Source organism: Pagrus pagrus (assembly GCF_965226575.1).
Source record: "Pagrus pagrus genome assembly, chromosome: 17".
In the NCBI taxonomy this organism is placed as follows: domain Eukaryota; kingdom Metazoa; phylum Chordata; class Actinopteri; order Spariformes; family Sparidae; genus Pagrus; species Pagrus pagrus.
Window position 1 is genome coordinate 26,289,056 of NC_140201.1, and position 121,896 is coordinate 26,410,951.

General features: G+C 40.0%; 2 protein-coding genes and 1 long non-coding RNA gene across 3 annotated transcripts; 1 reads left to right on the forward strand and 2 right to left on the reverse strand.

Annotated features, from left to right (window-relative positions):
* Positions 1 to 44,726: 44,726 nt before the first annotated feature.
* On the reverse strand, positions 44,727 to 59,562 carry sdhaf3 (succinate dehydrogenase complex assembly factor 3). Its single transcript, XM_084379633.1, has 2 exons — positions 59,213 to 59,562; positions 44,727 to 45,085 (listed from the first exon to the last, which is right to left on the reverse strand). Exons 1-2 carry the CDS (start codon positions 59,387 to 59,389, stop codon positions 44,891 to 44,893), a joined length of 372 nt encoding a protein of 123 aa, XP_084235759.1. The 5' UTR covers positions 59,390 to 59,562; the 3' UTR covers positions 44,727 to 44,890.
* Positions 59,563 to 62,283: 2,721 nt separating this feature from the next.
* Positions 62,284 to 62,966, forward strand: LOC311272892. Its single transcript, XR_014624611.1, has 3 exons — positions 62,284 to 62,538; positions 62,614 to 62,678; positions 62,805 to 62,966. It is a non-coding gene; the product is annotated as an uncharacterized lncRNA (long non-coding RNA).
* A 3,830-nt stretch (positions 62,967 to 66,796) lies between these two features.
* On the reverse strand, positions 66,797 to 113,962 carry col28a1a (collagen, type XXVIII, alpha 1a). Its single transcript, XM_084378901.1, has 35 exons — positions 113,875 to 113,962; positions 112,315 to 112,461; positions 109,937 to 110,502; positions 109,550 to 109,570; positions 109,290 to 109,349; positions 107,306 to 107,359; positions 107,164 to 107,208; positions 105,039 to 105,065; positions 104,759 to 104,803; positions 104,607 to 104,651; positions 98,226 to 98,279; positions 98,053 to 98,121; positions 97,884 to 97,952; positions 96,517 to 96,585; positions 95,847 to 95,915; positions 95,686 to 95,754; positions 95,523 to 95,591; positions 93,906 to 93,974; positions 93,749 to 93,820; positions 93,205 to 93,273; positions 90,611 to 90,682; positions 88,012 to 88,080; positions 87,289 to 87,357; positions 85,882 to 85,950; positions 85,712 to 85,780; positions 85,346 to 85,414; positions 85,154 to 85,222; positions 83,538 to 83,606; positions 83,357 to 83,437; positions 81,962 to 81,997; positions 81,830 to 81,866; positions 80,955 to 81,509; positions 72,822 to 72,964; positions 70,698 to 70,959; positions 66,797 to 69,809 (listed from the first exon to the last, which is right to left on the reverse strand). Exons 2-35 carry the CDS (start codon positions 112,439 to 112,441, stop codon positions 69,637 to 69,639), a joined length of 3,510 nt encoding a protein of 1,169 aa, XP_084235027.1. The 5' UTR covers positions 112,442 to 112,461; positions 113,875 to 113,962; the 3' UTR covers positions 66,797 to 69,636.
* Between the last annotated feature and the right edge of the window lie 7,934 nt (positions 113,963 to 121,896).

The window sequence follows — 121,896 nt, forward strand, 5'->3', positions numbered from 1 at the left end:
GATTTATGGATAACAGAGAAATGTACCTACCTGCATCAGGAATTCTGTCACATGCTGTCAGGCATAAATCCGGACTGGCCTCTATCAGTTCAGAAAAGATGTCTTCCTCAACTACTGTGTTGGCTTCATCAAAAGCATCATGTTCAGTAGCATCAGGAAACCCAAACTTGTATTTGACCGGAGGAAAATAACAGATTAAAAAATACATGATGCTGACCTTAAGGTGCAGTAAGTGATTTGCAAGTGTTGAATAGCTCTACTTTCCGACAGCCGTCAGTGCTTTAGGGTGTTTGTCAGTAACATGGATCTTCCAGTCTCTCTGCTCTGCAGTAAACAGAAAATAAGTTCCTACTAGTTCTCTCCGGATTGGCTGGAAAGAGGGTGTAGGATACCAGAAAATGTCTTTTCTGTTTGCTGCAGAGTGGAGGACCCATGTTTCTGACAAAACACTCTGAGCTAGTGATGGCTGTCACAATGTAGACCACAATGCTAACACTTTTTAGGGGGATAAATGCAATTACTTACACCACCTTTAAACTGCACTTTAAGGATGACTGATCAAACTTTTCTCTTTAACATCTCTGAAACTACATAATGCTTTCACTTGTGCAGTAACCGCAGCGTCAGAATGTGGCATTTTGGTCATTACCAACACCAGTGTGTACAATGCAAAAAGCTTTTTTTTTTTGCAAATTGATACCCAAATTGAAAACCAAAAGTGCAATCCTAAGTACATAAATCTTTGTGTTTATTTGGTTGTGAGGGCAACTATGAGATGGCTACTCACCTTGAGCGATGAAATCCAAAAAGGTGACAGTAATTGAATGTACTTCTTGGTATTCTGGTACTTCACCTTAAGCAACACATTGCCACATCTTTAGACTGCACCTTGTAGAATAAGTGGAGAAATGTGGCTGTTAAACTTCATCAGGTGTAAGGAATTAATTTTTGAGACTAAGATGTGACAATGTGGTCCCTGTAGGAAAGTGATGCAACGAACAGCACTCAAGCAGAAAAAAGTCTCTTTTATGAATTGTAATGTATTTTAACGTCCAGAAGGGAGCAGGCGGCAAGATGTCCGCTGCATAATTTCTGCATCCTGCTAGTGATGTTACTTTCACTTATGATCCGATTCTTTTGAACAGCTCTTTGGTATGAATGAGGGGAACCAATTTATTTGAGAGCCGTTCATTTAACCTCTTATCTTGAATAGCCCCTTGAATAGCCATTCATGACTATTCATCATCTTTGCATTGACTATGTAAAAAATAAATAAATTAAAGGGCTCTTGGAAAGGAACGGAGCCATAAGATCCGACTCCCTTCAAAGAGCCGTAAATCCCATCACTTCTGCCTGTTGCATGCGCCTTGCCTTGCCTGGTTCAAACAGTATATTTTCAGTGAGTGTGAACACCTATATCATGGACAATGTGTAGTTGTGCGTTTGTGTGAATAAGTATAAACGGGTGATGTCCGTGCCTGATTAAACGGAAATTGTCTGAAAGTACGGTGGCCCTGAAGTGCAAATCACAACGGCAAATCAGAAAACACAACGGCAAATCAGAAAGCACAACGGCAAATCAGAAAACACAACAACAAAACAGAAAACACAACGGCAAATCAGAAAACACAACAAAACAGAAAACACAACAACAAATCAGAAAACACAACGGCAAATCAGAAAACACAACAACAAAACAGAAAACACAATGGCAAATCAGAAAACACAACAACAAAACAGAAAACACAACAACAAATCAGAAAACACAACAGCAAATCAGAAAACACAACAACAAATCAGAAAACACAACAACAAATCAGAAAACACAACAACAAATCAGAAAACACAACAACAAAACAGAAAACACAACAACAAATCAGAAATCACAACGGCAAATCAGAAAACACAACAACAAAACAGAAAACACAACAACAAAACAGAAATCACAACGGCAAATCAGAAAACACAACAACAAAACAGAAAACACAACAACAAATCAGAAAACACAACAACAAATCAGAAAACACAACAACAAAACAGAAAACACAACAACAAATCAGAAAACACAACAACAAATCAGAAAACACAACAACAAAACAGAAAGCACAACAGCAAATCAGAAAACACAACAAAACAGAAAGCACAACAACAAAACAGAAAACACAACAACAAATCAGAAAACACAACAGCAAATCAGAAAACACAACAACAAATCAGAAAACACAACAACAAAACAGAAAACACAACAACAAATCAGAAAACACAACAACAAATCAAAAAACACAACAACAAAACAGAAAACACAACGACATTAACCAAACCGGAAAAGGTAGGTACCCTCGGGCGTCATGAATCGTCGCTGATTGGTCCGTCCTTTGAACCTGAAGGACAGGGTTTACATGTTTTCAAAACAAGAGCGCTGCCAGTGACGACATACACGCTGCTATTAAAGAATATTTTGATGCAGGACATGTATATGGGTCCGTGTATCATCTGATCATGCAATTATATTTAATGTGGCAAACGAAAAACGAAAATACGAGTCAATAGCCTATTCCGTTTTTCTGTGTTTCTGTATGCACCAAACATTGAAAACTGGTGTTTGTTTTCCTATTTTCAGCCCAAAATGGAAAATATAATCAACAAGGAAACCAAAACGAAATAATAAATCTAATTTACATTTTCCGTTATTGTTATACCATTTCCCACGGTACATTTCTGCTGTGTGGCCACGCTTTGCACATGCGCAATGTGTAGGGACTCGCTCGGTATCCATGGTGAGCAACAACACACCGGTCTGAGCGTCCCATGGTCCAGTCCATTGACTGTGTACAGTCTATGGTCCAGTCCCAGTAGACCACTGGAGTCCCACGTTCTAATGGCCTCACTCGAGACATACATGTCTCTAATTAATGACATGTTTATGAATGGAGTGACATATCATGAGATCTTAGCCGTTGGTTGCTCACACAGAACCAAGCAGCTCCGGCGTAAAAGACGAACCAGAGTATAGGCTAATTCACACAGAAAGCCGGCGCTGCGGCTCTAAAGGAGGCGTGACGTACACGTCATGATGATGACGTATGTGTTTTTTTCAAGGTGTTTCCCGGTGTCCTCCTGTTAATCTGAACATGTACCCGCTGACTGTTTATAACCATATGGATGCCGTTATAATGTGTTGTGATTGAGATCCCGACCCACCAAACATCCTGGAAAGTGACAAAGTTACGTTTTTCAGTCTAAATTACATATTACATAATCAGCATCAGTCAACAGGACGCTGTCTGACTATTTCACTTGCGGGGAGAGAGGCTGCTTTCTGGGGGGAAAGTTCACTGAGTCTCGGCCAGGAGGGCTGACCGTTGCGGTGATTTGGTCTCGTCATCAAAGTATTCATTAATAGCAGCGTGTATGTCGTCACTGGCAGTGCTCTTGTTTTGAAAACATGTAAACCCTGTCCTTCCGGTTCAAAGGACGGACCAATCAGCGACGATTCATGTCGCACGAGGGTACCTACCTTTTCCGGTTTGGTTAATGTCGTTGTGTTTTCTGTTTTGTTGTTGAGATTTCTGATTTGTTGTTGTGTTTTTTGATTTGTTGTTGTGTTTTCTGATTTGTTGTGTTTTCTGATTTGCTGTTGTGTTTTCTGATTTGCTGTTGTGTTTTCTGATTTGCTGTTGTGTTTTCTGATTTGTTGTTGTGTTTTCTGTTTTGTTGTTGTGTTTTCTGATTTGTTGTTGTGTTTTCTGATTTGCCGTTGTGTTTTCTGATTTGCCGTTGTGATTTGCACTTCAGGGCCACCGTAGAAAAGGGCTACAATTTCACTATGACAACGACGCCACCACCCCTCCCCCACATTGTTGCACAGTTTTAAATTTGACAAAACACTCACCATCATTTGACTAAAAAAACGTTAATTAATCCACCACTGGTCACCTTAGTACATTTAAACACATTTATTTTAGCTTAACACTTGATATTTGGCTGGATAAATAAGTTGCCACTCAATAACTTTGTTTTAAGCAACCACTTGTTGCCAGCAAACGTGAACGTAATTAACAGCTTGTCTCAACCAGCGTCAATGACAATTCAGTCGCTTCACACTCCATGATATGTTAACACGACTTCATACAGTGATTACCATCCCGTAGAAGTAAATATATTTGATTCTTACCTCATTTAAGCCGTATAATCCACACAGGTTCCTTGCCGTCTTCTCCTATTACCAACCGACGCGAGTGAAAAAGGCATGCACGTCCAAACTGGATGTTGTGATCAACTCTGCCAGGAGTGAATGTAACTCAGTCACAGGTGTTAACATTTAACTCACTTGATTGACAACGCTCACAGAGCTATTTGATCACTACAAGTGTTGAAACAACACCAAAATCAACACCCACCAACTCAAAATTATTTACACTGAAAAAACAACACTACAGATTTTGCTGTGTATGACAGCTTAGATTTAAATAGACCGCCTTATTCGAAAGAATGTTAAAACAGTTAGGCTTGGCGCTGAAGGCTCCGCTCCAAAAGCTCCCTGCATTTGACGAGCAGCATGCAAAGTCACTCCAGGGAGCGCAATGAATGCCCCTCAAAGAACAATGGAGCTCAGCACTAGCCTAGATGAGCCCATGCAAGCATCAGCCAATATGAGGAGAACCATGTGTAGCGACAGCTTGCTGCGGACCTCGAGTTGTTGTTTTAATCGGGCGCATCATGCATCCCAAGGAGGTCATACTACCTTAGTGTGCCTAACTATGTGTTGCAGCAGCTTGCTGCAGACCTCTAAAGGTATTAACTAATCGGGCACAAGCATGCATCCCAGGGAGGTCATACTACCTTAGTGTGCCTAACTATGTGTTGCAACGCTTGCTGCAGACCTCTAAAAAGTATTAACTAAACAGGGCGCAAGCACGCATCCCAAAAGAGGCCATAATACCTTAATAAATACGATGAAACCCAGCCATCCACTTCAATGCAGCTTTTATTAACTGATTTTTTTTACATGACCATATCCTATAAGGTCTTGCTCATGGCCTTCTGAGCAGACATAATTTCCTTGAGTTTGGGAAGAACATAACGCTCGAAAGCCGATGGCAACCAGCGGCCCATTGCCTTGACTGTGGAAGCAGCAACGATGTTAGCTGCGGTGGTTGCTGCACCGATGCGGAAGGAGTGGGAAGTGTACAGGTGGGCAGGCAGTCCACAATGCTGGCAGATCAGACGGGGGCGAGTGGTGAACCAGGACCGGGACATGGGCCTTCCTTTGTCGGCTTCCTTTGTTTTTCTCTTCCATTTTTTGTGACACTTGGGAAGGCCGACCATGCTGGATCACAGTTTTTGGACAAAGACTTGCTGTGTGTGAAAAAGATCCACACACCGCACAGGAGAGGGCCTGGTGCCCTGTGAAATGTCCCTGTGAAAAAAAAGAGTCAGATCTACAACAGACCAATCTAGTCTTTGATTGAATTTTTGGATGTACAGAGCTGCTTTTGCTGAGAAGGATTTGTGATACTCATGAAACAATGTACCTCCATATGACATGGCTAGATCTGAGATGATGGCCAAATATGTGTCCAGTTCTATTCTTTGCTCTGGGTACACTTCACAGGCTATATTAAACTCTGCCATAGTTAAGTTTTTTGATAGTCTGGGGTCACTCTCTTTTAAGATCACTGAAACACCCCCACAGTCGACCAGAGATCTGCCAGAAGAATCAGCAGAACACAGTAGGATTTTAACCAGATTAACGTCATTACATGCCAGGATCTGATTCTTCAGCTGAGGAGAGACAACGGCAGCTGGTGGAATGAAAGGAACTCCGGTTGGAACTGCCGAGACTGCAGTTCCCAGGGTTCTATGTAGGCTGAATGCCGTCATCGCAGGTGAGACGTCTGACGGTCCAAGCTGAGGAGATGTGTTTTGGGGTGTGCTGGTGGACAGAATCTCCAGGCGTTGAATCCGGGTGTCCATCTCATTGAGGGAGGATTGGATGTTGGACAGTGCAGCGAGGACTGAATCTTCGTTTTGATGGTGGATGTGAACTCTTGGCTGTTTGGCAGGGATACTAATGTTAACATCGGTGATTTCGTCGAGGCTAGCATTAGCGCTGGAACAGGAACAGTTCTTCTTGGATGCACATTTTTTGGAGGGGGGGAAAGAGTGACAGGACTAACAGTGGCCGCATCAGGAACGTCGAGGTGACACAGGAAAAATTTGAAGAGCTCCTTATGGCTGGCCCCCGAGGGAGCAGGGATGTTGCGGCCATAAAGAGCTCCAGAAATTTTGGCACTGGCCAGTCTTTTATTGACGGACCTTTCTTGCTCGCCAGCCGGGAGCTACGACGTACCTGACAGCTCTCTTACACTCCTCAGACGCGTCCTCCTCATATTGGGTTTTGAGGACGTCCCTGTCCGAATCAGACAAATCGTCTGGCTCGAGATGGGACATCACGAGCAACGAGATGTTAAGTAATGAAAAAAAGGATATTCGAACAAATTGCATACCCGAGCTTTGGCAGCAGAGTTGTGGGTGCAGCAGTGTTGAAGGAGAGATCAGTGTATGACAGCTTAGATTTAAATAGACCGCCTTATTCGAAAGAATGGATATGATTGGTGAGTGACTGATGCTGATCTGATCAGCTGGCTGTCAGCTGACTACAGCTGGGGCTTATGACTTCTGTGTCCTGCATGAATTTGCGCTATGCTTCATTAAGCACAAGCATAACCCATTAACACTGGTCTTACTAAAGAGTAAATTCATTGTGGCCCACTGATCTCACTCCTTCTCTCAGGTTGTAACCCTCCAGGAGGGTGTGGACACAGGAGGAGAGCCCTGAACAGGCACCTGGCCACAGGTGCAGGTCCTGATCTTCCTCCCCCTTGTCCAGCTTATCGAGATAAACAGGGCCATGAAAGTCTCTGTCAGTGTGACTGACACGTTATTATTTCCTAACTGTACGTTCAGTGGTTGTCTGGTATTCATGGCTTGTGCTTGTGCTTCTCGAAGTTAATTAAAACAAACAAGCAGGGGTGGAGTTAATGTAGTGGATTGTGAGCCATAATTGCCCTACCGCTAGTCGGCTGTCGCAGCTGCAGTGTCTCTGGGCTCAGTTTGTAGCGCTCTACCAAACAAACCCAGAGACAATCTGATAGTGAAGATCAGTGTGTTTATCTGCAACACTACAGCTTAAAATGTGCTTAAAACAGACATGCCAGGGCTGCTGTTTGAGTTCACAGTTTGAGTCAAGCATGGAGAACACAAGCAACAATTTCAATCAATCAGAGATGGACTAGGTCAGGTCTTGGGATAACATAAGTGAGATTCATAATAATGCATACTGGGTTCATTTATGTAATTTTGACTGCTTATGTAAGATTTTTCAGACACTATACTTTCTTCAGGATCAGATACCACATGATACTATTTCTTTTTTCTGTGGCATGGGGGTGGCAGGTGCTTGTGAATGGGTTACTCCCGTGGCAATTGTCAAACTATTGAGGGATCAGAAAGCTGCCTGGTGTCTATGAGTTAATTAGTCTCCATGGGTTTCAGCAGCTGCTTAGATACCAGGGCAAGCCTTTTTGATGGGCTCAGGTCCTACTGAGACCTGACCTTTGACTCAGCTTTAGTCTACATTAGGTGGTACAATTAGTCTTCAAAGGTCTTGCATGCTATTTTATCTGTCATTGTCCACTGACAAGGGGAGGAATGGATTTTTTACTTTGAGATGCTTTACACCATTTTCATTTTATTTCCAGGTATATTAGTATCTATGAAAATCTGATGAAAAGGTCATTATACCTCATATTAGTGCTGAGGTGATGGATAATATATTGAAAATACTGATCATTTCGCCATTGCTAGAACCTCACTAACACCATTTTTACTCAAAATTAGGGTATACCGTATACGCAGTCAGCCTAACTTGACGTCAGAAAACTATTTTCTATGTAAAGATATAGTGGAGTAAAGACATCCTGAGCAGAAAGTGATATCACCCTCTCTCTCTGGGTGTTATTATCATTATTATTATTATTGAGCTTCTCTTTTTTTTCTATTGGACAGCTGGTCTGGTCACACTTGCATGTTTGGGCATGTGTGAGCCCCCTCCCTTTAACAACCACTGGACCACATTCATAATTACACACAGCGAGCAGGGTTGCGTGTGCTCTGACTTGTGCCACCTTTGGGGACAAACACCTGAGTCAAGACATTTGCGTGAAAACCTAACTACCTAACAATAAACACTTCGAAAGTAGTGCAGAATTCAGCAGAATAAAATCATGAACTCCTGCGGGAAAACTGCGGACTTCTGCGTGAAAACCGTGTACTTGGACACCAAATATTTTCATGCAAATGCAGTCTTGTCTCTGGTGTTCACTAGTGGTGCTCAGTTTGGCATTTGGGACCTTTAAATGTATGAAAACCTGAAAATGTTGGGTCCAGGTGGCGGAGCAGCGGCAGGGCAGCCCAGCCCAGCCCAGCCCAGCGGCAGCCTGCCTGGCCACTCGTGCCAACTAACTCTGAAGAGAGGCTCCAGAGGATGAGTGACCAGACAGGAGCAGCAGAAGATGGAGAGAGGCCGAAGAGATCAGTGTGTGTACCTGCAACTACAGCTTATAAGCCACCAAAAACAGACATTACCAGAGCAATCATGTGAGTTAACAGTATGAGTAAAGTATAATGAATGCAACCAACAAAGCTAACCAATCAGAGGTGGAGTAGGGCGGGTCTTGGAAGAACATGAGTGGGATCCATAATTATGCATTTGTGCTATGTGTCAGTCTACCAGAACAGGGGCTGGACTCAGCCAGGCTGCCGACAGAGGAACAGGGGCCGGACTCAGCCTACTGGCAGATGTTGGCCGGGCCGCCAACAGAGGACCACTAGCAGATGTCGGCCAGGCAGCCAACTGAGAACCACTGGCAGATGACAGCTGGGCCCTTGACTGGGAACCCAAGTCTGATGTCAGCCAGACCGCCAATTGGGAACCCAAGTCTGATGTCGGCCAGACCATCGACTGGGAACCCAAGTCTGAGGTTGGAAAATGCTGCCGACTGGGAACCAGAGTCTGATGTGGCATCGGCCGATCCAGGAAGAGGCTCAGGGGCAATAGTTGCATTGACCAACCCAGAAACAGATGAGAAGTTGGCCAACTCAGGAGTTGGAGGTACATTGATCAACCCAGGATGAGGCTCGGGGCCAACCCAGAGACAGACGAGACGTCGGCCAACCCAGAGACGGGGAGGTGTTGACCAACCTGGAGAGTGAGGTCCAATAGGAATGAGACCAGGTAGTCTGGATGTGGTTGGGGGACTCGCTTTCAGGAGAGAGCCCTCTTGTAGGCCAGGTGGGTCCCCCAGAAAGGACTCACCTAGAACTCTTGGGACCTGTCGGAGGTGTCATTGGTCCTAGTGCCAGTCAGCTCAGTCTTTGGCTGGGCGCTAGCAGGCCCTGGAGCTGACGGGAGGCTAGGAGGCTGGTAGTTAGCAGACACTGGAGCTGGAGCTGATGGGAGGCTAGCAGGCTGGTAGCTAGCTGACACTGGAGCTGAAGCTGATGGGAGGCTAGCGGGCTGGTGGCTAGCTGACATTGGAGCTGGCGCTGACGGGAGGCTAGCAGACACAGGAGCTGGCTGAAGGCTGATAAACTGAGCCTTACAGAAGGGAGCACAGGCTGGCTTGCAGCAGGTTTGGCTGGAGGCTGCGGCTTGGGCTGGAAGCTAGTAACCTGGGGCTGAGAGCTGGGTTCATGGGGCTGAGGCTTAGCAAGCTCAATGCTAAGTCCAGAATGGGAGCCAATGGAGTTAAGCATGGCCAACAAAGTCTCTCTAATAATAGCCAATCCAGATAAAAGTTCAGCTGTGCCTGGAGCTTCAAGCAACCAGGGTTTATTGTTAATTTTCATTTTAGAAAATGGCAATGGCCGTTAGCTTTTCTGAAATGTCCATAATATCATTTAAACAAAAACAGATTGTTCATATAGATGGGGGCCACATGAGTACAGCGACTTCTAGCTCTCTCGTTTGATCTGTAAGGGTGCAGTCCTTTAGATCCTTGGGAATACTCATATCCAAGGACCTTTCCTGGTTGGCCAAGACCACTGCAACGGTGAAGAAAGCACAGCAGAGACTCCGCTTCCTGAGAGTGCTCAGGAGGAACAACACAGAGAGGAAGCTGCTGGTGGCCTTCTAACGGGCAACCATTGAGAGCATACTAACATACTGCCTCTCAGCATGGTATGCAGGCTGCTCCCCTGCAGACAAAAAAGCCCTGCAGAGAGTAGATAAATCACTGGCTGCCCAGTGCCCTCCCTGGAGGAGATTGCCACCTAACGCTACCTCAGCAGCGCCAACAACATCATCAGAGACCCTGCACATCCCCGACACCACCTTTTTGAACTGTTGCCCTCTGGCAGGCGCTACAGGTCAGCCAAAACACGCACCTCAAGATTCAGAGACCGTTTCTTTCCCAAGGCCTTATCCACACTAAACACAAAATTACACTGAGACTCTTTATCTTAAACATGCTGCTATCTACTCACACTTAAACAACCTCCATAAGCAATATTGATTACTCACTTTTTATACTTAGTTTTCATATTTTCATTTTCATGTTATTTATTGTTTTTGTATTGTTTTTATTCTTTATCCTGTGATTTTGTTGTTGCACCAAAGACAGTTGCACTCTTAATTGTGTTGCATGCTTAGCTTGCAATGAGAATAAAGGCATTCTGATTCTGATTCTGATAGTACTCCTCATATCCTCCAGTTGAGCACTGGTGTCTACTAGTTCCATATTTTAAGTCAGTTTGTACTATTTGGATGCACAGAATAGGACCCAAATGCAAGACACAGGCAGACAAGCACTGAACAAAAAGCATGCTTTTAATATCAAAAGCCGAAATTAAAACCATAAAATCCAAAATCCAAAAATGCAAAAATACCTAACACAAAGACCAAACACAAAAGCTAAACAAAGTACAACCAAAAAGCAAAGTACAAACCAGGAATGATGTGAGCAAACAGGAACGAAAGCCAGGAACAAAGCCCAGAAACATACTGTGGCAGAGTGGTACAATAAGTTGCTGTGACACCACCCGGGGGAATTTCACCCCCAGGAAATTAAATTAAGATGTTACTATTTTTCTATATGGTCTTTTACTTTATATTAATAACACGCAGGACACAGGTTGGATAAAGATTCCACTGGGGCAGAAGACGTTTTTAGTGTAAAGAATGATTTATTGGATAAACAAACAAAGTTAAACCAAAGAGTAATAGCACAATAAAGGGGAAACCAAAAAGGGATGAAGACAGGACTGGGGCTTACCAAGGCAGCAGGGATCAAAGTGAGGGACGGGGGTCCGCAACTAGGGATGCTCCAATCGATTGGCCGCCGTTCGTCATCGGCCGATATGGACCATAAACAGGTTGATCGGTGGGCTCTCAAAGTGCAGATAAGAAAAGCCGATCGCATATAAATATACATATATTATTTATTTTTTTACCTGTGACTGTTTTTCCGCTCTCATGAATGAGGCTGGCACTGGCAGCATGAGTTCTCCGGTCTGGAATTTTTTCACTTACTCCGAAAAGATGTGAAACTCGCTGTTTGCAAGACATGCGATGCCGCAATTCCAAGGGGTAGTAACCAACAACGACAATTTAATACAGCTATCCTCATCCGACATTTGAGAACGCGCCACACAACAGAATACGGCGAGTATGAGAAACAAGCCCGGGCAAAACAAATCCCAAAGACACCCGTCGCTCAGCTCACTGTAAGTGAAACGTTTAGACGTCTGGAGCCTTACAGCAGGGACAGTAAAAGTTGGAGGGATATAACAACAAAGCTTATGGAATTCATTGGACTTGACGAGCAGCCTCTTTCTGTGGTGGAAGACACGGGGTTCCGATGGTTGATATCGTTCCTAGAGCCACGCTATGTCGCCCCTGGACGTAAATACCTAACGGATGTATGTCTCCCTCAACTTTACGACACCGTATACACACACATCGACAGACTTTTGAAAGACAGTGTCACATCAATCAGTTTTACAACTGATATTTGGACTTCGAGTGCATGTCCCATGTCGATGTTAAGTTTAACAGCGCATTTCATCGACCCAAACTTTCAGAGACACAACCTCGTACTGCACTGCCAAGAATTCACGGGGTCACACACAGCCGACGCTTTAGCAGGAGCCTTCGGACGTATGTTTGACTCCTTGAGCATCACAAGAGAGAAAGTCCGTGCTGTTTTAAGGGACAATGCACGGAACATGGAAAAGGCCATGAGAGACGCAGCTTTGCCCAGCTTACCGTATATGGCACATACGCTACAGCTTGTTGTCTCTGAGGGAGTACTGTCACAGCAAAGTATTTCGGATATCATCAGTTCAGGGAGACGCATCGTCGGACATTTTAAACATTCCCCGTTAGCTTACTCCCGTCTTCATGATATTCAGAAGCAACTCGGCCAGACAACCAAAAGACTTCAACAGGATGTTCCAACGAGATGGAACAGCAGTTTGTACATGCTCCAGAGTCTCTTGGAGCAGAAACTGTCTCTTTCTGCCTATGCAGCTGATTATGAATTGCCGTGTTCATTCACTAGTAACCAGTGGAAATTAATCGAGAATATGACCTCCCTCCTCGCCCCGTTTGAGGAGCTCACGCAACAGATCAGCTCATCATCTGCAACAGCTGCTGATGTTATTCCGTCCATTAAAGTCCTCACACGTCTCCTGGAAAAAACAGCTGATTCTGACCACGGAGTGAAAACTTCAAAAACAACATTGCTGGAAGCGGTCCAAAGACGATTTGCTGACATTGGATCTGAAAACCTCTATGTAGTTGCAACCATTCTGGATCCAAGGTGAGACAAACTTATTTTACTTAGCCTAAATCATCTAAATTCATTACAGTCTCACAGAGGTGTTTAGCATCTGTAAGGTTCCCAGGGGAATATGTGTGATTGATCTGAAGGTTAAAGATAAATCAATCAATGTACTGTACACTGCCACTCTTCTACATTTAGTCTGTTGTTACTTGCCATGTGGCAGTTCAGATGTGTAGTTCTAAGTGTTTAGCAATGCAGATCTGTGTAGCCTATAGAACATGCAATTAATTTCAGAATTTTTTTTCTCAATTTAAAGATATAAAGAGCGATACTTCCCTGACCATCTCAAGCCCCACCTGCGTGATGTGCTTCCGGATGTTGTGGCTGCCCTTCCAGGCCACAGCACTCAACAACCCATCAGCTTGGAGGCGTGTGGGTCTAAGTCACCACAAAAAAAGAAATCAGCTGCCAGCTCTCTACAAGCTATGTTTGCAGAGCTAGCAGATGAAAATGAGGAACTGAGAGTTGAGCAGTCTCCACTAACCTCACAGATTAACCTCTACCTCTCTGAGCCCCTGACACCACATAGTGGACAGCCACTTGTTTACTGGCAGGCTAATAAGGAGCGGTTCCCTGCACTTGCAGAAGGAGCACAAGCCTACTTGTGCACCGTGCACCAGTGTGGATAGTGAGAGACTATTCAGCACCGCACCACACGTTGTGGATGAGAAAAGGAATAGGTTAACCTCCAAAAATGCAGAGATGCTAATATTTATAAAGAAAAACTTGCCATTTATGCTTGAGAATTAATTAAGATAGGCCCACCTTAAAAAGAAAATAAGCAGTACCCTAGTGTCTGTTTTTCTCAGTTTTGGTCTTTGACTTTTGTTGGCATAACTTGGGAAGGATGTTGTTTATTTTGTTTCATCTATGGGAATACATTTTGTTTTTTGTTCCATTAAGTGGAACTTGCTTATTGCCTCATAGTTAAGGTTTGTTTGTTTGTGCTAAGGTTATTTATCCATAATCTGTGAACTACTCTCTTGTAGAGAATAATGAGAAATATTTTTTTCCCCATCAAATGGATGTAATTTGTGCTTCCTTATGGTTAAGGGCTATTAAGTGATGCAGTGGCAGTAAACCGCATGCCTCTTTTAGTTTAAAATGATTTTGAAGCCTTTTTTGCCTCACTTGGGGAGTAAGGCAAGTAAATTAAACTATTTTTTTATTTTTTATTTCATCTATTGCTCTTGACAGCGTATGTAATGTTTACACAAATAAAAAGTTGATTGTGGTACATAAAGATCTTGATTGTATTTATTATTTATTTTAGTACAAATGGTTTTACCACTTTAAGTGGTGCACAAGGCTAGATTGTAAATACAGGACATTGAGGATTATTATTATTATTATTCTCCCATGCATTCTGTGATCGGTGATCGGTATCGGTATCGGCAGATTTATGATTCCTGTGATCGGTGATCAAATCGGCCCCCAAAAATGCTGATCGGAGCATCCCTATCCACAACCAAACAAAATCACCCGTGACACCGCAAACAAATCGGGAGTGCGAAGAAACCCACCACAGAGGAGTGAACTGCTGCCTGGGGCCACAGCACCTGTCAAATAAAACAAAGAAAATTAACACAAATCTGTAAGAAAAAGAACACAATACAAGGACCTTGGCGGAGACAGTAATGAAATATAACCAACCAAATTAATATTCACAGAATAAAGTACAAAATAAACATTGTTTAAATTCCTAACACAAAGTAGAGCAAAGAATAACTAAATGACTAAGGAGCGATAATTAGAAAACAAACAAACAACCAACTCAATGCACACAAACAAGGAAGGGACCAGAGCGGCAAAGCCGCAGCAGTATAGCAGCAGCAAACAACCGCAGCGAGCAGCAGCAGTCAGCAGCAGCGCAGCCGCATCAAACCGTGGCGATCGGCGGCATCAACCAGCAGCAGCGAACAGCAGCAGTCAGCAGCTGCACAAAACAGCATCCACAACAGCAGCAGCAGCCGTATTTGGGGGGGGGGTGGCCGGTGACAGGCCAGGCACCTCTACAGCCTCTGCGGGCAACGGTACAGTCTCACTGACGATAGGAGGAAGATGAAAAGGGCAATTAAACCATCAGTCAGCTGAGAGCCGGGCGCCAGCCGATACACCGAGAGGACCGGAAAGCAACCACTCCGGTCTCCGAGCGGGACAATCCGTCCCTCCGCACCAACAGCCAGCTCTAGACGACCGTGAAGCACGTTGGCGGCCACGCTATCACGCCACAAATGAGACCGCGAGACCCTGGCACAGTGCCATACAGAGGCATGGCGAGCCACTACATCTTCCGGCCACAATACCAAGGGGAGACACAGGAACAGACACAAGGAAACTGAACAGACGAACTGACAAAGACAACAGGGAGCTCACAGACTACAGTATATACACAAGGGCTGATTAACTGATAGGATACAGGTGAGCACAGAAAATGGGTGGGAAATCACACTAAGGGAGAGAATAAAAAGCAAAACATGACATATGAGGGCAGAACTGGTTGGGTTCACTCATCCTCCAGAGCCACTCTTCACTATTAGAGTGTCTTTAGGTTCATTAGGAAGAGCAGACAGGCGGGCTGCCGCTGGGCTGCCCAGCTGCTGCTCTAAATGCAATGTACTGTTACCTTGAATAAAATCACAGATTACTCTGGGTTTCAACATTGTTTCAAACATTTTATGGTAGAAATGTTAAAAATTATATCTTTAGATAAATTGCTAATACCCCCCAAAAAATACAATGAATTTATTTGTTATTTAGTGCGCAATAAATACAAGTTGAAGACACACTGTGAAGAGTGTTTGATGATTAGGAGTATGGGGTTATCACCCCTTGAAAGTGGGATAAAGCTGCATACCTACATCACTGATGGAGTTCGGCGACACCGGTGGTAGTGCCAATATGAGGAAAATTGAGATTGTGTCTGAAGAGCTGGATAGATTTGACCTGCAGGATCCTGAAGTGCTCACCCGAGTCGACTTGCAGGTGGATTACAATCGGGGCTGATGAAAAGTCGAAGCGGGCTAAATCAGTCAAGCACAGACTGAAATCACAGCTGACAGCAACAGGGAGAGGAACAAAATCTCTTAGCTCATTAATACAGTCGGTGTTATAGTGACCCATAACAGGGATCTCCAAAGTTGGTCCACCACATGGTTTGATTTGTCCTGCAAGCAAAAAATTAAATAAAAAATGAAATAATTCAGATTGATAAAAACATATAAAACTTATGAAATCATTATTATGCATAATTTGGTAGTGAGGGTAGAATAGCGTCTAACTAGCATATTTTGGATCTGACATGGCATTGTGTGTGATTTCTAATTAGACTAAGATCTTGTAAAATGGTGTGTAATAGTGTATTAGGATCTCTGATTTGGTTTGTCATTACAGTATAATTTGGTATAATTGTGTCTAAGTATAGTAGCCTATATTTTAAGTAATAAGACTTTATATGTGGTTTCTGATTACAGCATAATTTGGGTAGGCTATACGGTGTCTAATTACAGTTGAACTTTTCTTGTTTACTGTCTAATTAAGACTACATTATTACAAGTTGTCTAATTTGATACAAAATACGGTTTGTTACGTCTTATTAGCGTATTGTTTTTTTCTAATTTGATACAAAGTACGGTTTGTTACGTCTTATTAGCGTATAGTTTTTGTCTAATTTGATACAAAGTACGGTTTGTTACGTCTTATTAGCGTATTGTTTTTGTCTAATTTGATACAAAGTATGGTTTGTTACATCTTATTAGCGTATTGTTTTTGTCTAATTTGATACAAAGTACGGTTTGTTGCGTCTTATTAATGTACTGTAAAATAAAGTGCAACCAACAGTTGACATACACACTTCTCTGTAAATCACAGCCAGACCTTTGTAGACCAGATCACAGGAGCTCACACCCAAAACACTGAGCATGCCTGGTCAGCCTAAACGTTAAGCTGTGAACATTGTTTATCTTTGGTATGTGAAGGAATACTGCAAATTATTCTTGTTCTTTTATATACCTAAGATAAATCTACTATGTGTGTGTGTATACTGTGTTGCAGTTAACTGTTGAACATTTGTCTATGGAAAATGGAGTTAGAATTATTAACGCATGCTTTGCACATGATGCCTCTGAGAATCTAAAATATGTGAGTATTGGTAAACTTCACATCTCAAATATGTTCCCTTATTCCATTATTTCTCTTCTGTTTCCCCTGTTAGAGTGGTCCATGATTTTTCTATTGAGGTGGAATCCTCGCTGTGGATTCTCAAGGACAAAGGTTGTGAATAACTCTTGTATTTCTCATCAAAAGGTTTAAATGGGAAGAAATGTGTTGCAGGGAGCCTGAATGTTTTGCTACAAGCAAATGTGACAGATGAGATGGCTTTTCTACATTTGCTTGTACAGATAAATAAGAAGTGACAGAAATAACTCTGAGCACAGAACTTTTTTCAAATTTGTACCAGCTATGTTGTGCAAGCATCAAACGAAGACAAATAACTCAAATATTTATTTTGCAGTACCATTAAAAGTAGTGACACACTGACTTGCAAGGCAGTAAAATCTGACACTGCATTGCCAAAATAAAAGAACTGCATAAAAATACATTGCTCTCGCCAAGATATATCTACTTTTTGACAAACATCAGACTGTTACAGCCTCAGGTGTATTTATATTGTATATTTTGGTGTGTGGCATAAAGCTATTTTTGTTGGAGAGAGAGAGAGAGAGAGAGATAGCTTTTTGTTGTACAGCTTTGTGTGTTTTTGACAGGTTTGGTTCCACTTATCATCCACTTCATTTCACTCTTTTTTCTAACCTGACAAAGAGGTAACCTCCAGGGCTGAAAAATTAAGCCAATTCGAAAGTACCAAAAACTGAAGTTCCTTGAATGGCCACTTGAGGCTGGCTTGAAAAGTGAGTAAATCCCCATAAGATCCCATGTTAAACAGCAGAAATCTATAAAGCAGAAATAAACATGTTTACATCCTGGTACAAAAAAACGGTTTTAGTCTATAGCTAACTTCTCTGTTCATGACAACTGTACAGGGGTCAGTTTATATAACTCACTTGAGTGACAGTGGTGTTGATGTCTTTCGGAGCATTTTTAATGCAAATATTGGACTAATAGGATTAGCTGGGGTGATGTCACGGTGGTTAATTTAAAGATGTATTCCCATACAGTTACTAATTACCTTTTAAAAAAAATAGTGCTTAATGTAATCCAAGCATCACAATATGAAAGTAATGTAACTTGGTTACTTTCCTTTACTGTTGGATTACTTCAAAGATGACTCAAGACCAGAGTGATGTTGTGTGAGACTAATTAAGTGTTTTCATGTATGCACATGTGCATGGTTACAGACTAGGATATCATTCTTTATTTCAAAATTGCAATCCTGTTACTAATCCTCTTTTTGACTGAAAGCATCTGTTATCTTACCTTGTTTTGGTATCCTGATTACATAACATTACATGTATTCCATTAATCCCTGAGTTTAGCCACCATCTGGAAAGGCAAAGCTACAGTAGAAACTGTTTGGAAAAAAGCATGTACTTTCAAAAATTGGTAGGTGATTGGATGAGCGATCTGTCTATTATTGTCTATCACAGGCTAATTTCAACCAGTCAGATCAGTAGGAGATTCCTAAGAGTGGTGGCAGTTGGTAATCCAGCTCTTAAAGAAGTCTGTTGAGAGAAGAGCAAAAACATCTGTCCCATTAAGAAAAGCCTTCATTGCCGTTCTTTGCTCTTCTTTCAATACACTTTTCCAGTTCTGATATCTGATGCTATAGCAGCATCTATGCTAACCTCTTGAGGTTCGTCATTGTTGTTTTCAAACAAACACTCACTAGTTGTCACATCCAAACCACACCTGTAGCTGCAGTCTCTAGCTGCTAGTAGTTCCTCATGTCGTACACTAGCAGGTTCAACGCCTGTGTTCTGAGAGATGGATTTGCGAGATCACATATCCAGCTGCCTCACAAGGTAGGCCATTTCCCCCAAGTTTAGCAAGAAAATCCTATACTACTCTATAAACTAATCTATACTGCATTTGAATAGAAAATTAATGAAAGCATTCCCTTACAATGAAAGATGAATTCACAGACAGTATAACGCACTTACTCAATAGATGTTGTTGTATATTTTACATTTTAAAGGTATAGTTGGTAATGTTGGAGAGCTAGCAAGATTTGAAAGTGGCACCTCGTCTAAGCTCCACCCCCTTCTCCCCCTCCCGTCAGTGCTCCGTCCAAAGCCCCGCCCCCACAAACTTGAACGTGCATCAGACAGTCCGTCAGCAGGGCAGAGGAGAGCCGTTAGCATTGGGCTAATACAAGCTACAAAAGTAGCTAAGTTGGCTACCGTTACATATTTCATGAAAATAACAAATCTACGGAGGCGCATTGCATTCACTGGATAAAAAAAAATTAGACACCTTATCTCGTAATTATGAGATCAGGATCTCATAATTATGAGAAAAGATCATGTAATTACGAGAAAAGATAGTGTTAATGTTTCACTATCTCATAATTACAAGATATTTTCTCTGCTTCTTCTTCTGTTGTTTTATGGCGGTTGGCAAACAACTGTTAGGTGTGCATTACCGCCACCTTCTGACCTGGAGTGTGTATCTCCTGCTAACTCCATATGGAGTGTGCTGAATATATCCAGCAATGGTGACACGTGATGAGTGCGCACAGGGAGGAGGGGGGGACAGAGGGGGGTGCAGGCAGGACGAGACATGAAGGCATCTGATTGGTTCTTTCCATTCGGACCGAGAGGGAGGGATTGGTCAGAGTTTTTACAGGCCTGCAGCTGCCACAGAGGTCTGATTTATTTCGTTCCTTTTTCTGAACACATTATGTATGGACTACTCTCAGGATGGGAAGACCATTTCACCCAGTATAACAAAAAGTGTTTCTGAACAGGATGACCAACTATACCTTTAAGACAGTTTGAAGATGACTTGATGACTTCATTCCTCTTCTGTACTTACTTCTACTCTTACAATATACTTTAGCTTTGCATCCATCCACATCCTTCTCAGCAAGGCAGTCCAACTCTTCTTGGGGATCCTTAGGTGCTCTCTGATCAATGAGATAAATATAATTCCTCCAGTGTGTTTTAGGTCTTCTGCCCAGAATAGCTCCTCCCTAACCAATTCAACTGGCTCTTCTCCACACGAAGGAGCAGAGGTGCCACTTCAAGTTTTTTCCGGATGCTTGAGCTCCTCACCCTTCAGGGTGGGCCCAGACAACTTGAGAGGGATTAGGACTGGGACTATGCTACCACCGTTACTCACAAAATCACAGTCAAATTAATTTCGTCATGGTAACATACTGTGAGCTTAAGGGACTGTAGGAAAGTTGGTAGGGGTTGGGAGGGGGCAGAGTTTTGTATTTTTTGTGTTGCTGAAGGGACGGTTGCCTTACAGAGCTAGAGACAGTTCAGTAACTTTTCCATTCTTTGATATTTATTATAAAAAATGTTTTAAAAGGTTATACAAATCAATCATTAATACAGTCCCTTAACCTCTATAGTGTTCATCTGATAGTCTGGCTCTTAAAATAACAGTAAATGTATCCCAAAACCACTAAATATTAAGTTGAAACAACTGAAACAAAAGCAAAAGCACATGATGCAATACTCTTTCATATACTACAGTGTCTGCTCACCGCTGCCAACTCCTCCACTATGAGGCCAAAGGACTGTCCTAAGATGTCCTTTGTCTAATGGTTGCAGTGTGACAACACGATCTCTTGAAGATCCTTCTCCTGATAATTTATTATGAAACTTTCCATACTCATTCAGTGCTCTGACCAATAGTGTGAGTGAGTAAGAGGTGTTTGATAACACAATAACAGAGCCATCATTCAAGCTGGAAGGAGTAAAAAGCCAAAGCTAACACGTTATGTCACATCAGTGAGTGGCTCCAAAGCATAAAAATGGTGTGATGTGGTTTCAGTGGGTATGTGAACGGGTATTGAATGTTTGCTGCTGGGCACTCTGCTACAGCGCATTGCTGTGGTAAGCTGGTGGAAACATGCCCAGATGAAATGTCATGCCTTTTTATGAAGGTGTCACTCAGACGACTGACTCTATTCTCTCTGCTGCCTCTTCACATTAGGCTCCTGATTACTGTTACACTGGTTGACCCTCCCTGCCCTCCCAGACTATCTCTGTGCATTCTGGAAACACAGATCAAACATCACAGCCCCTCTTTATCTCTCACTTCAGGGATAAGAGATTGTCCATAAATCTATAGCAATGAGACTCCTCATCTTAGTACAATGCAACTTTTTCTTCTCCTATCTTATAATCTGACACACAAATTGTATCACCTGATAAACGTTGTCCCTTTACAAAATATTTAACCGAGGTCCCTGGTTCGATGGCAGCACAAATGGTTGCTGACTGAGCAACCCTTTCTCACTCCCAATTTGTCAAATACAGTAACCCAGTCAGTGGCCCTACACTTCTAACTTTGACACTATGGGTATTCCTCTAGTGTCACTTTTTGAAGCGCACCTCTAGTGCAGTAATATAACTAGTAGTAGTTTTGGTTCCTAAACCAAACCAAACTGCTTTGTTTTCTTAAAATTAATAACAGTCCAAAAGTCCCTGGCCTCATATTAATTATAACATTGTACATTTATATATATTCAATTTTTTCTATATTCTATTCTATATTTTTTTGTAATTAGCTTTTTATTATAAAAAAGGAGATATTTTAGAATCTACATTTTCTTCACATCAAGCTTACATTGTATCCCTTTTCATCTTTTTTTGTGAACATACACGTGTGTGGAAACCAATAATTCCTGAGTGAAAGTTTAGAGTCCCAAAAACTCCTCCACAATCATCCTCAAGCCTTCCACTTCTGGTCCTTCCTGTATGAAATAACTTCTTTATTTCCGCATTTCCATTAGTTTTTCTCGCTGATTTTGTATGTTCTTCCCACACACACAAACACACACACACACACACACACACACACACACACACACACACACACACACACACACACACACACACACACACACACACACACACAAAACGAGAAAGAAACTGAAGACAACCAAGCTAAGTCTAACCTTTGAACTAAGGGATCTCTCCTTCTACTTTTTCTACCAAGGTACAACAAGGGATATGGAGTTTTAGAGGAGTACAAAGTCTGCCCGCATTGGTCTTATAAATTCAGTCCATTTATTCCAGATTCTATAAAATTTGTCTTTTTGGATCCTTAAACAGTACGTAATTTTTTTCCATTTTAAATATTTCTAAAATGATGCTGTGCCAATTGTCAAGTGTTGGTGGTGCTGGGTTTAACCACTTTCTGGTGATTGATTGATTTTCTACTTGCCGCTAGAAGGATCTGCAGCAGCTTTATATCCCTCCAATGCCTCAAAAACAAAACATGGCCCAGATAAAGAGATTCAAAATTCAGGGGTAGTTGGATGCTGAAAACTGCCCTCAGTGCTTTGTGGATGTCATTCCAGAATGGACTCAGTTTAGGACAGTCCCAGAATATATGAAAGTGATTTGCTTCCTCTGAGCCACACTATCTCCGACACCTTGGATTGATAAAATCAGGCTAATACACAAAATTCTTTATTAAAGTCATCAATATTTTTCTTCTTCCTGAATGTGTTTTTCAGGTGGACTCGTACTACATTGTGTCGCACTTGGCTCCAACAATGAGTGAAAGTGGTACCCTGAAGAATGCAAGAGAGGCACAGATCCTAAATAACTTCCAGGATTTCCTGCAGGAGCTCGAAGGCAAGTGTTTATACCATAAGAAGAAACTGGGAGATACATGTCTGAGATTTATACAGTCATTTGTATGAAGAATATACAGCATAAGACAGACAATTCTTAGAATTGAGGAGAGGGGTGTGAGTGTGCTTAGCAAAGCACTCTTACACTGTAATTTACTTTTTCATTGTTTTGCCACCTTCCACCTAAATGTTGTATAGCTGCACCTGGGGGTTCCCAGACCCCACCTTGGTTAAACCAGTGCTTCTCAATTTGCCTAACTACATCCAGCATAATCTTTTACAGCCACTGTGCCATTACAGTATTTGGTCTGCTGCTGCCACTCATACTACTATTATTAACCTTACTAGTACAGCATTACTGCCATTACTTTTGTCAACCACTTCAAAGTTGTTGAAGCTTCAAATGATAAAGCCAGTTAAATAAATTAATCTTTTATACTGTAGCGTGCACATAACTTACTTAATAAAACTCTTACCACCCACTGGATCTCGTACTTTTGCAGACCCAAAATAGATGCTGCAAAGTAATATCATGTCTGTCTGGTATTGTTCAATTGTATTCAGCTATTTTGACATTGTCTCATTTTGAATGTCCTCAGATGGAACTGCAGAGGATGAGGATGCACTCACTGTCCCGGACGTGATGCAGTGGTTGACAGGACAGTCACACAGACATCTACTTCTCTCAGAGAGAGAGGCTTTTACCGTCACTGTCCACTTTGAACACACGTGTGGAACGGATGCCAAACCACACAATTTGTTATCCAGTTGTTAGCGCATGCACACAGACAATCACATTTCCCACTGCACATTGTCTTGATTACTGTGATTTCAAGGCAAATATGGAAACTGCTAACTGCTTGTTCAGTGTTAAAACTGAAGAGTACGTTTACATGTTCATGTCTTTTCGATTTTAATGTGTAATGTAATGTGTTTTTCCAAACTTCTAAGATTTGTGCTTGATATATCTAGTTATTAACTTTTGCAACAACTTTGCATAGCTAAAAACTTGACGTTTAATGCAGTTTAATTTGTCATTTCAAAGGAACTTACAGTTGACACACATTTGGCATTCAGTTGTTACACTCTTCTTTTAATATGCCTTACATTGTATAAAAAGCAAAAAATAAAATCAAGATACAAAAACTACATGTTTTTGGAGTTCAACTGCAGGAACATAGTCTTTGCACAAGATCAAGTGTCTGAATATAAAGCTCCTGATGACTCAATGTTGATGTCATGGGATTTATTAATCCCTGAAGGACAGCAAGGTTCAGGTCTGACAGGGGGCAAGAGATCTTTGACACTACCACTCCATCATCTGGGTCAGCATCAACACATTGATCCCTGAAAAGATCCTCCATTGGCTGAAAGACAGTAAGGTTATAGCAAGTTAGACCAATACTGCTCAGAGAGACAACCCTAGGCCAGTAGCCCCACCTTGGGGTGTGTTTACTCTTGGGGGAGCAGACACCCATTGCTGATAGAATAATGGAAATTAAAATTTTAACCTGCTGCAACAGTCAACTTTGGCTCAAACTGAAGCCTTGGGAAATTAAAATGAGTAACTTTCATTAAGTGCTAGAAATAATTTCTTACAGGATCTTGGGAATAATATTTTAAAGACATATGGCTGCAGGCTCCAGAATCCTATTTTCCTACCTTTCCCTTTGAAATAATTCCTGCCAAATTCCTGGTGAAGATTTTAGATTAAACTTGCTTGAGACAGAACTTTAAGCACAGTGCTTTGCAAATTAATTCAAGTGTACCTCAACATCTGGCTCAGTCACAGGTGTTTGGAGCATCCCGATGTGCCAAAGCTGCTCTGAGGAGAGGTTTCCTTCTAGGGTGATTGTTCCAGCTACCCAGAAAGCACTTCGGGTCAGACTTCAGGTGTGGGAGAAACACATAATGCACACAAAAGAGGTGCATCTCATCTGACAGGTCAATCAGTTGCTCTTCTTCCATTGTATGAAGTACATCATAGTATTTGCAGGTGACCGCTGACCACACGTCACGCCACAGCCTCTCTATTCTGAGGAGAATTTAAAACATATATAATTAACACTTGCTGCACAAGCATGCCTACAACAATTCAAGGACAGTGCACATGCCGGGTTCTGCTCTGATAGTAGTGGCTTTTACCTTTGATTGTGGACACTTTTTCCAGCAATGAGGCTACCACGTCCTGTTCCTCGCACAGAGAACATGCATCGGGCAATGTCCACATTTTCCACCCCCTGGTCACCACGTACTCTAAAAGAATGTAAGCAGTCATCGTTCAACATGCTGGGGTGGGGCCCAGGGATTAGCCAATAGTGAAGCCCATTAGAGGGCCCAACCCCCACAATTTACCCCAACAACATACATCTGGAATGCAGCATCTTGCATCTTGCTCGGCGAAATGTCGCGAGAAAGCTGTGAGATTTCCCATTTTGCAACTCGGGTGGGTTGTGTCCCATACATCTGGAATGCAGCAAGAAAAGAACAATGGCTTTTTGCTTAAGAAGTTTACCAATTCAGTGAGATGATGTGGAAATAATTCATTGTCAGCCATGTTCAAATTCTCTAAAAGCTGATGAAAGGAGCTTCCTAACTTATCTCCTTTAGCAGAGAATACACTGTCCCTTCCTTACAACATCTAATTATTCTATATTATTAAACAATGTTAACCGTTCACTCCATTCTTGAATTATACATCTGCACTTTGGTTTGTCTCTGCATTTATCATCCATGTCATGTATTGTCATTTACAACTTTGACCTCATGGAGTTTTCCATCAGATCAGGGAAAAGTGATTAGGAAGGAAGATTATTTTGACTATTCGCAGCCAATGACTTCTTAGCAGTACTTTAAATTAGATGTACTTCCTAACTTGAGGGCCATCCAGGTTTCCAGACACCATCCAAGAAGAAGGAGAATGCAGTTGAGGCTTTGTTGTTGGCAGCAGCATCAAGACAGGATCTATGCAAAGAGGATTGGGGGGACAGAATTCTTTATCATAAGGTCTCATCACTGTGACATATGTTTTTAGTTTCTTTTGTCAAGACAGAACATTGACATACCCTTGTTGAGAAGCCATCAATCCCACCAAATATCACAACATTAAATATGAGAAAAAAGTACATACATTTGACATGAAAAATCAGTGGATATCAGAAAGAAAAAATCAATTGTCAGATGGATTTAATATTTTTTTACTGTGGAAAAATTACATCACATTTGGTTTTGCTGTGGGTACATGCATATGTGTGTTTAGTGAAAGCAAAAAGATTTACAGTGAGAGAGGGAGTGAGAGGGCACAAGAGAGAAAGACTCACCAAATTAATTTGTGGTTGGTGTCTATATGAACCAAAGACAGTGGTGCAGGAACACAGTAGGTTCTGCGAGCTACAAATCCAGCCTGCATCATCCTGGCCAAAATTCCAGCTCCATCCACCCGTTTCATAGTAGCCTTCACCCTATGCCACGGCACACGGTAGCCTCTGGCCAACAGCTCACCTTTCACCAGTCTATACCCAGCATGGGGCATTCTTGATTTTATGGACCTCACAGCATGATCAAGTTCATCATCAGACATTTTGGAATAGCATCCACGAACAGAAAGGCCATGTTCTTTCATCCGCCTAATAAGTGTTCTTCTTGAAACACCATACAACCTGGCTAAATGTTCTAAAGGAAGTGAAGTGGAAAGGAGACTTTTAAGATCATCTGCATGAATTTCCAGGCGTGGCCGTCCCAGCTCTCCCACAGTGGCAGTTACAATATCTGACACATTAACTGATGTTTCTGAAACAGATTAAATGGGCAAACTAAGGATGTTGATCAACTCCTGTAGACTGTGAAAGAGTTCTGGTAGGATGTTTAAGTGATCTGCTGCCATTGTTGCCAAGGAAAGCTCTTGTTGAGCAACATCCAGGAGGTACTCCATATCAAGTGTCTCATTTCTGAGGATCAAGCTGAATCTTGCTTGAATCCTCTGCAACACTTCGTTTCGTACGTGCTCTTGCAAGCACAGACATTGCCAGAAGTCAGAAGTACATAATGTCTATAGAACTGAACAAATTTCATTACATTATCCGAAAACACTACATCACAGACTGCACTATCATTGAAACGGGCCACAACCCTACATCCTATATGATTAATAATATGATGGTCCATGTATTAAGATTTAAGTAGAAAATAAAAACATCAATTGTCCCATTAACTTCATATGTTTAGAATGTTGTTGATTCAGAAGATAGCTAAAAATTAATGCTAATTACATAATACTGTGATATTTGGATCATAACATGTTGTAATAGATAGGTAGGTGATTACCTGGGACTGCATCGTAGCTCTGTTTCGGTCCTGCTCTCGTCCTACAGTGCTACATTGTTCAACAGAGAGAAGATGACAGTTCAGGTATTAACAAGGCAGCTCCACCAGTCTCCCCTGATTCACAGGGCAAATTATCATGATTTTTAACAAATGACATCATCACACTTGCGTATGTAACCATTGGCCATTTCAGCCCGTTGCTTAGATACAACAGTGTTGCCACTATATTGGACCGGGCAGACTGGCAGAGTAAAAAGTAGAGGAGCTGGTGTCTTTCTGGTTAAAAAGCACTATAACGTTTATATACAGTATCTCAACTAATGTCAATTACTCACTCTACCTTGCCGCCTTGCAGCCCTTTCCGTCAGGGAGGCTAAGTTAAATCCCTTTTTCACCAGCACCAGCTTCCCTTGACAAAAACATCGATTTTAACCTTGCAGAACACGGGCGATGCCGGACTACTGCTGCTTCAATAGGTTCGTTTGTGTGACTTCGGTAAATCCGAACTAACTCGTTCAAACACCGCAATCACAAATTACCACAATTAAACTTAGGAGTGATTTAACAAACAACTTCACAATGACGTTGACATGCGATACAGCGGTCAATGCGGCGTCTATGTATGTGTGTGTATGCTTGTAATGACAACTTAACGGGACATTGCACGTTGGCTAACCTATACGGTCTATGGTGAAAGCTAACTTAACGTTACATAGCAAAACCTTGCTTTACTTTTCTTATAACTTAACACAACAAATCAACAAAATGTTACTCACAGATAATATATGCATGTCATAACTACTTACATTTCATTAGTTTTTCTTTTTGTGGATTCTTCGTTGTCGTCGTCTTCTTTTTCTTCTCTCCGTTTTAAAGCCAGGGTCATTTAGCGCGCCAGCTACCTACACATAACTTCCGGGGCACTGAGCCTACTGAGCTGTGTCAGTCAAAAACTAATTAGCCAATGGGGACGCTCTGCTGAAAAAGCCCGCCCACCTGAGAGGTTTGTGCCAAAACTGCAAACAAAAAGTCAGGGAGCGCAAACGAGAGAGAGCTGCAGAGAGACCGCCAAAAGTCTGAGCAGAGAGAGAGAAGCAGAGGGAACCGTAAACAAAATAATGCATTATTAGAAGAGTGAAAGACCAATACTTTACACTATTTGACAAATTATTTGATTGCAAGTTATAATTTTTATTTTTGAAATTAGTTTTATGTTCTCTCAAATTCCTATTTTCGTTTGACATTTAAGAAGTTTTGTTTGTTTCTTTTGGCACAAATCTAATTCCATACTTTGCCGCCTGCCGGCACCGACAACAATCCACGGAGCACCTAATGACCTCGCTATGGCGTTTGGAATGTCGTAAGATCGGCTCGACTCTACTGATATTGTCGATCTGATGCTATGACCAATGTCCAGTAGCTCCTGGCGACTGTAGACATGGTTTCTGAGTGAAAAGACATACGAAACACGCAAAAGAAAAAGAAAAAACAAGGAGCTGCGAGCCGCTGCGTCTGTGCACGCTGCCATCTTGACATCATAACTCTAATCTTAATGTAGACTATGTGTATGAAAAAGTCACTAATTTACTGATAACATTTCTTGCATGTTCACTGGTATAATCAGAGTAAAGACAGAGAGGGAGAGAGCATCAGGATGCCAACAGGGCAGGGAGAGTAGCTGACTGAGAAGATGAGCAAATGTTGATGGTTAAAGCTATGGTCTACGATTTGAAAGATTGATCATTATTATTAACATCATTTAGATGGTGGTTATGGCCCAATAGTACGACCTACACAATGTGAAGAGTAAAAGGCACCAAATAAATCCATTCTCTCTAGCGCCTGCAAAACTGAAAAGTAATTGACCAAGCATGGCTCCTATTGGTCAATTTTCCCATCCGTTCCCCTCGCTCACTCTCCTGCTCCTGGTCATGCCTCGTCCCGACCCACTTCCACATTTGAAACTACAAGCGGACAAGAGGTTTGTTTTGCCCTGAGCAGTTCAGGTATGGAGGGAAAGCAGAGCGACAGCAAGCGGCTTCTGCTCGCCCCACCGACAAAGGCTGAAAGAAGGCGAAAGTTTGTCACTGAAAAGACACAAAGCGGAGATGTGAAACAAAGAGGGCTCAAACCGAATAAACATCGTCATCATTTGAACGGTGGCGAAAGGTCCGTGAAGATATGGACCCGGTGCTGATACAGCGGCGTTTCTGTTGAGCAGGTAACCTTCGTCTCTATTGTGGATGTTGTGACACAGATAACTTTCATGCTGATGCTGCTGATGACTGTGAAAGCTGCCGTTAGTTTGTTTCTGTGTTATTAGACGGTGTCTGTCTCTGCAGTATTGTCAACACTTGTTTACTTGTTCGACGGAGACGTTAGCCTCTATGCTAGCATTGTAAGCTAACAACAAGCTAACATTGCTATCATGTTTACACCAAATCAGCCTATTTATTTGCTCGTGGCAGCTAAATGAAGCAGCAAGTAAGATGAATGAATGAATAATTTCATTCATCCTGTCTGGATTTATTTCTCCATAACAACCTCTCGCCTGGTCACTACTCAGCTGTTTTGCTAACCCTCCTCCCGGTCTTGTCCGTTTGTTTTCAACGAAGCCTTTGTTAAATCAATATGATGGATTATCATAAACGCCTTACGATGTGTGTATTTGTGTCTCTTATCTGTCATAAACAAGAGATTACGGTTTACAGGCACGTTTGTGTCGCGGTCTTGTGTGAGTCTTGGAGCAGCTGTGTGTGTCCTAGCTGCTGTCTGGTGCTACTCAGACAGCAGCTAGGACACACACAGCTGGTCCGAGACTCATGTAGGTTTATTTTTCAGCCACAATGTGGAAGCGATCGTTGTGATGACAGCTGACGGCAGCATCTGTTAGTCTCTTGGCCCTCAATAACTTTTAGAAGTGGCTAACTTAGCTGTTGATAAATAGTAACTTATTGCCTAGCTGTAACGTAGCTGTAACATGCTAATGATGTTACGCTAGCTTGGCTGTGGAGCTTAGCTGTGGACATTGTAATGACTTACAAGATTCACGTTAGTTTCAACGTGCATTGTAATAACTTTACCTGTGAATCCGACATCGTTACTCCGCATTCAATTGAATACATTGTGATCTCGTTGATCTGCTCTGTACATGCGACATCTACTGCACGTCTGTCCGTCCTGGGAGAGGGATCCCTCCTCTGTGGCTCTTCCTGAGGTTTCTTCCGCATTTTTTCCCTGTTAAAAGGGCCTTTTTTGGGGCAAGTTTTTCCTCACTCGAATCGAGGGTCGAAGGACAGAGGGTGTCGTCTCTGTACAGATTGTAAAGCCCTCTGAGGCAAACTGATTTGTGAATTTGGGCTATACAAATAAAATTTGATTTGATTTGATTTGATTTGCTTGTTGCGGGAGGGGGTGTGTCGCGGGAGGCTCCGAGGGGAGAGCGATACGAGCTCGGAGGGGAGGGGTTAAGGAGCACAGAGGGGAGGGGTGTGTGGGGGGGATGCTTTTTTCAAATCTTTCTCAGATCGTAGACCAGAGCTTTAAGACCAAATAATGACATCACAACAGTCTTATCCTAATGTTAATTTAAAATTAGATATTACTCTAAATCTGGCTTCAAATGGCCCCATTTTTTCCGCCAGCGACAAAAGGTCCCTTCCCCCAAGTCTCACTCCAAACTCTTGGTGAAACTTGGCAGCCCTGATAAGTGCTTTGGGTCAACACCATACTAGAGTAATATCTGAAGGGTTACTCTTCCAGCCATATTAATATCCAAGAGGTAACCTTCCCTATGTACAAATTGTTAATGTTTTTGCCTCGACTCATTCATGAGATCTAGCCTGCAGTAGGCTATATAGCTATGTTATGATGATGTGCTTGTGTTTTGTATTTGTAGAGAGGGGGAAAAAAGGAGTAAAGGAATTGTTTTAAATCGTGCACCCCTTGTCCAAGTTTACAATAGAATGCTTCTTAGTGACAGTTACTGTAAAGTTGAAAACTTGCAGCCCTAAAGTCTTCATAAATGCATTACAGTGCTTAAAAAGCATCACTTCACCAAAATAAGCCATTTAATAATATTTTTTGTGAATCTTGTAAATTTGAAGCAATCACAGATGTATTAAACATTTCATGATTCATTCCAAATTTAAACAGATGAAGACGTTATGCTATATGTTAAAAGTATATGCAACAGACTGGACTGGAGGTGCAACACTGAGGCTGTATACAGGAAAGGACAGAGCAGACTTTACTTCCTGAGGAAGCTCAGATCCTTTAATGTGTGCAGCAAGATGTTGCACATCTTTTATCAGTCTGCTGTTGCCAGTACAATTTTCTCTGCAGCTATCTGTTGGGGGAGCAACATCAGGGCCAGCGACACCAAGAGACTTCACAAAGTCATTATAAGAAGGCTGGCTCTGTAATGGGGACTGCTCCGGGCCCCTAGAGATGGTCGTGGAGAGAAGGATGCAGCATAAACTGCTGCCTGATCAGCAGGTCATGGAGATGATGTGAGGTGTTGTCCATGATGGTCAGCAGAGTGCATTCAGCTCAAGGCTCCTCCAACTGCTGCGCAAAAGGGACCGCAATTCAAGTCTTTCCTCTGCACTGCCATAAAACGTTACAATTACTCTATGGGCAGGGAGAGGAGACAGCACAACCAGACCTGAATGCTTTTTTTAAAAAATTTTTTTACACATTTTAGATTTATATTCATATTTTATTTATTTATTTATATATATTTATCCTATCTGTCCCCTTTTAATCTCACAGTATGATTGGTGTATGTATGTATGTATGTATGTATATATTTGTAAATATGGTGTAATTTATGTGAATTACAACTGCGACAGTCAATTTCCCTTGTGGATTAATAAAGTAATCTAACCATCCATCCACCCATCTCTTATTTACAATATTTATCAATCTCATTTGAAATGGAAAACATGTTTTCAACTATACAATAAGGGTCACAAAGAGCATTATCAAACAGTTTGTTACGGTTAGGTAATGCTTATTCAGGACAATTATGCATTTATGAAGTGTTATGTATGGAATACGTGTGTTCAACGCTACCACAAGGGTCACAAGGAGCATTAACCATCTATATATGTCTAATTACTCAAATTTATATTTACTCAAAATGACATCATTTAGTACATTTTTCTCTTTTTCGCTCCTGCGTTCACGCGAGTCTCCCTCACAGCGTTTGCACTACGGAAGCCGCGCCAGACAAGATGAACGAGACTCACACCGGCATTTACATCCTCCTGTGAGTGTCATAGTTTCAAATCACTAGTGCAGCAGATCCCTCTTGTGTTTTTGTGTCGCTCGGTCGCTCACAGCAGGAAGTAAATACCGGTGTGTATCTATCGCGAGTCTCGTTGATCTTGTCTGGTGCGGCTTCCGTGGTGCAAACGCTGTGAGGGAGACTCGCGTGCACGTGGGAGCGTGCCTCCAGGCAAATATAGCATAGTGACTGTTTAGGCTGTAAAAATGTACTAAATGACGTCGTTTCGAGTAAACTCTGGATGTCGCCACTTCAGGACACTTGGATTGCAGCGGACGAGCAATATGGAGGAATATTACAAAGTTTTTGTGTAGTTTTATGGACCTTTTCGTCTCGGGCACATTGACGCTCGTTATATGGATTTTTGCAGCAGGACGGTACCCCCGCGGGTCTCCAGCTGCACTTTGAGGAATAAGAAACTACACCGGACTTCTCATCAGCATGAGGGTGAGTCGATAATGACTGAATTTTGTTTTAGAGTGAACTATTCCTTTAAGGGATGCTTATTCAGCACTCTTATGCATTAAAGAAGTCTTATTTAATGGATGAATGTTTTCAACTTTTCAATAAGGGCCAGAAAGAGCAGTCAATAATGTTGTTACAGTAGCTGTGGATCTGATGACGTACATATTAACCAATGTCTTTATCAACCACATACTAATGTTAGTAAGTACCTTCATTAATATGTAAACCCTTAATGAATGTTAACAAGAGACTTTTGTTTGTACAGTAAATTAATGGTAATCAATGTATTAATTAGGCATTTGTTAATGCTTATTATAGCATTAACTAATGTTAATATTATCTCAGGTTGAATATTATGTATAATAAAGGAACACCATCAATGATTAACAGACAGACATGAGAGAACTGTTATGGAACTGCTAGTTAATGCTTATTACTGCATTTACTAATGCAATTATTGAACATTATTAAGATGGACACCATTAGTAAATACTTACTTGAAATATTAGTGAACTATTAATTGACTGTTGATTGAAGTTAACAGTTGTAACTTGTTCTTTAACTCTAACAGCCTCAACTCCACCTTGGACCTTGTGTGCATCATTCCACCAGCGTCTCCTCTCACGTCACAGCTGACGTCGCGGTGAGCCCAGCCATCACGCCAGCTGACCCACAGCCTGAGCCTACATGTGTGTACATGTGTCCTCCTGTGTCCCCACTGAGCCGCTGCCGACTCCGCTGTGAGCCCTGCGACTCCCCCTGCTACCACAGCCCGAGCCAGCAACTACAACCTCTGCACTCCACTAGTTTGTTTAATAAATTCCTTTAAACCTTTCCCTAGTCTGGTTGTCCGCTTTTGGGTCCTGCTACAAACATCTGCTAATTGTCATATGGAAATTTTGACCTCCATCTGATTGAAGTGCAGGAGGAAAGGTCAGTGGTCAACAAGATCAATAGAGATAATTTTCTGGGGTCCATGGATGTCCACAACCAATTTAATGCCAGTTTGGCCTACATACTTGAGACCAAGGTTCAATATTCACCTTTATTGCACAATGCCATATCATAGTGTTGGACAGACACTGCAACTGACAGACCAAAGCAGATCCATCCACAATAAAAGAAATATTAAAACTGATGTTATGCACAAATAGGACAGCACATATTTGGGAAGGGGTAATTCAGGGACACCCTATGGATACAAGCATCACACTCTTCTTCAGAGTGGGTGTCTCTCTGGTACTTCTGCCTGGTTGTTACCTAGATATACAAAAGTGTGCTTGCAGGGACATGCAGCAGACATCAAATATGTCAAAATAATACAAATGTTAGTTTGAAAATATGCTTTTTCCCCCGCTGAACATATGCCATCTGTGATAAAAATGATCCCAGTCCCCAAGGCGTCAAATATCAAAGCTGAACTTGGAGCTTTCAGAGACCTTGGTACTTCTCCTGCCAGATGCTATCGATGGTAAACTGCCTGTTTTCCTTTAAATGAAGATTTAATGCCAAGTACAAAGTGTTTTCTATTGCAAAACAAAAAGATATTGTCTCACACAGCTTAATATATAATCTAAATGCAGTGTTGAAGGATAAAAGCACTGTATTTCAAGTGTGTCGTGTTGATTCATTGAACATTCAGAAGTTAGTGGCAACATGTAGAGATGGCAAACAAAGCATTTATATTAGATCCAGGCTGAATCATGCAGAGGTTTATATTGTTTTCCACCTGACTATCATGAGGTGCAGATACCCTGCATGATAAAATCCTAAAAATACCATCATCCACTGCGTCCTATAATAAAAACCTGCTGAGTAATTGACTTTGAATAATTGATGCTCTCCCCAGCTCCCTATTCATTTTCATGAAGGCTGAGGGGATTGTTTAGGAGGGAAGAGATTAGGAGGAGCGGACGGTTTTTATCACTCTTCAGTTTATGGAAGTAGTATGACAGTGATGATGATTTAACTGGAAATTTATAAATATTTCTCCAAGTATGGTGGCAGAGCAGCATGGATAAGGTAAAATAGAATGAACCTTAGAATTTTATTTCAAAACCATGATGACAAGGAATGTAATTGTTCTCTATACTAATGGAGAAACAATTAGAATGTTAGAGTGGACAAAATCGCTGTTCATGATTTGGTTACATCAATAGCTTGTGACCTGTGTGCAGGGCACAATGAAATGGAAAGATTACAGTCGGCAGAGTCTATTTAACGTCTTGTTCCAGACCAGGTTATGTTCAGAGTTTTGGCTTGAAATCAGTTGAAAAGCACCTTTCACTAATCAACTCCTTTGGAAATAGCGTAGTTATCAATAGTCATGAGTGATGCACATTCTCAGCTCAGGGAATACGTTATATATGCAAACATGTCAAGCAGACATGTACATTAATGCCACCAAACAAAGCTGCACAGTAGTGCTATGCATCTTGTTGAGTTTTGTTCCTGAGCTACTGATGTGTTACTGGTGTTGGTCATTTTTCCTTCTTTTTGCAGGCTGAAAGAGAAGCCTGAAATGTGGTGTAATTCCTTCAAACCGTAACGTTACCACTTTGGGTTATGTTTATAAGCTTGGTCCTGATCTGTAGTTCACTGTACTGCTGCTGTCTGAGAACTCAACTCTATTTATGTAGCACTTTACACACAACACAGCTGATTGAAAGTGGAAAACAACAGAGGAAAACAAAATCAAACAAAAAGGAGACAGACACAGGAGAGCAAAAGGAAAATTAGAGTGGTGATACAGTAATAATATTTTTTAAAATAATAACAGCAATGATAATATATTGTTACTGATCATTACAACAATGACAGATATATAATTACTCATAATATATTGCCGTAATCTTGTAACAGCACTAACAGCAGTAAAAATAATAATAGTAGTAGTAGTAGTAGTGAAGGCACAGTAACGTTTGACACAGAATTAGGCACATCTAAAGGCTAATGAGTGTGTTTTAAGATAACTCTTGAAAAGGTCAATAGGAGAGGAGAGGAGAATCAGATGGTCGAAGAGAATTCCAGAGTTTAGAGGCAGCGATAGAGAAGTCTTAGTCCAGGATCTGGGGACAGACAGCAGTCTTTGATCCGGAGATCTTAGCTATCTGGTTGTTTGATATGGTGACAGGAGTTCTTCACTGTATGAGGGGGCGAGACCATTTAACCCTTTATATGCAATCAACATGATTTTAAAATGAATCCTGTAGGTGACAGGCAGCTGGTGTCGGGATATGAGAATGGGGGTTATATTTTCCTTTTTTGTCCTTGTAAAGAGTCGGGCTGCTGCATTGTGGACAAGTAAAATGCATGAAGCTTAATTTTACTACTTGACTAATTTGTTTGTCAAATTTGAACTCAGAATCAAATATGACACCTAGATGTTTTGCTTGTGATTTAACAGTGGGGGGCAATGGGCCAAGATGAGGACAAATAATGTTGGTCAGGTGTTGAGGTCCAAATAAAATAACAGTTTTGTTTTCATTGAGCTGGAGAAAGTTTGCAGTCATCCAGGATCTGATGTTGTGAAGAGAGGGGGACTGTGACAGAGGAGGTGGAAGTTCGGAGCAGGGATGCACCTTGGTGCGCCATGCATTCTGTGTGGGGTGATGAGCCCTCAAATTCCTTGGATGTGATATGGAAGAGGAGCCAGCTGAGGTGACCGCAGGTTGAGGAGCGGGGGCAGGATGGGAGGCGGTTGCTGCAGCAGAGAAATGGCCTGGGGTGCTGCTGCAGTTGTAGACAGCGGTGGGCTGAGCGTGGAAAACGGCAGCAGCAGCAACCACCTCGGTCCAGGAGGAAGCTCGGGGATGGGTGGCTGGATCCTGCGGAACAGTGTGAGATATAGCCGAGTAGCCGAGGTGTCATTTCTGTGCAGCCTGACGTTTTGAAAAGAAGCCATACTTTTGCCTTTTTTTTTTCTCCTCCCATTGCAGAGGGCCATTTCATGCTCAGAGGCTCCTGGGTGCCCAGATTGCCCATATGGTCTACCTGAAGCCTCTATACATACACTATACATACAGCAGAAACCTCAACTTTTTTGTGGCTTATTGTCCACACTGCTCCACCTTTGTTAAAGTACAGCCCACAACAGCTTCCCTGAGTTTTTTTAATGGGAGGAATGAAGGACTGTGAGACCCAATCAGAACTAGTGGGTGACGGCTTCAAACTGAGCTCAGCATTGCATTGGGCACCTGTGGAGGTGACTAGAGGTGACAGTCAAGGTCTGTTTTTCCCCTCGAATACTGTTTCCCTCCAGTTACACTAAAAGCATTGCAGAGATGGCAGGTAAGGGTAAACTTACATCACCACATACATAATCACAGTCATTTTGTTCTCAAAGCACCTCGTAATACTTTGGCCATATTCTCATTCTTTCCCTGAAATGTTCAAACTTATTTATTTATAAAATGTCAACCTTATTTTTGAAATATTATAACATTTTTTCTCATAAAATTAAGATTTTATGTAATTCAAACTTCACAGTCCATAACTTCCACCAAATATTATTTGCACGGCTCAGATTCCTCTTGTCTTCACATAGCTGCTGTGATCCACAACCATGAGTTCAATGTGACTAACTCTCTCTCACACAAGATTTCAAATTTAGTATCTCATTGATATATTTTGCAGTATGAATCGAGGTAATTACAATTAAAATGCTATATGAGAGAGTCCGATTGGTTTGATAAAATACATTTTTAACATGTCACAATGCAATAGAGAAGAACATCGTGCAGTAACCACACCAGCGTTAAGTACAGCACTGTACTAGGTGTTACTAAGGACTGTTGGCTGACTCGTAGGGTTGTTGAGGGGGAGGGGAAATACACACACACACACACACACACACACACACACACACACACAGCACAGCTGTTGAGCGTACATCATTTTTGTTTTTATGAATAGAGAGGCTGAGTGAGTCATTGCTGACCTAACCTGGAATCTTTCAAGTCAACATGGAGTGCATCACAAATAGTACTGGTCTGTGCTACAACAAAATGGGCCAGTTACTACTGGTAATTGGAACACCAACGTTGGCTTTTCAAAGTGGTGTGAAGAGCCTCGAAAAAACCCAGGTCCCAGGGCTAGTCAGCACAACACAAAGTTCTTCAGAATTGGTACCTGTTATACCTATATTTTTTTACATTTTTTCCCCACTACCTTCACATCTTGTATCCTTGTACGTACATGTGTGTATGTTACGTACTGTACTGGTACACTGGTAGTACAAAAAATGACATTGTAAATTGGGAAGACTGTAATGGCTCCAACTAAAATATGTACATATAGTTTAGGATGTTGTGCATCCCTGGGAACAATCACTTTGGATCTTAAATAAACTGTTTGAGAAATATAGCTTTAGAAAAAAAAGTGGCTTTGTGGCACAACTTGCCCCCGGTGCGGGGTAAGTTGTGCCATTAGAGAGAATACACTGGGGTAAATTGTGCCATTGATAATTGAAGTAAAACAGATCATTTTAATCTCACAAACGATAATGCTATATAAAAGCAAGACAAATTCAATACAAAATTCCTTATTTAACGTTTATTTAAAGTTTTAACAACATCAAAGGTCACTTTTCTATAACAAGGCCGATACCATCACATGAACACCTAATTGACTCTTACTCTTCACAGATCCAGCCTACTTGGCCTACAACCTAACATCCTACTTGTCAATGCTGCAGGGAAATATGAACTTCCAAGTTTTGTGGTGTGGGTGATTTACTTAAAGATAGTTTACCCTGTCTAACCCTGTCTGTCTTCTGTTTGTATTTGAGTGGCATAATGGATTTTGGTCTAAAATGAAGAATGTCACATAATTTTAGTGATCAAATGTAAGAATACAATTTACAATAACAATGAAATACAATAATGTAATATATAGTAAATAATCATAAGTTGGGGTAAGTTGTGCCACTGGCACAACTTAACCCAGGCCCTTTGGCACAAATCACCCCAAGCCTGCCATTTTGAAAAAAATGCATCCCCCAGCTGTTGTGAACTAGCATCATGTTAACTGTATAGACTCATGGTGTAGCTTACTAAAGCACTAAAACATGTGTGAACTGTTTTCAGAGTTGTCTATAATTGTTCAAACACAGCAATCAAAAAACCTTGATCATAGAAATTTTACTTTGGAGGGCAAAAAATTGTTTTTTGAACTTAAATGTGCTTACCTCTCAAGCCATGTGTCTCGCTTCTTTGCAGGATGAGCGAAATGGATGCGTCTTCAAAAATATGTGGTCACATGACCAACTTCTTCTATGGTTTTCTAGATAACTGGGGTGGCACTACTTGCCCCATGGTACAAATTACCCCACCCTCCCCTACGCTCCACGTATGTTGCAGTTGATACAAAGCATCAATAGTTTCCAAGTGATAGGTGATGAACAAAACAACATATCCTGATACAAAACGACTGAATAGGTCAATTGCCAGCAACTCCCAAAACAACATGACTGTTGCAGCATACCAGCAACCTTTGTCGTACGCTCAGGGTTTGATTAGGTTTAGGCAAAAAACTGCTTGGTTAAGTTTGGAAAAACACTGTGGTTTAGCTTAAAATATCTGTTACTTGTGTAACTTCAGATACAAAGGACTCATCATGTTATGAACATGACGTAGTTAGTAACTCACCGGGACTTCTTTTCCACACTGGACATGAAGAGCGATCTCCTGAATCAAACTGTGTTGTTTAACCCAACCATCTGTATCTGACCTCCTCCCTATACAGACTTTTCTCTCTTAATACTTCTTCACATGACCTCCTCCTTTGAGGCCATAATAATTACTACAACCACTAGACGTCGCTAAACAGGCACTAAAGAATTGAGTACTGAATCAATATTATTCCAGAGAATAGTAGTAAGTAAATTCACAAGAATAAATTGCATACAATTACTATGCAAGAAGGGCTTCTATTCTACCTGCACATGCAGTGGACATGGATCAGCCGGCCTCTACTTAATAATACAATGTTTGATTATGAAAAAAATAGTAAATTAACTCCATTACTGACAGCAGCTCATCGCGTTGATTGCTGTAACACATAACTCAATCATTTCTCTTTGTCCTGTCTCATTATTGACTGTTCTCTGCAGTGTTTGTTCTCCAACACTCTAATTTCACACTAATAACACACAGTGTTTGCCAATAATAATTGATTCATCAGGGGCTCCCAGCAGTGGATCTGGCCCTTTTAAGATAATCCTGCCTGGATCCTGCTAGCTCCTATATCTCTTAAATAAACAGCTATATAAACTCTGTTTTAATTTCAATATATGTATGACTCATTCAATGCAGTTCAACATTCTGATATCCACTTCATCAGGGCTGAAACGCAGTCATGATTCCTTTAAAAAAAAAATTAACTAATCTACTAAAATAATCACATTAAAAAAAGAAAAAAAAGAAATTATTTTTAACCTTCATGACCCATCAGGAATTACTTCTGTTGTTTAGTTGAAAAGAAATGAACCTGAAAGTACCAGTTATTTTCACCCAGTCACCCCACAAGTGCTGAGTCATCCTACGTTTATGCTCAGTCTCTTTTTTGTATTTCTGACCCCTACCCAGGTTGTCTCCACTTCTGCCTCTCAGCATAAGACCAAGCAATAAGACCTCTGTATACTCAAATTGGTTCCAATTGATTAGCAAGTTGACACTTTGGGGATTATCCCTCTAAGTGAATGCAGCTCACATAATGCTGCAAATGAAGCTGTTGTGGAATATTGATTTTTTTCCCTCTCATGTTACACACACTTCTAGACACAGCCCTGGTTTATGGTGTAGTAATTGACCAGCAGCCAGTACAAAACCCATGTTTGTCCCTGTGGAAATACTTTTTTCTGCTTGCCTGTCAGATGGATACTTTTCCAGGTGATTACTTTAGTCTGGGTGTGTATTGACCCATTTGCGGATTGTTCAGTCCAATGAAAGAGCACTGCTTGTGTGGATGGTGTACGATTACTGACTGTGACAACTGACACCTCTTAACCATAGCTGAGACCACTAGACAGGTTGAGTATAGGTTGATGTTTAGTGACAATATGTGTAGTTCTGCTGTAACAAGTTTGATCCTTTTGTGCTGTATCGTAGTCAACTGGACTACAGAACAACAAAATAAACTGTGATTTTATTGCAGTGGGAGATCACATGTGCCTTCGCAACTGATCTGACTGACTTGCCCTTCTTTGTGGCCTCATCAGATGCCTTTTTTAAAACACTGGCAGGCACACCTCCGTCGGTCTTTCTTTTCCACTGCCTAGGCATTCTGCTAAATTATTAAAATCAATAAAATGTTTTATCATGTTATCAACTTTTTAAAGATGCGTTACAACCCACCCCGCCCCGTCAGCCATTGTTTAGCTAGTTGTATTAGCATAGTGGTTTGAAATTAGCAGGGCAAAAATGCATCACATTTTGCCTGAGAAACTCCAATTTAATCTAAGTCATATGATTTTATCTGCAATAGTGTTAAACAAAATATAGTCTTGGTCAAAAATTGTACTTTTTTAACTCAAAATCAGTTTTTCCTCTGTAGAATCTGCATGCACTTGTTTCCAGCCTTGACAACCACCATGTGGGATCAGGGAGGAAGTGGGTACACACTGAAATGATCATGTGACTCCTATCTTTTTACTGATTGGTGGAAATGGTGGTGTTACAACTCGACCATGTAACAACCATAACCAGTCTCCCCTACCCCTTGTTTTACATTAAAAGGCATTAACATGGCTTAAAGTCAGTTGCTAACAAGTGTCTAAATGAGACTACAGAGGTTGTCGGGACATAAAACATCATCAGGTCAACACAGAGACTACTCTCTTGTCAGTCTTTACAGGTGCATTTTAAAATTTATAACTTGTAGATTGATCAATTTATAGTAGTGTGTGTATAGTACAGTTTCGTAAGACTCTTAGTGGTGGTGACGTCATGACCACAATGTAGTTCATTTACAGCCTAATGTTAGCTTTTTACTTCTGGTGATTGCATTTATGCTTACAAAGACAATAAAGTGGTGTAGGCTTTCTGACGGGGGAACCAGGGCGATGCTAACTTCTTGGTTTGGTTAAAATATAGCATTCCTGCCGCACTATATAGTGCTACTTTTGTTTTGTTTGTTCAGTCCATTTCTTTTGTATGGAAGGGTGTAATGAATACAGCAACCTCTCGGGGCCTGAGACAAGGCTCTAGACTTTCAGCTGTTGGTCTTTTAACAAGTCCTTGTTAACTTTCTCCCCCGAGTAAATTCCTGCCATTAAAAAGGCCACTCCATTACTCAATTACTCTTTTATGAGATTGAGTCTTCAAGGGCCTAGGGAAAAATGTGAATAACAATGAAGAGTCAATCACGAGTTTCACTGTTGAACAAACAGAAAAGTTAACTTTAATCTGTGGATGCTAGAGGTCCACATCATACCCAGAATGCATTGCAATCTCCCCTAATTTCATAGGTAAACAATGTTTTTGTCAGAGTAATTTTAATCATTAGTTATTACTCTCATGCTGATTGCAGGTCAAGTATGTTGCTTTTTCACCCACTGCTCTCTGCAGGAACCACCAGATTCACACTGTAAGTATCCACTTGGTGACATATGGTGCTGCTTATTATCAAGTGCCAGGGGAAGTGATGGAGGTCATGTTGAACAATTACTAAAAGCACCGCCTTGCTTATTATCCTTCAATCAATTAGAGCGTGGTCCTTTCACAGCCGATATTAATCACTGATTTCATTAAGAGATTGGATTGGACGTACTCTGTGATTGTTAAAAGCGAATGTTCCCATTATACCATGACATATATCACAAATACTAATTCCATCCCTGCACTAAAGCCGGGGCCTGTCTCTTTTACCTCTTTTGCATGTTGAGTGCAATACCTTCCTCATAAAACATTCGCAAAGCTGATTTTTTTTGGATATATTTTATTTTTATATATACACTGCTCAAAAAAATGTAGGGAACATATATCACACATCAGATCTTGATGAACAAATTATTCAAGTTGAAAGTATTTACTGATGTACATTATATGATTTGTTGAGAACAAATGATGTTACCACGGTCAATGGAAACCAACATCATCAACCCATTGAGGGCTGGATTCAAAATCACACCGAAAATCGAAGTTAAAAATTTCAATCACAGTCTGATCCAACGTTCACCATTGCGTCTCCGGACCAATGGAGCTGAAAGAAACTAAAAACCTAGAGCTGTGGATAACTGCCATATCAGGTGGTAAATCTCTGAGGCCTTGCCACTAGTGACACCTTTCACATACAAGTAGTCCTGTGATCCATTATCTATGTGAAAATGTTGATTGTAATGGAGTTAATCTGTCACAAACTGTGTTTGCATGGACCCTAATATTCCACTAATAATCATAATAATAGCCCAATCAGAATAAAAATGCCTCATTTAGCCTCCACAATCAGAAAAGACTGATCCAATCCGGCGCTAATGAAATTTCAATCAGATGAAGAGGGTAAACCTTTGATAATCTGTTAAAGAGGGAAAAAAATGGTGCCAAATAACCATGTAAACGCTTAATCTGACCATTTCTCTCTGGTTGGAATAAATCTATTATTTCTGTGCATGTTTGCCTCACATGGAGGTAACATTAGGTGTTTCCAAGAGGGACAGAAGCATGGCAGTAGCAAATCAGAACTCGTCTGTGGCCGATACAACTTTCTGGTTGGAGATCTTAAGAGTTAAAGATTGTTGACTGTCTTGATCGTCAACAGGCTCAAAACAAGTTGTTTAAACAAATGTTTGAGAAGATGAATGAAGCCTGAATCCACCGAACCAGAAGAACAAATATTGGTCCCAGGACACAATGTGAGTCCATCTTGAAAACGGTATTAGCAGCCAGAGCAAATCAATACATTTCAATAAAGTTGGGGGAAAAAAATCTTACTCTTCTTCTGTTATATCTCGGTATATGGTTATACCTGTTATTGAATGTCAAAAAAACTATATTCTTTATTTAGCGTCCATGTAAGCAATTAAGTTGGAATTTCTAATCAGATGATTTAATATTGTCAATGCAACCACCTCTATTGTGTGTGTGTTTTTTTTTTTTTTTTTACTGCTGTAGCCTTGAGGTTACCTTATGGTATTCAGTTCCAACATTCCCATGTTTACGATTTCACAGAAATGTTACTAAGACCGACCAAATACAGACATGAGACCAACATATAAAACTGCCATCACATTCATGTGAGAGGTTTATTTAAGTATGTGGGGAAAATGGCTAAATGTATTAATAAACTTGTATTGATTTTGAAAAAGCCTCCAGCTCAAGAGCATTTTCCAAGACTTGGAGTTTCAAATTGAATTTGAATACTAACTCCTATGGCAATCACGCCTTATGAGGAATTGCAGACATGACGTATTGTCCTGAAATTTCAGAAAGGACAACGAAAACAAGGCGTATCAGAAGACAAACGATAAGTCAGTGGGAGGCAGGGGTTCAAAGAAGCATTATATTTGAAACAGATGCAGGACAAAGACTCTTTGTAGCTGTGCATGCCTGATTAGTCTTCATCTACGGAGAAATCACTTTGATGTCTGAACTCTGTGGGAGGCAATCGGTGCATCAACAACCATGAGTTGACTTTTATAACAGCTCTAACACCCCCGTCTCTCCTCCTCAACGCGCAGCTCATGGCCTTTTTGTGTGAGAGGATTCAATTGTTCAGATTTCCACATGGATAATGAGGGCTTCACCCCAACAATGGCAACATCACCACTGAGGCTGAAAGAGGCATTACTGATGTGAGCTCTGGGTGCATCTGCCGAGGAGACACATCTCGTTGCCTTTCCTTCACAACCATGAGCTCACAATCGGATTGATGCAAATAAAGTTGACAAAGGAAACTCATTAGTGCCACCCTAATGCACCTGTGGAGGAGTTTTGTCACAGTAAAAGAGACAAGCAGAGGAACACCAAGATATTACACAGCACTTTAATATAATCAAATATTGTTAAAAGCTTCCACTCAGGCTTTGAGTACCACTGTTCATCTGAAACATTTAATGGTAATACATTAGTTCTCTGAATACATCAGAGAACCTTGTTTGTTGTTTGTCCGAGAATATTTCTGCCGCCTGCTGCTTCATTTTCTGTCCTCCTGGATGTCAAACTGTCTGTTGGGTTTGGTGGATTCCAGCATGAGTTCATACAGTTGGCCTATCTGATCCCCCTGGAAGTCATTGAGTTTCCCATCCGACAGGTCAGTCCCGAACTTGACTGAGCTGAGTCGCTCCCCTGCTGACTCCAGTACCTGAGCCTGCAGGGTGTCCTTGTAGCTCTGCAGGGGAGAAGAGGAATAGCAGAAGTGTTTAGCACCTGGTCCTTCCTCGTCTTCACTTTCAGATTCATTAAAAACATCACAGTGTGACTTGTACAAATATGGTTCAAGCTGGATATTCAGTGAAATGTAATAACAAAAATGTAAGTGAAACTTTAGTTTTAAAAAAGTATTGTTTGTTTATTGAAGCCTGTCATATCTTCAGAAATTATTAAAAATACATGAATCCCACAAACACCATCCTGCTGCCCCAAATACTCATTAGATCAGCGTATGTGGGTTAATCCAATTCTGAAAATAGTCCACAATAAATGTACAAAATTACAGTGAATAGCTTTGTACTTTTCCCCTTTAATCACACCGAACCATTCGGCTTGCAGTTATGTCTCTGGGCTTGGGAGAGTGGACAGTCGCAGTGACTGCAGGGAGGGCTGCCTCTCCATACACACCAAGCCTATACGTCTTGGCTTTGGCAAGCCAGCGTTTGCCACCGGCTGCTCATGGAGGGGCAGCCTGCCTTTCGGATATCCAGCCTTTATCCTTTCTCTGGCCCAGAAACAGTCGGCAGTAAACAGCGGCTTCCAGGGGAGAAGTATAATCCAAGAAGTGCAACGGCCGGCAGGTCAGGTAGGACTGCAACAGCTGATGAGTGTGGTGTGTTTATTGGGCAAACTACAGGTCACAATCCCTGGTATTAGCACCGGAACTAAGCACCAGAGGAGAAGCCAGAATGTGCAATTCTACCAAGTGGACCAATCACCATCGTTGCTGTCCATGTTGCTGTGACGTGCAGTTACATCACTGGGGAGGTGCATGCCAGGCTACTGCATAGGGAATGCACCTACGCTGAGGCTACTTTGTAGATTTGACGCAGAAGCATAAATCAAGCCTTATAAGGTTGGATGTAAATCCTCTGACACAGGCTACTAGCAAAGAAGTAGCTGTGCGCCGTAAGGAAAGGGCTACGAAAGGTACGAGGAGAAACGTCTAACAGAAAATCAAGTCAGCTTTATCTTATATTATTAAAGTCTTGTTTTTCACAGTTAAAGATTTTGTTATGCCCCTTCTCATCATAGCACATCCATCTAATTAGTTAACAAGATTATGATTTGATAATGATAACATGCGCCCCACCACAACCATAAGAAGCTAGTTCAACAGCCCAGCCCTTACTGTGGCAGGATAGGGACTCCTAATATCCACCACCATCTCTGTAGAATCAAAATTATTTTAAGTAATAAAAGGAAAATGTAGTAATCCAGTAAAATAGTAAATTGTTCTGATCACCGTTCAAATTAAAATCTCTATAGCCATTTGGCAGTGTTTAGCATTGCTAACACAACAACAAAAGAATTTAGTTTCCAAAAAGTATGGCATGTCATCTGAGTATAACAAGTCAGATCTCGTTATGGTAGCCTGTTCATGTAATGAAATTTTCCACTGCACACCTCTGCCTTCATTTAAATGTTCATGGCTAACTTGAGAGACAATTAACTGGCAACTAAGCAACTAACAAGGTCTCCGCTTGGAAACTTTGGCCTTCACACATTGTTTCAAGTTAGAAATTTCAGTAACGTTATAATATCATTAGACCCAGTAGATGACCACACTGTCTTCTTTACCCACTATTGCTAGCTATCATCTGGAGATGACCAGAATGGCCAAAGGGGAAACAGGAAAGCATTATGGAGAGAAATCAGGGCCAAAGCTACACAAATAAGACTGCAATTGTTACTTAACTTCAAAGGGTTGAAGTTAACAGATGTAGCAGTGTCATGGATCCTCCCACAGCAAATGACGGCACATTTTTAGTTCTCACCTAGTCTATTACAATTAGTCCTAGAGTGGAACGAAATCAAAAGATTATTGTTTAGGTTAGGTTATATTCTTAAATTTACAGCATTGATATCAGTCAGGGCCAATCTTAACACATAAATCTCCTCTACCTTCAAAATTAACTCTCCAGTTAACCTCAGTCTATGTGTGGCGAGTCAGAGCTGTCAGTGCTGTATATGAATCATCCTGAGCAGGTCCATGGTCATCTCCAGAAGTTTGCAGAGGTGAAAGTGTAAGGAAAAGATTAATGCTTGAAACAGTAAGCAATAAAAATCCTTGGAGCACCTTGGTATTTGGATCTATCAGTTTTCACTTGACTCAGCACCCATTCTATTGGGCATTGGGATACGCGTTCCTTTTTCACGATTAAATCTCTGTATGCTTACTTTGTAGCTTTTTTCTCCTCGCACAAAACATGCTTACTAAATCAAACCGAAACCGTGATCCAAAAACGTAGGTATGTATGGAACCGTGGGCTAACTGTATTGTTGCATCCCTAAAACACAGAGAATGTCTGGGGCCAAATGTATAAATGATAAATACATATTTACTAAATTTACAACTATTTTGAAGTGTACACCGCTTTCTGTAAAATGTGCATTTGCACTTCTAAACTTAATTGTAAATTATTAACGAGTTTTGAATTTTATCATTCTTTTCTTCAAATCAAAACATACAACAAAGGTCATGTCGTTTTGAAACATTTAATAACACACAGTTTTAGTCGTGAATGTACACAGGGTTTTATGCTGTTTGCCATTCACAAAGCATCTTGCCTTTTTAGAACCCTCTCACTGTAAGCAACTAACAAGCCATTTATCTAAGAGGCTATTTTCCTGCACATAATGTAATTATGTTGAACATTTGCCAAGGGGAAATAACCTCCCTGAGGCAGTAGGGGTTACAGCTTAAAGGAATACTCCAACACTTTGGTACACTTGTGTTTGTACTTTTTACTTAATCTTTGAAGGCTTTGTTGGATAAGTCTGTGTGAGTGAATGTGTGTCGTCTCAACGTTATTGTCTCTGGAGGAATAACATTACCAGGGGTCTGCCACGTTAAGGCTTCTGGTATCATCGTCACTTTGGTTTTATCCTAAGAACATCTGATGAAGCCTAAAGGAAAAAATGCTGCCATCTTTTTCTGGGACAGTCACCTGAGTCATGCAGTAATGTCATGGTAGGACAATATCATTTTAATAGGTAGTTCTGTTTGGTTTGAACTTCCAAGTTCATTTAAATACATTTTTTTACTTTGTGTAGTCCCACACTACTGTAATTCAGTCAGAGGTAATTATGTCAAGGACTGGACTATCTATAGCTAATGGTTATACACAAAGATGTCCCAAATTGATTCATTGGATCATTATCACAACTGTTCTAGGCACATTTCAATAGACTTGTATCGGCAAAGATAAAGCATATCCAAATCCAGGACCACCTTAACCTTAATGTGTTTGGCTCTCAGCCTGCTTGGGTTACAGCTCTGCTTTCCTTAATGAAAGCTGGGTTCTGTTGTCACACTTTTCTCACTTGCAAATGTGACTGAAAATGAGTGTGTTACTGTGAAAACTGCATTGGGGTCACAGTGTGAGTGATGCCGAGATACTCTGATTGGCAAAATACAAGGATTCGCCTAACTGCAACGCTAATGAGTCAATTTTGAATGTCCTATTCATCACTCTGGATGGACATTTAGTGGCCTAACAGCAAGGTCTGACAGGATAAATGATTCTTTGATCTCGTTTATCTCATATACCCAGGATGACTTGACTAAATATAATTTTTTCCATATAGCTAATTTGTGATTTTGGGCTATAACATACAGTACATACTTCCCTGATCTTTCTCTGTTCCTTACACTTCTCTCTGTCTCTTTGGGAGAGCTTGTTTGGCCCAATGGAGCCGATTTATTAGAAGCACTGAACTCCCATGGGTGCCTCTGAAATAACTGGATTACACACCGAACACTCAGTGCTTGTAATCTCATTCTGAGTCCTGCTCCTTGTCTGTTCCCACTTCTCTGTATTTTTGTAAGGAAGGGCAGAAGCAGTGGAAATTCACCTTGTCTTGAAAGAATGGATAGAAGAAGAAGAAGATGGAGAGAAAAAGGGGACACAGGAAGCAGTCAGAAGAGAGGGTGTGTGTTGTGAAAGTTTTCATTACAAAATAGAATTTGGTGTGTGGGAATTTGATTTTTATGTTGTCTATTAATGTGGTGTGTGACTGTAGCCTACGGAGAATAACCTCTGCTTTGACAAAGCTAATGGAGATCCTAATAAAGTCCATGAAATGACAATATCTAAAATAATTAATTAAAAAAATACACACAGAAAGTGATGCAGGCAACCAAAGTTCATGCCCCCTCTGTGGTTATACATTTTGGAGTTTTGAAGCCTAAAGTTTTAGACTTAGTTTTTAGACTCTGTTTTTATACAGATTTTATTGTCATTCTGTGAGCAACAAATGAACACAGAACGAAATTTCGTTTCAGAGGCTCAGCATTAAATTCAAATGAAAGTATATCAAGTATCAAGAGTTTTACTTTCAGACTTAGTAAATCTATTTTTTTTTTTAGGTACTTAAAAGAACATTTTCATTTTTTAAGTCACGCTTTGGTTAGGTTTAGGCAAGAAACCTACTTGGTTAGGGTTAGGCAACAAACTAGCTAGCTAGGTCAGGAAAAGATAATGGTTTGGATTCCATGCCAACTCACCCAAAATCCAGAATTTTTCCCGGTTCATGTCTTGGAATTCCCCCCCAAAAAAATCATGTTGACACTTCTGTTAAATACATGCAAGCTTGCAAAATCCTATAGCTGTACTCCAAATTTACTAATAATAGTTGTGGATTTTTTAATTTTGGGCCTCTCAGCTGAATTTCAGCATGTTAATACTGCATGGCCAAAAAAGAGTCACGCACGCTAATATTTCGTTGGACCGCTTTTAGCTTTGATTACGGCACGCATTCACTGTGGCATCATTTTGATAACTTATGCAATGTCACAACATTTATTTCAGTCCAGAGTTGCATTAATTTTTCGCCAAGATCTTGTATTGATGATGGGAGAGTCAGGCCGCTGTGTAAAGTCTTCTCCAGCACATCCTAAAGATTCTCAAGGTCTGGACTCTGTGGTGGCCAATCCATGTGTGAAAACGATGTCTCATGCTCCCTGAACCACTCTTTCACAGTTTGAGCCAGATGGGTCATGGCATTGTCATCTTGGAATATGCCCGTGCAATCAGGGAAGAAAAAATCCATTGATGGAAAAACCTAGTCATTCAGTATATTCAGGTAGTCAGCTGACCTCATGTTTTTGGCACATAATGTTGCTGAACCTACACCTGATCAACTGAAGCAACCCCAGACCATAACACTGCCCCCACAGGATTGTACGGTAGGCACCAGGCATGATGGGTGCATCACTTTATGCTCCCTAGCAAATTGAAGCCTTTTCTTCCGATTAGCCTCACTGATAATTGGTTTTCTCAAGGCTACACGGCTGTTTAGTCCCAGTCCCTTAAGTTCTCTTCACATTGTGCCTGTGGAAATGCTCTTACTTTCACTATTAAACACAGCTGTGAGTTCTACTGTTGATTTTTTACCATTTGATTTCACCAAACATTTAAGTGATCTCGGATCACGATCATTCAAGATTTTTTTCCGACCACATTTCTTCCTCAAAGATGACGGTTCGCCACTGTCCTTCCAGGTTTTAACAATGCGTTGCACAGTTCTTAACCTAACTGTAGTTGTTTCAGTAATCTCCTTAGTTGTTTACTTTGCTTGATGCAGGCAAATAATTTGACCCTTCTGAAGCAGAGAAACATCTTTTCCATGACCACAGAATATGTCTTCTGACATGGTTGTTTAAGAAATCAGAAGCTCCTCACTGCATCAGTTAGATTAAATAACTTGTTGCCAGCTGAAACATATTAATCACTGCAGTTATTAACCAATGGAAGGTTCTGACCTATTTGCTTTGTTAAATCCAGTTGGTGACTTTTTTTTTGGCCAGGCAGTGTACATTGTAAAACTCACAAATCGCTTATTTTTCACTAGATTGGGCTGAAATTTGTCCTGAACATCCAAGAGACCCTAAGGTAACTTGGCAACATGTATTAATTTAAATAATTGTAGCTAAATGGTTACAGTAATCGAAATAATGGCAGAAAGTCATTTTTTACCAGAATGAAGAAACTGTCATTTTCAAAACACTTTCTCACATCACTATTTTTCACTCTTTTGCAACCAAATTTTGGTCCTGTGTAGTATAAATGTAGTTTTTTCACATCTAGAAGTTATTTGGTCCTGCATAAATAATCAATTGGCACATAACCTGCTAAATATAGCTCTGGAGCTGAAAATCTATTTTGACTGTAGAATTTACAAGAAGGATTTTTTCAATTTGCTCAAAACTTTTAGATAAAAAATGCGAAAGTGTTGATATTTATTGCATATATATAACACATTCTAACATGTTATATTACTCCATTATTAATACTTTTTTTGATATTAGCAGATTTTTTGTACATTTAAACTGTGTTGACTTCAAGGTTTTTATCTCTCCGATAAATATTGAGCCCGCTTTTCATTTGGGGCCTGGAAATTGGCAAGTTACAACTTGTAATAGTTTGTTGCGTACTAGATGATGTCATGTTCCTTATGTCAGAACATAATATTAATCTCAATTCCTTAGTCCAATACACAAAAACACTTTCACAATGTCAAACTTCTCTGATCTAATTTCTGACATAATCAACTAGCAGCATTGAAACCAATACAGCAAGTCTGGGATAGTCCCAATTTCAACAGGTTTGGGTGGATTACTGCAAAATTCATTGCAATAGAAATTTGCATTCATAAATTATTTCATTATTAAGACGTTTGATCTCATAGTGAGTTCATGGAGCCCTGCTCAATTCGAAAATCCTATAAGAAAAAGCCAACTGTCACAAAACAGCCTTTTTTTAAGTATGGCTGTGCTGTTAATGTCAGAAATGAGTTCAAAGAATTTGGAATTGTGAAATAGTATGTGTATTGGGCTAAGGAACTAAGATTTAAGATTCATATTTTGTCCAGACACACAAAACATGATGACATCATCTAGTATGCAACGTACCAAGCCACTACAAGCTGTAAATTGCACATTTTCATAACCCAATGAAAAACGGTCTCATGCAAAGACAGTAAACCTTGAAGTCAACACAGTAAAAATACCTGGTTGATGGTGATTTAAAAAAAAACGCAAGTCTAATTTTGTGCACGCGCATACCAACGCATATTCATGTGTGAAGAGTTATGTCTTCCAAGCTGCAGTTTGTAAACACAGTTGCCCGTTAGCACTTACCGAATGTAAGAAATAACATCAGTTGTATTTAAGCTGTGGCTGCAAATAAAGCACAGACACAGAAGGAATAGACTACACAGCTAGGTTAGCAAGACAGACTGATGGACTACAGCGAAGTGGACCGCAAGCTAGCACATCAATTCACTATTGCTGTTTGCATGATAACTGTTCCTACAAGTCTTTCTCATGGTGTCGTTTTCTTTTCATGGCCAGTAGGATAGTTTTTAGGGAAGATTCACCAATATGAATCGGAAATTGGTTTCTATCGATGTGTGGGCCCTGCATTGACATAAATGTACTTTGAATACATTAAATGTACGAAATAAAGTTGACCAGTACGTCATCGTACTACTGGGAGTGGCTGCACAGCCTTATAAGGAAGTACGCAAAGTCTCCCTCTTAAGCATTAGATGGCCAGCTGAGACAGTATAAAAAACGCAGCAACAGAGGAGACAATGTTCTTCCACTCTCCTACCTTGGATTATGGTGTGTATGTGAGCAGCCTATCATCGCAGAATGGACTTCAAGAGATTCGCAGTTGGATCCAAGGATAACAGAGCACAAGGAGAACTAACCATTTTCCAACCAACTGTGGATTATAATTTGGATATTGGAGTTCTTTTGTTTACTCTGCTGGCATGAAGTTTGGACTTTGAGGAAATTTGGGGACCTCGAACGGGGTCGTGAGTTATCACAAGGACTTGGACTTTCAGCAGGAAGGGATGGGCATACTGGATCCACAGCCTGACCCTCTCAATCGCTACTACATCTAAGTATTTTAACCAGCCTCAGCGCTTTTAGAGTAATCTTTATTATATACTGAATTGCTGAATTGTGATCTTTATCAATAGGTATTTTGATAATGATTGATAGTAATTGAGATCAAATTGAGCTCTTTGCTTTGCCCTTGCTAAAACTTTGTAATAAACCTTCAACTGTAGTTAAAGTAGAAGTTGTGGACACTGATTTTATGATTCTTTGATGGAAGTAAAAAGTAGGTGATAGGTGTGCATTATATCTTAAAGGTTCTTAAAGGTAACTCTGGCCTACCAAATTGAAACAGTCCCTTAGGGTTTACATAAAGCCCCTAAAATTCATCTTAGCACCATACCAAGTGCACAGATAATTTAGAGGAGAGCTGTAGTTAACGGGCGTGGCTGGTGGCTGTATCTGATTCAAGGACTATTCAAGTCAGGTGCCAAGCCAGAGGTAGGCAGGGTAGACGTTCGGACATAGGCAGTGAGAAGCTAGGCGAGTCTCCTCGCTACCAGCTTAAGCAGTCCCTATTTAAATCCATATTAAAGTAACACCTTGTTGGTTTAGGGACCTAACCCTTTACGACGGAGAGCTGGTCCAGTACCTCCTGAAGGGGGGTAAACTCGGGATCTAACAGGAGAGATGAAAGCTCCTAATAGTTCTGCATCATTTAAGTTGTAAACATTGACAACAGGGAGGAGGCGTAATTTATTAACTATTGTATGTCTGTCCGTCCTGGAAGAAGGATCCTTTCCTCTGTGGCTCTTCCTGAGGTTTTCTTCCATCTTTTTTTTCTCCCTGATAAAAGTGTTTTTTTCAATATGGCAGGTTTTTCCTCACCAGAATCGAGGGTCCAAGGACAGAGGATATCAAGCCCACTGAGGCAATGTGATTGTGATTTTGGGCTATAAAAACGTGTATAGTTTACCAATGACGTTTTTTTAATTCTTTACTTTTTGGACCTCAGTAGGCGCTACTCTAAATGCAGCTATTTAGTTAGCTCACAATCCAAATTAGAAATGGATTTTTTTTGGCCCTTAAACCAGGGTCCATTAAATATAAAGCTATTAAAGCCCTTGCAATGAAACTATATGTTGGCATTGGGCCAACAGTCCAGCTTTGGTGTTTTACGCACTTAATTAATGTGGACAGCTTTGAATTTTTGGCTAGATGATACAACAATTAGGTAAAGACTGTATTGTCATTTCTCTGTACATTTCCAAGCCAATCCAGTCATGAATGCTTCCCAGTGGTTTTAGTTTAACTAAGGTTCCCTACAAAATGTTTCCATTTGAAATATAGCCAAAGCAGTGTGTAAATATGACAAAAGCCACTCATCCCCCGATTGGGACCATTCAAATGGATCCTGGGTTTGAAAACAATGCATACTGATATACAGTAGAGAAGAATAATGAAAGTGACTGCCTTCTCTCTGGCAGCTTTACAGCAACTGCAATGACAGAGAGACCTCTCAGGATTCCAGTTGCAATCACCATTACTTCATTAGAGAAATAACCTGCAGATGGGTGATTTGCCATTCCCCAGAAGTGAGTAATTGTGCTGGAAAACATTGGCTCTCCCCCACAGCGACATAAAAAAAGACCTGGCATACTTCATGGTGAAGATTGTTTTGGGAACAAGAGGACATGTTGCAGATATACTGATCTCCCATCAGGACATGAATCCAGGTGGGTCTTCTGAGGCTGGAGTCAGGCTTGTATTAATAACTGTTTAAAATCAAACAGTCACTGTGGCCTAACTCTCCCAGGTACAACTAGCTTCAACATCAGATCCAATTAGGATACTAAAACATGATGATATATTTTGTCAAAGTGAAAAGCTGTCTTGACAGCGACAGAGTGACAGACAAGACACAAACAATATGTAAGCACTGTTAGAAAATAGTGCTGTACACCACAGCTAACACAAGCATTATGCAAAGACATATACAGAACCACCACAGCGCTCTATTAAAATCAACCGTGCCTATGATGAAAGCACTGAAAGGCCAAAGACAACGCTGACAAATACCTTTGCATCTCAACTTCCACAGTCAAGTGTTAGAGCCACGGCAATAACAAAAGACATCAGCGTTTTCATTGCAGCTGATATGAGGTCATTTTCCGTAGTGGAAAATCAGCGACTCATCCACACATTAGAACCGAAGCACACCCTCCCGTCACGCGCACATTTTACTCGTACAGTGGTCCCGAACCACTACAAAGATAGCTTTCCATCCCTGCTACCTCCATTCCAAGTGAGCGTGTCTTTTTAACTGTAGGAAACATATATTGCCTTTAAAAAGTAGTCACCCCCTTACAAAAAAAACTAATGTGAAAGTGAAAATAGATTTCTACAAATTGATGTCAATGAATCAAAAATGTATAATGTAAAATACGTGATTGCATTAGTATTCACCCCCTTTAAAGTGTGTCTCAAGTGATTGTAGTATAAAGACACCTGTGTCTGAAGGTCCAGTCACTGGTTAATCAGTACTCCTGGTTACAATTACACATGAAGACAAAAGAACACTCCAAGCAACTCTGTGAAAAGGTTATTGAAAAGTATAAGTCAGGGGATGGAAACAAAAACATTTCCAAGTCCCCCCGGAGTTCAGTTAAATACATCATTAAGAAATGGAAGGAATATGGCACATGTGTAAATCTGCCTAGAGCAGGCCGTCCTCACAAACTGAGTGACTGTGCAAGAAGGAGACTAGTGATGGAGGCCACCAAGACTACTTTGACTACTCTGAAGGAGTTAAAAGCTTCAGCAGCTGAGCTGGAAGAGACTGTATACAACAACTGCTGCCCGGGTATTTCACCAGTCAAAGCTTTATGGGAGAGTGGCAAAGAGAAAGCCACTGTTGAAGAAAGCTAATTTAATCTCTACTAGAGTTCACCCAAAGACATGTGGGAGACTCCAAAGTTAACTGGAAGAAGGTTCTTTGGTCAGCCTGACAGAGCTTGAGCAGTTTTGCCAAGAAGAATGGAGTAAAAGTGTCCAGATGTGCAAGCCTGATTGAGACCTATCCACACAGAATGTGCTGTGATTGAGGCCTGAGGCGCATCTACTAAATACTGTCTTGAAGGGGGTGAATACTTAATAATTTATTTCACATTATATATTTTTAATTTATTGACATGCTTGTCAAAAAAGCCAAATTATATTTACCATGATTCCATTTATAAAAGCAATGAAAGGGGAAAACATCCAATGGTGTGTGTACTTTTTACAGGCACTGTCTGTATGCGATTTAAGTAACAGTACCAGTTTATGTTATATCCTATATAACTTACACTCAAAGATGAGCAATTGATGTCTGTGATAAGCTGATACCTATATGCATGTCATTCGTCTTCGATATGATTAAAAAGTGATTTAGTTCTGTCTACAAAAACAAGCCGGTAGTCAGCTTAACTGCAAAATCTAAAAAATTCTTTCAGAAAGGCTTTGGGTGATGCAGTTAAATAACTGGTCTACAAGTTAAAAATGACAATGCATCATTAAATAATAAAACGCAAAATTCATGCGTGTACCTCTGTGTTTTTTTTCTCTCTCAAACAATCTGAGGACACATCAAGGTGTAAAGTCATAGAGGACTTGACACCATCTGTATCTTGCTGACCCTATATTATATTACAAAGTAATCTTAGGCTGAGGCTGTATCAATATTAGTTAATCTTTTTATTCTAAGGCTAGCTATTAATGTATGTGTTATTAAGTAATCATTACATATTATATTATTTATGAAAGAGCAGCACCTGCTGGCCAAAGATGAACATACATTGTACATCAGAATCAGCAGTACGCTCAAACCTCTGCCCATTTCAAATTTAACCTGATCAGTGAGGAGATGGATACATCAGACTGTCCTGGCATCACTCATCACTACATACCTGGAGAAAGTGATGCTGGGAAAAACGTCAGGGGCCAGGTTTATAAATGATGTGTATGTACAATACCCATGAGCACGCCTTTTCCCCCACATAACTTGCATTTATTAAAGAAGAATGTGAGGTGAGAATGTGCCTACCTCACACATACTTTACACTAGGCATGCACATGGTTTTCACAAGGTGGCTGCGGGTTAACAGATGAGGTGAACGTGAAATACAAGGTGTAACCTTACAGGGTCATTCTGTGTCAAACAGATCAAGTAAAAATAAATAAATAATGGCAAAAACCATAAACTGTAACTTTGGCTTCCCATACTTGTCATATCTCAGACTCTGATTGATGTTGATGCCAATTTTCAAGTTCTCTAACATCATCAAACGCTCAATTAATCGACTCGTTGTCTACTATTAATTACCAACTGTTTTGATGATCAATTAATTGGTCCAAGTTTTGTCATTCTCTGATTCCAGCTTCTTAAATATGAATATTTTCTGCTTTCTGTCCTCCTCTTTGACAATAAACTCAATAGCTTTGGGTTGTGGACAAAACAAGACATTTGAGGGTATTATCTTGGGCTTGAAATGCTGTGAAAATATAGCAGGGGTTGAAGCTAATTCATGGTCTGTCCACTGACCATGGTCGCTGTACTCGGACCACTGGTCACGACCGCTAGGGGCACGTTACAATATATGTTACTCTTCTGTAAATTGCTTTGGAAAAGACATATTTTTGTTCATGCCAATAAAGCGATTTGAATTGAACGGTATGAATGAATGAACTGAATGGCATTGATCTCTTTATCTACCTACACTTTGGCCTACTGTATGTGCACTCCTTGTTGTCACCATACAGTCCATCATACACCAGTGGCCACTCACATGGTCCAGACTACACAGATCACTAACTGGTCCAACAACACGATGGACTGCTAAGTAAGTGGTCCAGACCCTATACCACTTTTTCATGTTTATTAAGTTTAAATATTCACATAAATATATAGATAGATAGAAAAGGGATACATGGTGCAACAGCATTATCGATATTTTTTAAACAAGATTATGATCTGGCATCTTGATAATAATGTAGGCTATACTTAATAAAGGATTAGGATTTCTGTCTTTTTTTTTTTACAATCAGAAATGAGAGAATGAGGATTAGACCACAAAATAAGACTCCATTGACCACTCATCAACTGTTCCGGACCACTAACTTTAGCGGTCCTAGCAGTAGTGATCAGTGGTCTGTGTAAAGCAACCGGTCAGTGGACAGAACACTGAATTGGCTACAAACCCCTCTCGTTTATACATATATATGTACATACATACACACACACACACACACACACACACATACAGATATATACAATCACACACACACATACAATGTTTTTTACAGAATTTAAAATACAAAGAAAAACCTCTGACTTGACAAAAATCACAGTAAAAACATAATTTATGTCTATGGGTCAATTTTACTGATTATTTTGCAGTCTCACTATGTTCTGTAAAAGATTTAAGAGTGATGCATTTTTTCTTTTAATTTATTTTCAAGGCCATTATCCCCCTCTTTTCATTTGATCCTGAACTGTGAAGCACTTTGTAAAGTGTGTTTTGATGAGCGCTACACATGAATCACTGGTCATCCTTCTGACACAGGGTGTGAATGTTACCTTACTGTTACTGAGGCTGCTCTGCCATCATGTGGCGATGAACTGACATAACACGGGCAATACAAGAATAACATCTGTGATGACAGGTCAGATCAAGGAGAATCACAGGTAGGCCTACTTACACTGAGGTTATATTCACAGGGATTCTTCTGGGAAATCCTTAACAACTCAGGGGGATCTCACATTCTACAGTAAACCTTGCGCACATTGTATGGGCTGATTACACACTTTTTGACTCGAAATTTTGAGAATTTGACCAATTTTAGGCTTAATAAATAAAAGATTTACTATGTCTTCACCAGGACTTTCCAGAATGATTCCTAGCATCATGCAGCAGAGCTGTGACACAGCGTGTAGACCTTTACTTTGCGAAACAAAACAACAATGCTGTATTTCTGCAGTTTCGTTACTTGAGACTGTTACTTTAGTTTGACTTTATTTGAGATAAAAAGAAAAAAGATTATATGACGGATGACCATTTGGATCATAGTGAAGTCGTCAGACGTGTAAAGTGTAACGTAAACTGGGCGCCCTCTTCAATATCCAAGGAAACCTTAAATTGAGACATTTTTAAATGTGGTTTGGTTACTGCGCCGCGCGGATGTGAAAAGGTTTACCTCCCACTCTGTCATGAAGCTCTCGACCTCCTCGGGTGATGCCGTTTTATGCCTTCTGAACTCGTCTTTGACATACTGGTCACCCAGGGCTTTTAAATCTATCGGCAGGAACCGATGTAGGACCAGAATCCTCTTGTACATTGAGCGGATTCTGGAGACATGAGCTGAAGCCGCCATGACGTCGAATACTACTAATTTACAGCTTATAGTATACGTTTAAATTAAACAGCTGTCCTGTAATCCAAACAAACTGACCGAACTAACGGCGTTATGTGTTACAGACAAACGCCAATATTCACAAGGATAATTACTTAACACATGTCCTTGTTTATCCCGGATATGGACCTTCTTCTTCTGCACGGGAAACTAACGCATATAACATATAGTCATATAACCGCCACCTGGCGGACTGGAGCAGCAGCTCAACGGGGAACTTAAATCTAGGGTTGGTACATTCTTCTGGCAGCTTTTTTCATACTTGTTGAAAATCTCTTCACAACACGACAGCAATCTATAAATCACATGCTCTGTGAAATAAAAGGGGGGAAATCCATCTGTGGCTGTTGCAGGCCCTTATATTATGAAGTGGTCTGTAGCAGGCCTGCATCATGTCCCCAGCAACCTCTATAGTGTCATTGAGCCACTTGTTAGCAACAGAGCTCTTTAAGACACATAGACGCTTTTTCATTCAAATGTGGGGTATTTGCTGATATATTTTATATTTTATTTATTTAGCTCATGTTCATCACAGACCTTATTTCAGGTATTTAACCCAAAAACCCATTACAGTGTGCTAAATTATTTCAAAACATTAGTACTCCTTCCTGCGGCACTCTATAGGAGTGCAATGTTGTCTTTTACTGATCAAATTCTTGCACACTGGATATCCTGGAGGCATCACAGTGATTTCATCTGGAGCCTTTAACAGCCAGAATGCACAAATCTTGTTTTTTTTGGTCTATGTTACTTTTTACATTATGATATATTAATCTATGTATTATACATTTTAAGTGCTCTTTTAACAAAATCCAGTTAAAACAATAAAGACTATAATTATGCCTTTTATTATTATTATTATTATTATTATTATTATTACTTGCTCAACATATTTATTTAGACTGTACTAGTGTTGTCATGATAGTGGAATTTCTATCTTCAATACAACATCTTAAAAAATATTGATATTCGATTCCATTTTCAGTACCACAGCGAATAAATGACACAACATTGGGGGCATAAAATTTCAGATTTTTAATAAAAGATAAATATAACGATGCTCGTGTACTGTGTGTTAAGTTCATTTACCTCTGGAGGAATGTAGGCTCCACAGCGGTGTAGTGTCTGCTTGCTGTCAGAGAGGAGAGTAAAAAAAAAAACACAGCACATACTGGTGTATCAGTACTGCAAAAAATGAGTATTGACACCATTTCAAATATTCAGTAATGATATTTATCAATATTCCGATAACACTGTATCTAAAGGGTTAAAAAAAATGCCAATACAGGTATTAAAAACGTGGCATAAAAAATGTTTTAACAGTCATAGAGACTGCAGTTCAGTGTGTGATCATGGTACAATTCATGGTTACAATAAGATAAATATGGTTCAAAATAGACATGTGGTAAAAATACATACAATGCATGAATCTTATATATATATATACATATATAAATACATACATATATATATATATCTCAGATAGTGAATACATGCCAATTTCATTGTGCTCTACTTGTTAAGGTAGTACAGTGATGGTGCTGGGGAGGAATTTGAAAATAAATCCTGCAGTCAAGCTGAACACAAGGGAAAGTTTTCTGCCTCTTTGTTTCTACAAACAGGTGGGTTAATATTCCTCAACACTATATACTGTAGTATAAGAGATAACAGTGTTGTGAATCCTTGGTGATAAGGTGTAATGTTTAGAGTTGAGTCGTTTCTGCATTGTACCTGACAGATAAATGATGAGGTCCATTGTATTCTTCAGCACTGGGCTGATGATCTTCACTTTCTGTTGGAGTCTGACTTTTTAACAAAACAACTTCAGGGACGCGGTCAAGCAAGAAGTCATCCACGGTTCACAGCATGTGCACACAGACAGGCAGGGGTTTAATTCCTATTTGATCCATTTGTTTGGGGTTTTGCATGCTTATGGCTAATGTGCTACAAGAGGAGGTGCTGCGTATTGTGTTTTTGAAGAAAGTAATAGATCTAGGACACTGTCCATTGAACACACAACATACACAACATGTGTACATTTCGCCTCACAGGTTGACTTGTCCTAACAAAATCTGCATGTTGTGTTTAATAGGGCTTAAATGAACATACATTTTAAATGCAGACATTTCTCTTGGATAGTCTACCAATGACTCAATCTGTTACCATTTTTACCCCCAATTTCCTCATGAACACGAGGTCAACAATGAGCTGGAAGGATCTGTAATCAATGGGGAATATTTCTGTGTGTTTGCTGCTTGTCGTTATGTGCGGTTATGTTGGATGGTGCGTAATTACACATCTCAAACATTTTTGCACTTTAGGCTGTCCAATCCCAGACAGCAAACTTTACCCAAACATCTTACTTCTGATAGTAGTTAGTAGTTATAGTTATTTAGTTATAGTAGTTATTTTCCTGATATGCATTTTACCTGTGGAAGCTTCAAGGACATTACTATGGCAAGCCGCTTTAACAGTTAATAGCTGCACTGGATTGCAAATAGCTATCTATAACATTCTTTCATTCTCCTGTGTCAAAAAGATTTTTTAATTATCCACATCTTTCCATCCACATTTGTAATTTCACATCCCATGAAGTGCACCGAGCAAAGAATGTTTTTTACTCCCCCGGTCGGCCTGCATGTATACAGTTATTCATGTAGATATTTGTCAATGTTGTTATTGATTAGGCTACTCATATATTGTTGCAACATGCAAACTCTACTACCATCTCTTGTATTTCATAATTAAAACAATATAATTGAGCCCAGTAAGTGCCACTTTAACAAGGAAGGAAAAAGACAAGTACACGCTAATCCTGTTGCAAGGGCCAGTTCCCTTATATGATTGCTTTTTGATAACGTCTGCTATGATAAAATGAATCTGATGTTATATTCTGTTTACAGATGACAGTACAGAGAAGGAAGATAAAAGGAAGATAGGAGACCAAGAAGACAACAGTGAGGAAGTCCATAACACTGAGGTCAGTGATTTGGGGACCGCAGACACAGGACCAAGGGAAAGAAGGAAACAAGCAAGTCAATGGAGAGCAGCAAGTGATGGAGGGAAAGAGAGAAGAGAGAATCAGATGGAGAGTTAAAACCTACAGCATGGTGAGTTAGCCTCATCAGAAAATGGTGTGTGCCTGAAATCAGTTTGTTTATCTGTTTTTTTTTTGTTTTTTTCAGAAGATGTGTGACAGAGAGAAACATGAGTCATGGAGGGAAACAGCAGCAGTCTGGAAAAGTGAAAGGTACAGTAACACTCAATGACATTTATCTGAAAATTGTCCAAGTGAAAAAAGAAATGTTTTTAAAATATTTAATTTAATATGTTCTGTTGTCATTCAGTATACATTTCTTTGTTTTTCTGGCAGCAGATTCAAAGGATGGAAGGAATGAGCAGATGGAGGAAAAAGAGCAGCAGAGACAGAGGTGCAACACAACACAGTAGGGGTGGAAGGAAAAATAAAATACCAAAAATTAAACTGACTCGTGTAATGTGCATTTTTGGGGGGAAATATGGCTCCTGATATAGTCTGTAGGCATCATCACTCAACTTTTTCACATGGTCTGGTGTTAAAAAAAAAAAGCAAACTAAAAATCGCAAATCATGTAACCTCTAACATTTTTTAAAAATTGAGGGGGAATATGACTTGGCTTCAGTCAAAATATTTACAAAATATTTATTTTTTTGGCTTTAATTCCTGTGTTATCTATAAGTGCATTATCCTGTTTCTATCAATATAATATAATTTTATTTTGACACATTTTGAAGTACATGTTGGCAGTATTTGGCTGTAGACAAGACGCAATAAGGCTCAAGAAAGCATAGAGCTTTTTTCCCCAGGTAGGATCCCCTAGACTTCCCTATAAGGTTCTGGGCTCAGCCCCCAATGTTCTCAGTCCCAAGAAACGCCCCTGGTGGAGGGTGATGTCAACGCTACAGCACATTAAAGTAAACTTGATTTGTCATTATTGTAGTGAAAGTGAGGTCAGTTCCTGAAGAGACAAAACTTGTTGGTTTGTGTTTGTCTGGTTGGTTTGCAGCTATTAGCATTATTGTGCTCATGGGTTTGGGAGTTTGTCCTTTCTTTTACATTAGTTATCACAAATATTAAAAGACTGTTGTAAACATTTACTTTAATAGAGTGAGTTAGTTATGCTTAGCACCAATGCAGTATCAGCATTGATTCTTTTCAAACTCAACTCAAACTCAAAAGTACTTTATTATTCCGTTAGGAACTTCGTTGCGGAAGGACATCAAAAGTGCAGGAGCAGCAATACAATACAACAATCCACACATCCCTACATACCACACATAAGTACAAGTACTCACAGCAAAGGTTAAAAAAAAGACACATACAAAGATAAAAATTAGTTAAAAACAGGTTAAAAGAAAAAGACATTATGGTGGGAGTTAGGTATTTAAAAGTCGGATTGAGGTGGGAATGAAACTGGATGATGCCCTCTTTGTCCGGAGTGGGAGTGACCTGTATCTGTGTGCTGATGGTAGTAGGCTGTAGTTGCTATGTAGTGTGTGTGTTGTGTCTGTGGCAATCTGTGTGCCTTTTTTCTTGACCTGAGTATTGTAGATGTTGATGAGTGGCTCCTGTTCCTGACCTATGGTTTTATTGCTGAGTTTGACTATTTTGTTTAGACTGTTTCGGTGGGAGATGCTGAGTGCACCAAACCAGGCTGTTATGTTGAATGTGAGGATGGATTCAATGAAGCATTTGTAGAAAGCAGAGTATTGTTTGATGAAAGTTTACGGAGAAAAAAGAGGCGTTGCTGACATTTAAAAAAAAGATGTTCACTGTGTAGTTGAAATGTGAGTTTGTAGTCCATTATTGTACCAAGGTATTTGTATGATTCAACTCTTTCTATTGTTTCATTGTTAACAGAGAGTGTGGGAGTGAAGTGTCCGTGGTGGAAGTCAATGACCATTTCTTTGGTTTTAGAGGTGTTTAAGTCTAGGCGATTGTCTCTACACCACAGGGCAAAGGAGTCCAGTTCAGATTGTAACAGTCCGTCTGTGTTGGTGGTGTCCATGATAACAGTGTCATCTGAGTATTTGATGTATGTTATTCCCGGGGTTGAGCTCCTGCAGTTGTCTGTGTACAGTGTGAAGAGTAATGGAGAAATCACAGAGCCTTGAGGGGATCCAGTAGAGATTGTCCGTGGTGCACTGAGGTGGCCATTCACCCTGACCCCCTGGGGTCTACTTGTCAAAAAGGAGAGGACCCAGAGGATCAGGTGGGGATTAATGTTCATCTGGAGCAGTTTGCGTCCCATCAGGTGTAGTTGCAGGGTGTTAAATGCACTGGAAAAGTCCACGAAGACCAGCCTGACAAGGGACTTAGGTTTTTCCAGGTGGGTGATGGTCCCATGTAGCAGGGTCAGCACTGCGTCATCCACGCCCCTGTGCCGTCGATATGCAAACTGCAGTAGATCAGTGAACCCACTGACATCAGCCTGCAGCTGGGTCAGAACAAGCTTCTCAAAGCTTTTCATAGCCAGCGAAGTCAGAGCAACAGGTCGGTAGTCGTTGTTGTTTGTGGGGTTGCTCTTTTTCTCGACAGGGCAGATGATGGATGACTTCCAGACAGAGGGGATGGAGTGCTCAGCCAGGGAACGGTTGAACAGTGAGCAGAGGACCCCCACCAACTGGCCGCTGCAAGCCTTCAGCAGGAGCCCGCAGATCTGGTCAGGTCCGGGTGCCTTGTTTGGTTTTATCATTTTCAGCGTCCGTTCGACCTCCTCTGGCTGCAGCTGCAGGTAGGCAGTGGACTGAGTCGTGGTGGAGAGCTCTGCAATGAGCTCCTCCCTCTCCTCCGTATAGTCACACTGATCAAACCTGCAGAAAAAGTTGTTTTTTGAGTCATATGTCATGTTGATTTGTGCAGGGTCACTTGTGAAAACTTGACAAGTTTTTGTTTCCTCTTCTCTGCAAATGCACCAACAATAGTTCCAGACTGTCCTGTCCAGGAGAGAGGACTCTGAGGAGACACTCCATGGTGTCCTGCAGATGATCCACTTCACAGAGACCACAGGTGGGCTCATCCTTCTTGCCGATGTGGGTTTGATTCAATCATTACCATCTTAAAAGTCATCTCATGAAAATACTATTCTCACTGCTTTTTTATTGTCTGTGCCTGACAGTTGTCTGCCACAGTGACTGTTGTCCTTTCTAGAGGACCATCGCCCGTCCCCTGACTCCTTGTCTTTAAGACTGCTTGGTATGTATTGACTGAATTGACATAATGTATATTGCAAATAAGATGCGCTTTTTTAGTCATCTGTATACCAGCAAAGCATGAATGTTCTTCCAAGTAGAGACATTTATGTTTAAATATGTTTTAAGTCAAGCTGCTTTGTAATTTCAAGTTTCAGGTGGAACAGATCATGTGACTGTTGGGTGCGGGATGATCAGCCTGGAGGGTAATAATGTTTTATTTAATCACTTTCTTACATACAGGTATTTTATTTTACATTGTCCCACAAGTCAATGTAGTAGGACTCAAGGATTCAATCTACAGTTATTTAAAAAAAGAAAAAACCTGATTTGGTGTTGGAGATGGTCAGAGCAGAGTCGGCTGCTTCAGGTGCATCTGCGGCAGCCATTGTTAGCTGAGCAGCTGGACTATACCAGGGTCTGTAAGTCGAAGTTTTTCCACTCTCGGCGCCTGTCTTATTTCAACTTGACATTGTTCAAAGTTAAACGGTGGCCGGCTCCTACAATGCTGAGTGCACTCGAGACTTACTGACAGTGTGAATAACAGGAAAGTAAAGTGGCCGCTCAGGAGCTGTTCTCTGTTCACTGCCTCACTCAGTCGCCATACCAAAAGTCGAACCTGAACTCAGTCTTGCGCAGTTTGAAGCGTCAGTGTCAGGTCTGCTTTCATGTACATGTGTGGACCATAACTTTCTAACCTCTCAAGGCCTGCAGGATTCTAGAAGGCTACTAGGCCCAGCACATAAAACACATTAACACTGGAAGTTTTTTTTATACTTCAGTTTTGGTATTGGTACTAGCTGTAGCTGTATATTTACCGGACAGATATGGCAGTGGCATCAATCTACTAATCACTTTTTGGCAAGAAAGTGAACATGTATTTCCCAAAATGTCAAACTATTGCTTAAATATAGCTGCTGACTGCGGGGCATCATGGTGGAAGCAGGTGTTTTAAAACCTCATTATCCCAACATCTAGAGTTTGCTGCTTTCCTGCCTCTTTCTACTTGTACAACCCTGACACAAGTCACAAAAACAGTCACGTTTTAGAATAGCAACATGTATCAGTTGTGTATACTCAATGCCAAATGTCATATCTGTGATGCACGTTGTAGAAAGGTTATTGAAATGGGCAATCTTTAAGAAATTATATTTTATTTATTGAAAAAAGTTGTTTCACTACCATGTTCTAACTATACTATTCCTTCTGTCACTTTTACAGTGTTAAACAATTAAACAATATATTTTACAGTCAAGTGTCTCTCTCCATACAACATTTATCATAATGGAGGTTAACAGATTTTAAGATGAACTAAAACAACTACAGCTTAAGAAATGAGCTCTGGAGTAGCTACAACATAATGTGAAAATACTATAAACAGGTTAAGAATACACAGTATATTTATCAAGATGTTTTGTGGACGACTCTTACAGAAACAGCTATAAACAGAGACCCACAAAAACAATATACAACAAGACAAATACTACAATTTAATACCCTAAAATGAATCAGAATGTCTTATACACTCTTTGGTCCATAAACTACATCTGTAACAGCAGTGCATACAGTAGACTATATTCACATTGCAGGTGCTCTTCTCATATAGTTGTATTGTTGTGGCATAATTCACCGTGATATACACTAATAAGCCACCATATTAAAACCACTGACAGATGAAGTGAATAACATTCATCATCTCGTTTCAATGTAATATTCTGCTGGCAAACACTTGTCATGCACCATTAGAGACCGTGCACACCACCCTACGGCAATGGCACTCCCCGATGGCAGTGACCCTCTCCCCAGACAGACACCCCCAGATGTCCTGTGGTCATGCCTCAACAGATTGGGTCTCCATGGATCAGACATGTTCTGGCAGTTCCCACAGATGCTCAATTGGGGGAATTTGGGGGACAATTATTTAAGCTCTATGTCAAGGCCATTCATGAGCAGTATTTGTGAGGTGGGGGGACCTATACCATCGGGGAGTTTATGGGTGACGGCTGTCAAGTGGCATCCACATGAATACCAGGACCCAAGTTTCCCTTTGGACATTTGATTGTAACAGGATGATCAGAATGAAGTTATTCATTTCACCTGTCAGTAGTTTTAGGGCTGTGGCTGATGGGTGTACAGTATATCTGAACTGACAAGATTTGGCCACAAAAACAGTTAAACATTCAACCAAACAATTGGTTGCCATGTCAACAGACAGAAACATACTGTTTTCTGTCCTGCAGCAGGCTGCATGGGATAGATAGAACTGGCTGACTGTGATGCTGAATTTGAATAAACTTGCATTCATTGGACACTCCAACTGTCTGTTGAGGCTCCGGTACTCTTTAGCTGACTCTGGCCCATGTTTGCTTGCTGGTTTGTTGTAACGTGAAATTAAATCTGGCTCACACAGGGAGTGACAAACACAACACCCTGAATATGTTGCACTTTGAGAGATTAAATAGTCTCCAAATATTATGTAAATGTGTTCACAGACAATTTTTGCTGATTAGATTGAAACATTCCTCATGTCTATAGGCCTACAATAAATATGAAGTTAACTGGAGCTGCTTAGCTTATTACAAAAAATGAAAGCAGGGGGAAACAGCTAGCTTGGCTCTATCCAAAGGCAACAACAATCCACCTAGCAGCATGTCTACAGCACACTACTTAGCATGTTTTATTTTGTTTGTTTCATCTGTACACAAACTGAATTGCGGAACCAGTTGACAATCAAGCAGTAGACAATTCAGGAAGTTCTTGCAAAGATTTGCACCATGGCTACCTGTTTCCAGTTTTTATGCTAAGCTAATCTAACCTGCTGCTGTCTGTAGCACAGAAAATCTTCAGCATCCAGACATGAGATGATTTTCTCCACTAATTCTAAAAAGAAAGCAAATAAATATCTTTCAAAAACTGTCAAACTCTTCCTTGAAAGACACAATCTGCGATCTGAAATGTTAATAACTGAAGTGTGGTTTGTAGAGGGACAGCAAGTTTAACATGTGTCTGTTTTTTATGCACCAAAAATATGTTTGTTAAGTTTCATCAGCTCAGAGAGCAGTTTGAGATCTGTGTTACTTTGTAATAAAAATGTGTGTTAAAAACATGAGGGATGTTTAGGCCTTTCAGAAAAACAGATCCATTGAATCAGTAACAAAAAGGAACAAGTCCAAATATGACATAAAGCATTATACTGCTGCATGGAATGCTCAGATCATTCAATAAGAATGCAGTCACACATATCTGTGAGATTTATGCCTGTGTTTTTAAAATGGTGTCATCTGTCATGTCAGAATTAGTGAGGTAAAAAAACGCACACATCATTTTTGGCAGTGCTGTTTTTTACTGACTCCTGAGTTTCCCCATGTTTTTGTGTTCTCGTGGAGACCCATCAAAAAGAAATAACCTTGAGTCATCAACGCAATTAACTTAAGTATAAGTTCATCATGTTGCATAGAGCACAGTTCAGGGGCTTCTATCACATAGTGAGGTGAGTGGTTTGTCAGGTATCTTTGGTTTGAATTCAGGTTATCTGGTATCAAAGACCTGGCTCAGTGAAGACTCAAACAGAATAAGCTGAACTCACTTTGTGACACATGCTCTTTGGTAGAGTAAAAAGGAAGAGGCTGTGTAAATGGCAAAAACAAACAAGGAGGTGAAAATGAATTGCACTTGGGATGGCATGTTGAACCAGTCCTTTTTATACTCCTGTGAGCTTGTGTTGGTTTTAGTGTACATCACAGAGCAGATAGAAGTAGCTACTATTACATGTGCAACAGTTCAGAAGTGAGCAGGAGCACCTGCAGTGTGAACGTAGCCTGATATTAGAGACAGTGAGGAGGTCCAAGTCTTCTCCCCATCATCTCCGTCACCTGCAGCAGTGTAAAGAGTGACCACAGCCGCAGCTGCAGGCCTGAGCGCTGGTCAAACAGTAAAGCCTACGTCATCTGTCCATTTTGTTTTGTCCACACAGTCTGTTACGTGTAGACGCAGGAATTCTTGCAGTCAGCTTCAGTCTCAAAGTTGTTTGCGTTGCCCTGACAGCCTCCGTACCAGAACTGGGCACAAGCATTGGCCTCAGGGTCGTAGTACCACCTGACTACGTACTGTCGACAGGGACCAGGGTCCAGTGGCTGGCTGCACCCCTGATCTGAAAGGACAAGAAGGGTGCAGTGAGTGAATTGTTTGGCTTGGAATAGTAAATGAGTCATGTTAACTGCATACACTGTTAATCTGCTCAGAGGTAGAAGAAGTATTCAGATCCTTTACTTGATATATTGATAGTATTAAAATAAATACTGCAATTCAAAACTACTCTAGCACAAGTAAAAGTCCTGTATAAAAAAGTAAAAGCAGTTGCATGTTTATCTTCAGTAAAATACAATTAATGTGTCAAAAATTAAAAACACTTGTTTTTTGTTCCCATTTCAGATGGCTTCACAAATGTGTAAGGTTACCTGTGAGAGGGTCCAGACAGGTTGGGAGGGGAGAGTAACGAGGGAGGATTTGCTCCTTTAACTTTGGACTTTGCTTTGTAACCCCAGCTGCCCTTTGCTTTCCAAATTATTTATAAAATACTGCACAGGTCCACTTTGATTATATCTGTGTCTTATTTTATACCTACCTGGCTATGCATCAGCAAAACAAATTATTATCTCCACCAACGAGGTTATGTTTTTCAGTACCATTTATTTGTCAGCAGGATTACTTAAAAACTACCAGCCCAACCAAACCAAAAGTAATGGAGTAACAGTGATTTCATGGGAGAACCGGTAGAACTGTAACATCAGCACTATTGTAACAAAGTTTTTCTCTCAAACTAAGGTAATGTGGCTATGGAAACACATACCATGCAACTAATAACATTAATGAGGTTATTATCTACATGCAAGTTTAAATGTTCTACCTCTTAAACACAGTTCCTCATCCCAACTGTTGTGATAACAAATGAAAATGAAAATGATGAAATACAGTCTGATGTAAGTGACATGTATCAAAAAAGTGTAGTTTTGTAACAGTAGGCATTCTGCTTGTTTACCTGGCAGGGATGAGTCGGTGAGGGGTGGAGGAGGAGGGCTAACAGGAGTCTGTGTGCTCACTTCCTCATACAGCCAGTCAGTCAGAGTTTGAGGACCCACCACGGAGTTCAGCCCAGGGCCTTGCAGCCCCCTGCCCCCAGGAGAGGCAAACACGATGTCTGGCGTCACCAACAGTTTACTATCAACCAGGTTCTTGTTAGCTCGACCTGACTCCTGGGGCTGCGGAGTTGGGGCTGTTACTGTCTCCACTGGGAGTTCAAGCTGTGGAGTGTTGAAGGAGCTCAGATCAGACACACTTAAAAGTCAAGCTGATGATACATGACAGTTTTTCAATTTATCATTTTAAATTCAGTCTTATCTGTCTTCAACAGTAAATGCTGAAAATCAACTTACAGAGAGACTTAACCAGTTGATCATGGTCCCCAGAGGATGACTTGGTGACCCCCCTTTTGATGATCATGTTTTCATGTAGCAACATTTCCCCCTGACCTGATCAGTAACAAGTATCTCAGAATATAATGTCTGGATTTGAATGAAAATTGCTGTAAATATTAATGGTCCCCACAGACTGAATCCAAAGGTTTCTGGTGACACACTGACCTTTCCTGTAGCACCACCATCAAGTAAAAATTTCCTCTTGTGCAGATGAACTATCAACATAGCATATTGATGCTCCCCAGAAAATAAACCTTTAATCTTTGATTGTATTACTTTATGCTCTTGCAGTTGAAGCATACATTTGTGTTCATATTCAAGTCATCAGCACTCAGGCAAAATGTTCATCCTGTTAGCTCAGAGTTAATGTTTACTCTGTTAGCTTAATCAGCTGCCGATATTAGCTTGACAGACCCCAGATCCCAATCCAATCAGCATCCGTGGGACTGCTAGAACAAGTCCGATCCATGGAGGTCCCACCGCCAGCATACAGGACCCAAAGGATACACTACAAACGTCCCGGTGCCAGACACAACAGGACACCCCCAGAGGTCTTTTGACCATGCCTTGACAGGTCAGAGCTGTTTTGGCTGCACAGAGAAACCTGCACAATATTTAGTAGGTGGCTGATCGGTGTGTACAGTATTCTATACAATGTGTATCTGCATATCCTGGCCCAAATTTAAACTAACTGAAGGAATCCTTAATACGAATGTTTGTGTTATGTATTTTTGTACTGATTCTGTTTTATAAATCTCAACCATCGTGTATTTTCTAATTGAAAAATAACAGCTACACAGTATTGTTACTTCTTAAATATTCATAGAAACCCACTGTTTGTGGGTCAATATACCTGATGTGGGATTATCAACCCTGGTTTCATTTGCATGTGACTGGAAAGCCTCCCAGCAAGCCCGGTGTCTTCGGGACATCCCCCTGAGAGTCATGAAATGACTCTAAACACACTTCGCAATATCAGCTTTCATGAAACTGTTCACCCCGTTATTATGGTTTTGTCTGGGCAGGCAGCTGGAAATTTCCCAGGTGCACGGGTTATTGGGTATGATTTGAGCAGCAGAGGCTGTGGTCCCCATTGGTCTTCTCAGGGCTTGACCACTCCACAAGTGGTTGAATGCCTTAAATCTCGAGTCAAAACGCGACTGCAAATAGATTAGTGTACTTAACTTCATGTCAAACCATTCAGTGATTTTTGAGACAATTCACTTGAAACTAAAAATGTCTGTCTCATGGTGTGGCTAAAGGAAAAGTCAGGGAAAAACTTCATGGTAATCCATTTAACAGCTGTTGAGATATTTCAGTGTGGACCATTGTCAATAATTATTTAATTCCAAAATGTACTAATTTTAATATTTTTTATTAAACTCATAAAGCCAATTATCTCTTATGTTCACCTGTAAGTTGAGTCCATTAGCAAGCTAGTGCCAGTGCTAACTGGTCCACCTCTGGTCCTGTAAGTCTTCCCCATCATACCAGTATTACACTGGGACTCATAATCACCAAACAAATAGTCTCCATGTAGCTGAGTATTTAAAATGTGAGCTCAACTGTTTGTTCAAACTGTGGGATGGTGTTTTGTTATATTCATCATCTGTAGACTGAGGTTAACAGTATTTGTAAGCATTAAATATTTCTATCTTTCTTTCCACATGAGATAAAAGCAGCATTACTTGTATGATTTCCTCATCTGGGAACTCTTTGCTGTCCTCTGGAGCCTCTGGGAGGATTTCCGTAGGGGGAAAGACAGACTTTGGTAGAAATGCCATTGTGTCTTCCTGCTCACAAATCCGACTCAGTATTTTGCTTTCCACACCTGTAACAAAACAAAGAGGTAACATAATTAGATAAATTGGCATTACAGGTTGCACTCAACACATAAAATGATATATGGCTGAAGTAGTAACCATTTTTTGAAGTAGTGTTTGGCTTGTTTTTATAATCTGCCAATGGCACTTCTGTAACTTATTGACCCACATGCTGTCACAGTGCTCTTAGACTGCTCCTTAAAAAGCCTAATCTTGATCCAGAAGCTTTAGCCAACTATAGACCTATATCCAACCTCCCTTTCCTCTCCAAGATCCTTGAGAAAGCAGTCGCCAACCAGCTATGTGACTTTCTTCATAAAAATAGTTTATATGAGGATTTTCAATCAGGTTTTAGAGCACATCATAGCACAGAGACGGCACTGGTGAAAGTTACAAATGACCTCCTAATCGCTTCTGACAAAGGACTTGTCTCTGTCCTGGTCTTACTAGATCTTAGTGCTGCATTTGATACCATTGATCATCACATTCTACTACAGAGACTGGAACACTTAATTGGCATTAAAGGACCCGCATTAAACTGGTTTAAGTCCTATTTATCGGATCGATTTCAGTTTGTACATGTTAATGATGAGTCATCCCTGTATACCAAGGTTAGTCATGGTGTTCCTCAAGGCTCCGTGCTTGGACCCATACTATTCACCTTATATATGCTCCCTCTAGGAAATATAATTCGGAAACACTCCATAAACTTTCATTGTTATGCAGATGATACACAGTTATACCTATCAATAAAGCCAAATGAAACTAATCAGCTTACTAAACTCCATGCATGTCTCAAGGACATTAAGACCTGGATGACCTGCAATTTTCTGCTGTTAAACTCAGATAAAACCGAAGTTATAGTACTTGGTCCTAAACACCTTAGAGATGCATTATCTAATGATATAGCGAGTTTGGATGGCATTAACTTGGCCTCCAGCACCACCGTCAGGAATCTGGGAGTTATCTTTGATCAAGATATGTCCTTCAACTCCCACATAAAACAAATTTCAAGGTCTGCATTTTTTCATCTACGTAACATTGCAAAAATCAGGCCCATCCTGTCTCAAAAAGACGCAGAAAAGCTAGTCCATGCATTTGTCACTTCCAGACTGGACTATTGTAATTCTCTATTATCAGGCTGCCCTAACAAGTCTCTAAAGAGTCTCCAGCTGGTCCAGAATGCTGCAGCACGTGTACTGACAGGAACTAAGAAAAGAGATCATATTACTCCTGTACTGGCCTCTCTGCACTGGCTCCCTGTAAAATCAAGAATAGAGTTTAAAATCCTTCTCCTCACTTACAAAGCTGTTAATGGTCAGGCACCATCATATCTCCAGGAGCTCATATTACCCTATCACCCAACTAGAGCATTACGCTCCCAGAACGCAGGATTACTTGTAGTTCCTAAAGTCTCCAAAAGTAGAATGGGAGCCAGAGCCTTCAGTTATCAAGCTCCTCTTCTGTGGAACCATCTTCCTGTTTTGGTCCGGGAGGCGGACACCCTCTCTACCTTTAAGAGTAGACTTAAGACCTTCCTCTTCGATAGAGCTTATAGTTAGGGCTGGTCCAGGACAGGCCCAGGCCTGTCCTGGACCAGCTCTTAGTTATGCTGCTATAGGCCTAGTCCGGGGGACAATGACACACTGAGCTTCTCTCTCCTCCCCCTCTCCTCTCCTCTCCATCTGTATACATTATGCCTGTATACATGCCCCATCTCTGCATGTCACTGACTTACTTCTTCCCCGGAGTCCTTGTGCTTTCTAGTCCTACAGGCTCCCTTGGATCCTGGCCGCGCCCGGGTCGTGGATCATGGATGCGCCCACTGCTATGGCCCTGCCTGATCGTGGATGCGCCCACTGCTATGGCCCTGCCTGATCGTGGATGCGCCTACTGCTATGGCCCTGCCTGATCGTGGATGCACCTACTGCCATGACCCTGCCTGACACCCACCACTACTGTCGCTAATATTAGTCACATCTCTGTTACATACGTTCCACTACTATTATCGTACTGCATTGCTACATACCATCCTTGCCATTGATCACTACTACTGTTATCACTAGTAATCACATTTCCATGTGCATTTCATCATTATTGCTGTAATACATCTTTGTGTACTTTCACTCCTGTCAACCATCGCTTATAATTGAATACATTGTGATCTCGTTGATCTGCTCTGTACATGCGACATCTATTGCACGTCTGTCCGTCCTGGGAGAGGGATCCCTCCTCTGTGGCTCTCCCTGAGGTTTCTTCCGCATTTTTTTTTCCCTGTTAAAAGGGCCTTTTTTTGGGGCAAGTTTTTCCTCACTCGAATCGAGGGTCGAAGGACAGAGGGTGTCGTCTCTGTACAGATTGTAAAGCCCTCTGAGGCAAACTGTGATTTGTGAATTTGGGCTATACAAATAAAATTTGATTTGATTTGATTTGATTTGATTTGCTCACATGTCCCCCTACACTGATGTCAAACAATTGAGTCAAACCACAGTGAGAAGGTGAACTGGATGGTTTGTTTCTCTCTTTGAGGCTATCGAAGGATGTTTTTGCTGACCTGTCACGCAGGTTTTTGGAATACTATATATGATTGAGGCATAGGCGGAGTTTGACATTTGGGTAGGGGGAGGCAAACACATTAATCTGTGCATTGATACCTGGTGTCTTATCTCTGACCTCTTTACTTCCCATAGCTGGAACTGGGGAGTGATGATAATAACTTCCTTCCTACTCAGAGCTTACAGGTGGATACCGGAAGTGTGGCAGCTGGCATTCAGCAACAGAGTGAGAAAAGCACCTCTAGTTTGAGTACAATGCTATGATTAAAAAAGGTGCCTTGGATATAATGTATGTTGGAGTAAGAAGAATTTTACAACATCAGTTGAGGGGAGGGAGTATTGCTATGCGGGGTCGAGGTGAAGTCTGAACAAGTGAGTCTTGAGTCTTTTGCGAAAGATGGCGAGTGACTCTGCTGTCCTGACATTGGTCGGGAGTTCGTTCCACCACTGAGGTGCCAGAACAGAGAAGAGTCGCAACTTCGCTGGGCGGTCTTTGATTGCTCTTAGCAATGGTGGTACCAGCCGGCCAGCTGATGTAGTAGAGCAAAGTGCTCGCGCAGGGGCGTGTGGTCTGATCAGTGTTTGGAGGTAGATGGGTGCAGTTCGGTTGACGGCCTTGAAGGCCAGCACCATGGTCTTGAATCTGATGCGGGCCACAACAGGAAGCCAGTGGAGGTCACGGAGGAGGGGGGTCACATGGGAGAGTTTGGGTAGATTGAAAACGAGTCGAGCTGCAGCATTCTGGATACGTTGCAATGGTTTAGTCGCAGAAGCTGGGAGTCCAGCCAAGAGCGAGTTGCAGCAGTCGAGGCGGGAGATGACCAGCGATTGAACCAGGAGTTGCGTCGCTTCCTTTGTGAGGAAAGACCTGATCCTGCGGATGTTGATGAGGGCAAATCTGCAGGATCGGGCCACCGCGGTGATGTTGGGGGTGCAGGATAGTCTGTCGTCGAGGATTACACCCAGGTTCCTCGCAGTCGATGAAGGCGATACTGTGACATCCTCGACAGTGACTGACAGGTCCATGTGAGGGCAGTCTTTCCCCGGGATGAAGAGGAGTTTAGTTTTACTGAGGTGGAGCTTGAGATGATGGGCAGTTCTCCAAGCAGAGATGTCTGCCAGACATTTTGAGATGCGCGTGGCAACGTGGGTATTGGAGGATGGGGGAAAGGAGAGGAACAGCTTGGTGTCGTCAGCATAACAGTGGTAAGAGAATCCATGTGATGTGATTGCAGAGCCTAGTGATCTAGTGTATAGTGAAAACAGAAGCGGTCCTAGTACTGAGCCTTGAGGGACACCAGTTTCCAGGGAGCAGGGTTTGGACAAGGAGCCATTCCACATGGCCTGAAAGGTGTGTTCTGTCAGGTATGGTAATACGGTATCCCGGGTTATCTAAAAATAGCAACGGTGTCACTTCTATTAAAGTGATGAAAAAATTTGACTGTGCATTGTGTGCATCTATAATAAATGCCTAAGAGTGTCTTCAGCAGCACCACTGTCCGTATGTTTGAAGATGCTACAAAAGTGATGACAGAACCTTTTGTACATAACTTTGTAAAACTTTGTAAATAGTGTAATTTGTCAAATAAATAACCTGCCAAAAGAGACTATTTAAAAGTGTTCCTACTCATGCATCACATGACAGCCTCTCCTCAGTGGGGGGAATTTACCCAGATTCTCTGTATAGCCCAGAGGCCCAGCTTTAAGCTGAGGAGGCCGGTGTGTTTAAAAGGAAAGTACAGCTATCAATCTGCCCACCACTGCTAGCAACAGAGAAACACCAGCGCACATGTACTGTAATGCTCACTACATTGTAGGCCACTTGCATATCTTTCTATAATTGATTATCAGTTATCATCATTTTTAATATAGCATATATGTTTAAAATAGTTTTTTCTAATGTGAAACTGTTTGATCCAATGATTTGACCTATGTTTAAAGCAAAATCAGAATAGGCTACATTAGGAATTAAAAGAATAAATAATTGCCAAGTTACTTGAATGATAATCTAATCTAATCTAATCTGTCACTATTCAACAAGTGGCCCAACAAAATCCAACCTATACAGCCTGCAATTTACAGCATAAGTACAGGAGTTACAGTGTAATCTTTTGTACCTACTGTGTACTTGTACAGTATGTACCAATACATATGTCTCTACTTGGGAACAAGATATAAAAAAAAGGGGGTAACAATTCAGGATTTTACAAAGAATTTATACTGTAGTTATTTTTTAAACTACTGGGTACCTATTTGATTATTACAGGTTATTTATGTCTACTTAGCAGTAATCTGAGTTTCTGGGATTCATTTAGAATACAGGGACACTGTATTGTCATGGATACTGACATCTGACACCCAGGATGCGAATACAAATATACCACAAGACGGAACACTAGATATAAATCACAACTCTCATGTATGGTTAGCATACTCTTCTGAAAGCAAACTGTGCAGTTCATTTAGTTTGTCCTTCCATGTTTTAAGGGCAAGTAAAATCAACACAAACTGTTCTCATATTGTTCTCTGTAGTTACATTTAGTTATATGGTAACTAAAGGATATGCAGGCTGTAATCTAAAGCACTCTTAGTTCTCCCCTTGTTATGTTTAGTTGCACGGTAACTCCAGGATATGCAGGCCATAATCTTATACTCTGATACCAAAGTTATTTGAGAATGTGGTAATTTATATTATGGTCATTCTGTACCCCATGATAATAACATTGTAACTGGCGGTGACACTGAACAATAAGGTAAATACAGGTAATACAGTAGTTACTGAGTAGTCTGTCATCACTTCCTGATTAGCTACTATTAATTCAGTATTAAAGTCAGTCCCACTATTTCCTGGGACTTCACAATTACTTCTTTAATTACAAACCAGAGATATCACACCACATATAAATTAATATGCACATTCAATTCATATTCTGTATCATTATTGATGCTGACACCTTGCTTTGAACCTGCCGCCTTCTGTTTCCAGAGCAGCTGAAGGTCGGCTAGGCTCCCACCCTAGATTGGCCGGGCTGCCACTGATTTGGACCATCCGTCCACTCCTGCAACTCCTCCAGGTGTCTGTGCTTTCTACTCCCCAGCACAAAAGCTGTCCAACTTTTTTCTTTCTGTATCAAAATATAGCCTATGTATAACAAAATATGCTAATGTTATGAATAAAATATGTGCACATCAGAAGAATACTTGCCCTTACGATGGTTAAACACATGTGGGGTATTTGAAATCAGTAGTTACAGTAAAATCAAAAAGCTGCAAACTCGGACAGCCGTTTTGCAGGTGAGATGGTTTATGATGCTCTCTTTCTATTGGTTAATCTATTTTTTTTTTAAGTAATTGAATCTGTTTTAAACTTACATTCTTTAGATGTGCACGTATTTTATTTATAACAGTAGCTTATTTTCTTATAAGCAGGCTATATTTTGATCTCCAGAGAGCACAGACCCCTGGAGGAGGAGGGGGAGGAGGAGGAGGAGGAAGAGCAGGTAGACAATCCAAATCAGTGACAGCAGGACAGTCGATCCAGTGTGGAAGCAGAGCCGAACATCAGGGATGCTGGAAAAAGAAGACAGCAGGTTCAAAGCTCCGTCTATGGAAGCGGACAATTATTTTTAAGGCGTCAAAATCACTAATGCTACAGAATATGACTCAGCTGTGCATATTAAAGTTTCCAAATGCCAAATTGAGCTGCACTTGTGGTCGCAGTTCAGCACCAGCATGTTTGACCAAAACAAACCGGCCTGTCAGCCAAACCTCTATCTCCCTTTGCCGCCCATCCACCCCTCCCTCTCTTCCTCTGCCAATCTCATCAGCAGCAGGGGTTGCAAAGCACAGAGGAAGCATCCCCTCATCACAGAAGATAACGGAATGTTATCCTTACCCTTTTAGTTACCCTTTTGTGGCCCACATTGTGCCACTTTTGGGAACAGGCACCAGAGTCAAGACGGCATTTACATGAAAATAGTTAGTGGCCCAAGTCTGCAAATAAAGTCTTGACACTAGTGTTTGTCTCCAAAAGTGGGTGTAGCTCAGAACACACACAACCCTGCTTGCTGTGTCTGTTAATAAATGAGATGGTCCAACCGTTCCAATGGAAGGGGTGTCACATGCACTAACATGCACATGTGGCCAGACCGGCTATCCAAAACAAAAAAACAGAGAAGCTCAATACCAACACACAGAGAGGGAGTGTGGCGTCACTCTGCGGAGGGCATCCTTACTCCACTATATCTTTACAGAGCAAATAGTTGTTTCCTGACATCTAATGAGGCTGAATGTTGTATATTGGACTTTGTGGTGTGAATATAATTTTTTAAATATTTTCTGAAAATCTTTCTGACTGGTTTGTTATTAAAGAAGTAATTGTGAACTCCCAGGAAATACTCAGTAGCTAATCATTAAGTAATGAAATACTACTCAGTAACTACTGCACATTTTTGTCTACCTTGTTAAGTGTTACCGCCAGTTCCTATTCTATTATTGCAGTGTACAGAATGACTATAACATAAATTACCACATTCTTAAATAACTTTGGTAACATAGTTTTAGATTATGGCCCGCTTATCCTTTAGTTACCATATAACTAAATGTAACGGGGGGGCTGACTTGCTCTTACTCTGTAACTACAGAGAACAATAAGAGAACAGTTTGTGTTGATTTTACTTGCCTCAAAACATGGAAGAACAAACTAAATTAACTGCACAGTTTGCTTTTAGAAGAGTATGCTAACCATACACGAGAGTTGTGATTCATATCTAGTGTTCTGTCTTGTGTTATATTTGTATTCACGTCCTGGGATGAACAGGGGCCGTGCACAGAGCTGAAACAAGTAAGTATGCACTTTGAGGAGCTGTAAAAGTATAGTATATCGACCCATGGAAAAACTGATATTTCTTAAGGGACAAATATGAAATTGAAAAAGGACTTTAGTATAGCCAACATCTTTACTGCCTCCAAATTCATCCTGCATCTTAAACAGAAAAAAGACTGAGAATAACGTAATTAGCCAAGTAAAGTTACCTTCACCTCACCTATCTCTCTTCTGCCCTGCTCCATGTTTATGAGGGGCCCTGACAGACAGAGAGGGAGCAGCTGCTCCAGAGTAAACGACAGAAAACACTCTCAAATGGAGCTGAGATTTAACGAGTGCAAATAAACTACATAAATAACATAAATAAAATATATGTTTTCCCTTCAGGAGGATTGGGAAAATAATAAAAATGAAAAAAAATAACTACAGTATAAATTATTTTGTAAAATACAAAATTGTTACCCCCTTATTTTTACATCTTGTTCCCAGGTACCTACATATATGTTTCTGTATGTATTGTACTGGTACACTGTTAGAACAAAAGATTTGACCATAACTCTGGAGTACTTATGCTGTAAATTGCGGGCTGTAATGTAAAGTGTTACCATGTTTACTTACTGGGAAGTGCCCTGAAGTCATCTATGAGGTAGACGTGCTCTTCATCAGGATCAGAGGCAATTACATTCATCTCTGCCCGGAACGCTTCATACAGAGGGTCAGTCCTGTTCACGACTCCTATAGCAAACATCTCAATCCCTTCTTCGTGGGCCTCTGTTGCTGTTTGTTCAAACTGCATGACGTCACGTGAGTCGGCTTGTCCATCTGTTAAAACCACAGCTACCTTCCTCACACCGGGCCTGGAGGCCTGGAACAGCTGGTTGGCTCGATGGATGGCGCTGCCTGTGAAGGTGCCTTCGCCCAGGTAAGGCATCTTTCTGATGACAGCCTTGATATCATCCTGGCTTGACTGCTGCTGCAGACTGACCACAACCATGTCCACATGGCTGTAGAGGACCACGCCAATACGACTGGCTTCTCGGCTCACCGACACCCGGTCGATAAGAGCATTAACAAAGTCCTTCACCAGCTCAAAGTTTTCTGGTCCAACACTCTCAGAGCTGTCTATGACAAACACTAGCTCCAGAGGGCTCTCTCTGCACTTGAGACCACAGCCTAGGAAAGAAATGTAAATCATAACAGTAAAAAAAACTGCAGGGGTGGATACAAAAACATGAACAATTGTAAAACAAAGCCACAAGTACTAAAAATAATAAAGCGATAAAATAATAATACTACATCACTTCAAAACTTCAGTTAAGAGTACTACTAAAATTGTTTCATCTCCCCTATAAGCTCTATGGCATTTTTAGCATTTAAAGTTGAACTGCATTATTACAAGATAAATATTCTGTCAACTTAATTTACATTTCGACATTAAATAGACATTAGCTCCCATTGAACTACTGCAAAACATGATAAAAATACAAATTTACCACAGATTTCCCTTATTATCCTGATGACTTCTTCTCTCTGCAAACAGAAGAAAAGTAGAAAAAAAATTGCATCTTAAATTGTAATGTCAAGATATAAAGCTCAGTGTCATTTTTGCTAGTAACTTTACTCACCGTCAGCCCTGGCTCCCCCTTTTCTCCATCTCTCCCCTATAAAATAAAATTCAGATTGGGAAATAGTATAATAAAACAGTGTTGGGCTCATCTCCATGGGGCAAGTACATGGTGACCTTATGCAAGGGATGCTCTTGGTACTAACTGGCATCAGCAGTGTCTGCTGCTCAATATAAACTACTTAATCTATTTTCTTAAAATCTGTGAATCAGAAAAACTGGTAAGTGAATTTAGCACTGCAGTTTCTACTGAATGCCGGGGGGAAATGTTTATACTATGAGCTAGCATAGCTAATAAAGACCTGCAAGGGCTGAGTTAACCAGTGTCTCAGAAATGCTCATATAGTTAAACGCTGAAAGTTAAACTAGGACTGAAAATACTCCTACCTCAGAGTAGGACTTTTAATTTAAGTTTTAAATTCTGTTCAAATTTGGGACAATTTTAACAAGATTTCCAGAAAATTGGAAAATGCATGTTAATTCATGCTTCCATCTACAACCACGTGAATATTATAGAATTAGTTCATCGAAATAAACAGTGGTGCTAATCATACAGTCGGGTGCCTTTAAACCATAGCAGAACAAGAGGGAACAACAAGAGCCTCCTGTAAAATCTCAAACGACTGAAAAAAAAACATGACACATGAGGTTTGTGTTTGGTTTATAGATGAATTTAAATGCACAATTTGTTCTTATTTTTAGGATCCCTCTAACAGAATTGCAGAATGGTGTGTGGGGAAGGCCAACCAGCCAACACTAAAATAGGGTATAGAGCCAGACATTCTGAAAAAATAAACACCTGGAGTCACTTTGGATTCTGCTCTGATCCGGAACCGTTTACTGACATTTACTTTTTAACATTTGGGATTAAAAAGTAGATTTATCTTCAGTCCCTTTTATCAAATTGATTGTGGCAGTGATCAGCAATGGTGATCTATTGTTGGGTGTTAATGTACTGTAATGTTGAGTGCTGACTGGAGCTGGAGAGGAATTGTCCATTACTTCATGAACATAACGTAACATTACAGAGAGGAGAGGGGGAAAAGTAAAGAGTCTCTGGTGAGTGCTGAGTTGACTGATTGACTGGAGTTCAAACAAACAGACTTACACACCCTCGGTGCATGCCGCTGCTTCTGGATAAGGGCCAATGTACAGTAAAGAAATCTGGCTGTTTGGGCGAATATAAACTTGAGTGAGTTCAGACATAGTCAGCTCAGACAAGCTTGCTGTGGGTTCAGTCCAACCAGATTGTGGCTCATTTGTAAACAACCCCTCAGCCAATTAAGGACTTAATAGAAACTTTGTCCCAAAACAAATTATAGCTGAAAAACAGATCATGAAAGATGTGAAAAACCATGAAGCATTTTCAATGTTGTCAAGAGACATGCTATGTTACCATTGGTCCAGTAGATCCAGGTTCACCATAGTCTCCCTTGTCTCCTTTCCTCCCTCGGTCTCCAGGAATGCCTCTATCACCCTGTGTGTGTGAAAGCACTTTTATTACAGCACTGGTAATCAGAGGCAAAGTTTCAAATGTCAGTCAGTACCGGCTCATGAAGTTGCTTTATTGTTTGTACCTTTTCCCCTGGAAGGCCATCCCCTGGTGCCCCCCGAGGACCCATTGGCCCCTGAAACCCGGGCTCTCCCTAAGAATAAATATTGATGAATTGGTAAGCATTACAAGGGTGTCATCAACATATAGACTTATAATAAATCCTTCCCATGGAAAGGGAAGGGAATTCCCACACTATAGATTGATGATAATAATAATAATAATAATAATAATAATAATAATAAACTTTATTATACAGCACCTTTAAAAGCAGTTTACTATTTCACTTCACTAAAAGTGCTTTGACAATTAAGCAAGAGCAGGAAACTCAGGAAGACAATATTACAGAATAAACACAGACTAGTCAAACAGAAGGACATGTAGTCTAAGGTGAGTTAAAACAAGAAGGCAAAACAGAAGATGTAAGAACACAAAAAGTCAATATGATCAACTACAAGTAAAAGGAATAAAAGTGATAAAACAGGCAAAATCACAGAAATAGAAATAGAGAGGGAAACGTAAATCAAAAATAGAAAAGAACAAAATCAATAAAGAACGATAAGGGGACGACATCACAAATAAAAGCAGTAAAGGACGGTAAGAAAAAAGACTGCATTTATAAATAGACTGAGAGCAGTAAAAGGAATAAAAAGATACAAAGATGAAAATTCAGTTAAAAAAGGGTGACTTCACAAAAAGCAAGTCCATAAAAGTGGGTTTAAAGAAGTGATTTTAAAGAAGAAATTCTGCAATTATCTCCTCAGGTAAGTTGGTCCAAAGCTGAGGGACCCTGACGGCAAAGGCACGGTCACCTTTTGTTTTGAGTCTCAACTTTGGAACGACCAGAAGGGCCCCATCCAAGGATCTAAGGCTGCGAGCAGGCTCATATTTCATTTCTACTATGTAACTTGGGGCAAGACCCAGACAAGCTTTAAAAGTAATCAGCAAAATCTTGCTGGAAGTGCCATCCAGCATTTAATATCATTGAGACAGTTAAAAACAGCAGCTAGGCTTTTTGAGTCACCAGGTCTCAGTGGAAGGTATGTCTGTACACCATCATTTAAACCATAATTTGAGCTGTAGATGAGTTGTGATTACCTATGGTGACTGCATAGGATCTCTATAAAAGGTAAGAATAAAACCAACTAAGTGCAGCGCATTTGAAGCCCACCCAGGTTTTAAGACGGTTAATTAAAATGGCATGATCTACTGAATCAAAAGCAGCACCTAGATCTAAAAGAATTAAAATAGCACTCTCTCCTCTGTCAGCTGCTATAAAGAAGTCATTTGTTACCATGAGGAGGGCGGTTTCTGTGCTGTGTAATGCTCTAAAACCTGACCGGAACTTCTCAAAGATGTTATTGTGACACATAAAAGCTAAAAGCTGAATTGAAACCACTTTTACTACATAGGCTATGGGTTTCCTTAAAAAGCGGTTGGACCACAGAATGTTTAAAAATAGATGGCGAAAGACCATTTGAGATTAAGCTGTTAATAATCAATAAAATACTGTGTCAAAAATCTCTGAGAAATTTGGTGGGGATTGTGTCAAGCTAAAATAATTGAAGATGTGCCTACTGGTGTATAAAACATGGCCAGGGGTCAATTTATCAGCCTTGTCAAGTATTTTTAATTTCCTACCTTTGGTCCCTGGATGCCCTCTCCTGGAGGCCCTAGCAGGCCTGGTGGACCTGGTTGTCCTGTGGAGCCCTGGAAAGACAATAAAAATGTCAAGATAAACTGCTTGTAAATTATGATATGCAAAGCAAATGGTTTATAATAACAATAAAAAAAATATTTAACTCCCTTTGTACTGTATATTCAAACACTGACCTTTGCTCCATAAAGTCCAATTCCAGGAGGACCTGATGGCCCCGGCACCCCTGGTAAGCCTCTGTCACCCTGACACACAAAATAGACAAAACAAACTCAAACTAGAATACTTTCCACTATTTATGCATCTTATTCAGCCCACTATTTTTTATTGTTTGTTGCATTTCAACTTAGGTCCCTGAACTTCCAGTCTGTATCACAGACAGTACTGAACACAACTCAGCAGTCTCTGTTTTGCTCAGTTTACAGGGGGTCATATGATTTTTGCATATCCAGCAGTCAAAACATACACAACATCACCTGGTCACCTGTGTAAATTCATAAAGTGACACTTTATGAATTTACACAGTAACACTCGTGCCTCACCTTAGCTCCAGGTAGTCCTTTCCCTTCTGGTCCCATTTCTCCTTGCACCCCTGGTAAGCCAGGGAGCCCCTAATTATGATGAAAAAGATGTTTGTTTATGAACCTGTTTTTTTTTATCCATTAAATATGACGATAACTGTAGCCCTCAATTTTGATGACCGTATCCTCACCTGTGGTCCTGGGAATCCATCTCCCTTCTTTCCTGGTGGCCCCACAGGTCCAAGATTTCCTTTGTTACCCTGAAGTAGGAGCAGATGAACAGTCAAAATATGGAGAGGGGGACAGACAGAAATATAATGCTGTTTTATCTATATATTAGCATAAGCAAGACGAGGGGGGCATGTCCCCACTGGATTCTTTGATAAGCTGGTGAACAAGTAGTTTTTGGGTGACACCAAGGTTACGGACCCACGTAGTACTTGGTAGACACTAAAAGTTTTTCAAGGAACAAGGTTCACTTGTGTATCATTATATAACACAGGGTTGTCCAACAAAGTGCTATGTGTAGTCCTTTATGCAACACACAAAACAAAAATAATGGATAAATAAATAAGTGCAGAGTAAAGGGCGGAGGATGAATTTAGGATGACCTGAGGAAAAGCCTGAGGAAAGAAGTTGCTCTGCAGTCTGGTGATACAGCAGAGGATACTTATGTATCGCTTGTCAGATGGTAGTGCATGCTGAGGAGTCAAAAGCTGTTCTACCACCACAGACAGTACTCTAAAATGTAGGCGGGGTTGTTACCATGACTTCGGAGGAAACCCCCTTTAATTTTTCCAGCAGTTGGGAAACAACATACAAGACTTCTCTTGGTCTTGAGAAGCTGCAGCATTCATTAACTGACACACTGCAGCCAATGCTGCACATTTACCTGTGTCTGACAATTTACTGCTAACCTTTTCCTCTTCTCTGCTCACAGACAGCAGACTGTCCGACAGTAGCTGAAAGTCTGAACCAAACAGCTGATGTAAGATGTAATACAGTGTGCTGCAGGCACAGCTGCCATTGTGTGTAGGAATACGGTAGTTGTTCAGATGAATGAATGTAGTGCCAAAGGAAAGGGCAGTCTGACGGCAACTTAAGCGCCAAAAATGTTTAAAATATAGTGTACACTTAAACGGATATATATATATTTTGTGCCTTCTTTTAGGTGGCTAAAATACATCTTGCTGCTGGTACTATTTACAGCACTACAATGCTCTGCTTCCCTGTCAGTGCTACGCGCTGCTTCTCCACACAGGGAGAGCTGATGGTCAGTTACTTCAGGTGATACACTTACTAGGGATAAGTACCTCATACAACCCCACATCAAAAGACCTAACTATCCCTTTACTATCCTACACTCAGTCAGTCAGTCACTCACTCACTCACTCACTCAATTCTGTGGCTATAGTTCTAGCTCTCCACTTTGCTCCGGTACAGCCAAAAATAAACTTACAGCTGGGTACATTATCATACAGTTTGTTCAAAATCATGATTACTTTGTCTTGAGAACTGAGCACTGACAAAGATGTCAAGAAAATATGTGCGATCAGCTCACTGTTTGTAGGGGGATTAAATATATCTGTTTATGTTACCTTTGGTCCAATGATTCCTACCCCGGGTTCTCCAACAAGTCCAGTAGGTCCTACAGGGCCGGGATCTCCCTTTTAAGTGAAATACAACACTGTTATTCATATATATTATAATACTGCAATACTGTTATTTCACGAGATACTGACTGACACATGATGTAAGACGTCATTTATTTATTTATACATCCCCCACCAAATAGTGTTTTGTGTTATATGTAAGACGACTCCAAACATAGTTGTGTTAGTTAGAGTTATATGTTTTGTAGACTACAAAACTTCACCCAACTCCATTAGCATGTGGTTGAGTAGATAATGACTGAAATTCTATTTTTTGGTGAACTGTTCCTTTAATGCTTTATACTACGTTAATTCTTAACTGACACAATTTAACTAAATGGCGACATTAACTGACTCTTTAACCAGAGAAGATGCATATGCAGAGCGCTCATGTAAAGCAGTGTGCAGCAGTGGTGGAAAGTCCATTTACTCAACAACTGTACTGAAGTACAATTTTTTTAACTATATACAATCAAAGAAGAATGAGTTTTAAGCTTATTTTATTTGCGCCATCACTCGCATCTTTACTGATGACCTATTTTCTCTATTTCATTCCTGAAATTTCAAATTCATGTTTAACTATTTCTAAATAATTATTGAATGCCGGTTGTCAGTCACAGTGTCTTTGAGGATGAGTGTGTGTGTTACTGATTTATTGGGTGTCATCACCTTTTGTCCTGGTAAACCATGTCCAGCAGGTCCAGGTAGGCCCATCATTCCTAGACTGCCAGGCTCTCCCTGATCAACAGAGTCAGTAAAATGGAAGATAATAAGCTGCCAGCAAACAAATGCTTTTGTCAAGACCATGCAAGCAGAGCTAACGTTTCTCAACGTACAAGTTCCTTTGTCTCATAGGCTTCAATAAGGCTCCCACCAGTACAGATTCTGAAGCATAATATTCCATAAAAGCTGCTAATAGGTGATTCACCAGTGTTCATTACTAAAATCTGACAATTTCAATGCAAGTATTTGAAAGAAAACATGATTAAAAGGGAAGATTTCTCAGATTTTTTGTGAAGTAAACACAATTACTATTACTGGTATTGATATGCATTACCACAGATTTCCTTTTGTGAGCTGATACCAAGTAAAATCAAGGTTGGTATCACCAATACCAATCCACTACCGACACATTGTACAAAAGTTAAATAAAGTTTTGAGTAGTTTTGAAAATGCAGTTAACTCACCTTGTTGACAAACTTCGAAGTTTGTCTCGCCCTAGCAACTGTTCTCAGACTGTCCTGCGTATCTTCTTCATATTCTGTATTGTGATTATTCCTCTGATCCTTAACAAGGTTTGGGGTGTTGCCACAGTACCTTACGGTCCTCACACACACATAATATACAGCACTGTTGCTGCTCTGAGAACTCTGTGCACCGGTCAAGCTGCTGTGCCCGTGCTGTGACTTTGAATAATGGCCAGAACATTTTTTGCAGAATATTATGATGTCATTTACCCTCTGAACCCTTTTGGATATCAAATGTCATAACTTCATAGTTTCTTCCCATTAGACATTTGTATGTCAATTTTTTTTTTTGATATTATCGTAATTATTATAATCGAGTTATGACCAAAAATGTGTTTTGTGAGGTCACAGTGACCTTGACCTCTGACCTTTGGCCATTAAAATCAGTTCATCCTAGGGTGACCAGATCCCAATAAGTCAAATGTGGGACAAAGGGTATGTTTGTGTGGGACAATGTGGGACACGTCACCAATGTATGGACGTAGTCTTAAATTTTGCTACATTGTCTATCAACCTTAAAAAAATCTATCTATCTAATCTATTCTGCCTGGTAGCTCATAGCATCTATGCTTTACCTTCTGGTTGATTTACTGGCACACAATGGGACTATACAGGTTACAGGTAAGACCTTTATTTACCATGTCAAGGACTTAACAATTATTATATCTTAAGCAGCCCTGTTTATATTTTAGAAGCATCTGGAGCCACTGAAAAAAACGGCGTGTGTTTTTGTCACTTCGTGGGGGAACCATTGGTGTTTTTAATTGTCTCAAACAACTCTCCATGGAGGCAGGTGCAAGCACATCTGAACTACAGCTGCTGATTTTGTTTTCGACCACATGACACTTCTTTTGCAATCTTTGAGTCTGGGAAAATGACGGGTGCTAGCTTACAACCACAGCCTGCTGACCTGTATGAGTGGGAGTGCTGCACAGTGTGGATAATGCTGCTTATTTCAGCAGCTGTTACCTCATCTGTCTGGCAGTCATCTTTGGGTTTCAGGAGGAATGTTTTCATAGATTGGCTAATATCTTTTTGAGCCACACATTTCTTATGAGACTTGCAGGTACTGTGTCACTTCAGGTCGTATTCCCCTCTGTGTGAAATTGAGAAATAACTCTGGCAAAGTTCACAAAAGAATTAGTGAGAATTGTAAAGAGTCTCCCAGTGTCTGTTGCAGCTGCTTCGTCATTTTTTGTGGTAGTTTCCTTTATATTCTGCCAAAACCTGCATCCCTTTCACTCTCAGCTTTTGCGGGGGCAGTGACAGGTTAACTTGACTGATTGTGCAGTTTGATTGACAGCTGTTGACACAGACCGGGGATGACAGCCGTCCCTCCTATCTTCACAGCTATTGGATAAATGACACATTCTGTGGTTTGACTTTGAAAACTAGAGCCAATTAAATTGTGGGACATCATCTCAATATGTGGGACGCGGGACAAGCAATTAAAATGCTGTGCAGTTCTGCACAAAGCGGGACATCTGGTCACCCTAGTTCACCCTCAAGCCATTGTGGACATTTGTACCAAATTTGAAGAAATTCTCTCTCGTTTCTGAGATATTGCATACTCGAGAATATGATGTCATGAGGTAACAATAACCTTGACCTTTGAACTTTGGCCACCAAAACCTATTCAGTTCATCCTGGAGTCTAAGCGAACATTTGTAGCTTATTTGAGGAAATTCTCTCACGTTCACAAGAATGGGATGGACTGACGGACAACCCAAAAACTTAATGATGTACTATCTGCCCTGTCTTTCAACATGACTGTGGAAGTTACCAGCTGTCATGTGGGACTACTCCCAGTTAACAGGAGTAATTAAGGAGTCACACAGACTGCTTCAGCCAAGACCTTAAATATAGTAACCATTCAATCAATAAATATGAGCTGACCTGTGTTATTGTGAAAGCTGTCTGAACCTGACCTTAGCTAAACACCCCCCGTGCTGGATTTCCCACCTACAGCAAACAGACATGTGGACCCAACAGTACTGAGGGGAAACCTGTATTTAACATACCTTAGCTCCAGCAGGTCCAGCTGGGCCTGGAGACCCTGAAAGTCCCCTCGGGCCACGGTCACCTCTATCTCCCTGTGGAAACACACGCATGCACACACACACACACACACACACACACACACACACACACACACACACACACACACACACACACACATACACACGCACACACAGTGTCATACATCTCAGTACAATAACTGAATTAGTCAACTTTGCATGTGTATGCCAGCGAAGCCATTGTCTGTACAGGTATGTGAATATGCTGAGTTACATAATGCATAATGCTAATTTGTTTTTACAGTTTGCATGTCGAGGTAATTAACACGCAAGAGATATTAAAACAAATCAACATGTCATCAGGTTGAACAAAGAGCTGCCAGGATATCATGTAATACCTATGTCAAACTCGGGACACCATATTTTCCAGCCTGCGACATTCTGTATTCTAAACCAAGCCGGTCTCCCTATGAAAACAGAACAGTGTAACAAAATAGACACACTTCTGTGAAACGTTGCCATGGTTATCCAGAAAACTCCAGTCAAATCATCTAACTACAAGGCAAGGACTCTATGTCTCTCTGTCTGTCTCTCTGACCGTTCATCCAATCTACTTCACACTTGGCAGGTTTGTTTCTTTGGATCCAAGGCTGTGCAGTGTCCAATTTGATGCGATGTGGACACACAACACTTGGAATATTTATACATTTTTGCATAAACAGTGAACACTGACACTACCCTTTAAGAGTGGCTGCCCAATGTGAGTGGTGCATGCACAAGTACATTTGCCATTTTGGACAAATAACATACACAACTGCATTAAAAGTGGAAATTTGTTAGTTTATGATTCTGATTACATTTGCAAATTTTCTAAGATAACAATGAACAAGAAAGATTCTGAGACCTCTTAAATGCTGAGGAGAATTCTGTCTAATAGAGATAAATAAGGTATTCAGTATATTTTTATCTTTCAATCTCCCTTGTACACATTTGACATCATAGCGTATGTAGTGATTTCTTGTATTAAATGTTCTTTTTGTTAAACTTTTTGGTTCTGTTTGTTTTATGCATACACTATGTATGAGCTGTAAAAATAATAATACATTTTTATGTGATTATTGAATTAGCCTTTGTATTTAAATGAACAATTAATTTAACACTTGAAAGTTGATAAATGAAGATTAAAAAAAATGCATTGGATGGCAGTGCATTGTTGCCTATCATAGCATGGTATTTTATCAATTCAATTCATGTCATAGGGCCTTTGCTAAAGCATAAACGTATAATTTACCTTAATATTAGGGCAGTCCTCAATAACAGCAATATGAACATATAAAAATATGCAACAACAGGTAACCACACACCGCTGTCCTTCAATCATTATCAGCAAGTATAATCATAACCATAAACTATCATAACAAATGAGTGTGCTTTTATTGCAGTTCTGTTGTTTTTTCCACATCTGTAACTAACTGTCCAAGACTCCAGATGCAGTTGTGCATGCGTCACTCACATCAGGTAGCAACAAACACCGCTCTGTGCAGAGTGGGGATGTGGCTTCATAGAGAGCTGAGGCCACGCCCCTGCTGCTTTGCCCCATGGGCCCTTTTTGGGAAAAACTCTGTATGGTAGTGAATGGAGAAAAACAAACCATTTTTGACCCAGTTTGAATTGTGCTTTGAACTACATATATGATGTTTGTCATTTTTAAAAGATAATTTTGCAAGTCAAGAAAGTCACAGTTTTTCATCAAACTAATTAAATATAAGACTGTGAAAATACATAATTATAGAGGCTACAGAGCTTTACTGACATGATATTAGCCTGCTTACAAAACTGACAAACTATCCCAGATTCTACACTATTCTTCAGTGAGAACTGGAGGTGAGCTGTTCAGTTTCTGTCAACAGTAGTATGCTAGCTCACGTTAGCCTCAAGGACTACAATGTTTACTGTTGCTTGGCAGCACCATCTCTCATTGGTTGTTGTGGTCCTGCTCGGAAAGTACCAAAGTAATCTTTTTTTGAATTGTAAATATCAAACATGTTTGATACCTGATACCAGGGCGGCTTCAGGAGGCTTGGATCTGTAAACCCCTCACATTACCGCATAATCTGTGCTGAACAGCATGTTTTGAACAGGTACTGCACTAGTTTAAAAAACAGTAGTCAAGAGGAGGGCAGGTAGATGAAAATCCATACATAAGAAGTGCTTAAAAGCAGTTGTTTTCTAACAAAAAATCCCCCCCTGACTTTTTCTAGGTTTTCCCTGCCCGCACAAAAGTTTGTTAAAGAAAGAGTAGCATCAATAGAGATATGTACCTTTAGATACCGTAAATGTGTGAAGGGATTCCACAGGGGTGCTTAATTATTCAACAATTGCTGTATATTTGATAGTAGTTTTTTTTTTTGTCACAATGACACCCCAACAGAACAACTTGGTGTAACTGAGTTACTTAGTGCTACAGTTCTGGCTATGCCCCTGCAAACTCATTTTCATGTTTTATGATGGCCAGTCATTTACTGAGTTCGACACCCCTTCTCTAAGAGACTAGAAATATAATACTTGGGCGGCAGTTGCCACTGAATACGGATTACCTTTTCTCCAGGAACACCTTTCCCCAGGGCTCCCTCTAGGCCCCGCAGACCTGGCAACCCCATCTCTCCCTAGTTTAAATAGCAGATCAAATTGCGTCAAACATTTAACAGAAGAAAACATATTGTAGTGAATCACAAAACTGTGTTTGATGCTTGTGTGTGTTCTGAACATTGAAATTAACTTGAGGAAAGTAAATGATCAGATAAAGTTGTGAGCTGAGATGGTGAGGTATTTAACTATAAACTATTAACTACAGTATTTAACTAAAGAGCAGCACACTCCCACTTCTGGTGTAGATAAGAAGTTAAAAGACAAAACAAAGTAGGCGCACTTCTTTGTTTCTGAAACGTCTTAAGTCAATACAAGTCTTCCAGAAAGTGGCAGCGTTGCTGTTGTTGTGATTGTTGTTATGTCTAACATTTTTTATGACCTCCCATTTCAAATTAAAGCAAGTATAACAGTTTACTCAGTGGGTATATTCAAAATCAATCGGACCATGCAATTTTACAAAATGTGACCTTTGACCTCCAGTCACTGACTCACCTTAGACCCAACAGCTCCATCCTCACCAGGAATGCCAGGAATCCCAGGTGCACCATCAGGCCCCGGCTCCCCCTGGAAAGCCCAACATGTACTCAAAAGTTCTCGGACTGTTCATTCAATTGACCTTGCTTTGTTCAGAGGAGTTTGGTTGTCTTACCTTTGGTCCTGGCTCACCAACACCCCTCTGTCCCTGAAGTCCGGACTCTCCAGGGAAACCCTGGTCACCCTGGGAAGTAACACAAATCACCGATTAAGAGTCAGAATGCATCAGGAATCAGCAAACGCTATGTTGAGACTACAGGGAAGACTAAACAAGTACCAACTGTACCCAAACAATAGCTGACACTGAAAAGTACAAATATCCACTTTTGTGAAGAATTCAACTGACTCTGTTAGTCGAGACACAAAGGAGAATCAATTGGTCCATGATGGAGTTGCTAAACTGGTCACTGAATGCAATCGACAGAGTGTTCTCAACAAGGCGTACTGGTTCTGGTGAGCCTACATGCCCGGACGGGACCTTCATGGCCGGCTACACAATGGATGGATGGGGAAAATGGAGAGTCTTGTGCCTTGCCGTAATGGATATAGAGGACGTTGAGGACGTGTACATATTCACGTTCATGACAATCGGAATGCTCTCCCTGGGATATGGAATGTTCATGCTACTTCGGAAGCTGAGAAAGATCGCTGCCGAGCAGACCAGTGTGAGGGCTGACAACGCCAAAACTCGGAGTGCTGTGGTGGAGATGCGATCTGGCATCTCCACAATGTGCGAGTACATGGGAAAGATGCGAGCAGACGTGGCTTCTAACCAAGAGGTCTTGGTGAAGCTAAGCGCGGCGAAAGCTACAGAAGAGATGGATGAATAAAGACGGCAATACTGGCTCTCACACCATCCCAGTTAACAACCAAATAACTGAAACTAACCTATATCGATTGGATCACCTTATGACTGTGTTACACTCCAGGCAACAAGTAGAGACTGTTGTTCACTCATGATGGACCAATATAGACACTGTGCAGACACACACGTAGTCTGTTGACTGTCTAGAGCTGGACTGCAGCTCTGTTCACTGCATGCTGCTGTAACATGTACGTCAAAATACAAAAGAAATATAACTTGTGGAAATAATGTATTCTGTGGGCAACGGGGGCGGGACTAGATAAGCATCTGCTTCTCCCGCTTTCCCTTTCGGCCATGTGTACTACCTGATTTTTAACTAAGATGATGTGTGATGATGACTGTCTAATAACATGCCGAAATAAATAAATAAATAAATAAATAAATAAATAATCAGGTGTTTTTAGTACAGCCTGACCGATATGCAATTTGGGGGGGCGTTGCCGATGCCGATATTACAGTGAAAACTTGGTGACTTTACTTTAAAAAAGTCAGGAAACTGATTACCTTAGAATTACCAAGTAAAGTAAACTATTAAATCTAAGTTGTATGAGCTAAAAAGTTTTTACAACTTAAAATTCTTAACAAATTAAAAATTCTGATATCAATATATCGGCAGATATTCACACATTTTTTGCAGTGATCACTCATATGTGGTTATCAAACACTTAATAGTAATAATAACAGCCAACCGATATATCAGTCAGGCTCTGTTTTTTAGTGCTCAAACTGTATAGTGTCACATATACCTAATTTCTTAAGCATTTAAGTGTTGCAGGGAAAACACTTAAACAACACTGGAATGTTAGCTTTCCTACAGACAATTTAAAAGCCACAGGGTAAACGCTCTTCTGATACTCTGCTACTAACCTTTGGTCCAACTATACCAAGTCCAGGAGATCCTCTGGGCCCAGAAGGCCCAACAGGCCCTTGTTCACCCTGAAAAGCCAGAGAGAAACATAGTATAAAATGTAGTTACACCACTTAAGGGTAAACATTGGAAGCAAATTCCTTAAATTTTCATTAGCCTTGCCTTTTCTCCTTGAATGCCTGCCCCTGGAAACCCCACCAAACCTGGCAGCCCTGGAGCTCCTGTGTTTCCCTGGGGTCAGACAGGTCAGAGATCAGACAGGTCATAACATCACAGGTTTTCACTATACATGTGTCAGCAATCCCAACCATGTTCAACCATACCTTATCACCTTTGTACCCGACTCCTGGAGGTCCACGGCTGCCCTTGGGACCCTCGTACCCCCTGTCACCCTGTAAGAGACATGACAGGAAGGTTGACAGAACAGGAAGGCTGAGAAGAATAACACATCTCATTGACATCTTATGACTCAAATCATACAACCATAATCCAACTATGATATTTATTCTTTTTTAAATTCAATATTTACATGTCACAGGCAGGTAGAAACATTTGAATACCTTCCACATAAATTCTGATCGGGTAAATCTGGTTTCTGATTTTCTCTACATGCAATTATAAATAGAAAGGACTTTAAAATGTGTATTGTGAATGTTTTGGAGATGTCAATCCCCATACATCAGAGGGGAGAACAGCTTTGATGTAATGACATCTATGTATTGTGTTGCAAAGCATGTTTAGCATGCTAACCAGCTAGCCCCATCCTGTCCCGGTGCTTTGAGCTCCCAGTCTGGACTGCTAGCTGTATGGCTAACTGAGCTAATGGCAGTTACAGTTGGCAGCAGTTAGCTGTTACTTTAATATGCTGCCCCCTATTTGTTTTGAGTGTATCTTCAACAGGTAGACAATTCTTAAATATACTGCACCTTTAAATAAATGATATATAAAATGCTACATGCCAGTTGTAGTGAACCAACTTGTCCTGGAACTTACCTTGGGCCCTGGGAGACCCTCACCTGGAAACCCTGGAGATCCTTGCATCCCTGGTGGCCCTGCTGAACCCTTAAAAAAAAAATAGACCTTATTTACTAAATTAACAGATATTACATGACGTAAGTGATTGTATACTGTAAGTACTAAAACAATCACTCAAGGCTAGCTGTACTGTCAACAGTAACTTGTGTTTTATTCTGCGTTTGTTGTGTAATTATTAGAACAATTAACCAGCGCATCTTAACCCAAATCCGGCCATGCAGACACCTTTATTTCAAAAACCTTCAAGGATAAATTCATCCAAAAATAACAATTCAGTCATTACCTCACCCCCATGCTGATGGAAAGCCAGGTGAAGTTTCAAAGTCTAAAAAAACATTTCTGGAGCTTAAAATCATTCTGCTAAGCAACTGAAGAAGCTGGGGACTAGTTTTAAAATGAGAAGAAAGTGTAATCCAAGTTTGGAGCAGCCCCTGGCAATCCCAAAATTGAGTTGAAAAGACGTTATTTAAACCTGTAGTGGAATTTGAGCACCCACTTGACCCAGACAATATGTGCGCTTTTATCTTAGCAGCTACAGTGATTTTAGTGAACATTTCGGCTTTAATAAGGGTGTAAATAGTCCTTTCAAATCAATTTGGGACCTGAGACTTGGAATAGCTGGATGAGCTGTATGGAGCGATTTGATTTGTGTTTTTTTTGTTTGGTTTTAAACCAGCTACCTCAGTTGTTTAGGACAATGTTTTGCTATAAATAAAAAAAATGGATCGATGATTTTCCTTTAATTGAAACATTTCAGAGCTATGACTTCTACATTAAGTGTTTAGCAGTGGTAATTATTCAGCTATAGATATACAGTTTGAATCTTAAAATGACTCATTATTGCTATTTTTCTTATTAATCAAAGAAATATAGGAGTGACATGTAAGTTTTTCATTTTTAGCACTCCAGTGCACTGGATTTGAAAGGAAGCTACAGTAAGTGAGAGTAAATTGCAGAGCTGTTTAAAGCTTTGTTATTTGTCACCACAGATTACTATCCACGAGTATTTATTTAACACCTACAGACAAATGCAGACATGTAGCTGATAAAAAGGGGTGGCTAACATGTCTCTGCATGAGAATAGAAAAAAAAATCACCAATGCATACTGAAATTCACCAACAATATCTGAACTAATTGCTCTCTAGCACCGATTAACCATCACCATGGTTGATGGTAGAATATATCAGCTATAAGAGCAGTTAGTGTAACACCATAACAGTACTGTTACACATAGCTTTGGGAAGGCCTAGTTGGGAACAATTAACTTTAACATTCATTAAACTATCATTGGTAAATATATTTATAATGTGATGCGTGATCTAACCGGTGTCCCTGGTTCGCCCCTTCCCATTGGTCCAGGAGGACCTGGTCTTCCATGGTTCCCCTTGTCACCCTGAAAAAATAATTTTACAGATTAGAAACAGAAAAGTACACAGGACATGCAATCATAGATACTTGATTACTATTTTATCAAATAATAAACTTAAATTTACCTTTGGTCCAGGGAACCCAACGCCATTATCTCCTGGAGGTCCAGGTACACCCCTCAGTCCTCGGTCACCCTTTTAGGGGAATGAAAAAGAAGTTTACAAACGTGCCTCCAGCTTTAAATGCCAACATACTGATTAACTTGATGTATTTGAAACGTGATTGTCAGAATTCCTACTTTAGATCCAAATTGCCCCTCTGGACCCTGGTCTCCATGTCCTCCCCTGGCTCCCTGAGACAGGAACAGGAAAGGACAAATAAATACAGGAATCCAGGAGGAGCAGAAAGTGAGGGAACACATCAAAAATCCACAGTGCCTGGAGCACTCTGGACAACACCTGGGGGCTAGCAGTTCAAACTAAACAAAACTAAAACTGTTGTTACAAACAGAGTCACCACCTCACCATTTGTGTCGTTCCCCTTGCCTCCAAAATATTTGTGCCCATGGGTGATAGTTTGCTTACAGGTTGGCACATTCTCTCCTCCAAGTTTGTTTTTGTAGATCACAACTTTTACGTGTCGTACGACTCTTTTAGGTCCCATTTTGTGCGTACGCAATGTTTATAAATGAGAGCCCAGCTCCTCATCCTTGTCACTGCCAACTTTCTGGGAAATGTGTGTCGCGTTTTAATTATCAGTCGTTACCAGAAGGATCCCTCACTGTGCCCCACTAACAAACACAGCTGCAGGGATTGAACCCTGGTCACTCTGGGGATTTCTTCATCTGCCCCTAAAAGTTTACATGGTCATTATAAGAGGATCTATGGTTGGGGTCAGGCTAAGGCCAGTGCAAGGGCAGATATCTCACTTCACTATTTACTGAGACTGAGATTTTCTCAATAGTGATAGTGACAAAGGAGGTGCCCGCGTATGTGCCAATGTGACATGTTGGTTATTAACTGTGTCGTAGATAGAAAAGTGACACTTGTGGAGCAACTACTTGCATACTTGCCAATAGTGAGACCTCAAAAATAGGGATGATTTTGAAAATGAAAGCAGGGGTCACTCTCAACCAAAATAATGAGTTCCAGAGGCCTTGGTTCCTGCATTCTGCTGAGTTTTAAAGAATGAAAATAACAAAGTAAGTAAAATGCAACAGCATCTTATGGTTAATTAATTGTACTTTTAGTTATCAGTGTAGAATCTTTTGGCTGTCTAACATGGTTCTCTGGCATAAATGAATATTCATTCAATTCATTTTTTGCCAGTGTCCCTTTGCATGTCATCACTTGAGTCCATTTATCAGACTTGGTGTAGCTTTATACAACTTTTTCCACAGTATAGTATGGACAGTGAGCTGTGACTGGCCTCTGCTGGAATCTTCTGCTCAACATGAAAATGTAGCTGAAAATCTGACTGTTACATTTTGTGTGCTTAGGCCAGCAGAGTGCAAGTGTTAGCAACTTATCTGCATCATAACCTCTTGTCTAGAGTGGCAATCACAAAGTGACAGTAAATGATACAGTTCACAATACGCTGCCAACAATAACAATAGTATCACGTCACAGCAATAATCAATACATTGCAAGACAATCAACTAACAATTTATCATAAAATACCCCTTTAAAATGAAAATGTAGGAATTATGTATTTACTGGCTGCACTGTGGTGTCAGTTTTACAGAATTTTTACATGAACTGAAACGATGTATGAAAAAGTCTGAGCTCAGTGCCTCTTGATCACACACACTGACTGCAGGTTTTTCATGTCCATGTGTTTTCTTCTTGTTAAATCATTAATTCCCCGGCAAAATTACTTTCATGCAGTTCTGTTGAAAAACAAAAAGCTGAAGCATAATATTGATGACCTCATGATTTGGTAGCTTAATAATCATTAAATATGCTCGGTCCGTGATCATCGTTGTATTTGAAGTATTTGGTTTGAATATTTCACTGGGTGTGGGCGGTTACAAGAAGCATGAACTATTCTGCTCAGGTGTCTTGGAGTAATTTTAAACACATTTTGAACAAATGAAACAATTGTCATTGCACTAAAACATTTTTTAAAGATATTTTTATCAGAAATTCCTCACGCAGTGGCGGCTGATGGAAGAGATGCAGTCAGTTTATAATAGTGTGTTCACAAACATCCTCTGCTCATCGTGGGAGGTGAGAGAGCCCAAACAATCACCTTTACAATTACAGTGCATCTCTTTGCTTAATGGGCACTGGCCCTCCCAACAGGTCTCCCAGCCCCCACACTCATCTGGCGGCTGCAGGGCTGTTGAATCAACTACAGATTTTTATCCTGCATGTTGTCAGCGTGCAGCCACAGATGCAAAGAGCACAGACAGATCTGCAGAGGGAGAGCCACCGCACGTGCTCTCTAAACTCCAATCAAACTGTCAAAACTTGGCTGTGCTGATAAAATATAAACCAAGAATCTGTTAATACACTGCCCCTTCATCCCTAACATGTGAGGAACATTTTTAGTGTAGTGCTTAGCTAAAATAGAGAAAGCTCGTGAACCGGAAGTTCCCACCATTTTTTTATTTACTGTGAAAACGGAGGCTGAAAAACTGATGAAACTGTAAAACAAGGCAGATAAGCAAACATGAACCAGAGTCCTGTTCATTGTCTATCTGTCTCCTAAATTGTGTTCAGAAACATGATGGAGTGGCCTGTTTAGCTGTAATACCATGTTGTTTGATACCAGCTGGGGAAAAACACAGCCCCCCTTCTCTGTTTTCTCTGGTTGTGTAGAAAAAAATTCAAATATATTTGTGTCTTTCTACAGCAAGGGCCATCATAAAAGCACCACAACAGTAAAAGTAGGCCTACTCATTAAAGGTGCACTCTGTAGTTTTGGGGAAGAAACAAGAAATCAACAAACTCTCTTTATTTTCATGACTGAATAAACAAATGGTCCATTTCAGAATAATATATATTCTCAAATTATAACCGATAATGCATTAATTTGTACATAACCTTAGGGCTGCAGCAGTTAAAGGATGAACTTTTAATAACTTTATATCCTGCTGGGTGGCTTTACCTATAATAATATAACCTAGCTACAATTGATTATTGATATAAAATATAAATAAACTAAGTAAAGTGACCAGTCGGGCTAATGCTAACGATCAAGGCGGCTGTATCTGTATATGCTAACTAAAGGAAATCTGTCAAAATATAATGATTACCTGACTGAGAAGGCCTCCAGTGTTAGAAGGTGTACAGTGTGTATCTGTGAGGCCCAATCTCCAACCTCACCTCCTCTTTTTGTACTATCTTGAATCAGTACCAAAATATCCTTCTACCCCTGTACTGGCACTTTAAGAGTTGTTTTTGACAGCTAAACAAATGTAAAGTTACGGTAAACTAAGATAACACTAATTTTTGCTTTTTATTTATTTCAGAAGGGTAGGAGCTGCAGAGGGTGTATTATTTACATGTAGGTCTGCTTTATTATCTGTCCTTGTCACAATCATATCTATCAAGATCAACTCCAAAGAGCGCCTTATGTACAGTATATAACAAATGAACACAATGCAGATCCCACAAGTTACAGTGTGGTTGTGAGGCAAGGGAGGCTCTAGGAAGTAGACAGTTAGCCACAGCACTCTTCAAACTAGTATAATCCCATACTGTACTAATGAATACATAAAATAAACAAATATAAATAAAAAAGATTTGAAGTTAATGGGACAAAACATGCAGAAATGATATCATTTTATAATTTGACGTTGTTATATAAGGTTTGAATGACAGTGACATTGTTGAAGGACTGGTGGATAATACTGTGATACAACCTGTTCTCACTCCCAACTCATCAAATACAGCAGCATGGTCAGTTTCCCTATGCTTCAAGTCTGACGCTGTGTGACTTTATTAAGTTAACGTACATAAATGATGTAACTTACTTAACTTCACATAACATGACGTGAGTAACTTATGTTTAGAGACTGGACAAAGTTATTTTAGCCCAGTATGATCCTTTCATACTTTCCTGAACCTAACCAGGTTGTTTTGGTGCCTAAACTTAACCAAACCACAACTGCTTCACAACATTAATAACAAATTCAAAAGTCATAAATATGAACTGTTTGCCAGCAAAGTTTATTTGGAAAGTGTAACCGGATGTTGCATACCACATATTATTGCTAACTTGACTGCGAAGCCCCTCACATGCAAAACTGACTCTAGAGGGGTGGGTAGAGCATCATAGTTTGAAGCTAAAGGCCACTGACCAGACTGCTGTATTTGACGAGTTGGGAGTGAGAATGTGTTGGATATACTGTGATAACAGGTTTAAGAATACATTTTTGACAGTGTGTGTAGGTACATTTCATGGGAACTGGAGACAGATCAGGACGTACAACCTAATGAGACTGACGATGACTGCTGTCGTTCAACTGATGCTGAAGGGGGCAACAAGCATTTAAGGAGAAAGGGAATGGATAACATGTGCCCAAATCCTAATCCTCTGGGACAACGTCTGCTCAAAGACTACAACCAAACATTGCAAGCTTGGATTCCCCGCTTAGAAAGGCAACATTAGGAGTGGGATAAGACCTAATCCACAGCTCACATTCCACAAGTGCAGAGCAGGAGATGGACTCAGAGTGTGAGGCTTTCACCGCAGCACTGATTGTTTCAGCGCGGATGTGGTGGGACAAAGGAATCTTTCAATTTGACCACACACCCATTCAAGGGTATAAAGAGCCCTTTTCAATTTTTACATTAAAACATGACTTTATCACAGGTGGACTATGTAATGGCAATATCAGGCTTTTAAACAAAACGTTTACATTTAAGGTTGCCTGCTACAGAACAGGACGCAACAGTAACTCTGAGAGTCCATTCTACTAGGTTGAATCAAAATGAACCACACAATTGGACAGGTCAATATTTTGGGAAATGCACTTAATCAGTTTCTTTCTGAGAGTAAGGTGAGATCATCCGATCAGCCTCAAGTCTCTCTGTCAAGTACAGAGCTGGAGTCAGGATGTAGTTAGCCTAGCTTAGCATAAAGACTGTAGGCAGGGGGAAACAGCTAGTCTGGCTCTATCCAAAAATATCACACCTGCCAATACCTCTGCAGCTCATTGATTTACACGTAAAATCTTGTTTGTTTAACCTGTAGACAAAGAGAAATGTCAAAATAACTTTTTGTGGTTTTAGGTGGACATACACGTGGAATATTTCTTGGCAAACAACAACTGATCTGTCAACGCAGTCCTTTTGAAATGTTCTGTATCTCTGCTTATAGCATACATCGCCAGATATCGTGACTGTGCCCTTGGCACAATCTGATACGGCTGTATTGGTGTTGTTCCTGGAACATCATAATTAATGTTGTTCAAGGATAGGGTTGGGTATTGTTTGAATGATATCGATTCTGATTCTGATTTTGGTTCTGCATATCGTTTTCCGTTCTTATGGATTCCAAATTTCGATTCCAATATTGGGGGGAAAAAAGAGGTCAAATGTTTAGATGATAAAAATATCTTAGTATTAACTGAACATTCACAAAGTAAATACAAATGTATGATCCACACACAGACGTGTATTAAAATACATTCGAGTGAATGTCAAACTGCACTTATTGAACCAAAGGTGAATTGAGCCTTGCCCTACGCGCACTACCTGTCCTTTCTGTAACACTGGGGCAGCAGCAGTGATGCCTTATGGTAGACAGGCACCCTTACAAAAGGAAACCCACACTCAAAATGTTGGAACATAAGTGTATCAGTGGCAGTGCACAACACCTAACCTCTCTGTGACACTGCACAGTTTTGTCTTTGGTCATCATTCCTTGTTAATGGCAGAGTGAACGGTGTGACGCGGCTTGCTGTCCCCTGCACTACTGCAGGTGCTTGCGATGTACCGGTGCTGGCTGAGGCTGATGCTCTTGGCTCAGAGACCGCAACATCAAACGCGATACAATTGTTCACATCGATGCCTTGCTGCCTTAAATGTTTGTCAGATTTGAAGTGCAACCTGACTTGTCGTGTTTTTCTTTTACAAAGTGAAGCCACACTTTTAACTGTTTTCTGCGGTCCCTCTTCTGCACTGGTGACTGCTGCTGTGACATGCTGGTCATGCACGCTAGCTCTCCAGCTCACTGTTGTGTTGATGAGTGACGTAACAGGTCGTGACTCCTGGCAAATGAAAAGAAATCCTAGAAGGCAGCCAGACGAGCAACGGCCTTGCAAAAATATGTAGCCTTTGTTTGCACTAATTCATTTTTATGTCACGTTCAGAAACCGAAAAGCAGAACCGACATTTTTTTTTTTTTTTTCAAGGGTACCCAGTACTTGCTATTAAGTACTCGATGCTAACCACACCCTGACTCAGGATCTGTACACACAGACATGAGATTTTCAAGCATATTTGAAAATGTTGAACGTACCCTGTAGTCTACATTCAGTTGAATGATATAAGGCTACTCACTTAAATATTTTAGCTAACATATTATGAGCCAGTTGATGATGCATGGAGTCACAGTCACAATGGAGTAACAATAAAAAGTGACATGGTGGTTACAGTTTGTATCTTCTGACTGAACTGTATTACCGTTGCTGAGGCTCTGTGTATAACAGAATATCAGTGTACTTCACCTGCTCCCCTCTGGGTCCTCTGGTTCCAGGAGGTCCATCTGCACCCTAAAGAAAGACATCAATATAATATTACTATATACACATACAGTACTCGGCCACAGCAAAAAAGTCATCATGGCAATTGAATAAATTAAAAAAATTATGAAACCTACTTGTTCTCCCTTTTTACCAGGGGCACCACATTCACCCTGTTCTCCCTAGAAAATACAACCAAGATACAGGTAAGTGAAGCTTAAAGAATCTTTCTTATCCGACCACAGGCAAATTCTGCATAAAAATAGTTAAAATATATTATTTTCATATGCTGAAGAATTTGCCTTTACCAAATGTTTCCTTTATATTTCTCTACCTGGGTGTGGTAGTGGTGATTCATTACAAATAAACATTGTCATCTAAAAATGTCTCATATCAAACAATAACAATAAAACATACCTTTTCCCCTTTGCTGCCAGGTCGACCCTATAGAAAGGGGAAATTTACATTAAACAGTTAGATGACTGTCCACCAACCATCATGTCACTTTAATGGTCAACCAACCAACCGACATCAAAATACTACATAATGTTATGGGACCACATAGACTAAAATGTTGCTAATTGTATTAAGCATTCAAAGTGTTGGATGGAATCCATATCATTTCTTTAGACACTTGGGGCCGGATCTACTAAAGGTTTGCGTGTATTAAAACGTGTGCAAACTGCTTGCACACGCAAAAAAATGTACAAACTGATTTACTAACAGAGCGCAAAAAGGGTTGCGTCTGTCAAAGGTGCAAAATAGCGCGTCTGCATTCAGTTAGTACGTTTGCAGCAATGAATATGCAACATGGGGCGTTTACACGCAATTGTGCGTGTTGTGGGTGGAGAAAATGTAAATATATTAATTTAGCACATGCAAAGTGATTTATCAAACCTGAAAGCAATTTTGCTCATAGAAACTGCGTCTATATTTAACACGTCTCAAAGGGACGTGCAAACGGTTTGTATGCGTAATTGCGCACACATGGCTGCCGTTATTGTTGCAAGAAGGAGACGCCGAAACAATGGAAGGAGACGCCGAGAACGCATTTTTCACCCTCATGTGAACATTTTTGGGATGAATGAGGAAACTATCAGTAGAACATATCGCCTATCCAGCCTTGCCATTTTGGAGCTGTTGGAGGAACTCAGAGCGGATTTGGAGCCAGCTACGAGAAGGAGTCACGCAGTACCTGCAATAACAAAACTCCTTGCAAGTTTACTATTATTATTATATTTATATTATTATACGCCAACTTTTCTTTTGTTCTTCTTCTGATGTCTTGGTAACTTTTTCACCAATTTTCTCCCACACAGCGTTCCTTTGCGCGACCGTCAGATTCCTTTGCTGCAGCTCATTGAAATGTTTATTCGCTTCCTCTACCAACACTTCTAATTCCAAAGGGTCCAATTTTACTTTGCGCTTTCGCTCTCTCAAACTCGCCATGCTGAAAACCATGAAACACGCTAAACCCTCATTTAAATAGGCGTGTCTCCAACACCTTTGCACCTGTTGTCATTAACATAAAATCACATAAATCGGCCGCAAACCGCGGTTCAACCCCACACGCAAATCTCTAGATTGCGCACGCAGATTAGTACGAGCAATTTGGGATCTTAGTAGATCCGGCCCTTTGTAAGTAAAAACACTGTTGGATGTTCCAGACCCTTTCAACATCTAGTTTGTAGCTACTACTTTGACACCTAAAAAACAACTGTTAGGCTAACTATGTAGCTTTTGAATCAAAACACTCTCTTTGCTTCCAATCATTATGCTAAGCCAAGCAAATTGCCTCTTGGCTCCTTTACGTACTGCGTAGACGATAGATTAATTAATGTTTTTTTCCTAAATTGTTGTTCTTTCATCATTAAGCTTGAAGGAGACATAAGCTGAAACCTGAAAGGAGGTAGAATCAGTCAGAGTAACTAAAAGACAAGACTTTAAATCTACTTTTTCCTGGTAAATTGGTACACCATTACTGGCTAGGTTGCATTATTATAATTTACTACAAGGAATGTTTAACTGGTTATGAAACAGTCTCAATTTAATACTGATGCCTCTATATGACCTACATAAGCAAACAAGACCATCAGCAAGTTGATTATTCTATACTACTTCTATATAGTCATATAGTTAGTCTTAATGCCTGTCACCAAGACAGATTCCGATTTTCCAGGGTCAGATAAGTGATAAAATTTAAACCATTTTTCATGACGCTGTTTTGAGGATGAATTCAGGTGTCTCACAGAGGAAAGAAGCTGCTCTGTAGTGTGCTGGCCCAGCACTAAAACAGAGTTCACTTTGTCATCTTTTGTTGCGGCTGCCAGAATCAGCAAAGTTCCTTGTAGTAGCTTTAACAGTGCAGTGTTCTTAAAGGTAAAACTCTGAAATTAAAAGGACAATATAATCTATTTGTCCCTCCCGTCATTCTTCTCAGAATAGAATATAACAGTATATCATATTGCACTCAGATTTACATGAAAGCTTGAACATCTGTGACCAAAGCAAGAGAAGGTTGAGAAAAATATCTGATGATTACCTCAAGGCCCTCCATTCCTGGACGTCCATTAATGCCAGGTTCCCCCTACAGTGACCGAGTCCAGACAAAACAGCACATCAAACAACACTTCATGGATTCATTCTGTTACCAGCGCTGGATTACAGAGACAATGTGGACTTACGCGAAATCCCTTTGGACCTTGAAATCCATCAGACCCCGGCTCGCCTGGTCTCCCCTAGATAAAAGTAAAGGCAGAGATTGTGCCAAATGAAAATATTTGGGCCCCCTTAGTTTGGATTCTGTGTATGTATAGGCATACGTGAGGTAGGTCATTCTCAGTGTGACCTGTCTGTAACCCCTGTCCAACATAAACCTCCACCTCAGTGCAGCAGGTTCTCAGATCATTGCAGACTGCATGTTTGCTCAGGTTTAATCTTCCATCCTTGACCTTTGCTTCTCTTTAGCAGTGCTACCAGTGAAACAGCCCTTTCAGCTGGCCCACCTGCTACACTTGCATTGTGGGAAACATTTCCTGCTCTTTCACATCTTTTCCCCGTAGTGCTTTGAATGCAGGCCAGACGCACCTGCTTGTGTAGGCCACCAGCCCGGGTGCTGAGACGGGGAGAATCCCCAGCTATTCAGGAATAACAAACCACTGTGTGAGGCTTACTGGGCTATGTGTGGCTGAGGAAGAGACTGTCAACATGTAAGCTGGTACAGAAGTAGTGTCACATTACCTAAAAGTCTGCAAAAACTTTTATCAGAAAGTTTAGAAAAGTTTACTGATAGATGGTTATCTTGTTCAATTACAGCCTGACCAGTAAATGATACTGGGCTGTTAGGTGATTGGTTGGCCAAACTTCTGGTTATAGCTAATAGTTTTTTGTGCAGCTATTGCCAGGTAGGTACGTCTATAGGTATGATCATCTATTGCGATATGAGTACATTTAGGTGAACAAGATATTCGTCATAGAGGTTTCACCGATAACGGACTGACAATAACCATGATATTTAAAAAATGAAATATTGTGTTAATAATAAACATATGATTATATCATGTAAATAATTTAGTCTCCAATCTCTTCAGTTGTTTCTGTTTCTTTCCGTTCTCGCTTTGTTTATAGTAGGTGGTGGTAATGCACCTTAACACTAGTTGCCAACCACCATACAACGGAAAAAGAAGAAGAAAGCTGCAGTAACAGTAAACTGTTAGCTAGCTAGTGTCTGACATGGATCTGGAGTGTGGCTGCTACTCATTGATTTACTACTGCTGTACATCATCCTGTCGAAGTGATAGACATTTACTGGATGGTTACATCGACTCTCTCGCCACCTCCCCACACTCCAAATGATAATGAATGTTCTTCATATGACATAAACAGACAGAACACACAATAAACAAAGTTAAGATACGTTTTCTATATATAATGAGATAATATAGTCTATATATAATGAGATAATATAGTTATTCTTTTGGCCACAATAATCATCCACTGAAAATTTGATACTGTGACAGCACTAATTCATAATGTTGGTAAGTGTTGGTAATTTTATTTTCAAGACAATAATGAGACCTACTGTTGATCTAGTGCCACCATTGGGTCAAAAATTCCTGATTATGATTTATCAATCCATCCAGGGGTGAGCTCCAGAGGGGTGAAAGTGACACTTGAGTGACACAAGTGGCACAATTAATTATATATATCAAATGAAAGCTCGTAATCAGCTCTGTCTACTGACAAAATGGCTAATTTACCAACCTTTCAACCATACCGGCCTACCTAACTTCCATCCGACATATCCACAGATCTTCCTACCAGGCAACCTACTTAACCACCTACCTTCCAACCTTCCTAACTAGCTACCTTCCTACCAACCTATAGATCTATGTTTATATCCATCCATCCATCCATTGACTAGTAGTGATTCTTTAGTCATCCACGTACACACGTACATTAGCAAATAGTGTCTGCTCTGGTTGGCTCATTCACTGGAAATTAACAACAAAATTGCAGGCAATACATTTGCTGTGAAAAACAATACAATAAGATAGTTCAGTATTGATGTGCACAAAGAAAGGAGTCTAACACTTATTGTTACAGATGTTAACACAGCTGGTTAAGAAGTAGTACAAGATGATTTCAAATATACTGAAAAAAACTCACTGGACTTCCAGGGTGACCCCTCTCTCCTCTCTCACACAGACAGGTCTTTGGCTGTGGGCACTGAAATAAAGACAGAGGAAAAGAGCAAAATATAAACCAAATAATCAACAGTGTGCTTATGCATAAAGCAAACAAGAGCTGGCAGAAACAAAGAATAAAAATGTTTGCTATTTTGCCTAGATTTTCTAGAACAGTATCAAAGTACAACATAAAATAACACAGAAAATGATCATGAAAATAATCAGTCTCCTAGTACTTACCCCAGTCTTGACAATTATGTTCTGAGAGAAAAAAGACAGACAGAGAGTTAGTCATGGTCCAATTCTGCAGAACTCATCAACGCCGACCTACACAGAAACTACAGCCCCACCGATACTTGATTTCTGGGGTCGATGCCCATAACGAAGTAAAAATTCCGGTTTTGATATATCAGCTGAAATAAAGACATTTCTTGCAAATGTGGACATCAAACACTTGTGACAAAGATTTGTAAAGGAGGCAGGATATTTTATAAACTTTGCCTAAAACTGTAAACTCAGTGGGAATTTAATAATTAAATACTATCCCAAGCATATTTTTCTGCTTTCTCATCATGAATGCTAGTAGATTTGTAGCACTGATGCAACCCTGACACAAACATATCTGACCAGTTCACTGAAGAGCTTGTCATCCAGATGGCTGTCGGTGAGGCTGAGGACATGCTGCTGTGGGGGGGCACTGGCAATGGATCGTAGTTTTGCACCCATGGGATCATCCTTGGGCGGGTTCGACAACCTGATGGTGAACACCCTGATGTTGTGCTGTTTGGCCTCAGCAGCAGCCATCACAGCACTGGGGCTGCGTGGGTGGTCATTTCCAACCGTCATCAACAGTGCCACCCTCAGGCTGCTTGGGGACGTCTCGTGGCTGAACACCTTGGTGGCGTTGGTGATGGCGTAAGAGGAGTAGGTGCCATGGCCGATGAAGGTCATGGAGGCCACCCGGCTCTGGAAGACGTCCAAGTCCTGCCAGTCTCTGAAGTTGTGCTCCACTGACACGGTGCTGCTGTACTGCAGTGCAGCCAGGCGCAGCCGCAGCCGCCAGCCGGTCGAGTGGAGCTGCATGAGCTTAGTGCTGAAGCGCAGGATGAAGTCCTTCTGTCGCTCAAACAGCAGAGATTTGGCTTTCTCTGAGCTGTCTACAATGAACATGATCTCGACCGGGCAGATCAGGGCTGTACAGGAAGCAAAACACAGCAGGCTTACATTCCAATAACCATAAAGACAGGCTTCAAGCAGTTGGTGCAGTGGTTTATTGTAACGTCCATAACCAACTTCTGTCAGAATATCTGCTTATTGTTGGTATTGGCATGTAAACTTAAAGCAGCTACAAGGAACTTTTACGCACCACCTCCTGTCATAAAAATCTTCATCTGGCTAGCGTCTGCATTTGTAATAGTATTCTTCTTTTTTAAACACAGCTGTTTGCATGTTGCATGGTAATGAGGTAATGTAAGATGACAATAACATTCCCTAATAATATTATGTCATCATAATAATGAGTGAAAAACAGGGAGATATAAACTAGCTCAGTAAGAAGACCATCATTAAATATTAAGTAATAAGTCAGTTGTTTGGCTGCTGTCTGGCAAGCTATACAGCAGTATCCCCAGCAATGCCTCCAGACTCCTCAATTCATCCTCAGCACTCTGCTATAAAACCTTTTTGTTTGTTTTTTTGAAATCCCACCCGGTGACAGACATTTAGAATAACTGTGAAGAAATATCAAATCCTCTCACTAATGTTTAATTTACTTATGTAGGTCATATAGAGGCATCAGTATAAAACTGGGACTGTTTCATAACCAGTTAAAGGTTCCTTGAAAGTTTAAGATGAGCAACAATTTGCAGCACAAATTAACTTAACTTTACTTTTAATTTGTACAAATTAGAGGATTCAAATATAGAACTGTATTGTTTACATTGTTCAATTGATACTGCTCACAAGCAAGATTAAATAGACAAAAAGACACAAAGAGACAGCTGACTGCTTGTTGAATCAGGGTACTTATTGCTGTTAACTGCATCTTTACAAAGCTTGCGATTGCCACCACAGTATCAAATCTAATCAATCAAATCAAATGTATTGTCACATACACACAATCACACACTGTGCATCATACAGTGAAATCCATGCTCTGTATTTAAAGGTCCAGTGTGTAGGAAATAGGGACACAGTGGAACACAATAGTCACAGTTATGTTTTTATTGGTGTATAATCTTAAACTACGAATCATTGTGTTTTCGTTATCTTAGAACTAGCCTTTTAGAGGGACTGGGTCCTCTTCCACATAGTCTGCCATGTTTCTACTGTAGCCCAGAATTGACAAACCAAACACTGGCTCTAGAGAGGGGTTTTCTTGGTCATGTTTTAGTGGCCACCGTAGGGGAGGTTGAGACAAGGTATATTTAGTTGGTTGCAATCTGTAACCACATAACTTGTGTTAGGAGCAGTGGGCAGACACTGTGCGGGCCCTGGGACCAACTCCAGTTTCAAGCCAATGTCAAGGGTGTTGACAGAAAAATGAACCTGGGATATGTTTTTTGATTCCCAATGTTGATGGTCGACACATCCAGATCACCCAGAGGAAACCAACGCAAACATGGGCATAATATACAAACTCATAACTCATATGAAACGGTCTTCTGTGTGTTAACCACTGAGCCACCATGCTACCCTAACAGTACTTGAGATTAAGCATGATTATTATTTAACTGTCATAAGAGCCACGGAATGACAATTGATAAAATATTTTTTGTCCCAAGCAGTGTAAACTCTGCTGTCAATCATTGTGTTCCTATAAACTAACAAATACTCCTTTAAATCCTGTAAAGATCGTTTCTATTTGACTGAACACAATTACATTTTTGTTGTAATAACATGGTTAAAGAAATGATGTATATGAATCACTTAGAAATCATTTCACTTAACCTCAGACAAGGTGAGACAAAGCATAGATACATTTCATGACTATTTAAAACACTTACTTTTGGCCTCATTAATGATGATCTGGTTATCATCTTTCTGTCCTTTCCTCCTTCTCTTCTGGCATCTGGTTGGGCTTGACAGGGCCAAGGTAAGGATCAAAACCTTTAGGAGCCACCACGTACTCATTTTTCAGTCCAGCTGCTCAGCTTGGAAATTATAGAGAAGATTAAAGTGGCATGAGAGTTAAGTAATGCTTTTGTGAGACTTAATAATGGACAGCATTAGTCATTTGCAGCCCTCATGCATCACTTCAACCCAAATGCAGTGAAAGCTGCAATGATTTTACATCAACACCAGAGGGAGACAACAGTGCAATGGCTGCTCACAGAGGACACAGTTTAATTCCCTCATCACAGTATGATGATGTTGGGCAGCTCAGCAATCCGCTCCCTTACATCACTTATAATCAAAGTGCCTGTTTATTGGTATCACTTTTACCCATACTTCTACTGCTTCACCGTGTTTTTACCAACTACTACTACTGCTGCACTTATTACTGTATACTACTGCTAATAAAGGTTTTGGTATGATGAATGCACCTGATACATCTATTGCTGCAACTACAATCAATATGGGGGTCAGTAGATAAGGACTAAGCTTTCATTTCTTGGGGGAACTGTTCCTTTTAAACTGTGATAATTCTTCCATTAATAATTCTGGTTTTGTGTCAGGTAATTGTGGCCAATGTTGTACTGTAAGTCAATAGGCAGGAGTGATTTATGGCAGTATTGTATTCTATAGGATTTTTTGTACTTTGATTTGTCAGATGTATAATCTGATGTATAAGCCAAATACAAATAATCCTTTTTTGTGGTTACTTTAGCCAGACATTGGTTTTATGCCACTGTATATAATCATATGATAAAAGTTACATATAACTTATTAAAGGATTCTATTCATATCACCCATTACTAATCCCTAGCCTACTACCCCCACTGCTACTGCAAATAGGACTGATAATATTATCACTACATCTACTACTAATTTCTACTACTATTACAGTAAAAACTACTACTAATGGTATTATGTGTCATTTTGATTATTGTTCTGCTGCTGCCACTGAAATATTTCCACTACAGCACTACAGCATAACTACAGCTACTCCTGCTGTACTCACATTTGTAGTTATAGGCCTACCCATGTATGAAATTTGCTACACAAATCAATTGGTCTTGCTTTGCTGCTGCTACTGGTGCCACAAAAACTATTACCGCCAGTGTAATTAATCACTTGCAGACATGATAAATCTGCTATACTACTACTACCACTACTACAACTAATAATAATAATAATAATAATAATAATAGTAAGAAGAAGAAGAAGAAGAAGAAGAAGAAGAAAAGCCTGTATCTAAAAAATAATAGTGAATGTTATCTCTGACAAATAAACTTTGAATGAAACCATTAAACATTAATTAGTAATTCGTTTCTGGATATATTTGACCTCTACAGCATATTCTTATTCAGTAAATTCTGCAACTGAAAGATACATTAAAATACATCACAGGACTTTTTATCACTGGCAGTTTGACTAAATACTGTTTGCCTTTAGACACGTACCTCTGTGTTAACAAAATAAGAGCTCCAGTTTAATCCATCAGTGAGCTGAACAGGCGCTGCGGTGCTCTGTTTTCAGGATGGTTTCTCCACAGACGCAGGGAAAGTAAAAGCTCTCCAGTTAGACCTGCAGCCGCTCACAGCACACCGGTGACAAGTCACCCACATAACAACAACTCACACTTCCTGCTATTCCCTTCACAATAAAACTTTACTTGCAAAAAAAGGATTGGAAGAGGAACAGCATTGTGATTTTTTTCCGATTTTACAGTTGAAGTTGTCTTTCATATTTAATGTCATAATTTTATTATATAATTTGGAGATAATATTCGAATTACTATTTTTAGCTCTGCACACTTTTTTATGTGACAGATTATATGACAAATGTTCTGCTTTTAAATTGAAGGCAAAGCAATTTTTACTAATTACTGATTCTGCTTAAGTGACTGGAAATACTCCACTATTACCCAGAAACTAAACTAAACCAAGCTGAACTATGAACTCCAGTCAGTGATCACCAAACAAAATCAATACTTGATACTTGTAACTCTATTTTAATAATGCAAGCAGTTTTACACTGCTTGCATTATTTTTTACTCTGCTCACAAGATGAATTCTTCTTGAATATGATGTTTCACTTTAGAAAAAGCACCAATGCAATAATGCAAAATTACTCCCTAGCATGTGATTCCCTGCAATCAAAATATACAGAAGAAAAAGCTAATTGTAAAAGAAGTAAGTAGCTTAAAAATAATTACTAATCATTATTTTAGAATGTTCTAATGTTATGTTATTTAAATGATCATCAGTAGCACATTAAAGGTGCAATACGCAATAATTGGTTGCAAACAAAAAGGGGGCAGTATATCACCGCTAACTAGAAGAAAGGACTGGTTAGCATACTAACTTCAGTAGACAGCTCTGCAACACAATACATTGAAATCTTTGACATATCTTCAAAAGACAAATTTAATCACTTCCTGTTAATTATTTTAGTTAATTTTAAAATTAAAATTCTTACATATTGTACCTTTAATGTGTAAGCAGCATAATAAATGCATTTCAAATGCTGGTTTTATAAGCAAACTGTTAAATGATCTTGCCCCTTCTTATATGACTTAAAAAAAACTCCTGCCCACAGACCACGGTGTCAGAGACCTGAGAGCTTCTGCCCTGAGATCCAAGAGTGTTATGTTCTCTATAGCTGCAGTGTTGACTGCTAAGTGTGTCACTTCCTGTCACAACAAAAGAGAAAACAAGTATAAAAAGAAGAAAAATACTAACCTCCTCACCTACTTTCAGTAAAACTACAGGGGTTGATGTCAACATGTCAAGGATATTGCAACTATCTTCCACTGGGAAGAAAAACTAAGGCAAAATGTAAGCAATATACAGCTCATGAGCCAACAAGTTGAATACAAAACGAAAGTGCATACTAAAAATGACTTATGGGGTGAGGAAGACAGAACATGGAGGTAGAAGTAGGCCAGTATCTCGGGTTAGACGGAAATATGGTTCATACAAGGAGGGCGAGGGGGAGAGAAAAAGGGAAATTTCAGATGTATTAAACCTAATTTTCATGGAGTAGTATGCTGAGTGGCAACCTGAGAATGTTGAGGAGATGAGAGAAACTATACCCGTCGGTGTGAGAAACTTCTATTAGTTGCTCCCATAATTCATAGAGACAAGCTCAGATAAGGCCTCATGCTTGGTTCCTAACATAAATCACTGATACGTCTGACACATGCCACTGCTCTCCCTGCAAAAAGCAAACCAATCATTTAGTAAATATAACCTGGAGTCTTGGAGAAAACATTCCTTCAAAGAACCTCTCTTTATACAGCCCATCAGTTTGCTACAGCTGACCTCATCCACTCTTAACCACTTTCGACATAATAAGTGTCCATCTTCTATTCTGACAGATTAAACGGTTGGTAGGCTAAGGTGGGTTTACAACCATGATTTGTTAATTGTGACCTTAAAGCTACAATAGGACATCTGGTCAAAGACTTATTTTGGTAGAGAAAGAACTTCAAACTAAAAGTAAACCATTCGTTTAAGATGTTTTGCGGGGTAAATGTGTTTTTGTCAAATTTTCTTCTCATTACTCACTCCTTATCAATTACTGTAATACACAGTCAATATGCAATTGCTGAGGCTTCCTCTGCAAATACACGTCTCACTTAAATCTGCATGAAAAGATTTTTTGGTCACTAGAACACAGCGGAACAAGTTGTACACAAAGCACTGACGTATCATTATCATGTTATAAAATTGTTATGACTAACATGTTAGCAAACAGTTGATTACTTTTATATTAGCTGTTTCAAATCAATAAAAACAGTAAAGCCTATTTTAACTCTATTTGACTGTTATCTGCACATTTAATCATAAAGTAAATTCATGATTGAAATGGTTTAATGTGAAGAAATTGTTACACTAAGTAATGCCTGAAGATACAATATGTAACATGTCTGTATAACAATGTCTAAAAATGACAAAATCTTTTGTTTCTACATTATTCTAAATGTTTTCAACAATGTTTGAACAGAGAAATCCACAAGTTTACCCCAGGTAACAGTGGGTTTTATTTGGTCGCCTGTCGCAATAACTAAGAAGAGAGTCAGAGAGTGAGGAAGGAAGTCAGCAAATGTGACTAAATGTAACGTGAAGAAGTCAGTCAGATACATAGATTTTCCTCAGCAATGGTGGTTGTTTATAAATGAAGACAACAATTTTCCATTATACAGCCCAGTCTCGAGCCAACATATGTAACAGACCCATTGATCTGCTAGAGGACAGTTTGACGGTTTGCCTCGCTTGGGCACTAAAAGTACATATATTTATGAAGGTATTGTAGGGATACTGGGGCGGATCAGATGGATCATAGGACTTTTACGAAGGTAACCAGGGTTTGGGTCTTGTGTGAACCCAAAAGTGAATACTGACATTATTTTGAGGGGAAATGATGATCTTTTGCTAAACCTTACCAAGTAGTTTTGGTACCTTTATTTTGAAAATGTAACCGGAGTTGTATTTGTTGTTATTAAGTTGACCCCAGTATGAGCCTGTGTTGCTTTCATGGTGAGGCAAGGCCAAATGTGACAGTGACACTGTGGACCAATCGCATCCATTACACAGTTTGGCGTGATACAGGGTTGCATGATCCCACACTATTCCTCTTCTGTTTTGATTGAAAGACCCCTAGTGGCAGAAAATGCATACTGTGGTTTCAAATGTATTTTCACTCCACTTACTGGCTTGTTTCACCATGTGTAACATTAGAGTTCGTTGGTGGTGACTGGACTACTCTTTATGAAAGAGACAGCAGGACGGAGATGGATAATTTCTTGAGCAGTTTATTTAATATTCCTCCATAAGCATCTTCCCAACAACAACAACACAGTTCCTCATTGTAGGTCATTGTAACTGCTTGTAAGTATGCAAATGTAAATAGTTTACCATGTCAATAATTGTGTAAACATAAATATGTAAATAGTTGCAACACTACAAATACATTCCTAGCAAATTAAGTCAAACCTATGAATTGAATTTACTTCTCTACCTTACACACAATCCATATCCGCAGTTGAAATTATTCTATTATCATGAAAAAGTAAATGTTCAAACTTTCCAATATTTTGAGAAAGTTTTGGACCTTTGTCCGTTTGTCTTTTAAAGCGGCATTATGTAACTTTTTTTCACCATAAAATAACCGCTTTAAAATTATTTCGATGGTACGGTGTCTTGTAATAAGGTGAATGGCGTCCCACCCCTATCACTTGTATTTGCACTATGTAACTTGAGTGAGAGGGGAAATTCCTAATGCCATTGTTGATTCCCCCGAAAATGGCTTGTCTGGTGCTAAATCACCACTGTTACAAACAAAAATGAATACTGTCATTGTTCTCTTTTCACTTATTAAAATTGAGTCTTCTAAAAGCTTGGTAAATGTGTGAAACATGTCATGCATATATTGTGCATATAGAGTGTGTGGAGACAGCAGACCTGAGTGCATGATGCTGCTGGCTGTATGGGAAGAGACGGGTGGTAATGCTGTGGCACACTGTCTGCAGACAGCTCTGTGTTAAGACAACACAGCCAGGCGGCAACAACATCAATACCAGACTGGCAGTTTAGAGGGCACTTCCTGCCACAGGTCAACATATTTTGATAAGACCATCGGGCTTGTTACAGCACATAGCTGCACGCCCAGACACTTTTTGGACAGTGGCATGGCCATGTGAAACACTGCTAATGATGGGAATGTGAAATCTCCCACATGTACATGAGTAATAAAAAAAAACATTAACAAAGGAAATTATTAAGCTACTCTTAGAGATGAACTATAGAAGCCCATTTCCACCAATGTGATGGGAAAAAATATCCTGTAAGTCATTATATTGTGAAATTTTCGCATTACTTTTGGAAAGTTTCTCATTATTTGTGATATGAATACATTATTTTTGAGACATTATTGTGAAATACCAAGTCATTTTGAGATACTCGGTCATAATTTTTTAGATATGTCATCAATATTTTAAGATAAGTATGTCATATTGAAAGATTTTCTCATTATTTTAAGTAAGTCATTATCTTGGGATAATCAAGTCTTTACTTTGAAATAAGTAAGTCATTATTTTGTATAAGTAAGTCATTGTATTGAGACAATAAGTCATTATTTGGACATAAGTCATCATTTTAAGAAACTACAGTCATTTTGTTTTTTTAGATATTAGGTCATTATTTTGGAGTAAGTGAAAATAAGTAAATAAGTGAGCCAGTATTTTGTAATAAGTAAATCAATATTTTGAGATAAGTAAGTCATTATTTTGAGATAAGTAAGTCATTACATATAGACCATTCATCATTATTTTGAGATTGGGAGGTCTTATTTTGAGAAATTAAGTTATAATTTTGAGTTAGGTCATTATTTTGAGATGAATAAAACATTATTTTAAGACAAGTAAGTCATTTTTTGAGATAGGCAAGTCATTATTTTGAGATAAGTTAATCATTATTTTAAGTCATTACATATAGATACTATGTCATACTGAGGTAAGAAACATTCTTATTGTGAGATACTATTTCATTATTTCAGGAGTAAGTAAGTCATTACATAGAGATACTATGTAATTATTTTTGAAATGCTGTCATTATTTTGAGATACTGTCATTATTTTGAATTAAGTAAGCCATTACGTAGAGATACTATGTAATTATTTTTGAAATGCTGTCATTATTTTGAGATACTGTCATTATTTTGAATTAAGTAAGCCATTACATAGAGATACTATGTAATTATTTTTGAAATGCTGTCATTGTTTTGAGATACTGTCATTATTTTTGAATTAAGTAAGCCATTAAATAGAGATACTATGTAATTATTTTCGAAATGCTGTCATTATTTTGAGATATTGTCATTATTTTTGAATTAAGTAAGCCATTACATAGAGATACTATGTAATTATTTTCGAAATGCTGTCATTATTTTGAGATACTGTCATTATTTTGAATTAAGTAAGTTATTATTTTGTGTTAAGTAAGTCATTATTTTGAGATACTAAGTTATTATTTTGAGTAAATTGAGTCATTATTTTTGAGATACTAAATTATTAATTTGGGTTAGGTAATACATTATTTTGACATGAGTAAGTCATTATTGTTTTTAGATATTATGTTTTTTGCATTTTTTCCTTTCCTTTATTGTAAAAGGTCTGCAAAGTGAAAAAGCCCAAGACCCATGCTAAAGGGAGTTACTCTCTCCCACAGAAAACACTGCTCCTACACTGCCTGAAATGCCTGGTTTGGAGTTGAGCCTTTACTTCCGTAACTTATGTGCATTACTATGTAATAGGCATTATAAAAATATATATTTTATATATTTATTATAAAATATATACACTCCAGTCAGTCAGCAGACATACAGTTGCTACTGCTGAAGTGACGTTATTTTAATCACACTACCTTGCTCGGCATGACCCGCCCTACTGTGCCTCCGATTGGGTACATCCTGCCCATTATGTAACAATGCATGTTATTTTGAGATAAGTAAATCATTATTTTGAGATACAAGTCATTATTTTGAGGTATTACATATAGAGACTTACATTATTTTGAGATAAGTAAGTTATTATTTTGAAATAAGTTAATCATTATGTTGAGATAAGTATGTCATTTCATATAGATACTATGTCTTCAATTTGAGATAAGTAAGTCATTATTTGAGATAAGTAAATTTTGAGATTAATATAAGCAAGTCATTATATAAAGACACGAGATACATACAAAAGAGATACATATTTATTATTTTAAGATAGTAAGTCATTACACATAGATACTATGTCATTATTTTGAGATAAAAGTCATTGTGGTAATATAAGCAAGTCATTACATAAAGATATAATGTCATTATTTTGAGATAAGTAAGTCATTATTTTGAGATACATAACTCATAAACTTTAGCAAATCTCTCATTATAATGACCTACAGGATATTGTTTTTTTCATCATATTGGTAAAGATGTTATGTCATGATTTTGAGATAAGTAAGTCATTACATATAGATACTGTGTCATTATTTTGAACTAAGCAAGTCATTACATAAAGATGTTATTTCATGATTTTGAGATAAGTAAGTCATTATGTGTAGATACTATGTCATTATTTTGAGATAGGTAAGTCATTACATATAGATACTATGTCATGATTTTGAGATAAGTTAGTCATTACATATAGATACTATGTCATGATTTTGAGATACAAGTCATTGTGTTAATATAAGCAAGTCATTACATAAAGATATTATGTCATTACTTTGAGATAAGTAAGTCACTATTTTGGGATACATAACTCATAAACTTTAGAAAATCTCTCATTATAATGACCTACAGGATCTTTTTTTTCATCATATTGGTAAAGATGTTATGTCATGATTTTGAGATAAGTAAGTCATTACGTATAGATACTATGTCATGATTTTGAGATAAGTAAATCATTATGTATAGATACTATGTCATGATTTTGAGATAAGTAAGTCATTACGTATAGATACTGTCATGATTTTGAGATAAGTAAGTCATTACATATATACTATGTCATTATTTTGAGATAAGTAAATCATTACGTATAGATATTATGTCATGATTTTGAGATAAGTAATTCATTACATATATATAGTGTCATTATTTTGAGATAAGTTAGTCATTATTAGGAGATACATTTTTATTATTTTAAGATAGTAAGTCATTGCATATAGATACTATGTCATTATTTTGAGATACAAGTCATTGTGTTAATATAAGCAAGTCATTACATAAAGATACTATATCATGATTTTGAGATAAGTAAGTCATTACGTATAGATACTATGTCATGATTTTGAGACAAGTTAGTCATTACATATAGATAATGTCATTGTTTTGAGATAAGCAAGTCATAACATATAGATACTAGTCATTATTTTGAGATACGTAAGTCATTGTATTAATATAAGCAAGTCATTACATAAAGACATAATTATCCTGTATTCTTTCTATTTTAATTTAAAATTATTTTGTTTGTATGTTTTGTTTTTCTTTACTCATCATTATTATCATTTTATTCTATATTTACTATTTGTGTACTCATTTGGGTATGTTTGTTATATAATGAAAATAAATAAATAAATACTTTTTAAAAAAAATCTGAATTCTGGGCAGCTGTGACTAGCGGGTCATCCGGTAATCGGAGGGTCTGCTGGTTCAAATCCCTAGCTACCCTTGCTGCATATTGAAGTATCCTTAAGCAAGATACTGAACCTCAAATGTGCCAGTATTTCAAAACTTGTAATCTGGATCAGAATGAAATCTCCCTTTTCACAGTCAAGGATCAAAATGATCTCAGAGACTTTGTCTGTGACAGATTTGATCACGGTGATCCCGACGTTACCAGATAGGGATTTCCAGATCTCAACTCCACCCCCTGGATCTGAACAGGAAATAAAGCCATGGAGGACCGTTTCAGGAAAGGAGTCAGCTGTAGTACAA

Coding starts and splice junctions, on each gene's coding strand:
- sdhaf3 (XM_084379633.1), bottom strand. CDS start 59,389: ATGGCGGCTTCAGCTCATGTCTCCAGAATCCGCTCAATGTACAAGAGG. Junction 45,086..59,212: donor GCTTCATGACAGAGTGGGAG/GTAAACCTTTTC, acceptor TCTCCCCTGCAG/AGCTACAAGGACACCCTGCA.
- col28a1a (XM_084378901.1), bottom strand. CDS start 112,441: ATGAGTACGTGGTGGCTCCTAAAGGTTTTGATCCTTACCTTGGCCCTG. Junction 109,571..109,936: donor ACAAGCTCTTCAGTGAACTG/GTCAGATATGTT, acceptor TTTTTCTCTCAG/AACATAATTGTCAAGACTGG. Junction 93,821..93,905: donor TTGGTGAGCCAGGACCAAAG/GTAAGACAACCA, acceptor TGGGCTTTCCAG/GGGGAGCCGGGGCCTGATGG.